Raw genomic sequence first — 144,179 nt, 5'->3', positions numbered from 1 at the left:
TTTGCATTAATATATAATATTTGTTTTTCAAGTCTACTGATGATTTTGTAAGAAAGTGGTACAAATTTATACTGTGAGGTCTTCTGAGACTGGGTCTATATCAGTCTATATTAGGGGCTTCCCTTTGTCCTGAGGGGAGAAAACATTTTGAGAAATAGAGAATGCTGTGGCGGGGTTTGGATTTATAATAGCATAGTCAGGAATGGTGTTCCTATGTGACTGTTATGGACTGAATGTCTGTGTCCCCCCAGATTCATATCTTGAAACCTTACCTTGCAATTGAATGGTATTAGGAGGTAGGGCCTTTAAGAAGTAATAAGGATCAGATGAAATTATGAGGGTGGAGCCTTCATAAGTAGAATTAGTGCCCTTATAAGGGTCACAAAAGAGGGACAGTGCTTTCTCTCCCTGCTCCCTACACATGGGTATACAGCAAGAAGTCAGCTTGGCGCATGGCAGAAGAGAGCTCTCATCAGATCCAGACCAAATAGGGAAAGAAGGGTAGTGTGAATGAGAAGATTGGGATTGCCATATATACACTACTATGCATAAAATAGATGACTAATGAGAACCTACTATATAGAACAGGGAGCTCTTCTCAGTGCTCTGTGGTGACCTAAATGGGAAGGAAATCTTAAAAAGAGGGGATATATGTGTATATGAAATGCTTGGATGACATCACTGATTCAATGGACACGAACTTGGGTGAACTCTGGGAGATGCTGAGGGACAGGGAGGCCTGGCGTGCTGCAGTCCAAGGGGTTGCAAAGAGTTGGACACAACTTAGTGACTGAACAACAACAGCCACGATATGTATGTGTAGCTGATTCACTTTGCTGCACAGCAGAAACTAACACAACATTGTAGACCGACTCCACTCCAATAAAAAAGAAGAAGAGAACCAGACCATGCTAGCACCCTGATCCCAGACTTCCAGCCTCTGGAACTGTGAGAAACACATGTATGTAATGTATAAGCCACTGGGTCTATGATGCTCTGTTATAGCAGCCCATACTGACCAGGACAATGACAGACAGCTGAGTGAGTTGAGAAAGAGCCATCCACCCATCTAAAGGAAGAAGTCCCCCCAAGGATAGAGCAGACACAAAGTTTCCCAGGCAACAAGGCTTGATTTAGCAAAGGAAGGTGGTCTGACTATCGGCTTCATGCTTCATGAGAGAGCAAGAAGGGGAAGTTAACTTCAGGCGCTCCCTGCTGGCACAGTGCTCAGGGTTTTCTGAGACACTTACCTTTGAAGCACTTGCTGGAAGGTAGGGAAATATACTCAGGTGTTTGATCCAAATCATGGATGCCTGCCACTCAACTGAAAAAAAAAGGAGATTTTTATTCAAATACAGTAAGTCCCCATACGTGTGAACCTTCAAGTTGTGATCTTTCTAAGATGCAAACATGCATTCCCACAGCCAGTCACAAAGTTAGTTCATGTGTCTGGCGAACGTCATCCTGTGCACACACCCCCTACAGGTTGTTGTGCCTTTATGTACTTTACTGCCCTGTATAGAATACAGTAGCACAGTTCTCTGTAGTTCAAGCCCAGCACGTCCAGAAGAGAGTGTGAAAGCCTCAGTGACATAGCTGGTACTTTTCAAGGTGCTGCACTGTAAGATTAAAAATGTTTCCTTTATTTTTTGTGCTTTTAAAAAATATATTATTTGCATGAAAAGTATTATAACTCTATTATGGTACAGTACTAGATAGCTGATTGTGTTAGCTGGGTACTAGGCCAACTTTGGTGGACTTACAAATGTGCTCTTGGAATGGAACTCATTCTTACGCAGCGTGCCTGCTCACTTGCTTCAGTTGTGTCCGACTCTTTGCAACCCCATGGACTGTAACCCTCCAGGCTTCTCTGTCCATGGGATTCTCCAGGCAAGAATACTTGGAGTGAGTTGCCATGCCCTCCTCCAGGGGATCTTTCTGACCCAAGAATCGAATCCACATGTCCTGCATTGCAGACAGATTCTTTACCCACTGAGCCACCTGGGAAGCCCTGAAGAATACTGGAGTGGGATGCCACGCCCTCCTCCAGAGGATCTTCCTGACCCAGGGATCGAAACCAAGTCTCATTTCTCCTGCGCTGGCAGGCATGTTCTTTACCACCAGCACCACCCCAGCAGGGGACTTACTATATAAAGATGCTCCCTTCCTCATGGAGGCTCTCCACAGGCTTCTGGCCACAAGCCTGTCCTTGTGACGGTTCAGAAGTTCACAGAGGTTGTAGGTTTTGAGGGACCCCACTAAGTCAAAAGGAACTGATGATGACACTCTTGCTGGAAAAAGTCCCCCTCTGAAAACTCTAGTTTCCATTAATTTATTACCTTTACTAATGATTGACATCAATATATTATCAATAATGAAAATAATAACACACAAATACTAAGCAATGATCTCCCAGGCATTTTGCTAAAAGCTTTACATGGATTATCTCATTTTCATCATTATGACAAGCTTAAGAAGTCAGTAATGGGAGTTTCCTGGTGGCCTACTGGTTAGGATTCTGGGTTTTCACTGCCTTGGCCCAAGTTCAATCCCTCGTCAGGGAAGTGGGATTCCATAAACCACAGGCAAAGCCAAAAAATAAAAATAAAAAAATAAACAAAAAAATATTTTTAAAAAAGAAGTCAGTAGGATTACTATCTTAATGTTACAGAGAAAGAGGAAACCAGGGTCTAGAGTGGTTCAGCAATTTCTCCAGGAACACAAAACTGGACGTTAATGGAGCTGGGATTTGAACCCACTTCTGTCTGATGAACTCTGCCTTTCGATTTGCGTCACAGAGGGAGCTCTGTCCGAGCCACAGTTTATCTAGTGAATTGCTGATGTGCGACCTTTTGGAAGAGTTTATCCAGTTAACTAGGCCCTGGGGAACGAGGGCTGGAAATTCCCATCTAACGCAGCCCGGCCGCCATGCCGAGATCTGGCCTCATTATGGCTTTCAGAGCCTGGGGAAGGCTCATTGTGTCAGAAGGGCACATGCACCCCCTGCTGCCTGCCACTGAGTTCTGGTCACTGACGGAGTGGGAAGCTCCCTGGGCAAGGTGCCTAGAGGCCTGTCCCCAAATCCACTTGGTTCAAATGAGCAGTCTCCTTGGCTCCCCTTGGAGCTGCAAGAGTTAGGCAAAGATTGCCTCGGAGGGAACCCGCAGAAGGATGCTCAGAAGGGCAGCCGAAAGACTTCCTGCTCACATGATAAAGTCCAGCTGAGATATTCCTCCCTCTTCTTCTAAACCACACCCTCCAAAGACAATCACTCACTCCTTTATTGTACTGAATGTCACTGGTGGCTAAGAATGTAAAAATTCATTTGCCACACTCTCATTAGCACTTGCCTCATAAGGCAATCACTGCTCTAATCATTTAGATACTCATCAGGGAAGGCTTCTCTGGTGGCTCAGATGGTAAAGAATCTGCCTGCAGTGGAGGAAACCTCATTTTGATCCTGGATTGGGAAGACCCCCTGGAGAAGGGAATGGCAACCCACTCCAGTAATCTTGCCTGGAGAATTTCATGGACAGAGGAGCCTGGTGGGTGACAGTCCATGGAGTTGCAAAGAGTCAGACTTGGCTTAGCGACTAACACTTTTTGGGCTTCCCTTTACCATATTTTATGGTAAAGAATCTGCCTGCAATTCAAGAGACCTGGGTTTGACCCGTGGGTTGGGAAGATCCCCTGGAGAAGGGTACAGCTACCCACTCCAGTAATCTTGCCTGGAGAATTCCCTGGACTGGTGGGTTGCAGTTCGTGGGGTGGCAGAGTCAGACACAACTGAGCGTCTCACATTTTTTTCACTCATCAGGCACAGAGATATTATGTAATTTGCTCAGGGTCACACAGCAGTAGGGTCAAGAGCTCAGATTCAAATATAGAATGAGTGGCTCCAGAATCATATTTTATTTATCTACTATTTTTTTTTAATTGGAGTATAAGTCCTTTACAGTGCTGTGCTAGTTTCTGCTGTACATCAGTGTGACTCAGCCATAAGTAAGTATATATATATGTATATCCCCTCCCCGTTGAGCCCCCCTCCCAGCCCTTCCCCCCATCTCACCCCTCTAGGTCATCACAGAGCACCGAGCCGAGCTCCCTGTGTTATACACCAGCCTCCCTCTAGCTATCTATTTCACGCATGGTAGTGTATATATCGGAGAAGGCAATGGCACCCCACTCCAGTACTCTTGCCTGGAAAATCCGATGGATGGAGGAGCCTGGTAGGCTGCAGTCCATGGGGTCGCTAGAGTCAGACACGACTGAGCAACTTCCCTTTCACGTTTCACTTTCATGCATTGGAGAAGGAAATGGCAACCCACTCCAGTACTCTTGCCTGGAGAATCCCAGGGAAGGGGGAGCCTGGTGGGCTTCCGTCTATGGGGTCGCACAGAGTCGGACACGACTGAAGCGACTTAGCAGCAGTGTATATATGTCAATCCAGCTCTCTCACTTCCCCAGACACAGATGTAGAGAATGGACTTTTAGACTCATACTCTTAACTGCTCTGTAGAACTGAGATGAGCAGATCCAGGTCCCCATCCTGGTTTTACTTCATCCCCCTCTACCTTTGTGGGCACAGCCTTGAAGACTTCTGTGCCTCAGTTTCCCCATCAGTGAAATGCAGGTTCTACCTACCCCATCAGTTTACCATGAGGACTCAGTGAAATGGCAGACATGAAGCTCCAGGAAGGAGTGTGATTTCCCAAAAGGACTCACCCCCCAAGTTTTCTGTTCAGCCCCCATTTCCATCTCCATGCCCCTATTTCAAAGCAGTGTAGGAACACCCCTGTTGGCCCAGTAGTTAAGACTGTGCTTTCACTGAAGGGCTGTTCAGTTGCTAAGTCATGTCCAACACTTTGCTACCCCAAGGACTGCAGCACACCAGGCTTCCCTGTCCTTCACTGTCTCCTGGAGATATCTCACTGCAAGGGGATGGGTTCAATTCCTGGTTGGGGAACTAAGATCCCACATGCAGTGCGGTGCAGCCAAAAAATTAAAACAAAACAAAACAAAAAAACCCAGCAACAACAAAAAAGCAGTCCAGCTGTTTCTATCCTCCAGGATGTGAAACTTTACCTTGATTCAAGCAAAAGAAAGCTTTCAAGGTGATGGAGGGAAGGGGAACAAGAATCCAGAAGTAGTGAGCTCTTGCCCACCTTTTCCTCTAACAATCCTGAATTTCATGAGGTGCTGAGTTCCCAGACTCGATTCACCCCCGATCCCATTTCTGAGTGGGACCCCATGATGTAACAGACTGGGAAGACAAGCCAGCTTCCCTAGAACAAGGACCTGGTTTTAGAGCTTCTCTGCAAATGTAACCCTGTTCCTTCCCCGCCCTTCCCCCAGACTAGCTCATCCACATGCTCCCTCCTGGAGGAAAATAGAGAGGTGCAGTGTTCCTTGCATTTCCCCTCCGCCATCTAGTCCACCCCCGTCGGCAAACGCACACTGGCATTACTGGAGATCTCGTTTACTAATTGGGAATCGGAGCCCCTTTAGGAGAGAACTGGGCGATTGTGGAGGAGCCGAGCTGCAATGAAAGAATTTAATTTAAAGAACGAGTCGATTCAATTGAATCCCGAAAATCATTCTGATGTGCTCCCAGCGGAGTCTATTTAGCATCAGTGAGTGCGCCTGCGTCATTGCCTCCTGGCTGCACGCTCCCAGCCTGGGGGGAAGTCGTGCAGAGGGACCAGGTTTCCCTTCGGAGAAATGGGGGTTCTGCCAACCGCACAAAGCGGGGGCTCTTCTCAGCCCTGTGAGAGGATCGCTCTCTTTCCTCCTCCCCATACCCTCCGCCCCGTCCATTCATGGAGCACCTTCCTTTCTTTGTCCATATTCACTCTGGCTCCTCCTCCCCTCTCCTCTTTTCTCTACTTCTTCCTTTGCTTCTTTCAAAAATGCCATTAGGGGACTTCCCAGTTAACAGTTAACTGTTCCAGTTAAGACTTTCACACTTAAGGCTCTGTGCTTCTGCTGCAGGGGCATGGGTTCCATCCCTGGTCAGGGAACTAAGATTCTGCGTAGCACAGCCAAGCAAAACAAACAAATCCGAAAAGTATCTTCCAGCAACAGAATACTAAAGCTTATGGAATCATTGCTTCTCTTCTTTTTAAAAAACATGCTATTAAAATAGCCAAATTCATAGAAGCAGAGGGTAGAATGGTGGTTACTAGGGGCTGGAGGGAGAAATTGGTCAAAGTTTACAAAGTTTAGTACTCAAGGTAAATAAGTTATGGAGACAAAATATACTGCAGTGTGGGCTTCCCTGGTGGCTCAGATGGTAAAGAATGCCAATGCAGGAGACGTAAGAGATGTGGGTTCGATCCCTGGGTCAGGAAGATCCCCCGGAGGAGGAAATGGCAACCCACTCCAGTATTCTTGCCTGGAGAATTTGACAGACAGAGGAGCCTGGTGGGCTACAGTCCATGGGGTCACACAAAGTCAGACACGACTGAGCGATGGACCCTTTCACTTTTCCTGCAGCAGGTTGAGTGAACCTGGATGCACAGGGCAGCAGAAGAAACACGGGTTTTGAAAGTTCGGCCAAGACATTGGCTCGGAACCTGATTCCACACAATTTATTTTCTTTGAACCTCACCGTTCTCCTTGTCAAATGAGGGTAATCTTGTGTACCTTGCAGAGTTATTGTGAAGGCTAAAGAAGATAGTGTATAGAATGTGCCTGACACAAAGTAGAGACTGAACTGATGGGGATAATGGTGCAATTTTGCTGTTGCAGAGGAATTGCAGTGTCTGGGGTGAAGAGAATACACTGATGTTTAAAGATGTTGGGCAGTGGGAGAAGGTTTTGTTAGAGTGTGGGGTGGTTGGATCTAGGCTGCTCATTTCCTTCCTCGTGGTGCTGGAGGACCTAGACTTTTGTCTCTTGGTCCAGCTGAGTCATGATTGTTAATGGGAAACCAGGAGAGCCAGCTATCTGACTGTGTTATCTCTTGTTTCTGCCCCTAAAGAACTGAGATGTGCAGGCGGAAATTAACCTGCCCCCACCCCTTTCTTTTTAAAAAAGAAATCAAAGTCCATAGCTTGTGTCCCTGTGTGAGCTGGACAGAGCCCAAAGCCTATCCTGGGATACATAGTTCTTACTTAACCTGACAGCGATTAGTTCCTCTGACTCTGAAAGGTAAATAAAGATATTAGCAGGCAGATACCCAGGGAGGAGTGAATGGAGTGAATGGAGCCTTGTGGCCTGAGTTCTTTCCAGGCAGGACCTTGGCTGCAACCAGACCAAACTGCCTGCCTCTGCATCTGTTCATATCATCCTAGCATCAGCACCCTTTCTGCCCTGTTCTATCCCACAGAAGCAACTTGCTTCCCTGAGATAGTCTCGCCTCCTCCAGGAAGCCTTCCTCCATGCAGCTTTCAGTAATCAGTGAAAATGGCAATGACTTTTATGCCTCAGAGTCCTGATAACTCTAAACTTAAAGCATTCATGTTTTTTTCTCCACCTGTAAAAAGTGAGATGAAGCAGTTCCTCAAAACATTAAACAGAATCACTATTGTTGTTGTTCAACAGCTCAGTTGTGTCCAACTCGTTGCCACCCCATGGACTGCAGCATGCCAGGCTTATCTGTCCTTCACTATCTCCTGGAGTTTGCTCAAACTCATGTCCACTGAGTTGGTGAGGCCTTCCAACCATCTCATCCTCCATCACCTCTTCTCCTCTTGCCTTCAGTCTTTCCCTGCATCAGGGACTTTTCCAATGAGTTGGCACTTCACATGACAATTTTGCTCCTAGGAATATATACCAAAGAACCAAAAAAAAACAGATACACAAATTCGTATACACACAAAAATAGCTAGCTAGTGGGAAGCTGTTGTATAGCACAGGGGGCTTAGCTCAGTGCTCTGTGATGACCTAGAAGGGTAGGATGGGGCAGGTTGGGAGGGAGGCTCAAGAGAGAGGGGATATATGTGTACACATAGCTGATTCACGATGTTGTACAGCAGAAACTTTAATTGATGTTATAAAGCAATAATACTCCAATAAAAAAATCCTGTTCACAGTAGCATTATTCACAGTTCCTAAAGGATGGAAACAGCCCAAATATCCATCAAAGATGAATGTGCTGTATCCATGCAAGGGAATATTATTCAGCCATAAAATGGAATGCAGTACCAATACATGCTACAGTGTGGATGAACCTCAGAAACATTATGTGAAAGAAACCAGACACAAAAAGTCACCTATGTGTGATTCCATTAACGTGAAATATCTAGAAGAGGTAAATCCATAAAGACAGACTGCAGGTCGGTGGTTGCCCAGGGTTGAGTGTGGGGTGGGAAGGAAATGAACAAAAAGTGCATAATGGGAACAAGTTTTCCTTTAAGGGTGATGAGAATTATTTGCATCTATGTAGAAATGGTGGCTGCACAATATTCTGAACGTACTAAATGTCACTGAGTTGTTCACTTTAAAATGGTTGATTTTATTATGTGATTTTATTATGGTGAAATGAAGAAGGCAATGGCACCCCACTCCAGTACTCTTGCCTGGAAAATCCCATGGACGGAGGAGCCTGGTGGGCTGCAGTCCATGGGGGGTTGCTAAGAGTCAGGCACGACTGAGAGACTTCACTTTCACATTTCACTTACATTCATTGGAGAAGGAAATGGCAACCCATTCCAGTGTTCTTGCCTGGAGAATCCCAGGGACGGGGGAGCCTAGTAGGCAGCCCTCTATGGGGTCGCACAGAGTCGGACACGACTGAAGCGACTTAGCAGCAGCAGCATTATGGTGAAATAATTTCATTATTTGACCATTGTTTTCAAAATGGGAGGATAAGAAAAACTACCCCCTAAAGTGGTTGGGTGACAGTGAAATGCAACTGGAACTCAAATGCACTCTGTGGCTTAACAATTGTCACTCAATAAATGCTGTTTGCCTTTCTCTTCCCAGACTTAATCTTTTTACAGGCTGTACAGATCACATCCCTGGGCTGTCTTAGCATAGCTGGGTTATCCTTAAATTTAAAAGGACTGTATTAATTACATAGGGACTTCCCTGGTGGTCTGCAGTAAAAAATCCACCTGCAATGCAAGAGACATAGGTTTGATCCCTGGGTTGGTAAAATCCCCTGGAGAAGGAAATGGCAACCCACTCCAGTATTCTTGCCTGAGAAATCCCATGGACAGAGGAGCCTGGAGGGCTACGACCCTTTGGGTCCAACACTTACTGTACATGACTTAGCAACTAAACCACCACCCATTAATTGCTTAGGGAAATCAAATGAAATTCTTTTAAAGAAGGAAATGTACAAAAACCCCCCTCTCCACCCTGATTTCTGTCTATACTACAGTTTTGTGGAATCTGATTCTTAATCCACTTCCAATCTCTATCTTGGGGCATCCACACTCTTGGGCGCCAATGGGGTCTTACAGTTCCTTCCTTGTAATTTTCAATTTCTAGTTCTGGGAAGATTTGTATAGCAGTGTCTTCCACCATGCAGAAGCTCTGTTTCAGATATCTTGACCTTCATGGATAAAATGGTAATAATTATAACAACAGTAAAGGTTGCTGAATTTCCCTGGTGGCCCAGTGGTTAAGACTCCATGCTTCCAATGCAGGGGACGTGAGTTCCATCCCTGGGTGGGGAACTAAGATCCCACATGCTGCACAGTACAGCCAAAAAATAAAAACAAAATAAAAATAAATTTTAAAAATAAGTAAAGGTTGCTTTTGTTTACTAAGGAGTTACATTGCTTTGGGAACCACTCTAAGAGTTTTTATGTGCCTTTTTAGTCCTCACAAAAAACTTACAAAATGAATTCTACTATTAACCCCATTTTACAAATGGAGAGTTAGAATATGAGTGAGGTTAAGCAGCATGGCCAAGGCTGAAACACAGAACTAATGAATGGATGAACTGAGTTTAGAGATGGACTGCCATCCTCTGAATACCCAGGAGTAGAGGAGTTGGCTCCTGTTTTCCAGGAGGGGTGCAGGGCAGGAGTTCAAGATGGTTCTTAGAGGAAGCATGCAAAAGCAAGTGATGGACACCCTAGTCTGGACCTGTTCTGAGAGACAAGGTCAAGATATTCCAGGCAGAGGCTCCTAAGGTATCTCCCAGTGATCCCCATCACCAGGTATTTAGGCTCTCATTTAATCATCTCTCTAGGATGGCCTGGTTTTTATTTTTGTTCAGTCTCTAAGTAATGTCTAACTCTTTGCAATCCCATGAACTGCAGCACTCCAGGCATCCCTGTCCTTCACTATCTCCCGGAGTTGCTCAAACTCATGTCCATTGAGTCGGTGATGCCATCCAACCACCTCATCCTCTGTGATCCCCTTCTCCTCCTGCCTTCAGTCTTTCCTAGCATCAGGGTCTTTTCAAACAAGTTGGCTGTTTGCTTCAGGTGGCCAAAATATTGGAGCTTCAGCTTCAGCACCAGTCCTTCCAATGAATATTCAGGGTTGATTTCCTTTAAGATTGACTGGTTTGATCTCCTTTCAGTCCAAGGGACTCTCAAGAGTCTTCTCCAGCAGCACAATTTGAAAGCATCAATTCTTCAGGCTGACCTGGTTACTTGGCTTCTAATAAATATGTGGCCAAAGTGATGGGCTGTCCTCCTGAGATTAGGTTACAAAGACTCTGGTTCCACCTCATTTACCCTCTCTTGCTCATTCTCTCTCTCCCCTGCTGTCTTGGATGGAATCCACCTACTGTGTTGTAAGCTGCCCCAGGGAGCAGTCCAAGTGGCAGTCAGGACCTGTGGCTTCTAACAGCCACATGAGTGAACCTGGACATGGACTGTTCTCCAGTTGATCCTTGAGATGAAGACTACAGCTTTGTGAGGCACCTTGAGTTAAATGACTGAACAAAATCACACGAGATTCCTGACCCACAAAAATGGTAAAGCATATTCCATGCTAGAGGGGCCATGTATCCTGAATGGACGGGCCTCTCATGCACTTTCCCTGCTGTTGTTTTCCCTTGGCTTATGGTTGAGGCTGTAAGGATTCAGACATCCAGGGATGAGCTATCCCAGGGGCCTCCCAGTGCAGAAAGGGGGTTTGCTTTCTGTTCCAGGAAAAGCACAGGATAGCTGCCTGTTTTGTACTTGCTGTATAAAAAGTCTAAAAAACATAGAATCTGATGCCAGTTATTATGCTGACTGTAGACATGATTAATTGGTTGTCTATTCCGAGCATTAACACTTATTCCCATAGATACCTGATTACAATGACTAATTAGACAAAAGTTCTTTTCAAAGCCTGCTTGAATTATAACTCTAGTGTAATAAACCCCTAAGTCTTTATTCAATTTGTACATGATTTTTTCCCCCTGTGCTTTCTTTTACAGGAATCAATAAGTTGTTTAGACACATTTAATAGAGAGGAAAAGAACAAAATTAGGTTTTGCCACTTTATGAAAGTGACTTTTAAATGTCTTACCTCTAAAATAAAAAGACCATCCTTTTAATCCACTCAATGAGTTGGAATTTTCAAGAAAATTTAGATGGGCTCTTTTCCATGATGGGCTTCCCTGGTGGCTCAGATGGTAAGGAATCTTCCTGCAATGCAGGAGACCAGGGTTCAATCCCTGGGTCAAGAAGATCCCCTGAAGAAGGGAATGGCAACCTACTCCAGTGCTCTTGCCTGGAGAATCCCATGGATAGAGGAGCCTGGCGAGCTACAATCCATGGGTCACAAAGAGTCGGACACGACTGAGTGCCTAACACTCTCACTTCACTGTCTCCATGATTAGGTGAGGACGACTAATGGTCTTGCCAGCAACTGAAGTTGGATCGCCTTGTACATAAAATGAACTGGCTTTCACAGAGCTCCCTGTGTTTATTCTGGGCACCATGCATCACAGACCCGGGCAGTTTGTTTTCTGTTCCTGCCTTGTGCTTCATCTCATGCTTATGTTTCCTCTGCTCTTTCATGACATTCAAAGTGCATCTGGGATGCTAAAATCCTCTTAGAAAATAATTATTTTGAGGCATCACAGGAATAATAGGACTGTGGGAAAAAAAGGAATAGAATGTTCTGGGACTTTTTACCCCCCAAAGCAGCAGAGTGTATAAACTGCTCTATTATATTCATCAAAGTAGTCTTTGTTCCAGGATCATCCTCTTAGGGGAGTATCTTGTTCCGATGCTTATAAGTGAGGATGTGAGGAAAAGCATCAGATGTATTTCAGCTGTCATTGCTTGTGGAAGTGAAATGGCAAGACAAAAGACTTGCCCCTGCTGTCCTGACCTCGTCTTTCTCCATATCCTCTAACCATCATGCTGAGGGGCCCAAGGTAACATTATTCAAATTAGACAATTTAGGCAGGAAAACAGGTGGAGATGATGTCAACCACACAGTGTATCTTCAGCATGGGTCTCAGGCAAACATTTTGGATATCACAAAAATGCAGGTCCTTCAAATTCTTTCCTGCCAACCCTGTTCCATTTCCAGTATAACCCCTAACAGAGCCATACCTTGGACTTCCCAGGTGGTACTAGTGGTAAAGAACCTAGCTGCCAGTGTAGAAGACATAGGAGACACAGGTTTGATCCCTGAGTTGGGTAGATTCCTTGGAGGAGGTTATGGCAACCCACTCCAGTATTCTTGCCTGGATAATCCCATGGATGGAGGAGACTGGCGAGTTACAGTCTATAGGGCCATGCAGAGTCAGACACGACTGAAGTGACTTAGTACACACGTAGCCATACCTTAGGAGACAAGGCGTATGGGAAGAGATGGAGAAAACTTTAACATAAAAGAGGGTGTACAGTGATGATTTTAGTGTTTTGCCATCCATTTAATCATTATACCATCTCAGATTCTTTACCATCTGAGCCACCAGGGAAACCCAATCATTATACACAGGATACTTAGCATTTGCCAGGCATTGTTCCAGATGCTGAAACCTTTTTATTGAGAAAGCTAAAATTCCAAATGGGTCATGATAATGCTCCTGGGACCTACAGACCAAATCTTAAAAAAAAAAAAAATGCAAGCTATTGTATTTTAAATATCAAATAAACTGCAAAGATATTTTTAAATCTTTTCTACCCAACCCATACTTAAGACAGTTTTAACTAAGTTCAAGAACTGTGATCAGGCTTAAAAAAGCTTTTTTTGTTTTTTACTGTGAAATATTTAGGAGGCAAAACAAGTGTAAAGAATATTTTAGTGAGCTTCCAGGTCTTTACTACATGGTTTAAGAAATAAAACAACATAAATTTAACTGAGATCCTTTGAGACACTTCCTTAGCCTCATTTTGCCCTGTTGACACACAGAATCGCTATCTTGATTTTTATGTTATCATTCCTAGAGGCATGTTTGTTTACTAGAGGAATTCTAACTCATTAAGATAGGGATGAAAGAAAGAGTATTTTTGTGCAGCTGTGTGTCCATTTGGTGCTGCGGCTGCTAAGTCGCTTCAGTTGTGTCCGACTCTGTGCGACCCCATAGACGGCAGCCCACCAGGCTCCCCCATCCCTGGGATTCTCCAGGCAAGAACACTGGAGTGGGTTGCCATTTCCTTCTCCAATGCATGAAAGTGAAAAGTGAAAGTGAAGTCGCTCAGTCGTGTCCGACCCTCAGCGACCCAATGGACTGCAGCCTTCCAGGCTCCTCCATCCATGGGATTTTCCAGGCAAGAGTACTGGAGTGGGTTGCCATTTCCTTCTCCAATGCAGGAAAGAGAAAAGTGAAAGTGAAGTCGCTCAGTCGTGTCCGACTCTTAGAACCACCCTATTTTGAAGAATTCTAAAAAAAAAAAAACAGTTGAGAGATGGTTTGAATGTTGGATCTCAATTCTCCACTGTGCTATAGTGAATTGCATTAATTTTACACTTGAACATTCACATTTTCTACTGAAGGGTTATCTTCTAAGGGTGCTTTGGTTGTAAATGATGGGGGAGCCTAGGTGGGATCCAAGGCTGAGAAGGTACGAAGGAACTGAGTCAGGGCCTGGGAGATACTTCCTCTCTCACATCTCTGCTTCTCTCCATGTGTCTGTTAGATCTTTCCTGCTCAGCATGCAGACTTTCTCCAAAATAAGGGTATTCACAGGGCTCCTAGAAGCTGAAGCTCCAAAACTTTGGCTACCTGATGCAAAGAGAGTTGTCTCATTGTAAAAGACCTCATGTTGGGAAAGATTGAAGGCAAAAGGAGAAGAGGATGGCAGAGGATAAGATGGTTAGATAGCATCACCAACTCAATGGACATGAATTTGAGCAAACTCTGGGAGATAATGAAGGACAGGAAAGTCTGACGTGCTGCAGTCCATGGGGTCGCAGAGTCGGACATGACTTAGCAACTGAACAACAACAACATATATATGTGTATGTGTGTGTGTGTGTGTGTGTGTGTGTGTATGTATCTATATAATGTGTGTGTATATGTATCTATATAATGTATGTGTGTGTATATATATATATATATATATATGTGTATGTGTGTGTGTGTGTGTGTGTGTGTGTATGCATGTATGGTGGTGTTGGTTTAGTTGCTAAGTCATGTCTGACTTTGTAACGCCATGTACTGTAGCCCACCAGTCTCCTCTGTCCCTGGGATTTCCCAGGCAATCCTGGAAGTAGGTTGCCATTTTCTTCTCCAGGGGATCTTCTTGACTCAGGGATCAAACCTGCATCTCCTGCACGGGCAGGCAGATTCTTTACCACTGAGCCACCAGGGAACCCCATATACATGTATACCTGTATATATACATATTCATATATACTATATTTTATATATTACATATTATATCTTTTATTTAGCATGTTGTATGTATATATGTGTGTATTATGACACTCAAATTTGAATTTCAGATTTAAAAAGAAAGTTTTTTTTTTTTTTAAGTGTGTTTTCTTTCCAATATTTGGACATACTTACATAAAAAAATTCTGTATTTTTTGTCAAAAATCTAAACTTCAGTGGGAATCCTCTATTTTATCTGGCCATTCTAAGTAGGTTCTACAATACATATTTTAAGCCCAACCCCATGAAGAGACGGGCTTTCCCTCCCTCTCAGTTGCTGGGAGGGAAGGGACTCTGATTGGTCCAGCTCACTTGGACAATGACTTTGAGGATTTAAAAAAAAAAAAAATCAGCTCTGGGCTGAGTCATGTTGTTTAAGCAGGGCTTCTAGAAGACCATCTGGGGGGTAAGGGGAGCAAATATGGAAGGTGACTATGAGGTAGGAAGATACAAAATTTCCAGTCCTAAAAAATCTGTGTTTACAGGCTAGTGGAGATTGCTCTCTTTGGTCCCTTCTGCTTTCATTTCTCTAGGACAATGTGTTATAACGTGGCAGTTAGGAGCGCAGGCTCTGGAGTCTGCCTCCCAGCCATGTTTCTCCCTCCCCAACCCAACAGTGCTATCATCCCGTGCAAGTTATTTGATGTCAGTTTCCTTATCAACAAAAAAGGTTATGATAATAGTAATTATTTCATAGATTGTTGTGAAAATTCAGTGAGTGGATGATATGTGAAGTCCTTAGTACCCTGCTTGAAAAATAGTAAAATTTTATAACTGAGTGTTATTCTTCTCCTGAAATAACAGTGGTTTTTCAGGAAGGAAGTCTAGGAAGAGGGATAGGGAACTAGTTTCATTTACTAAAACCACCGTAACCCAACCTTCAGCTTTATTCTTCCAAATCTTGAAGTCCAGAAGTCTATGAGTATTTCTCTAAAGGCCCAAGTTGTAAATATTTTAGACTTCATCGGTTATTGGATTTTTGTTACAGTGACTCAACCGAGCTGCTGTAGCAGCCACTGAATTTATAAACATATGGTCATGGTTGTGTTCCAATAAAACTTTATTTACGAAAGCAGGTGGTGGCCTAGATTTGGCATAGACCATAATTTGTTGACCCCTGCTCTAGCCCTTCCAGCATCACAATCACCCACTTTTTCTTTTTCTTTTTTTTTCAAATGAGCTTGTATTAATTATTTCTCTTATCCCCAATCTCTATCATGGATTTCAGGGACATTCAGTGGTGAATATTTAGAATAATTCCAGGAAAGCCATTTTGTAATCTTTTTTTTTAAATAATTTTTATTGGTTTTTATTGGTATAGTTGCTTCACAATGTTGTGTTAGTTTCTGTCTATTGTATAGCAAAGTGAATCAGCTATACATGTACATATATCCCTTCTTTTTGGATCCTAATAAAGGTCACCACAGAAAATTGAGTAGAGTTTCCTGTGCTATACAGTAAGTTCTTGTTAGTTATTTATTGAGAGTCTTAAAACTGTTCACATCTACCACACTTTATTCATTGCTGTGACAAATATTAAGAATACACAGTATGTCAGGTACCCTACTGGCTACTATTGGGTATCTCTTCTAAAGAAACCATCAGAGAAGGATATTCAGACAAACACAAAAATCAAAGACTTTTATCACAGTGTAATTTATAATAGTGACTAATTAGGGGGACAAAAGCCTCTTTTAATCTGACTTAAGCAATGGCACCCCACTCCAGTACTCTTGCCTGGAAAATCCCATAGACAGAGGAGCCTGGTAGGCTGCAATCCAAGGAGTCACTAAGAGTCGGACACAACTGAGCGACTTCACTTTCACGTTTCACTTTCATGCATTGGAGAAGGAAATGGCAACCCACTCTGGTGTTCTTGCCTGGAGAATCCCAGGGATGGTGGAGCCTGGTAGGCTGCCATCTATGTGGTCGCAGAGAGTTGGACATGACTCAAGCAACTTAGCAGCAGCAGCAGCAAGCATTTGATAGGGAAATTGAGAAACAAAAACATCCAATGGAATATTATGCAGTCATAACAGATGCCCATTTTTCCTACTAGTGTAAATGTTGTTTATTTGTTTTCAAGTTTCAGAATCAACCTATAAAGAAAGCATTAATGTCTTAATTATGGAGTGAGGAGAGAATATAAGTATTATCAAAACTGACATATTAAAAGAAAAACTAGTCAGGATTTTCCCTGGCAGTCCAGTGGTTAAGACTATACATTTCTCCTGCAGGGGTCACAGGTTCAATCTCTGGTGCAGAAACTAAGATCTCACATGCTGCATGGTGCACTCAAAAATAAAATAAAAATTTAAAAATAAAAACTAGAGTCAATAGAAGTTCAGAAGTGTAGCGAGGAAAACAAGACAAAGATCTTGAAAGTGAGGATTAGGCAAGTTATCTACAATTATCATGGTGACCAAGCAGGAAATAAGAAAAATAATGGCATAATTATTATAATTATTGGGAGAAGAATAAGGAGAAAAGATATATCTAGAATTGGTGGTAGAAATAAACTCAATTCCCATCTATCACAGCAGGAAATCAACAGGTAATTATGAAGTAGAAAAATCTAGAAGTCACATATTAAGCTATATGGAGGTAACAGAAAAATTTTAAACACAGATGGTTGAAGCCAGTTCCCAAGGGGATCGCAATAGATGCATGTGTGAGCAGGGTAGGGTGTAGGCATAGAGCAGGAGACTATTGCACTTGAATATTGAAAAAGAAAATTGTTTACAAAGAGACTGTAATAACATGGGAAAATATTTATAATTTAAGTGGGAAGGCTGGTAACAAATTGCATACACAGTGCCTTCACAAGTATCTAAAAACTAAAAAGAAAACAAACAAAAAGCTATGCATAGGAAGAGTCCTAGAAGGAAACATGCCAAGTTATCTACAGCTCTCTGGGTGGTGGGAAACAGGATCATTTTATTTTTGTCACAACTTTCTTTGTTTCTGTATTTTCCCAATTTTCTGTGGCAAACATGCACAGCTTTTATAATTCCAAAATAAACTATATATTAAAAGACTTCAGTGGAAGCCCTTCAGTGCAGTTTGCATTCTCTTTGTGTTGAAAGTGAAAGTGTTAGTCACCAGGCTTCTCTGTCCATGGAATTCTCCAGTCAAGAATACTGGATTGGGTAGCCATTCCCTTCTCCAGGGGATCTTCCTGACCTAGGGATCAAACCCAGGTATCCTTCATTCCAGGGAGATTCTTTACCATCTGAGCCACCAGGGAAGCCCCTTGCATTGAGCAGTTGGCAAAACGGATGGTTCTCAAAAGCCATGGGGTTTTGCCCTGGTTCTACTAAAGAGCTCTGTCCTTCAGGCAGGTCTCCAGGCTCCCTTCTTCTGCTGCAAAAAGAAGATTGGAACTAAATGATTGCCAAAGCTTGCTTCTTATTCTGGCGTCTTGGAATCAATTCCAGGGCAACTTATGTGTGTGCTCAGTCGTGTTCAACTCTTTGTGACCCCATGGACTACAGCCCACCAGGCTCTTCTGGCCGAGGAATTTTCCAAGCAAGAATACTGGAGTAGGTTGCCATTTCCTACTCTAGGGGATCTTCCCAACCCAGGGATTGAACTCGTGTCTCTCATGTCTCCTGCATTGGCAGGCAAATTCTTTACCTGGAAAGCCCAGGTAACTTAATATATACTGGGAATAACTCCTATTCTTTGATCATCATGGTCCATAAGCCTTGCTTGGTCCCCTTGAAATGATCTCAGCATCCTTATCAGATAGATAAAGCCTATTGTTGGAGTCATGGGGTAAATGGAGAGAGAATGGGTCTTAGAGTCCAGTAGACCTGGCTAGTCAGTAGTGGTGTGCCCTGCACTCCACTCTTGCACAACATGTGCAATGGTGACTGGTCCATAGTAATTGTAAGGACAAAACCCCTCTGAACTTAGCTTCTCATCTTTAAGAGGAGGTAATAAAAATTCTTATTTCCTAGGGTCTCTGTGAGGATGAGAGAGATTGCATGGTCAAGGCCATAGCCCAGTGTGTGGCATATGATCAGTGCTTGATAAATGAAAGCTGTCATGACAGCGTTAAACTTTCTTGTGTTTACAAAACCTGGCATTAAGCTATATATTTGCATTCATTATCTTGTTGAATCTTACCACACTCTTGCCATTGGGGAGGCATTTCTGTTGGGTTTAGGACACAACATAAAGTTACAGTTAAGAGCACATAACCCAGAGACTGCCAGCCTGCCATTGTCATTCACTGGGCAACTTCCAGAACGTCTTGAAACATCCCTTTTTACATCTGTTAAATGGGGATGTTAATAGAATGCCTACCTCAGAGATGGTTGTGAGGAGCAAATGAACAGTTGTGTGTTAACCACATGGAGCAGTGTCTAGTCCATAATATTATCAGCTATTGTTATTCTTGTCTTATAGCTGAGGTCACTGAGGCTAACAGCAGTTGGGTATTTTCCTATTTGGTCACATATTTAGGAGTGAAGCTGTGACCCTGGACAGTGACATACCAGCACTTGTTTCATAATCATCATGCTGTATTTTCCATCTCCCTAGTTAACTATTGAGTGAATACTGATAACAATGCCCAGATGAGCTGTATGCTCCTGTAGAATTGCATATTTAGATCAGAGGAAATAAAATCTGATAAGAAGTGTTGTGATCTGTAACAATTACATCAATGACAACCAGAGAGTTGCAAATGCCTAATTTTGTGGCCAAGCTGAAGATGAGTAATGGCATTTAGAAAGGGCTTATCACTGGCCCTGCAAAGCCTGGATACGAAGCAATCACTTACTGTCGACTTCCTGGTTGCTACCTAGAGTCTGGATGACTTGTCAGTGTGCCAGGAAGCAGAGGTGGAGGGGTCAGCGGTTTTGTATTGCAAATTATGGAACAAAAGAGAAATATGATTGCAAAAGTTCCCTGAAAACACAGATAAACCTGTCCAAAGTGATTTATTGCAGCCAGAGTTTCTTCATTTCTTCCTGGCTAGGGGCTTCTGTTTGTACATTCGTGTCGACCTCTCTCCCCATAAAGGGAGCCCAAGTGTAACCGCTCCCTGACCTTCAATGGGTGTAAGTATTCAAATATATCTTCAGGTAAAGCTCAAGCTCAAGAGGGATCTTTTTTAATCTCACAGTCATTGGGTGCTTATGATATGCTAGGAACTGGTGGTATAAATAGGAATAATAATTGCTAATATTTTAAGCTGTAAACTCAGGCTGTATCACTGAATCTAAGATGACAGCAATAACTTACTTTTATTTCATGTACTACTAAGGGAAAAAACACCCCATCTAGTAATCTGTATTGTATTATCCATTGTCAGCCACCTTCCAATTTTTAAAGATGATAAAATGTGGCAAATGTACACCATGGAAGTGATGAATGCACTGTTAGCTCATTTGGTCTGTCTGTCAACCCTACAAAACAGATATTAATATACACCCCCTTCAAGAAGAGGAAACTGGTTCCAAAACATTAAACAGCTTGTCAAAGTTACACAGCTAGTAAGAGAGAGGTAAGTAGGTAGGTTTAGTCACTCAGTCGTGTCTGACTCGTGACCCCATGGGTTGTTGCCTGCCAGGCTCCTCTGTCCATGGGATTTCCCAGGCAAGAATACTGGAGTGGGTTACCGTTTCCTTCTCCAGGGGATCTTCCCAACCCAGGGATTGAACCCAGGTCTCTTGCACTGCAGACAGACTCTTTACTGACTGAGTCACCCAGGGAAGTCACTAAAAGAGAGCGACAGTTTAAATCTCGGCAGCTTGGTGCAAGCCCATGCATGCGTTTCCAGGAACCTGCAGGTCACCGGCTCTCCAGGTACTTGAGGCAGAATGCTCTCTGGCTTCTTCAATCTCCTTCCTCTCCTTCCTCAGCTGAGCCTTGGGCCTGTCTTCACAGCTTCCAGCTTTCCCTGCTCCACAGACTGACTTTCTAGCTGCTTTAAGAGCCCAGTAGGGCCCAAGACATCCATAATTCCTTTCCTGGAATTTTTTCTGTACCGGAAATCTCGGTTGCAAACAATAGAAATGAACAATGACCTACATTAGCAGAAGGTGGAGTTTATTGGTGAGAAAAGAGGCAGTTGGCAGAATGGACAGGAAAGTGGGACCCAGGGCAACACAAGAAATCTGGTTACAACTGCTTGAAGGGAAATCCATCAACCATTTCTGTTTCATTGTCACAAAGTTTAAGAGAGAAACTTCCAGGCCATAAAGGCCAGTTGACCTGATGTGAGTTATGGCAGGGGATGCTCACTGGTGGCTCCCCAATATCAAGCACAGTGGGAGTTCCCTCAAGAGGAAATTTGGGTAAACAGTGCAAACTCTGGGGTCCAGCTGGCTTCTCGCCTGCAAGACCAGCTCTGCCTGCAAATGGGGTGATCTTGGACAAGTTCCCTAATCCCTCTGTACCTCTGTTCTTTTATCTGTAACATGGAGATCATTACAGCCTGAACCCACAGGGTTGTTGTTGTGGGGGGCGGTGGAGTGGAAGGGATAATGCATCACACTCTGCATATATTTGGCTTCCCAGGTGGCACTAGCCGCAAAGAATGTACCTGCCAATGCAGGTAGATCTAAGAGACGCAAGTTCAGTCCCTGAATCAGGAAGATCCCCTGGAGGAAGGCATGGCAACCCACTCCAGTATTCTTGCCTGGAGAATGCCATGGACAGAGACTGACAGGCTACAGTCCATAGGGTCACAGAGTCAGACACGACCAAAGCGGGACTTGTCACACACTTGCATATACTAACTGCTTAATAAGTGATAATTATGATTGTCTACTCACACAGCAAACATCAAAGGCAATGGCTTTTTGTTGTAGAATCTTCCTGATATCCAGAGTTTCATGCATAATTTTTTTTTTCGAAAGTACCCTGAGATCCTAAGGTTGGAAACACCTCATGTTTGACTTTCTGGAGCTCTCACTAGGTGCTCAGAGTTTCTATCTGAAATACCCAATGTTTGACTGTATATAATGACTATATATACATATATATATATAAATGACTATATATATAATGTCTAATAAATGACTAATTTATTGGTATATAAATGACTATATAAATAGTATATAAATGACTAATTTCTTTTTTTCATTTTTTGGTTTTATTTATTTTTATTATTATTTTTATTTTTAATTTTATTATTATTATTATTATTTTACTTTACAATATTGTATTGGTTTTGCTAAAGCCTGCTGCTGCTGCTGCTAATGTGCTTTAGTCGTGTCCAACTCTGTGCGACGCCTTATTTAATTTTCTCCACTGTTTATCCTCTGTGTTCAGCACTTCAGTAGTGTCTATGATTTATGTGCTAGGAGAAAATATCTTTATCGTTCATGAGCTTATGACTTATTAGGTCAGGGATTTCCAACCTTTGCATCATTGGTTATTTTGTCCGTTCTTGGTTCTGGGGCCTGCCCTGTGTTCTATAGGATCCATGGTCTTCATTCCTATCTGCCAGTAGCAAATTTGCTTCCCTCTCCCTAGTTACGAAAACCAAAAATGCCTGCAGAGATTTCCAAATGGCCCCTGGGAAGGCAATACTGCCCCTGGTTGAAAACCACTATTGTAGATGAATCAAAGTTGCATAATGACCTAATTATGTCTGTCTGGTTTATCCTCTATAAAATTTCCAGGCCCTGAAAGAGTAGCTGGAATGTAGTAGATGCCTAATATTTGCAAAATGATCAAATAAACCTGAATCACAGCCATCTTCCACTAGAAATATAACAAACCAACAAAACCCCACCTCCACTACCCCCTATCACTTTCTAAGTCAAGTGCAGACTCCTCAGTAGACATCCAGAGCCCTGCAAGATATAGGTCCAGCCTATATTCTCAGTCTTGTGCACCAGTGAAGACTAAGGCAGTCTTCATGGACTAATTTCACCATATTTATTTTTTTGCAAAACAAACCCAACTGTTTGGCGAGAAAGCTCTCCAGCCAGCTGCATTTTTCCTGCCCTAAGAGATCTGTTTGGAGAACTCTCAAACAAATATCTCAGTCGCCAATGTGACACTAAGAGGTAAACCCTACATGAATAAGCAATGATAAGGATTTATCACACAAGAATAAAGCTGACTCTCCTCCTTGCTTGACACAGATTTGAAATGGTACAGCAAAGACTCTAGTTGGAAAGAGCCCAAGTTCAAGAAAGCCTTCCTTCACTTGTTTCTGGCTCCCTGACCTTGGGAATGGGGATGAGTGTGTGTGTGTATATGTGTGTGAGGGTGTGGTTCTCCAGGTCTGAATTTTAAGCCTTTTCATATCTGTCCACTGGGCTTCCCAGGTGGTTCAGTGGTAGAGAATCTGCCTGCCATTGCAGGAGATGTGCGTTCAACCCCTGGGTCAGGAAGATCCCTTGGAGAAGAAAATTGTCATGGTCTACACAGGTTGGGAAAGAATTTCCAGACACAAGGCAGAATGAGGGGAGAATAAAGTTTATTAGAGTGGGAGATATTGTTAGAACAGTAGACCAGCTCAAGGGAGAGCTGAACAGTTTTACAGGCTAGTAGCCAATTTTTCTAGCCTCAAGACAGAGAAAATCCCTACTGAAATGGTGGCATTAGGTGATTGGTTAAGATGCTATAGGTAGGTAGGTTTAGTCACTCAGTCATGTCCAACTCTTGAACCCCATGAACCTGCCATGCTCCTCTGTCCATGGGATTTCCCAGGCAAGAATATTAGGGTGGGTTGCCATTTTCTTCTTCAGGGGATTTTTCCAACCCAGGGATTGAACCCAGGTCTCCTGCACTGTTTGCAGACCCTTTACTGACTGAGCCACTGGGGAAGGCTAGGATACTATAGGGTGGGTATTTTACCTGATATGGGGTCAGGGAACTGTATCTGTAAGGCTCATGGCAACAGTTTCTATGAGGCTTGGTCAGTTCCAGAGATTTTTATCCAGTAACCTTAGTACAAGGCTCCACAGAAATGGCAACCCACTCCAGTATTTTTGCCTAGGAAATCCCATGAATAGAGGAGCCTGGCGGGCTACAGTCCATGGGGTAGCAAATGAGTTGGACATGACTGAGTGACTAAACAATAACCATCTGCCCACTAGGTGCAGCCCTGAGCTGATAGGAGGAGGCCTGGGCTCTCAGCTCAGGCTCTTCTGGGGTCTATCTAGGTCCCAACAAAGGTTTTTCTAGGGGCTTCAGCGCAGAGATGTGCACAGAGCTGATAAAAACAGGGGGAAGAACAGAACGCGTATGGCTTTTCCAGCGGGGATGGTTCTTGTTTAAACTTTGGTTTTACATTTGTTTTGATATTTGAATTTGAAGCAAGGCCAGGAAAAAGGAAAATCTGCAATTATAATTGCTTCTTATCCTGTTAAAATGAAACTCTCATGTGAAATGGTAGGTTAGCGTGGAACAAAACAGCAATGGGCTCTGGGGTTAAGAGACTCAGGTTCCAATCCAGGTTCTATAATGGAGCAGGACTCTATGGGGCCTTTCCTGGACAGTCCCTTCCTCCATTTTCACTACTTTAGCTCCTCTCTGAAGGACCTAGATAAGAGTGTCTAACATACATTTCCTGAGTTGTTTGACAGGCGCTAAAACCAGATGGAAGACATTAGTGACTTGATGACATATAGTGACTTGATGACCATGAGCACATAGCCCCCAGGCCTAGTGGAGCCTAAGGACTGATCATGTTAACCCCTGTGACCTCACCATCAGCCAATCAGAGAACTGTGCATGAACTGATCACAGCCCCTGGGATGCTCCTCCATTCCTTAGCCTTTAAATATGCTTTGCTAACACCCATTGAGGAGATTGGGCTTTTTGCCCATTAGCTATCCTGGACTCCTTGTTTAGTGCTTGCAACAAGCATTGCACTTTCCTTCACCATAACTTGGTGTCAGTAGATTGGTTTTACTGCAAGCAGGCAAGGAAACCCAAGTTTTGTTTAGTAACAGAACCTCTAGCAACTTAGTGGCAGACCCCAGGTTTAGCACTTGGCACTGAATCAGGTTTGACACCCTTTATTCGGTGAACCTTTGACCTGTGAGTACCTCCCTCACTGGAGAATGAGCCAGGTCATCTGCCTCTGGAAGTTTCTGTAGCTCAGAGTTGGTGAGGAGCCTCCTCCAGAATCCCAGACCAGTTTCCAGTCACCTTATGATTGGCAACCCCAAAGGACAAAGGGAAAAGAGCTCAGAATCTTGATTTCAAATCACAAGCCCACTCCTCATTAACTGTGCAACATAGCTTCACCTCTATGACTTGCAATAGATTTTGTGGGGTTTCTGTTTTGTTTTGCTTTTGTTTGTTTTTATCTTTAGAGAGGAGGAGTATTTACCAATCTACTAAGGTTACATCAGAAGCTATGATTCTTTGGTCACAAGCAACAGAATCTGGCTCTAAATTGCTTAAGCCAAAAGGAATTAATTAGAAATTAATTTAAAAATTAATTAATTAAAAATACATGGAGTAGCTTCCAGTATAGAACAAAGCAGACAGTAAAAAGTGTCTGGGCCTCTCCAAAAGGTCTTGGTAGCACAAACCTCTTGATGGTTATATCAGCCAGGATTTTCCAGAGAAAGAGTCAATAGATGCTTGGAAAGATTGAAGGCAAAAGGAGAAGAGGGCAGCAAAGGATGAGGTGGCTAGGTATCATCACTGACTCAATGGATATGAATTTGAGCAAACTCTGGGAGATACTGAAGGACAGGGGTGCCTGGCATGCTGCAGTCCATGGGGTCACAAAGAGTTGAACATGATTTAGAGGCTGAAAAACAACAACTATCTATCTGTTTCTCTATGTGTCTGTCTCTCATCTATCTACCTATCACCTAGCTATCAAGGAAATTTATTATATGGAATTGGCGCACATAATTATAGCGTTTGAGAAGTTCCACTTTCTACTGTAGACTCATAAAAGCTGGCAGTGTAATTCCACTCCAAGTTCGAAGGCCTGGGAACCAAGGGAGTTGACTAAGTTCCAGTCTAATGTAAAATACCAATGTTCCAGCTTGAAAACAGGAAGAGAGAGCACATTTTCCTTTATGAAAAGGGAAAGTGTTAGTTGCTCAGTCATGTCTGACTCTTTGCAATCCCATTGAGTATACCCCACCAGGTTCCCCTGTCCATGGAATTCCCCAGGCAAGAATACTGGAGTAGGTTGCCATTCCTTTCTCCAGGGGATCTTTCCAGCCCAGGGATTGAACTCAGGTCTCCTGCACTGCAGGCAGATTCTTTACCATCTCAGTCGCCAAGGAAGACTCTATTTTTCTATTCAGGTCTCCAACTGATTGACTGAGGCCCATCCACATTGAGAGTAGCAATCCACTTTATTCAGATCAGCCAGTGATCCAATCAAGTTGACACATAAAATTAACCTGTACAGTGGTCTCACCCAGATGCTAACACTGGAATAAACAAACCTTAGGGGTTTCCATGGTCCTTGCACCATTTCACTTAAGAGTCAGAGTCCCAGGAAAGAATCGAATTGATTGATATTAGGTCATGTGCCTGTCCCTACTGTATTGGGGTAGAGAGAAAAATAATCTGGCAGCAATATCCAGCACATCATAGGTGTTCCCTGTTTGGTAGCTATTGTTATTATTTTTGTCTCTCTCCTCTCTGTGCCTTATTATCAGCAACTCAGTGACTCATCATAGAATGTCTTTGCAACCTGATTATTCTGAAAACTATCTCAACACCCACCAGCCAAATTTGCTTCTTCCCCAGCAACAATATACACAATTTAGGTGTTAAACAGTGTGATAACAGTTATTTCAGTTCTTGCCACAGCGGTTACCAATTTTTAGAAGTCTTGCCTGTAGGAAACACTAGACATTATCACTCTGTGAAAGTAATGCCCCAGATTATGCTTCCTAATAGAACTAATTGAGCCCTAGTAACCCTTCTTCCTGCCCAACACACTGGAGGCACAGCCAAGTCCTAACCAGGGAGGAAGGAGAGCCTGGGGGCGGGGCCTGCTGGGAATGGAGCCTGATTGGTTGAAGTCTGTTAGAATTGCGGCCTCTTGGAGGTGGGCCCTGTTAGGGGCGGGGCCTGTTGGAACCGGAGCTTTCTGGTTGGCAGATCAGCCAGCTCACTTAAAGGCACTAGATCCTGAGTTTCTTTGAGCCCCAAGGCTGTACTTTGACACTTGTTTCATCTGAAATGATTCATCATTCTCACATGTCCATATCTTCATATATTATCTGAACAAATATCTGAAAAGATTCTACTTTTAACAATTATGCAAAGAGAAGAGTATTGTCTCTCCTGGCCCCCCTTCCCTCTACTCTCCGTTTCAAACTGGCCTGGAGTGGGTGCCCCTCACCACCAACCTCTTTAGCCCCTGCACATGTCTGCAAAACCTTGGACAGGTTTTCTTCCTTTGAAAGAGGAAAAGATCAATTTCCAGATGCCAGTTTGCTAGAAAGGATCTATTTTCCTCCTTAACTATACCAATGTGATTACAAGTACCTAGTCTACAGGACTGCCCTATATTCAGATCAGATCAGATCAGTCGCTCAGTCGTGTCCGACTCTTTGTGACCCCATGAATTGCAGCGCGCCAGGCCTCCCTGTCCCTCACCAACTCCCAGAGTTCACTGAGACTCACGTCCATCGAGTCAGTGATGCCATCCAGCCATCTCATCCTCTGTCGTCCCCTTCTCCTCCTACCCCCAATCCCTCCCAGCATCAGAGTCTTTTCCAATGAGTCAACTCTTCGCATGAGGTGGCCAAAGTACTGGAGTTTCAGCTTTAGCATCATTCCTTCCAAAGAAATCCCAGGGCTGCTCTCCTTCAGAATGGACTGGTTGGATCTCCTTGCAGTCCAAGGGACTCTCAAGAGTCTTCTCCAACACCACAGTTCAAAAGCATCAATTCTTCGGCACTCAGCCTTCTTCACAGTCCAAGTCTCACATCCATACATGACCACAGGAAAAACCATAGCCTTGACTAGATGAACCTTTGTTGGCAAAGTAATGTCTCTGCTTTTCAATATGCTATCTAGGTTGGTCATAACTTTCCTTCTATTTTTTCCTAAGATGTAGCCTACTGCATTGGGCTTGGGACCAAAAGATGTGAGTTAAAATTCGTGTGCTGGATTTTATTGTTGACCCTTCTTCACCCTTCTCTCTAACCATGCCCCTTGCCTTATGACTTTTATGTTCTTCCACCAAAGGAGTGGAAAATAATTTCCCATTCCTCTAATTTAGGTTCAGCCAAGAAACTTCCTTTAGTCAAGAATGAAGCAGAAATGACGTGGTACCAGTTCTGAAATTATGCCTTCTGAGGCTTTGCATGCTTCTCTTTGCTTTCTTGCATCTCTGCCATGTCAGGAGAAGAACATCCCAGGTAGTGCAATAGATGAAAGGCACACAGAGCACAACAGAGCCACCATGCCCACTCCCAGCCAACCCTCAGAACTGGAGCTACATAGATGCTTACTACTGCATGTTGTTGAGATATTGAGGATACTTGTCATGCAGCAGAATTGAACATTTATATATGGCTCATGGGCTTCCTAGGTGGCTCAGTGGTAAAGATTCTGCCTGCCAATGGAGCAGACACTGATTCGATCTCTAGCTTGGGAAGATCTTCTGAAGGAGGAAATGGCAACCCACTCCAGTATTCATTCTAGGAAAATCCCATAGATAGAGGAGCCTGGTGGGCTACAGTCCATGGGATCACACGGAGTTAGACACAACTGAGCAATTGAGCACAAGCACAGTTTGGCTTAATCCAGTTCTGTCATTTTGTTCCCGCTTGACTTTGGTCGTGTCTGTTTCTTCTACTTTTTCAACAAGAGATTGAACTAGAAGATTCCTAAGGATCTTTTCATCTCTGAAGTTATTCAGTGTCTTCTCCAGACCTCCCATAATCCCATTAGTGGATTATCCCCCAGGATCTTTGGGTTGAGCTTTTATTACATTGAGCTAGTGATTTATTGAGGTGTCTACCTCTCCTGTTCACTGTGTGGTCCAGAATCAGCTGTGTCTTACTCACCTTTACAGCGCAAGTGTGCACATCAGTGCTGGAACATGTGAGTTCTCAGTTTATGTTTGTTGTAGAAATAACGAAGTGGCTGAGAGACCATCTAGAGGCAAGCTCATTTGCCTTCCTTCCACAGAGACAAACAGAATTTTCAGATTTACTAGAGTATGTGCCTGCTATTCCTTATGCAGTGGTGACTTGATCAATTAGCAAATTTTTCATTTAATAAATTTATAGCAAACTTACTCAATGCATACAATGTATCAAACTACCTTTACATTTTCATTTATTTATTCGTTTACCTAGCTATCTGGTTAGCCAGCTATCAAAAGGTAATACATGTAAGTGATAGAAAGCAAGCACTGTAAATAATATTTAGTCAAAATTAAATCTCTCCTGCTCCTTATCTTTCATCCCCTAGGTCACCTCTCTGTCATAGTTTCCAGGGGCTTGTAAAGATTGTAAGATATCTTATGAACATATAAGCACACAGTCCATCAGTCCATTTCTACTCTTTCTTATGTAAATAGGAAATAGTTCCACATAACTTTGTATTTTACCTGTATCAGTTAAATTTCCTTAAGGAAGGTACCATATTTGGTAGACATAGCTCTGTCTTAATATTTTGATAGCTGTATATCATCCCATTTTAGGAGGAGACACAGGAGATGCAGGTTCGATCCCTGGGTCAGGAAGATCCCCTGGAGAAAGGCATGGCCACCCAATCCAGTATTCTTGCCTGGAGAACCTCATGGACAGATGAGCCTGGTGGGCTACAGTCCATAGGGTTGCAAAGAATCGGACATGACTGAAGTGACTGAGCAGCACACATCCCACTTTGTGGGCACATCATAATTTAAACAATCCTATTTTAGCTTTTAAGGTTATTTCCAGTCTTTAGCAAAATTCTGTTGAAAACCTTGGCTTGATCTGAGACAGAGGGGATGGGCACTTGACCAAGAGGCCAACTGGGAGTGACATTCAAGCCCACACTCCATTCATCAGACCAGGAACCCTAGAGTAGCACTGTGTCCCCAAGTGTACAGGTGTAGTAAAGGGGAGTTCCCTGGCCTGAGCCCTCTAAAAGTCCTAGAGAAGCAGTCCTCTTTACCTAGTACCCAGCCAATCCCAAGGATCATAAGTCATCTCAGTGAGATGACTAGAAGCCACTGTGAGCTATACAGACACTAACCACTCAGAAGGAGTAGTTTATCATGAAGAGGCAGAACCAAGTAATAGCTACTGAACGGAAAACTGGATGGAAGGCTGGTACTTGAGAAAGGGCCAGAAAAATCAAGGGTGCCAGAGTTATGAAGTGTCCACAACTAGAGAGAAGGAGGGGATATCCCCAGAGGGGTGGGGATAGTGATGATGAGCTTTGGGCCTGGGGCAGATGGAGGAACCCCTGAGGGTCAGTTTGAGGGTTCCTGAAAGTTAACAGAAAAAGGGAAAAGTTAATGGCTGCAAATAGAATCATGAACATCTGGTGAAAAAAATAGAAAATTTTTATTTAACATTTTCCCCCCATCAAAACCTTTTAATTTTTTTCAAAAAAAGAAAAAAAGCTATTCCCCTCAAACTTCTCTCCTTCTTCCCATGTTCTCACGTCTTTAAATACACCAAACATGATAATTTTATGAGCAAAGCACATTATACATAATACATTTTTATGTTTCAAAGCTTACAAAATGACTTAAGTTCCATAAAGAGTGTTAAATAAAAAAAAAAAAAAACAAGAAATGCATATATTTCAGTTTTCCCACATTTCTGCTTCATCTGCTCTCCTCCATCACAGTGGGGTGTTTTTTCTCCCTGGCTTCAACATTTTGGGATATTTTGTAGCTGTAATCTCTAGCTTCCCTTCCAAAATGACCTTGTCTCTTCTCCAGACCAGTCCTGGGTTCTGATTCCAGTTCCACTATATGTTTGCAGTATAACTTCCAACAGGTCATTGAACCTTCCTGATCTTTATTTTCCTGTCTGGAGAATGGAAACAGTAATGCTATTATTGTAACTATAATACTACCCCAGGTTGCCATGATAACCTGGTATGCATTAAATAGCTGGTACAGTTCTTGATGTGCATTCGATTGGCTTCATGTTCTATCTCTATTCCCTAACATCCTTCAGAAAACACTCCCCATGATCTTGGGCTGGTTTTCCTTCTTGCTAATCTAGTTGGGGGTATAAATTAGATAGTGATATTTAGAAAAAGAAAGGGGGGATGGCTGGAGTCTAGAGAAATGACTGGAGGTAGATCTGAAGCAAAGCGGTGCCACCAGAAAAAAATGAGAAATCCAAATGGCAACCCACTCCAGTATTCTTGCCTGGGAAACCCCATGGACAGAGGAGCCTGGTGGGCTACAGTCCATGGGGTCACAGAGTCGGACATGCAGGGGGCATGGGTTCAATCCCTGGTCCTGGAAGATCCCACATGCACCGGGCAACTAAGCCCATGTGCCACGACTAGCGAACCCCCACTCTAGAACCTGCAAGCGGCAACTACTGAAGCCCACATGTCTAGAGCCCATGCTTAGTGGCAAGAGAAGCCACTGCAATGAGAAGCCTGTGTATCATAACTAGAGAGTAGACGCCCCCCACTCACCGCAACTAGAGAAAGCCCATGTCCAGCAATGAAGACCCAGTGCAGTCATAAATTAATAAATAAACAAACAATTTTTTTAAAAAAGCTTTCAAAAAAAGATATCCAGCTGTTCATCCTGCTTCTTTTCTTGGCAAGAGGTCCTCTGCAGTGTCTGTCTTCAGAAGTCAGAGGCCAGGAAGAGCTACCCTTCAGTGCAGAAAGGAAAACGTTCTTCAGTGCAGGAAGGAGGATGTTCTCTGGTCCAGCTCTTGGACCTTGTAGATTAGGGACCATCAGTGCACATGTATGATTGGTTGGAACATCCATCCAAACATCAAACAGGCTGACTTCTCTCTTTCAAGGGAAGGGAAGTAAAACCATAGCCAGGGGCAGGCAGGGCCACTTTGATTCTAGAGCTTTTTCAGCTGCAATCAAAGTTTCACCTGGTTCTTCAGATCATCTGGAAAAGAGGAAGCTGGTTTGGGTAATGTGTGAAATGTTATCACCCTGATGAAATTATCAATAAATTTCAAGCTGACCCCCAGATGTCCACTTGACCAAGATACATATAGATCACAAACATTACCCTTCTGACATGCGTGGGGGGAATTGTCAAGTCTGCCTATTTTGGTGTCATGTATATTTCATGGCATCCAGGGTGGAGCTTCTAGACATCTTCCAACAATCTCACACTCAGAGCCAAGAGTCACATCCTGCATTTGAAGGAACAAGTTGTCTAACTTTGAGAGATAATAACCCATTTATTCGCTAAAACATTTGGGAAAGATGGAAGAGAGAGATTAGCAAGGATGTCCCAAAATGGAAACAGAATGAAAATCATGGTGTAAATATCTGGTACCTAAACTTCCTGGTCACAAGGTAACCATCCAGTTTTTTCAGCATCAAAAAACTGTAGCAAAAAACACACGGAGGTGGAGGAGTTCTCTAGTGCCCCTGCTCTGACATAATTTCTGCTGCTTTGTTGAAAACAAAACTATAATTAAAAAAGATACATGCACCCCTATTTCACAACAGTCAGGACATGGAAGCAACCAGTTGCCCATAGACAGAAGAATGTATAAAGAAGATGTGGTACATATATGCAATGGAGTATTAGTCAGCCATAAAAGGAATGAAATAATGCCATTTGCAGCCACATGGATAGACCTAGAGATTATCATACAAAATGAAGTGAGTTGGAAAGAGAAAAACAAATATTGTATATTCATATATATATATATATATATATATATGGAATCGAGAAAAATGATACTGATGAACCTATGTGCAGGGCATGAGTAGAGACACAGATGTATAGAATGGACTTGTGGACATGGCGGGGAAAAGAGAATGGGACAAATTGAGACAGTAGCATTGGCATATACACACTACCATGTGCTGCAAACAGACAACCAGCAGGAAGCTGCTATAGAGCACAGGAAGCTCAGCTCAGTGCTCTGTGACGACCTAGAGGGTGGGATGGGGGGTAGGGGGGAGACTCAAGAGAGGAAACACATGTGTACACATGGCTGATCCACACTGTTGTACAGCAGAAACTAACACAACACAGTAAAGCAATTATACTCCAATTAAAAAAAAAATAAAAGGCAGAGAACTCCATAACCTTGTTACATAGAATAACAAAGGCCTCATCTCTCGGAAACGATCATCTTATCTCGCTCCAAACCGCTTCTGCTCTAACTCCAACGGTGGAGATGAAAAAGATCAACTCTTTTTCATCATGTTTTTCTGTTTTTGTTGATGTTCAGTTGCTAAGTCTTGTCCAACTCTTTGCAATCCCAGGGTTCCCTGTCCTTCATTATCTCCCTGAGTTTGCTTAAATTTATGTCCATTGAGTTGGTGATGCTATCCAGCCATTTCATCCTCTGTTGTCCCCTTCTCCTCCTGCATTTTCTCTTTCCCAGCATCAGGGTCTTTTCCAATGAGTCAGCTGTTTGCAGCAGGTGGCCAAAGTACTGGAGTTTCAACTTCAGCATCAGTTCTTCCAATGAATATTCAGGGTTGACTTCTTTTAGGATTGATAGGTTTGATCTCCTTGCTGTCCAAGGGAGTCTCAAGAGTCTTCTCTGGCACCATAATTTGAAAACATCAATTCTTCAGTGCTCAGCCTTCTTTATGGGCCAACTCTCACATTTGTATATGATTACTGGAAAAACCATAGCTTTGACTAGACAGACCTTTGTTGCCAAAATGATGTTTCTGCTTTTTAATACATTGTCTAGATTTGTCATAGCTTTCCTTCAAAGGAGCAAGTGTCTTTTAATTTCATAGCTGCAGTCACCATCCACAGTGATTTTGGAGCCCAAGAAAATAAAATCTGTCACTGTCTCCACTATTTCTCCTTCTATTTGCCATGAAGTGATGGGACCAGATGGCATGATTAGTTTTTTGACTGTTGAGTTTTAAGGAAGCTTTTTCACTCTCCTCTTTCACCCTCATCAAGAGGTTCTTTAGTTCCTCTTCACTTTCTGCCATTAAAGTGGTGTCATCTGCATATCTGAAGTTGTTGATATTTCTCCCGGCAATCTTGATTCCAACTTGTGATTCATCCAGCCCAGCATTACACATGATATACTCTGCATATAAGTTAAACAAGCAGGATGACAATATACAACCTTGACATACTCCTTTCCCAATTTTGAACCAGTCTTTTGTTCCATGTCCCGTTCTAACTGTTGCCTCTTGGCCTGAATACCAGTTTCTCAGGAGGCAAGTAAGGTGGTCTGGTGTCCCCGTCTCTTTAAGAATTTTCCACAGTTTGTTGTGATCCACACAGTCAAAGGCTTTAACATAGTCAATGAAGCAGAAGGAGATGCTTTTTTGGAATTCCCTTGCTTTCTCTCTGATCCAACAGATGTTGACAATTTGATCTCTGCTTCTTTTGCCTTTTCCAACTCCAGCTTGTACATCTAGAAGTTCTCAGTTCATGTACTGCTGAAGCCTAGCTTGAAGGATTTTGAGCATTACCTTGCTAGCATATGAAATGACTGTGACTGTATATGGTAGTTTGAACATTCTTTGGCATTGCCTTTGTTTAGGACTGAAATGAAAACTGATTTTTCCAGTCCTGTGGCCACTCCTAAAATTTCCAAATTTGCTGACATATTGAGTACAGCACATTAACAGCATCATTTTTGAGGATTTTAAATAGCTCAGCTGGAATTCCATCACCTCCACTAACTTAGTTCATATTAATGCTTCCTGAGGTCCACTTGACTCTATACTCCAGGATGTCTCACTCTAGGTGAGTGACTGTACCATCATGGTTATCTGGATCATTAATTCCTTTTTTTGTATAGTTCTTCTGTTTATTCTTGCCACCTCTTCTCAATCTCTTTTGCTTCTGTTAGTTCCTTACTGATTCTGTACTTTATCATGCCCATCCTTGCATGAAATGTTCCTTTGATAGCTCCAATTTTCTTGAAGAGATTTCTGGTCTTTCTCATTCTATTGTTTTCCTTTATATCTTTACATTGTTCATTTAAGAAGGATTTCTTATCTCTCCTTGCTATTCTTTGGAATCCTGGATTCGGTTGGGTGTATCTTTTCCTTTCTCCCTTGCTTTTTGCTTCTGTGCTTTACACTCATCTCAGTCCATTTGATTTCCCCAACCAAGTTCACGTCTCCAGTTTTCAGGATGAGAAAACTAGGGTTTGTTGATCTTTGGATTTTCAGGCCAAGTTTCAAAATTTATAATGTCAAAGTTGAGCATCAAGAGGAGAAATTTAGGGGGGGAGGAGCCAAGATGGCGGAGGAGTAGGACGGGGAGAACACTTTCTCCCCCACAAATTCATCAAAAGAGCATTTAAACGTCGAGTAAATTCCACAAAACAACTTCTGAATGCCGGCAGAGGACATCAGGCACCCAGAAAAGCAGCCCAACTCTTCGAAAGGAGGTAGGAAAAAATATAAAAGACAAAAAAAGAGACAAAAGAGGGAGGGACGGAGTTCCGTCCCGGGAAGGGAGTCTTAAAAAGAGAGAAGTTTCCAAACACCAGGAAACCCTCTCACTGCCGAATCTGTGCCGAGCTTTGGAAGCACAGAGGGCAACATAAAAGGGAGGGGAAAAAAAAAAAAATAAACAATTAAAAATCGCGGATTGTGAGCCCTACGGGAACTCCCCCAGCGGAGAAGCAGCGCAGACGCCTGCACACGGCATTAGCAAGCGGGGGCTGGGCAGGGAAGTGCGGCACGGGCTGTGTCCCTTAGAGTAAGAATCGGGCCGAATGTCCTGAGCGCTATCTGAGCGAAATAATTTGGGCTAGCAAACCAGACTGTGGGATATCTACCACGCGAAAAGCCAGCCCTAACCTAAGACACCGCCAGGCCCGCGCACAGAACAAAGGACTGAACAGAGGTAGCCGGCTGCAGACCTTCCCCCTCCGGTGACAGGCAGCCAGAGCCGGAAGGGGGCAATCGCAGCCCCAGAGAGACACTATCTATAAAACTGTAAGCAGGCTTCTTTGCTAACTAAAACTTCTTGGGGGTCTGGACGGTCAATATCTGCCTGAGAAGGTGCGCCGGTTTTACACCCAGATAACCGAGTGGCGGGGAGGCGATAAGTCGCAGCATTGGCGCCCGCCAAACACCTCATCACCTGAGCTGCTCGACCTGGGAAGAACACAAAACGCAGGCCCAACTGAGTCTGCGCCTCTGAGGACTACCCGAGTGCCTGAACCTGAGCGGCTTGGACCTGGGAGCTCAGTCCAGGGCCGGCCTCTGATTGTTCCCGGCGGAACAACCTAGAGCCCAAGCAGTGTGGGCAGGGAGGTTACACGCGCCGTGAGCGGGGGCAGACCCAGTGTGGCCGAGGCACTTCGAGCGCACGCCAGTGTTATCTGTTTGCAGCATCCCTCCCTCCCTCCCCACAGCGCGGCTGAACAAGTGAGCCTAAATTAAAAAAAAAAAAAAAAAAATAGGGTCCTCCACCGTCCCCTTTGTGTCAGGGCGGGAACCAGACACTGAAGAGACCAGCAAACAGAAGAAGCTATAACAGAGGGAAACGCCTTGGAAGCTACAGGCCATAGATTAAAACCCTGTGGTTACTACGGATTACATAGGAAGGGGCCTATAGATCTTGAGAAATATAAGTCGGACTAAGGAACTGCCAAAAATGAACTGAACCCACAATACTCACAACAAAACCAGAGAAAGACCTAGATATATTTTTACTATTTTTACGATCAATCTTTCTTTCTTTCTTTTTTTTTTAATTAAAAAAAAAAATTTTTTTTAAGTCCTCTATTGTCCTTTAATTTTCACTTTTATAACTATTACTTTGCAAAAAAAAAAAAAAAAAAGACCCTATTTTTTTTTTTCTCTTCTTCTTCAGCAAACTTCATATATATATTTTATAATTTTTTGACCGTGGTTTTTTTTTTTTTTTTTTTTCTTCTTTTTCTTCTTTTCTTAACATTGCATTTTTGAAATTCCAAACTCTACTCTAGATTTTTAATTTTAGCCTTTTGATATATGTTATCAATTTTGTACCTATAGTTTTTTTCATAATTGCTGTGACTTTTTTTTTTCCTCTGTTTCTTTCTCTTCTTCTTTTATATAACATCGTATATCTGCAATTCCAAACTCTACTCAAGATTTTTAATTTATGCTTTTTGGTATTTGATATCAATTTTGTACCTGTATTTTCTTTATAATTTTTGCGACATTGTTTTTGTTGGTTTGTTTGTTTTCTCTCTTTATTTTTCTTCTTCTTCTTCTTCTTTTTTTTTTTTTTTTTTTTTTTTTACGTTGTATTTTTGAAATTCCAAACTCTACTCTAGATTTTTAATTTTTGCTGTTTGGTATTAGTTATCAATTTTGTACCTGTAGTTTCTTTATTACTTTCACGACCTTGTTTGTTTTTCTTTGTTCGTTTTTTCTCTCTTTCTTTTCCTTCTCCTTTTCATTAACATCGCATTTTTGAAATTCCAAACTCTACTCTAGATTTCTAATTTTTGTTTTTATGTATTTGTTACCAATTTTGTACCTTTAAGAACCCAATCTTCAGGACCCATTTTTCACTAGTGTACGAGATTACTGGCTTGACTGCTCTCTCTCCCTTTGGACTCTCCATTTTCCCCACCAGGTCACCTGTATCTCCTCCCTAACCCCTCTCTACTCTACCCAACTCTGTGAATTTCTGTGTGTTCCAGACGGTGGAGAACACTTAAGGAACTGATTACTGGCTGGATCTGTCTCCCTCCCTTTCATTTCCCCCTTTTATCCTTCTGGCCACCTCTGTCTCCTGCCTCCTTCTTCTCTTCCCTGTATAACTCCGTGAACATCTCTGAGTGGTCCAGTTGTGGAGTGCACATAAGGAAGTGACTACTGGCTAGCCCACTCTCTCCACTATTGATTCCACCTCATCTCATTTGGGTCACCTCTAACTCCCTCCTCCCTCTTCTCTTCTCCATGTAACGCTGTGAACCTCTCTGAGTGACCCTCACAGTAGAGAAACTTTTCATCTTTAACGTAGATGTTTTATCAGTGGTGCTGTATAGAAGGAGAAGTTTTGAAACTACTGTAAAAGTAAGACAGATAACTGGAAGTAGGAGGCTTAAGTCCAATCCCTGACTCCAGGGAACTCCTGACTCCAAGGAACATTAATTGACAGGAGCTCATCAAACGCCTCCATACCGACACTGAAACCAAGCACCACACAAGGGCCAACAAGTTCCAGGGAAAGACATAACAAGCAAATTCTCCAGCAACAAAGGAACACAGCCCTGAGCTTCAAGATACAGGCTGCCCAAAGTCACCCCAAAACCATAGACATCTCATAACTCATTACTGAACATTTCATTACACTCCAGAGAGAAGAAATACAGCTCCATCAACCAGAACATCAACACAAGCTTCCCTAACCAGGAAACCTTGACAAGCCACCTGTACAAACCCACACACAGCGAGGAAACGCCACAATAAAGAGAACTCCACAAACTGCCAGAATACAGAAAGGACACCCCAAACTCAGCAATTTAAACAAGATGAAGAGACAGAGGAATAGCCAGCAGATAAAGGAACAGGATAAATGCCCACCAAACCAAACAAAAGAGGAAGAGATAGGGAATCTACCTGATAAAGAATTCCGAATAATGATAGTGAAATTGATCCAAAATCTTGAAATTAAAATGGAATCACAGATAAATAGCCTGGAGGCAAGGATTGAGAAGATGCAAGAAAGGTTTAACAAGGACTTAGAAGAAATAAAAAAGAGTCAATATATAATGAATAATGCAATAAGTGAAATTAAAAACACTCTGGAGGCAACAAATAGTAGAATAACAGAGGCAGAAGATAGGATTAGTGAATTAGAAGATAGAATGGTAGAAATAAATGAATCAGAGAGGATAAAAGAAAAACGAATTAAAAGAAATGAGGACAATCTCAGAGACCTCCAGGACAATATTAAACGCTACAACATTCGAATCATAGGGGTCCCAGAAGAAGAAGACAAAAAGAAAGACCATGAGAAAATACTTGAGGAGATAATAGTTGAAAACTTCCCTAAAATGGGGAAGGAAATAATCACCCAAGTCCAAGAAACCCAGAGAGTCCCAAACAGGATAAACCCAAGGCGAAACACCCCAAGACACATAGTAATCAAATTAACAAAGATCAAACACAAAGAACAAATATTAAAAGCAGCAAGGGAAAAACAACAAATAACACACAAGGGAATTCCCATAAGGATAACAGCTGATCTTTCAATAGAAACTCTTCAAGCCAGGAGGGAATGGCAAGACATACTTAAAATGATGAAAGAAAATAACCTACAGCCCAGATTATTGTACCCAGCAAGGATCTCATTCAAGTATGAAGGAGAAATCAAAAGCTTTTCAGACAAGCAAAAGCTGAGAGAATTCTGCACCACCAAACCAGCTCTCCAACAAATACTAAAGGATATTCTCTAGACAGGTAACACAAAAATGGTGTATAAATTCGAACCCAAAACAATAAAGTAAATGGCAACGGGGTCATACTTATCAGTAATTACCTTAAACGTAAATGGGTTGAATGCCCCAACCAAAAGACAAAGACTGGCTGAATGGATACAAAAACAAGACCCCTGCATATGTTGTCTACAAGAGACCCACCTCAAAACAGGGGACACATACAGACTGAAAGTGAAGGGCTGGAAAAAGATTTTCCATGCGAATAGGGACCAAAAGAAAGCAGGAGTAGCAATACTCATATCAGATAAAATAGACTTTAAAACAAAGACTGTGAAAAGAGACAAAGATGGTCACTACATAATGATCAAAGGATCAATCCAAGAAGAAGATATAACAATTATAAATATATATGCACCCAACACGGGAGCACCGCAGTATGTAAGACAAATGCTAACAAGTATGAAAGGAGAAATTAACAATAACACAATAATAGTGGGAGACTTTAATACCCCACTCACACCTATGGATAGATCAACTAAACAGAAAATTAACAAGGAAACACAAACTTTAAACGATACAATAGACCAGTTAGACCTAATTGATATCTATAGGACATTTCATCCCAAAACAATGAATTTCACCTTCTTCTCAAGCGCACATGGAACCTTCTCCAGGATAGATCACATCCTGGGCCATAAAGCTAGCCTTGGTAAATTCAAAAAAATAGAAATCATTCCAAGCATCTTTTCTGACCACAATGCAGTAAGATTAGATCTCAATTACAGGAGAAAAACTATTAAAAAATCCAACATATGGAGGCTGAACAACACGCTGCTGAATAACCAACAAATCACAGAAGAAATCAAAAAAGAAATCAAAATTTGCATAGAAACGAATGAAAATGAAAACACAACAACCCAAAACCTGTGGGACACCGTAAAAGCAGTCCTAAGGGGAAAGTTCATAGCAATACAGGCACACCTGAAGAAACAAGAAAAAAGTCAAATAAATAACCTAACTCTACACCTAAAGCAACTAGAAAAGGAAGAAATGAAGAACCCCAGGGTTAGTAGAAGGAAAGAAATCTTAAAAATTAGAGCAGAAATAAATGCAAAAGAAACAAAAGAGACCATAGCAAAAATCAACAAAGCCAAAAGCTGGTTCTTTGAAAGGATAAATAAAATTGACAAACCATTAGCCAGACTCATCAAGAAACAAAGGGAGAAAAATCAAATCAATAAAATTAGAAATGAAAATGGAGAGATCACAACAGACAACACAGAAATACAAAGGATCATAAGAGACTACTATCAACAATTATATGCCAATAAAATGGACAACGAGGAAGAAATGGACGAATTCTTAGAAAAGTACAACTTTCCAAAACTCGATCAGGAAGAAATAGAAAATCTTAACAGACCCATCACAAGCACGGAAATTGAAACTGTAATCAAAAATCTTCCAGCAAACAAAAGCCCAGGTCCAGACGGCTTCACAGCTGAATTCTACCAAAAATTTAGAGAAGAGCTAACACCTATCCTGCTCAAACTCTTCCAGAAAATTGCAGAGGATGGTAAACTTCCAAACTCATTCTATGAGGCCACCATCACCCTAATACCAAAACCTGACAAAGATCCCACAAAAAAAGAAAACTACAGGCCAATATCACTGATGAACATAGATGCAAAAATCCTTAACAAAATTCTAGCAATCAGAATCCAACAACACATTAAAAAGATCATACACCATGACCAAGTGGGCTTTATCCCAGGGATGCAAGGATTCTTCAATATCCGCAAATCAATCAATGTAATACACCACATTAACAAATTTAAAAATAAAAACCATATGATTATCTCAATAGATGCAGAGAAAGCCTTTGACAAAATTCAACATCCATTTATGATAAAAACTCTCCAGAAAGCAGGAATAGAAGGAACATACCTCAACATAATCAAAGCTATATATGACAAACCCACAGCAAACATTATCCTCAATGGTGAAAAATTGAAAGCATTTCCTCTAAAGTCAGGAACAAGACAAGGGTGCCCACTTTCACCATTACTATTCAACATAGTTTTGGAAGTTTTGGCCACAGCAATCAGAGCAGAAAAAGAAATAAAAGGAATCCAAATTGGAAAAGAAGAAGTAAAGCTCTCACTGTTTGCAGATGACATGATCCTCTACATAGAAAACCCTAAAGACTCCACCAGAAAATTACTAGAACTAATCAATGACTATAGTAAAGTTGCAGGATATAAAATCAACACAGAAATCCCTTGCATTCCTATACACTAATAATGAGAAAACAGAAAGAGAAATTAAGGAAACAATTCCATTCACCATTGCAACGGAAAGAATAAAATACTTAGGAATATATCTACCTAAAGAAACTAAAGACCTATATATAGAAAACTATAAAACACTGGTGAAAGAAATCAAAGAGGACACTAACAGATGGAGAAATATACCATGTTCATGGATTGGAAGAATCAATGTAGTGAAAATGAGTATACTACCCAAAGCAATCTATAGATTCAATGCAATCCCTATCAAGCTACCAACAGCATTCTTCACAGAGTTAGAACAAATAATTTCACAATTTGTATGGAAAAACAAAAAACCTCGAATAGCCAAAGCGATCTTGAGAAAGAAGAATGGAACGGGAGGAATCAACCTACCTGACTTCAGGCTCTACTACAAAGCCACAGTCATCAAGACAGTATGGTACTGGCACAAAGACAGAAATATAGATCAATGGAACAAAATAGAAAGCCCAGAGATAAATCCACGCACATATGGACACCTTATCTTCGACAAAGGAGGCAAGAATATACAATGGATTAAAGACAATCTCTTTAACAAGTGGTGCTGGGAACTCTGGTCAACCACTTGTAAAAGAATGAAACTAGAACACTTTCTAACACCATACACAAAAATAAACTCAAAATGGATTAAAGATCTAAACGTAAGACCAGAAACTATAAAACTCCTAGAGGAGAACATAGGCAAAACACTCTCTGACATACATCACAGCAGGATCCTCTATGACCCACCTCCCAGAATATTGGAAATAAAAGCAAAAATAAACAAATGGGACCTAATTAACCTTAAAAGCTTCTGCACATCAAAGGAAACTATTAGCAAGGTGAAAAGACAGCCTTCAGAATGGGAGAAGATAATAGCAAATGAAGCAACTGACAAACAACTAATCTCGAGAATATACAAGCAACTCCTACAGCTCAACTCCAGAAAAATAAATGACCCAATCAAAAAATGGGCCAAAGAACTAAATAGACATTTCTCCAAAGAAGACATACAGATGGCTAACAAACACATGAAAAGATGCTCAGCATCACTCATTATCAGAGAAATGCAAATCAAAACCACTATGAGGTACCATTTCACGCCAGTCAGAATGGCTGCGATCCAAAAGTCTACAAGTAATAAATGCTGGAGAGGGTGTGGAGAAAAGGGAACCCTCTTACACTGTTGGTGGGAATGCAAACTAGTACAGCCACTATGGAGAACAGTGTGGAGATTCCTTAAAAAACTGGAAATAGACATGCCTTATGATCCAGCAATCCCACTGCTGGGCATACACACTGAAAAAACCAGAAGGGAAAGAGACACGAGTACCCCAATGTTCATCGCAGCACTGTTTATAATAGCCAGGACATGGAAGCAACCTAGATGTCCATCAGCAGATGAATGGATAAGAAAGCTGTGGTACATATACACAATGGAGTATTATTCAGCCATTAAAAAGAATACATTTGAATCAGTTCTAATGAGGTGGATGAAACTGGAGCCTATTATACAGAGTGAAGTAAGCCAGAAAGAAAAACACCAATACAGTATACTAACGCATATATATGGAATTTAGAAAGATGGTAACAATAACCCTGTGTACGAGACAGCAAAAGAGACACTGATGTATAGAACAGTCTTATGGACTCTGTGGGAGAGGGAGAGGGTGGGAAGATTTGGGAGAATGGCATTGAAACATGTAAAATATCATGTATGAAATGAGTTGCCAGTCCAGGTTCGATGCACGATACTGGATGCTTGGGGCTGGTGCACTGGGACGACCCAGAGGGATGGAATGGGGAGGGAGGAGGGAGGAGGGTTCAGGATGGGGAACACATGTAAACCTGTGGCGGATTCATTTTGATATTTGGCAAATCTAATACAGTTATGTAAAGTTTAAAAATAAAATAAAATTAAAAAAAAAAAAAAGGAAAAAAAAAAAAGAGGAGAAATTTAATTCCTTTTCTCTCCTCATTGGGGATACAGTTGGCACTTGTCAATGAACTCTGTGCTTGGTTTTCTCTTTCTTGGGTTTTTCATGTTTTTACCATTCCTAAGAGGAAGAATCTGCTTCTTGGTGGTCATTGGCCCAGTTGTCTGAGGTCTGAGCTGGTGTTGGTCACTACCAGCCCTCAAGACTGATGGCCATGGGGAGAAGCATTTCACTGCTCCTGATCTGGAAATCTAATCCTGCCAACTGAGGCATTCTCCCTTCTCTGAATTTTGTGTTTCTCTTCTATAAAATGGAGACAGTAGGATCCCCTGCCCAAGATTTTGTTCTGAAAGATCGATGAATGGATATGAATATTTATTTACCCATTACTCACTGAGCTAAATAGGGTACAGATTGTAAAGTTTCCTGGCACATAGTAGGTGCTCAGCAAATGTTACCTGCCCACCCTTCCTAGAGGTGGATATTCTACTCCAGTTCTGTATACTATGGTCCTAAGTATTCTAAGAGGCTATGTGAATCCCATCCTTGATTTGATCAATGTTTCCTGCTTCTTTTGGTTCTTTCCATGTGCTGTACTTAGTTTCTCAGTTGTGTCTGACTCTTTGCAACTCCATGGGCTATAGCTCACCAAGCTCCCCTGTCCATGGGATTAGTTCTTTCCATGGGAAGAACAATTCCTGAATTCTGATTCCCATACAGAGGACCCAAGAGTTATGGGCCACATCTTATCCCCCAACCCCTTATTATACACTGAAGTCCTAACTCTCAGTACCTGAGAATGTGACCTTACTTGGAGGTAAGATCTTCACAGAGGTAATCAAGGTAAAATGAAATCATTAAGGGTATTGTTGTTGCTCTTTAGTCACTTCAATCATGTTGAACTCTTGAGACTCCATGGACAGTAGCCCGCCAAGCTCCTATGTCCATGGGATTTTTCCAGTCAAGAATACTGGAGTGGGTTGCCATTTCCTTTTCCATAGGATCTTCCTGACCCAGGGATTGAACCTGTGTCTCCTGCACTGTCAGGCAGGTTCTTTACTGCTGAGCCACCAGGGAGATCTCATAAAGGTGATCCCTAAACTACCATGGCCTATGACTGGTGTCCTTGTAAAAAAGAGGAAATTTGGACACAGAAACTGACACACAGAAGGAAGGTAATGAGCAGACACAAAGGGAGAAGATGGCCATAAGACAGGAGTGACGTGTCTGTCAGTGAAGGCGGCCCCCGAGGCCACCAGAAGCTAGAAGAAGGGCCTGGAGCAGTTCCCTCCCTAGTGTTTTCAGAGAGATCATAGTTCTGCTTACACCTTGATTTTGGACGTTTGGCCTCTAGAACTGTGACATAATGCATTTGTGATGTTTTAAGTGGCCTAATTCATGCTACTTTATCACGGCGGCCCTAGGAAGCAAACACACCAGAAGTTGGATATCGACTCACCGGGGTCTTTCTGGTTCGGGGGTGTGGTTCAATTTATAATTCTTTCATGGCCTCTGTGCTATGACCCAGCTAATGCATGCTTTCATTGCTTGGCCTCTTCGGCCCAAATTTTCTAAATTCAATCTTTTGCAGAAAGCCAAGCTGGGTGCAGAAGCAGACACACACACACACACAGTCTCTATCTCAAATGTCAATTAACCAGCAAATGAGGAAAGGGGATAGTCAGGTCAGGAAGGCTGACCTGACAGACAACATCTTCCAGACCCTTGCTCAGAAACCTGGTATTTTGGGAAGAGCTCATATTTTGGTTACTGGCAGTAGCCAGGGTAAAATCCAGCTCTACTGCTCAACTGCAGTGTGAACGTGGACACGTTCCTCACCCATAAAATGATATACTAATAGTATTGACCAAATAGTGTTGTTGTAATGTTGAATGAGAAGCCATAGCATGGAGACCCACATAGATGGCACATTGGTGCTGCCTAAAGACTTATTCAAGCCAGGAGAGAAATACTTGCTGAGCAAGTAATAGGTTCCAGAGACTCTCCTAGGCACTTCCATGGGCCTTAGGTCTTAGCTGAGGCATGTGGGATTGTCATTGCATCATGCAGGATCTTTCGTCATAGTGCATGGACTCTTGAATCGTGGTGCACAGACTCAGTTGCTCTGTGACACGTGGGATCTTAGTTCCCTGACCAGGGATTGAACCTGTGTCCCCTGCACTGCAGAGTGGATTCCTAAGCACTGACCACCAATTGTTTTGATTACAGTGCTAGCTAGATAGCTGTGGGACCCCTTAAAAAGTAGTTATTAATAATGCAATTGCTATTGTGTCCTAAAGAATGAAACAATCACACTTTGTTTCCCCAGATTTTCTTTCCTAATTGCATGGCTCATTAAAAACATTTGAAAAAGAAAGAGAACCAATTGGCCTAAATCCCTCAACTGCTCATGAAAGATGGTTCAATGAGTCTTTTCTTCATCTGCACAATGTGCATTTTTGCATATGAAGATGGACTTTCTATAAACCAGGAGTGAAAGCATTTGAACGGTTTGTTTAGTGGTGGTGGAGGCTTTTGCATTTGGTGCTTGCCCTTAACATCACTTCATCCTGACCAAGAGCATGATGTGACAACAATTCTAGGAATAAATCAGTGTCACAAGCACAGGGGAAAAATGGAACATGGGTTGTCACTCTCCACTCTGTGCCCAGGCAGACATGGCCAATCGATCACGGAACTCCTTCCCACAGAATCTGTTCAGGGACTTAGCACCTTAAGAACTCAGCCACTCTCATATAATCACAGTCAGGCTTCAGTATGAACGATCAGTTCAGTTCATTTCAGTCACTCAGTCATGTCCGACTCTTTGTGACTCCCGTGGGCCGCAGCACACCAGGCCTCCCTGTCCTTCACCAACTCCTGGAGTTTACTCAAACTCATGTCCATTGAGTCAGTGATGCCATCCAACCATCTCATCCTCTGTCGTCCCTTTCTCCTCCCACCTTCAACCTTTCCCAGCATCAGGGTCTTCTCCAATGAGTCAGTTCTTCACATCAGGTGGCCAAAGTATTGAAGTTTCAGCTTCAACATCAGTCCTTCCAGTGAATATTTAGGACGGATTTTCTTTAGGATGGACTGGTTTGATCTCCTTGCAGTCCAAGGGACTCTCAAGAGTCTTCTCCAACACCACAGTTTAAAAGCATCAGTTCTTTGGTGCTCAGCTTTCTTTATAGTCCAACTCTCACATCCATTCATGACTACTGGAAAAACCATAGCCTTGACTAGACGGACCTTTGTCAGCAAAGTAATAGCTCTGCTTTGTAATATGCTGTCTAGGTTGTTCATAACTTTTCTCCCAAGGAGTAAGCGTCTTTTAATTTCATGGCTGCAGTCACCACCTACAGTGATTTTGGAGCCCCCCAAAATAAAGTCTCTCACTGTTTCCACTGTTTCCCCAACTATTTGCCATGAAGTGATGGGACCAATACATTGGCCACCTGATGCGAAGAGCTGACTCATTTGAAAAGACCCTGATGCTGAGGATCCTTGGACTGCAAGGAGATCAAACCAGTCCATCCTAAAGAAAATCAGTCCTAAATATTCACTGGAAGGACTGATGTTGAAGCTGAAACTTCAATACTTTGGCCACCTGATGCGAAGAACTGACTCATTGGAGAAGACCCTGATGCTGGGAAAGATTGAGGGCAGGAGGAGAAGGGAACGACAGAGGATGAGATGGTTGGATGGCATCACCGACTCGATGGACATGGGTTTGGGTAGACTCTGGCAGTTGGTGATGGACAGGGAGGCCTGGCATGCTGTGGTTCATGGGGTCACAAAGAGTAGGACACAACTGAGTAACTGAACTGAACTGAACTGAACTGATGGGACCAGATGCCATGAACTTAGTTTTCTGAATGTTGAGTTTTAACCCACCTTTTTCTTTTTTTTTTTTTTTTTATGTGTATTATTGGTTTTTATTTTTTTATTTTTTTTAAATTTTATTTTATTTTTAAACTTTACATAACTGTATTAGTTTTGCCAAATATCAAAATGAATCCACCACAGGTATACATGTGTTCCCCATCCTGAACCCTCCTCCCTCCTCCCTCCCCATTCTATCCCTCTGGGTCGTCCCAGTGCACCAGCCCCAAGCATCCAGTATCGTGCGTCGAACCTGGACTGGCAACTCATTTCATACATGATATTTTACATGTTTCAATGCCATTCTCCCAAATCTTCCCACCCTCTCCCTCTCCCACAGAGTCCATAAGACTGTTCTATACATCAGTGTCTCTTTTGCTGTCTCGTACACAGGGTTATTGTTACCATCTTTCTAAATTCCATATATATGCGTTAGTATACTGTATTGGTGTTTTTCTTTCTGGCTTACTTCACTCTGTATAATAGGCTCCAGTTTCATCCACCTCATTAGAACTGATTCAAATGTATTCTTTTTAATGGCTGAATAATACTCCATTGTGTATATGTACCACAGCTTTCTTATCCATTCATCTGCTGATGGACATCTAGGTTGCTTCCATGTCCTGGCTATTATAAACAGTGCTGCGATGAACATTGGGGTACTCGTGTCTCTTTCCCTTCTGGTTTCCTCAGTGTGTATGCCCAGCAGTGGGATTGCTGGATGATAAGGCAGGTCTATTTCCAGTTTTTTAAGGAATCTCCACACTGTTCTCCATAGTGGCTGTACAAGTTTGCATTCCCACCAACAGTGTAAGAGGGTTCCCTTTTCTCCACACCCTAACCCACCTTTTTCACTCTCCTCTTTCACTTTCATCAAGAGGCTCTTTAGTTCTTCTTTGCTTTCTACCATAAGGGTGATATCATCTGCATATCTTAGGTTATTGATATTTCTCCCGGCAATCTTGATTCCAGCTTATATGAAAGATATTTGCTATCTATAGCTCAGGAGAACACAGAAGACCTTAACTGTCTTCTCTTTTTTTGAGCAAAGAGGTAGCAAGTCATTTATCCCAAAATCTGATGGCCATAGTGGGGAGGAAGAGTAGGGCTTTAGGTGTAAAGGACTAGTTGAGATCAGAAATGGGAAAAAACATAAGTAGGGAAAGAAATCAGACCCAGGAATAATTAATTCAGATACCCTGGAGAGAGAAAGAACTAATAGGGAAGTGCCGGACAAAGAAGGATAATGGTGCCTCACATCGGAGACCCACATAAATGACACATTGGTGCTGCCTAAGGACTTACTCAAGCCAGGAGAGAAATACTTGCTGAGCAAGTACTAGGTTCCAGAGACTCTCCTAGGCACTTCCATGGGCCTTTTCTCATTCATCCCTCACAATAACTCTGTAAGGTAGGAAGTATTGTTCTCATTTTACAGATGAAGACACTATGAGACTCAGAAAGGTAACTTGCCCAAAGTCACAGATACGTGCTACCTGCATTTTGAGTCTCTTCCTTTTTCTTTTCTATTACAGTTAAAGTTCATAATATTAGATCTTAAAGGCTTTCCAGACTACCAATAAATTGCAAAATAACAACAACAATCAGAAAATACAAAATAATAAGATGAACAAAATGCATAATAACAACAGCAATAAGAACTGTAAGAAATAGGAAAGATTCCACAAACTTTGCCAGGTCATGTTGACTGAAATTTTTACTTGCTATCAAGGACCTTCAAGGTAGGAACTAATAGATACCCAGACTGGAAATAGAGGTAAAAGATACTCTTGGAAGGCGGGGCTGAAGCTGTTTGTAGCCACTGTGTCTATGCCAAGGTCAGAGTCAACACAGATTAACAAGTTGGTGGTACCCCATCCCTGGAGGGTGTGCTTGGCAGTGAATGAGAGACAGGGCAGCATAATCGTGTGTGTGGCTCATCATGCCAGGCTGCTTGGGTTCAACCCGCAGCTTCACGTCTTCCCAGTTATGTCACCTTTAACCATATTACTTTGGGTGAGGTATGGTGTGACCAGATGCAGATCAAGAGAGAGAAACTGGTAGACTTTTGTGATTTGTCACACTCAGCTCCCTGGGGAGAAAGAGCATGCCATGTAGGGCCACTCTGGGAGGCACCTGGTCCACCACGAGGCAGGGGGAGAGGGAGACTGTAGTCAGGCTCCTTTATTGTGGTTTCTTCAGGAAGGAAAAGGAGAGGCAGAGTAAGCAGGTGTAAGATTGGCTCATTGAACAATTTCAGCCTTGGGGCATAGTTGCTCTCCCAGATTACCTTGTCTAGGGTCCTTGGGGTGGACAGATCTGCCTGGAATGTGAGCCCATTATGGAGGTGCTTGGGTGTGGACGTTTCCACTCGAAAAGAACTAATTAACCTCTAGCCAGGGCCTCCAAACTGGGTCAAGACAGGATTTTAAAAGATGCATTAGCATTACCTTCAGCAAATTATGGAATTTCTGGACCCCATTTCCTTATCTATAACATGAGAATATACGTACCCTATAGGATTGTGTGAAGATTAAGAAAATAATCTTAAACTGGTGTCAGTTCAGTTCAGTTCAGTTCAGTCGCTCAGTCGTGTCCGACTCTTTACAACCCCATGAATCGCAGCACACCAGGCCTCCCTGTCCATCACCAACTCCCAGGAAGCATTCAAAAGTATGTTATAATTTTTTAATGTTTTTGTGGTAAAATTCATATAATATAAAAGATACTATTTTAACCATATTTAACTGCACATTTCAGTGGCACTAAGGACATTCAATTGTTGTGCAACTCTCACTATCAGCCATCTCCTGAATTTTTCACCTTCTCAAACTGAAACTCGGTTCCCATTAAAACACTAAGTACCCCTCACCCCCAGCCCCTGGAATCTACCAGTGTACATTCTGACTCTATGACTATTCTAGGTACCTATGATTTCAGCAAAGAATATTAGTAATAAAGTCATTAACAAAATCCTAAGAAGGACCCTACCTTTTACAACCCAAAGTTCACCATGCACAACACCCTCTTCTAGCTAAAATGGCCCCTGCCTCAGTCCTTACTCAGCTAGGCTGCCGACTCCATGGGGCATTGAATCTGGTGTCTGTAGTTCGTCCATTGACTGGCCAATGACCAACAAAGCAAAGTAGAATGGCCAGAGGAGTTGATGACTATCAGCAGAGCCAATCAGACCAGCCTCCTGGGGAATGTGGCCCAGCCTCCTGGGGAATGAGGACCAGTTAGGTGGGAGGGAGAGGATGACGGAGTTGAGATGAGATGCAGAGCCATCATTAGGGAGAAAGAGGGAAATGGATGGAATAGGTTGCTTGTGGAACTACCTTAAAGTGTGATAGCTTTTCTGGTTCCGTTTATACCATATATATGCTGAAAATGTCTACCTGCTCTGGTTCCCTTTAAAAGGAACTGTAGTCTTTTAAAATACGGCAACCATATAGTTTTTCATTCTTTGCTTCAACACATGCAAAATAGGTTGTCACTCCCACATGAAGCTAGGGAGAGGTCACGTGACTGTCACACCAGTCCTATCCTTAACTTGCTGTGGACCATCCCACGCCCTCTCTGAGCCCGTCTCCTCGTCTGTCAAACTCCCTGGACAAACTCTGAGGCTCTGACATCCCTCCAGGTTCTGATGCTCTGAGCCTTCGCGGGTGTCTGGGGTCACTGGAGGATGGGGCCGTGGAATCAGGTGGGAACCCCAGAGTGGAGGCATCAGCTCTGGGCAGGGTCATCTTGGTGCTTGTGCCCTGTGTCCCACCCCCCCGCCCCAGATGCCTAGAGAAGAAACAGAGATGTGTTATCAACCAAAGAAACGGAGATAAATATAGCCCTTGCTGGATTAATATCCCCAGGATTACTCATGTCTCCTTCAAAGTGAAGCAAAGATCATGTGCCACCTGACAACCACCCATCTGGCCTGAGAAGAGTCGCCATATGGATGGTTCTCGCTAATTATAGTTAAATACTGAAGGGAGGGCTTCCAGCATAGAGCCTCATCAGATCAGAGCCCCTTTTCCAGGAGCTTAGTGGAAGGGTTGTGAGGTTACTTTGCTCAGACTCATCCAGGCATGTTCAGGCATGCCATCCCATCTTCCCGGAATCAACTTTCTCCAACTTAAACACAGAGGGATAATATTGATAATGTCCCTTATTTTAAAAAGGGGTCAATGGTAGTGGCCTCTATGCCAAATAAAGAGGCAATGAAGATCCTGGATCACGAAGGGAGCCAAGTAAATAATCAATAATTTAATAAATGCACACTTGAGGATTCCTATTATGAACCCAAGTCTCTGTTTAGGTATACCAGGACCCAGATTCATATAAAAGATGTTAATTTTTTTTTTTTTTGCTGGTCCCAGACAAAAAGCAGGCAGTGAATCATTCTAATCCCAGAAAGGAAGCTTCCTTGGTGAAAGCATGTAGCAACCCACAGCATTGCCTTCTTAAAATAGTTGGAGAGTTCTTTCTCTCCATCCCAAGAGGATGACCAACTTGAAAGGTGAGGAATGCATTTCCTATGTATGTGCCCCTGAACCATCACCAAGAGCTATCAGTTTAGCTGTGGACCAAATGTTGGGCAGGGAATTTGGTTTGGGGTGAGAAGGAAGTGAAATATTCAAACTGTGGATGAATTTTCATCAATGGCTCCATTCTATCTGTACCATTCTGTCCACTCCTGGACCCTGGCTCTCTGAGTACTGTTACACTCCTCCTCATCATGCCATCCAAGCAGCATGTCTTTCCCATGGAGGCTCACACTTCCATGCCCTCCAAAGCCAGGTAGGCAATCTATATAATTGAAGTGGGACAGGTCTATGAAAACTCACAAGGGTCTCTCAGTTGTTCATTAATTGACCCACTTTTCTTAAAGACATGGCCACAGAGAAATATTTTTCTTCTAAAACAAAAACAATGAGAGCATGGTGAGACTGACCATTGATGCCTGGCTCTAGAGTTTCGGAGACAGTAGAGTGTGGGAGGGATGGTAATCAACTGAAGAGTATGTGCTCTGTGTCAAGGGTGCACTTCTAAGGAGCCAGACTATGGTTACCGTTTGCCAACCAAGGCCCAATATTGCTAGATCATCTGGCTTTTCCAAAGATACTTTCAACTAGGATATCCATAAGTAATAGTCTGATTTTTTTCTTGAGTCAAATTTTTAGCAAATATTTGAAGATATTCTGCTAGTATGGAAAAAAAAAATAAGCACAGTCTTTGTTTTCTTTTTGTTGAAGGGATGGGTTGTGAGTCATGTATTCTCAGGGGCCTTCTTGTTGACTTGGGGAGCAAGCTTATCCAAAATGACAGCAACAGTTTAGAGAAGGAGAGCAGGACTGAGACATGGTGGGAAGCTGAGTCCGGATGATGGCATTTGAACTCCTGGATCCAACCGCACCTGAAGCATCCGACAGCACTGAGCTTCTAGTTGCATGTACGTGTGTGCACGTAGTCATGTCCGACTGTTTGTGACCCTAGGGACTGTAGCCTGCCAGGCCCCTCTGTCCATGGAAGTTTCCAGAATACCAGAGTGGGTTGCCATTTCCTACTATAGAGGATCTTCCAGACCCAGGGACTGAACCCACATCTCTTGCATCTCCTGCATTGCAGGTGGATTCTTTACCACTAGCACCACCTAGGAAGCTCCTTCTGGTCGCATAGCCTAACAATTTCTTCCTTTTATTTAAATCTGAGTTATTCTTTCTATTCTTCTTTTAGTTCCCTGGTGGCTTAGAGGGTAAAGCATCCACCTGCAATGCGGGAGACCCGGGTTCAATCCCTGAGTCAGGAAGATCCCCTGGAGAAGGAAACGGCAACCCACTCCAGTACTCTTGCCTGGAAAATCCCATGGATGGAGGAGCCGGGGAGGCTACAGTCCATGGGGTCACAAAAAGTTGGACACGACTGAGCGACTTCACTTTCACTTTCTATTCTTCTTTTGAGTGAAGTCGCTCAGTCGTGTCTGACTCTTTGCGACCCCATGGACTGTAGCCCACCAGGCTCCTCTGTCCATGGGATTCTCCAGGCAGGAATACTGGAGTGGGTTGCCATTTCCTTCTCCAGGGGATCTTCCCAACCCAGGGATTGAACCCAGGTCTCCTGCATTGCAGGCAGACACTTGCAACTAAGACAACAACAACAACAAAACCTTAATCCATTCAAAGACCTCAGAGTCATGCATAAATAATTGATAATGGGATTGTCCAACATGACATGTCAAGAATCTGCTGTAGTTTGAAATGGTAGGGAAAAAAAGTGTGGCCAGAGAAAGACGCACAGATGGAAAGAAACTACATCACAAAGAACCTAGGATGCTTCCCTTAATTTCATCACTCATAGACAATAGTAAGCCAGTGAAAGGCTTAGAAAGTAGCTCTGGCTTTCTCTGCCTTAGGATTTTTATTTGGAAGTTTGACTCCTCTCCTGAAGTCCTATCTCTTTCTACCTATTACTTCCAAGGCAGTGGACTAGCTTTCTCCTGCTTGATGGAGTGGAATGATTCAGCCTGTGTTTCGTGGATTTCTAACATCTCTGAGCCACTCTGCTGACTCATTCGACTGGTCTGTAATCCCCTGGTGAAAATATAGTAAGCAGAAGCTCTTGGCACTTTGAATACATGATACAATAAAGAAAAAGACCCAATAATAGAAGAACAAACAGTACAATATTTTCCTAAGTGTATTTGGATTAGATTTATGTTAGATTTGGGAAGCTGGCAATTTAATAGGTGGGGGAACTTTCATTTAACTTCAGAAAGTACATGTGTAATTCATCGCCACTCAGTACACGGAACTGCAAGGAGAGATTGTAACCAGAGAGAGAGAAAGAGAAAGAGAGTGAGATATACTGAAGGCAGAGAGCAAAACAGACTCAGCTTTTACCCTGCTGAACCTTCTCTAGCAATTTATGGGCACTGTCAGCTACTAACAATCTAAATAACTCACTTCTATGCCAGAAATCATAACTGAAGCAGAAAATACTGGAGATTAATCCTGTGTTGTGACTTTTTTGTGTGAAAATGCAGACACATGTTGGTCTGGGTATATGGGAGTCATGGGTGGAGTGGGAACTGGCAAAATTTAAGGGCTAATAGGCACTTCATCCAGAGAAGGCGATGGCACCCCACTCCAGTGCTCTTGCCTGGAAAATCCCATGGACAGAGGAGGCTGGTAGGCTGCAGTCCATGGGGTCGCGAAGAGTTGGACATGACTGAGCGAATTCCCTTTTACTTTTCATTTTCATGCATTGGAGAAGGAAATGGCAACCCACTCCAGTGTTCTTGCCTGGAGAATCCCAGGGACAGGGGAGCCTGGTGGGCTGCCGTCTGTGGGGTCGCACAGAGTCGGACACGACTGAAGCGACTTAGCAGCAGCAGCAGCAGGCACTTTATCATTTTGGTCTTTATTTTCTCACAAGGGTCCCAAAGTTCATTCAAGAAGGGCTTCAAGGGAAGCAGTGGAGAGAGAATGATAGGAAAATGGTTTTCCTGTTCTCATGTCAATAGAACTTTGGAGTAAAATAGACCTGAATTTGAATCTTGATGCTGTCAGCTACAATCTGTGTTATCTTGAATGAGCCTCAGTTCCCTTATCAGTAAAATGGCATGTGAGCTCAGTCGTGTCCAACTGTTTGTGACCATGGAATTTTCCAAGCAAGAATACTGGAGTGGGTAGCCATTCCCTTCTCCAGGGGATCTTTCCAACCCAGGATTGAACCGATGTCTCATGTATCTCCTTCACTGGCAGGCAGATTCTTTACCGCTTGAACTATTGGGGAAGTCCATCTCTTTGAGCCTCAGTTTTCTTATCAGTAAAATGGAGGCAATGATAATAGTATAAAGACAGTGGTTGTACAAAGTATATATTCCCTTGTGCCTCCTCTTTAAAAAGTATTGAGATAATAATTCATGAATAATAATAGTCCTGGTTGTTTTTTTTTTCCTGTTTGGTGTGTGTGTGTGTGTGTGTGTGTGTGTTAAGAGAGAGAGAGAGCATGAGGGAGCTAAAGAGAAGGGGGTGGCAGGGAGGGAGACAGAGAGAAAATGAATAACAGAACAGAATGACCACCTGGACTCTGAGGTCAAACAGCTGGGGTTCAAATTATGTCTCTGCTATTTATTTATTTGTTTTTATATATCACAACTTGCAATGCTTCACTGTTTTAAATTTTAAAAACAAAATATCCTAGTGGGCACACAGGATGGTTGAAGTAAAAAAAAATTTTTTTTCTTAAGTTGCTCAACTTTTTAAATTGAAGTACAGTTGACTTACAGTGTTATGTTAATTGCTGCTGTACAGAAAAGTGACTCAGTCATATATACATTCTTTAGTGTATCTTTCCCTTACGGATTATCCTAGGATATTGAATTTAGTTCACTGTCCTATACAGTAGGGCCTTGTTGTTTATCCATCTTGTATATACCAGTTTGCATCTACTCACCACATAACCCCATCCATCCCACCCCACCCCCATGACTGTTATTTATGCATCACCGACTCAATGGACATGAGTTTGAGTAAACTCCCAGAGTTGGTGATGGACAGGGAGGCCTGGGATGCTGCAGTTCATGGGGTCACAAAGAGTCAGACACGACTGAGTGTCTGAAGTGAAGGTGGACTTTCTAAGTAGCGCTAGTGTTAAAGAACCTGCCTGCCAATGCAGGAGACATAAGAGACGCGGGTCCAATCCCTGGGTCGGGAAGATCCCTTGGAGGAGAGCATGGCAACCCACTCCAGTATTCTTGCCTAAAGAATCCCATGGACAGAGGAGCCTGGAGAGCTACAGTCCACAGGGTCGCACAGTCGGACATGACTAAAGTGACTTAGCACACACACATGCAAAGTAAAGGTAATAATACTATTTTATCCCATAGATTGTTATGAGGGTTAAATGAATAATTCCAAACACAGCAGTGCTTAGAACCATGCCTGTAACATGATGTACTATACATCTAAACCATCCACAGTAACAGTACAATTAATTGAACCCTGCTATTATTGCTATTAAGAAAAATAATGATAATAATTTCTCATTTGATGTAGAGGGTTAGGAGATTTAGGGAGGAAAATGATGAAGAGTATATAGACTTTGAAGTTATCCCTGCTTTAAAATACACTCAACCTTCATTTCTACTTTTATAGAATAGAGATTGTAATTTCTGCCCCTTGGGATTAAAATGACACTATAATGAGATCATGGTGTACCAGCTTAGGAAACATTGGCTCTTGTGATGATCTCTGACTTTGCAGAGGAGGAAGTAGGAGTGATTCAGCCATTTGTGTACAGGCACACAAATGTTTTGGCCAAATGTCTTTCCCTAAATCTCTTGCCCTCATCCCTCCCCAGAAGCTGCCTGCTCTGAAGGAGACTGGAAACATTTAGGGGGAAGTGTTAATCATGGGGTCTTCATTCATGGAAAGTGATGGTGTCATGGGAATGGATGTCACAGTTATCTGGGGGATTCTGGGGCTTCCCTGGTGGCTCAGCAGTAAAGAATCCGCTTGCCAATGCAGGAGACACAGGTTGGATCCCTGGGATGGGAAGATCTCCTGCAGAAAGGAATGGCAAACCACACCAGTATTCTTGCCTGAAAACTCCCATAGACAGAGGAGCCTGGCGGGCTACACTCCATGGGGTTGCAAAAAGTTAGACATGACTCAGCAACTGAACACACAGGCACGTCTGAAAGTGAAAGTGTTAGTTGTTCAGTTGGGTCCAACTCTTTGCAACCCCATGGACTGTAGCTTTTCAGGCTCCTCTGTCCATGGGATTTTTTCAGACAAGGATACTGGAGTGGGTAGCCATTCCCTACCACAGGGGATCTTCCCAACCCAGGGATCGAACCCAGGTCTCCCACATTGCAGGCAGATTCTTTAATGTCTGAGCCACCAGTGAAGCCCACATGCATGTCTAATACATCTTTTCTGAAAACTTCCCTGCAAGTGGGTCCTTGCCAGCCATGTGACCCTCTCCTTGTTACATGACTAGACTGGAGTTGGACCCCTGATCCAATCAGATTCACTCTCTGCAGAGGTGGGAACTGGAAGATGAGGTCCTCCAAACCTGATATCACAATTCGGCAAGAGTGATTTTTCTGAAAATCAATCACTTCCTTCCTGCTTCGAACACATCTGTAGCTCCCCTTTGCTCTTGGAACAAGGACCTGTTTAGTCTGACCCGAGACACCACGGACCTCCAGGGCCTCACCTCACAACGTGTCATCTTTCTTGTTAGTGCACTGGCCCTGTGCTTACCATGGGTCCTCTTCCTAAAGGGTCTTTGCCGATGCTGTTCCCTCTGCCTGGAACACCAGTCCTTCTGCTCTCCTCATCTTTCCTATATCATTTCTGTAGTTACTTTCACAAGGAAATCTTCCCTCACCTCCCCAACTGGGTCAGGCTTATGTCCTGTGGGCTTTCATTGCCCCGAGTGCCTTTTCATCCTAATACAAGCCACAGTTGTGGTTTCACATGTATATGCGTGATTATCTGATTGATGACAGTCTCTCCCAGCAGAATCCAGGCTCCATTAGGATGAAGTCATCTTCACTTTTGCTCTCTGCTGTATCCCTAGTGTCTGGCACAATGCTTTGTCCATAACAGATGCTCAATAAATGATTGCTGAATGAATGAATAAGTTCAGTTCAGTTGCTCAGTCGCGTCCAGCTCTTTGTGATCCCATGGACTGCAGCAAGCCAGGCTTCCCTGTCCTTCACCAACTCTCAGAGCTTGCTTAAACTCATGTACATCGAGTCAGTGATGCCATCCAACCATCTCATCCTCTTCTCCTCCTGCCTTCAATCTTTCCCAGCATCAGGGTCTTTTCCAGTGAGTCAGATCTTAACATCAGATCGCCAAAGTATTGGAACTTCAGCTTCAGCATCAGTCCTTCCAATGAATATTGAGGATTGATTTCCTTTAGGACTGACTGGTTTGATCTCCTTGCCAGGAATGAATAGAGCTACAGGGAGAAAGTCTATATACTGTAGCTGCTGAGATTTGAGATTTGTCCTGGTTCTCACCATCACTCTCCTTGAAGTGTTCTTTTCTTCACATTTTTAAAGATTCGGTGAGAGGCCCTAACCATCCTTTCATTGAATGCCTATGCTTTGTTCAATCTTATGTGAGTGGAGTTCTTTTATCTACAACCCAATAAGACCCTTTATGCTGCCATAAGAAGATGGAAATTGAGAAACTCCCAAGAGATTTCCTCTTCCAGGGTGATTCAAAAGGAGGATACACATGAGGCATGAAGTGAGAGGTTAAGGTTAACAAATAGAAGTTTTTGTATATAGAATGGGTAAACAGCAAGGTCCCACTGTATAGCACAGAAAACTATAATCAATATCCTTGATAAACCATAATGGAAAAGAATATACAAAAAAGAATGTTTATACATGTATACCCAAATCACTTTGCTGTGCAGTGGAAATTAACACAACTCTGCATGTCAACCATACTCCAATAAAATTTTTGATTTTAATAAAAGAGGCTACACAGCACAGGCTTGTCATCAACAGACCATGGTTGTCATTATCGGCTGCTATTTATATTCTGGCTCAGCAGGTGACCCAGCCTAACCGGAGAGCAGCACTTTGGTTATGTCTAGTGCTGGCGGGATCCTACCTTCAGTCCTTAAAATGCCCTCCCTAACGTCTGTATCCACATTTCCACTGGCAACACTCTTTCCCACCACAGGTCTTAATTTGAGTTCATTAGTAACCTCGTCAAGTGCAAAAACTCCTTCCAGGAGATGAAATACTAAAAGTAACGAAGAAGGATCCTGTCTATCATAGCAGAAAGATCTTGTCCCTTCCATAATGTTCATCTTCCTAAACATCAATCTAATCAGGTGTAATAATCAATCTATTATTTCACTTCCTGTATACCTCAGTTGCCACATCAGGGTCACATCTTAGGACTCATGATCACTGAACGCTGCCCCATTTACAAGCATCGCAAATGCCATCTCCCTTCTTTGTGAGTGCAAACTCCTCTTCTTCCAGCCTGAAGGCAGCTAACTCTCATAGGATCATTCTTTAACTTCACGATGACCCTAAGCCATTGACACCAAGTTCCCCATATTCCTAAGCCTCTCTTCACGCCCATTCTTATCCTAATTTCATGGCCCATCACTTGCAATTATCTGCTCCCAAAGGCCCACTATCTTGGATATACTTGACTCCTTTTCTCTCTATATACCGCATTTGCCTGGTAAAACCCAACCCTATAGGCAATAAGCCTTCTGTCTTTGCTGTAGCTCCCCCTGGGTGACTAAAAGCAATAAGAAAACCAGGATACTGGTTTTACATTCTATGATGTATTTCTTTTTTACCCCTCTTTTTTTTTTTTGGTTGAAATATAGCTGATTTACAATGTTGTGTTAATTTATACTGTACAGCAAAGTGATTCAGATACACACACACACACACACATACATATGCACTGTTATTATTGTTTAGTCATTGAGTTGTGTCTGACTCTTTTGTGGTCCCATGGACTGTAGCCCACTAGCCTCCTCTGTCCATGGTATTTCCCAGGCAAGAATACTGGAGTGGGTTTCAATTTCTGTTTGTAGGAGATCTTCTGACCCAGGGATCGAACCTGGGTCTCCTGCATTGCAGGCAGGTTCTTTAATGTCTGAGCCAGCTGGGAAGTAGTAGTTAATGTACATATATTTACATAGTTTATGTATACCCAGCCAAGGTTGGGGATCAGTTCAGTTCAGTTCAGTTGCTCAGTCGTGTCTGACTCTCTGGGACCCCATGAACCATGGCATGCCAGGCCTCCCTGTCCATGATCAACCCCCAGAGTTTACCCAAACTCATGTCCATGGAGTCAGTGATGCCATCCAACCATCTCATTCTGTCATCCCCTTCTCTTTCTGCCCTCAATCTTTCCCAGAATCAGGGTCTTTTCAAATTAGTCAGCTCTTCACATCAAGTGGCCAAAGTATTGGAGCTTCAGCTTCAACATCAGTCCTAGGTTGGGTATATATATATATACACACACACACACACACACACACACATGTGCATATACATATATACACACACATATGCACATGCACACACACGTGTGTGTGTGCACGTGTGTGCATATGTGTGTGTATGTGTATATATATACATATATACATACATATAATAACCTTAGGCTTCCCTGGTGGCTCAGACAGTAAAGAACCCGCCTGCCAATGCAAGAGACCCAGCTTTGATCCCTGGATCAGGAAGATCCCCTGGAGGAGGAAAGGGTGACCCACTCCAATGTTCTTGCCTGGGAATCCCAAGGACAGAGGAGCCTGGTGGGCTACAGTCCATGGCATCCTAAAGAATTGGACACAACTGAGCAACTAACATACACGCATATATAAACATCCTTTTTTTATATAGTCTTTATTTCCACTGAGCTTACTTTCCTGCTCTTCAGGATCTAATCTAAATGCATAAGATTGTTGTGATAACTGAGTTAATATATGCAAAATGATTAAAATATCAACTGGCATATGGGAATCACTCAATGAATGTTTATTGTTAATATTATTACTGTTGTTATCATTGTTATTGTCATTAACCCACCTTCCTCTTGCCTGATGATCTTACTTCATGGTTAAGAAAACTGAAGAGAATTCCCTAATCTTCCTATCATCGAATCTTCAGACCTCCAATAGTTCTGCTCATCTCATTTCCCAAAGTCAGTCCCTCAACATGTGATCTATATCTTGCACAGTTTTGCTTTTTAAAGACATTTACATTTTCCCATTTTCTGTCTTGTACCATAAAGTAAAATGCTAGTCATCATCAGAACTAAAGTATTAAGTAACCAGCTCCCATCTTCCATGCTCTGGACAATCCATCAAGTAGAGAATTTAAACCATGTTCCACAAAATGTCATTGGGTGTTGCTTGGTGGAGAAAATCTAGTAAGAAAATGAGCAGCAGTTACTAAAAATAAAGGAGAAAATCCTGTTGTGTAGTAAATATCAACCCCCTTTGTCCTAGTTTCTACCTACAAAATGCCAATGAGGTTTGCAAAGCCGCCATCAGTTTAGACTTTCCTATTGCCTGATACCGTTTGTCTTAATCACCCACAATATGAATACATGATGAGTTAAAGGAAAAGAGATCTTTTATAGTGGCAGTCTGATTTTCTGCAGAAAATATCAAATTTGCCTAGATAAGGAGAGAGGCTGGAGTCACAAGGGACAGATACTACAGATGTGACTTCCCTGGTTTAGTACCAGGTCTCTGGAGGCCAAGCAGGCTTCCCTGGTGGCTCAACTGGTAAAGAATCTGCCTGCAATGCGGGAGACCTGGGTTTGATCCCTGGGTTGGGAAGATCCCCTGGAGAAGGGAAAGGCTACCCACTCCAGTATTCTGGCCTGGACCCAGTATTCTGGGTCGCAAAGAGTCGAACACGACTGAGCAACTTTCACTTATCCCTCTGGAGGCCAAGTACATGGTTCCTGAGGACCATGGAATAGAGATAGGAAAAGGCCTGGGGGCCTGGGAACCTTGTTTGCTCTCTAATCCATTGACAGAGCATTTCTGTTGCAACAAGTGCCCTTTAGTTAAGATGACTAGGATTCTTTTTTCTTCCAAGTAGCACTTCTTTCTACATTTTATTTTCTGAAAGCCCGTTACAACTGACAATTGATGTGTACATTCATTTTTGTGTTTTTCTTCTAGAAAGGTGCTATAAAATCAATGACATGTCTTACAAACAGGGCATCTTAGACTCTTGAAAAAGTGGTAATAAATCTCATGCAGGGATGGTTACTGTTGTTTAGGGAAGCAGATTAAGGGGTCTGGTGTTTATCTGGTGTGAAAGGGAGGGATTAGGTCAGATATAAAGACAGACCTGATTCCTCAGAAGTGCAGAAGTGAGAACATCCATTACTTTCACTAGACTTTTCTGAAAGGCTCCAGAACTGATAAATGTACATGTTCGGTCCACTGAGATGAGCCTGGAACCAGCCTCAGGGCGCAGTCCTCTGAGAGCCATCCTTGGGAGCTTCAGGTCTGTGACTCTGCATCCAAAATGCAGAGATGAATTTTGAGAAGTGAATCCTCTCCAGAAATGCATTTGGGCTCCAGAGGCACGAGTCATTCCGAGACTTACCTCAGCTCCTTTTTGCAGAGAGAGAGGCAGTGAGGATAAAGGTCGAGCACTGGAGTATTAACTCGGAATGGCTCATTGAGTTTTAAGATGTTGCTCCTTATAGCACAGAAGCCCTCTTCATTTTCCAAAAGAGGCTTTGGCACAGTTGGAGTAAGGAAGACCTCATCTCACCTGGAATCCAGCTGTTCCAGAGAACATGATGTCCTCACATCTTCCACCAACACTGCTTCACTGATCCATGAAAGGCTTGCATTGCAGGTCTTCCCAACAGTAATAATCACTATCATTTATTAAGTCCTGATATGCAGGGATTAGGATTTCCCAGGTAAAGAACCCACCTACCAATGCAGGAGACCTGGGTTCAATCCCTGGGTCGGGAAGATCCCTTGCAGGAGGGCATGGCAGCCCACTCCAGTATCTTGCCTGGAGACTCCCCATGGACAGAGGAGCCTGGCGGGCCACAGCATTGGTTCACAAAGAGACATGACTGAAGTGATGTAGCACGCACGTGCAGGTACTCTGCTAAATTCTTTTAAAATTTTTTATTAACAAAATTCTTTATTTATTTGGCTGCTCTGGATCTTAGTTGTGGCATTCACGATCTTTAGTTGCCATATGTGGGATCTAGTTCCCTCACCAGTGATTGAACTCAGGCTTCCTGCATTGGGAACATGGAGTCTTATCCGTTGGATCACCAGGGAAGTCCCTGTGGTAAATTCTTCATAGGAGTCAATTCGCTTTTTTTGGCAATACCCTGTTGGGCAGGATCTTTGTTTTCCAACCAAGGATCAAACCTATGTCCCCTATACTGAGAGCACGGAATCTTAACCACTGGACTGCTAGGGAAGTCTTTAGAGTCAATTCTTATATATGAGTTGTCTCTATCAATTTCCCTAACAACCCCCGTTATACCAATGAGGACATTGGGGATCAGAGAGATTAAGTAATTTTCTCAAGGTCACACAGCAAAAAGTATCAGACTACGACTCAAACCCAGATCTGCTGCTGCTGCTAAGTCTCTTCAGTCGTGTCCGACTCTGTGCGACCCCATAGACGGCAGCCCACCAGGCTCCGCTGTCCCTGGGATTCTCCAGGCAAGAACATTGGAGTGTACATCACTCTAAAGTCCAGTCTCTTAGTCAATTACCGGCACTGCCTGCCACAGGCTGCTCTTAGTTTTCTCTATCACAAGGGAGTCTGCCCAACAGGTAAATAAAATAGGCTTCTAGCCAGCCAGTGTTAAAGCTAACAAGGAAAGCAAATGACAGCTGCTTCCACATAAACACACTTTTCTGTATAACTTGGTTTTCTGCCCTTTCAGGAACTCATAGACTGGTGGGTGGCAGAGATGAGAAAGGAGACAGAAAACACTGTGATGAGCAGAACTACCAACCAAGGACTCTTGATGTGCAAAGGAGGTTGGGAGAGCAAAGAAAGGAAGCCAGAACAGTTTTAGAGTCAGCCCAGGTCCTGATCGCCCGCCCACACCCACAATCCTCTTTCCTGGCTGGGATGAGTCTGGGGAGGAGACGAGCAAATCAGTGTTTATTTCCTGAAGTTCATGGTCACCAGAGAGGACTACATCTCCCCCTCTTTCACTTGGAAAAACTGATGTGTTGGAATAATTATGATTCATCCTTTGATCTGTCCCTTTGTCTGCAAAGCATAAATAGTGTCAGCTGGCGAGGTCTGATTGCTCCGATATTTCAGGTTTATATTTTGAATAACACAAGACTTAGTTGCTAGCACTGGTAAATAATTTACTCTAGTCTGAAATACAAGCTCCAGGCAAGAAACATAAGATCAAACATGGGGAACAGCGGCACCATAGCAAACGCACAGCTACCCTGTGAAGAGTTTTTCTAAATTCTCTGCTGGAAGAAGTTCTGAGGGGGTGGGGGAGGGGATGACAACAGGTGGGGAATCAGCCATGGTGCCCACTCCTGCACAAATAAAATGCTTTTGCTGACATCAAAGCAGGCTGGAGAGATGAGTATCAATGACAGCTGAAAGAAGTGACGGCTGAAAGAAGCTTCTCCAACTTCTAGCAAAGACACCCTCTCCCCAAAAAAACTTTCACTTTGCCCAAACTAAGTAGCAATGCTCACTTCTTAGATCTCCTTTTTTTTTTTTTTAAATGACTGTTTATTGTTTTTACTGGAGTATAATTGCTTTACAATGTCGTGTCAGTTTCTGCTGTACAAGGAAGTGAATCAGCTATATGTATACATATATCCCCTCTCTGTTGGACCACCCTCCCTTCATCCCACCCCTCTAGGTCATCACAGACCACCAAGCTGAACTCCCTGTGCTATACAGCAGCTCCCCGCTAGCTATCTATTCTACCCACAGAGTGCAGAAGAGAGGGAGAGAGGAGTGCATGGTCTGATTTCTTTGTTTTCCTGTAACTGGGGCAGAAATAAAAAATGAACCAATGGAGAGCATTATGATAGGAGAGTCTGTTTAATGCTTTTGTTATGATGATACATGAAAAAGGCAGCATTTGAAATGCAGCTGCAGTGTGATCACAATTAAGTTCAAGTCCACAGCAAACTTTCTGCAGTGAGAATAGACTGAAAAGAAATGTATGAATATGTTTTCAGTGGTTGCTGCTGGGGATGGGAGGAGTGTTATATGCCAACACTGTTTGTTGCCATGAAAGTGTGATCCTGGTAGAATCTAGGGCACTCTGTGTTGTCTTGGGATGACTTTTCAGATTGGTCTGGACAGCAAAGGTGTGGCTCTGTGATGGGCATGGCCTCCCATGGAAGGAGAACCGTCTTTCTGCTGGCAGATCTTTGGCGTCAGTCGCTCAGTTGTGTCTGACTCTTTGTGACCCCATGGACTGTAGCCTACCAGGCTCCTCTGTCCATGGAATTTTCCAGGCAAGAATATTGGAGTGGGTTGCCATTTCCTACTCCAGGCGATCTTCCCAACCCAGGGATCGAACCCGGGTCTCCTGCACTGCATGCAGACTCTTTACCTTCTGAACCACCAAAGTGAAGTGAAAGTCACTCAGTTGTGTCCGACTCTTTGTGACCCCATGGACTATACAGTCCATGGAATTCTTCAGACCAGAATACTGGAGTGGGTAGCCTTTCCCTTCTCCAGGGGATCTTCCCAACCCAGGGATCGAACCCAGGTGTCCCACGTTGCAGGCGGGTTCTTTACCAGCTGAGCCACAAATCTTAGGTAAGTCATGTGAAAATTAATAAAGGGAAATCTTATTGAACTCGGGAATCTGGAAGCCAGAAGGGGGCGCTCTCACACACATAACAAGGTGTCAATACAAGTCCTAAAGGGAAGAGAGGACTTTGCATCTTCAGCAGAAGTGACGCTACTATGGCCAGCCAGAGAAGAAAAAATGTTTTTTCTCCTGACCTAGCAACAGCTTAGCCAATGAGAGCCTGTCATCTTCAACCAACGAAAAGCCACTGTAAGTCAAACTCCCAGTTTTCTCCAATGGACTTTAGTTTATAACAGCCCCTCCCAACTAACGTCCCCTTCTCTATAAGAGTTTCCTCTCTTTTGTTTTACCAGGCTGGTACACGGTTCCCCACTGTTGAATGTTCAGAACTGAAATTCTCTGCAGTTCCTAAATAAACCTGTTTTGCTTGTAAAACAACTAGTCGTTCTATCGCTTTAGGTTAACAGAGGGAAGTGTATCAGTTGGCTCTTACTTAATTGGTAGTGATTACTTGGGACACTGAGAAGGATTTTGAAGATCCTGATTGATTAGTGACGTCTATCCGGGGGTAGGAGAGGAATTTGCAGTATGAGGTGCTATAGTTGCTGTCCAGACAGGAACTGAGTCCAAATATTGGCTTTGAGCGTGAGGTTTCTTTGTTTGTTTGTTTTTAATTGGAATATAATTGCTTTACAATGTTGTGTTAGTTTCTGCTGTACAATGAAGTGAATCTGTTATATGTATACATATATCCCCTCCCTCTTGGATCTCCCTCCCACACCCATCTAGGTCATCACAGAGCACCAAACTGAGCTTCCTGTGCTTTATAGCAGGTTCCCCCTAGCTTGGCCATCATCAGAAAAATGTACAAACAATAAATGCTGGGGAGAGTGGAGAAAAGGGAATCCTCTTACACTGTTGGTGGGAATGTAAATTGACATAGCCACTGTGGAGACAGTATACAGATTCCTTAAAAAACTAAAAATAGAAATATCATATGACCCAGTAATTCCACTACTGGCCATATACCCTGAGAAACCATTATTCAAAAGGATACACGTACACCAATGTTCATTGCAGCACCATTTATAACTGCATGAAAACAACCCAAGTATCCAATGGAAGATGAATGGAGAAAGATGAGCATGAGTTTTTGAACCTTAAAAAGTCATCAACTTGTCAGAATTAGATGAAATTATGAAGAATTGAGCTTCCCAGGTGGCACTAGTGGTAAAGAACCCGCCTGCCAATGCAGGAGATGTAAGAGACTCACGTTCAATCCCTGGGTTGGGAAAGATCCCTTGGAGGAGGGCATGGCAACCCACTCCGGTATTCTTGCCTGAAGAATCCCATGGACAGTGGAGCCTGGGGGGCTATGGTCCACAGAGGTGCAAAGAGCTAGACACGACTGAAGTGACTTCACATGCATTTATGCCATCTATAAGATGTATTGGTTATAAATAAATGCCCAGTAAATTTCTCTCTACTTTCCTCTCCCCTTTCCTTTCCATCCTTCAGAATATGAAAATCATAAGAAAATTTTATTCTATTATCAGGGCTCTCAGATTCAGCACAATTCTAAATAGTTCAATCATCTAGTGGAAATTCTGAAGGTTAGAGAAGATAAACACGATATGGTTTATAGGCCTAGAAGACAGAGTTTTTCAGTTCAGTTCAGTTGCTTAGTCGTGTCCAACTCTGCAATCTCATGGACTGCAGCACACCAGGCCTCCCTGTTCCTCACCAACTCCTAGAACATGCTGAAATACATGTCCATTGAGTCAATGATGCCATCCAACCATCTCATCCTCTGTCATCCCCTTCTCCTCCTGCCTTCAATCTTTCCCAGAATCAGGGTCTTTTCCAATGAGTCAGTTCTTCGCATCAGGTGGCCCAAGATTTGGAGCTTCAGCATCAGCATCAGTGCTTCCAATGAATATTCAGGACTGATTTCCTTTAGGATTTCCTGAAGTGTTTTTAGGACTAGTGTTAAAAGGTCTGTCAGAATGAGGAAAATGGAAAAGTACCTCAATCCACTGGGTACAATGCTGAGCTAAGCAGATTATACGTGGAATTTTTGGAATTCCTCCTCCATGAACAAAAGCCTGGAACTTTAAGGACTACATATTTCTGGAGGTAAAGAATGTCTTGATTGGGCTAAGAAATGCAATTCCCATCCCTGAAATTTGAACTGGAGAAGAATTTCCAATTTTGAATTCGTTGTGGCTCTCATTTTCCTCTATAGAGTCTGTCATGTGTCTGGTCTCTCAAGAAATGGGTATTTTTAGGTCCTGGTCTGGAAAACAGTGTCAGCAAAATTCCAATAATTAGTCCTGGGAAGAATTGGCCCATTGATGCTGTTACCATTTTCAATTTAATAGAATTCTTTGCTGAAGACTGGCAGCATGGTAGCTGAGACAAGAGTTTTGAATTCCATCCCATGTGGGTTTAAACCCCAATCTACCACCTAGCAGATGCCACTCTTACCCATGTGTCACTTTCCCTTAGCCCGTCTCTGATTTTTGTAGTTGTTCAGTCACTCAGTTGTGTCCAGCTCTTTGTGACCCCATGGATTGCAGCACACCAGGCTTCCTTGTCCTTCACCATCTCCCAGAGTTTGCTCAAACTCATGTCCATTGAGCCGGTGATGCCTTCCAACTGTCTCATCCTGTGTCACCCGCTTCTTCTGCCTTCAATCTTTCTCAGCATCAGGGTCTGATTTTAGCTGAGCTGAATGGCCACTGCCAGTGTCTGACTTCAGGTCCCCACAGTGTCTCCCCACTTTGCTCTCTTAGGGATTTTTTTTTTTTTTCTTAATGATGGCAGCTTACTCCGATCACACATGGAAACATGGCGGAGTTAATGCCAGCATGGTGACCCTCAGCCAATGGGAGACAAAGAGTCAGGGGATAAATGCCCAAACTCCTAGTCATTAGAGGGGGCTTTCTGAAGTGCCTTCTGTACAGCTTCTCCAAGGAGCTCCAGCAGGAAGCTTTCTGGTTGCCCACAGTGCTAATAACTCAATAATGCACCCCCACCCTCCGCCATGGAACTTCCTTGGGGATTCAGTGGCTAAAACTTGGCACTCCTAATACAGGAGGCATGGATTCCATCCCCAGTCAGGGAACTAAGGTCCAGATGCTGCATGGTGTGACCATAAAAATAATGCCCTTGTTATCAGCTTTTCTTCCTTTCTCATCTGATTTGTACTGCTCCCTCTTCCGACTTTTAAAGATAACCTCTCCAATACACTACCTGAGAACTTGTCTCAGGTTCTGCTTGGGGAGATATAAACTAACACCTCACCTCATTATTCCTCTTTTCTAACACTCCTACTGCATTCTTCATTTCCCACACTCATAGGTGATTCAATTTCTACCTTAAAGGCTGAGAAAATCCACCATCATCTTTTCTTCTGTATCTCTTTGCCCACCTTTTTCTTTCTCCCGTTCTTAGGAAAATAGGACTACAAGATATGCTGTCTTGAAAAAGCCTGATTCTCCACCAGGACCATATGTTTCAATTCATGGTACCGTGATACCCTTAGCAACTTAACCCAGAAAACTGGCCAGGGCAAAGTGGGGGGAGTCATTCTCTTCTCATCCTTGAATCAATCACCAAATAGTAATCATTTCTCTCTTTTGTCCATGTCCCTCTAAATTAAGGAAAAGGCAATGGCAACTCACTCCAGTACTCTTGCCCAGAGAATCCCCCATGGACGGAGGAGCCTGGTGGGCTACAGTCCATGGGGTCACAAAGAGTCGGACATGACTAAGCGATTTCACTTTCACTTTTCACTTTCATTCATTGGAGAAGGAAATGGCAACCCACCGGTATTCTTGCCTGGAGAATCCCAGGGGTGGAGGAACCTGGTGGGCTGCTGTCTATGGGGTCACACAGAGTCGGACACGACTGACACAACTTAGCAGCAGCAGCAGCTCTAAATTAATAAAGGCTAACCTTTTGTTTTTTAACTATTTATTTGGCTGTACCAGGTCTTAGTTGTGGCGTGCGGGGGCTTCAATCTTATTGCAACACATGGGATCTGAACGGCAGCATGTGAATTCTTAGTTGTGGCATGTGGGATTTAGCTCCCTGACCAAGGATTGAACCCAGGCTCCCTGCATTGGGAGAACAGTCTTAGCCACTGGACCACCAGGGAAGTCCCTAATCTGCTTTTTTTTTTTTTTTTTGAATATTTGCTAAATTCGAAGCATCTTATGAACTTTTCATGCTTAATTTCATTGACATCCCTATAGGGACGATACTATTTCCCCCCCCCTCCCCCGCCCCATGTAACAATGATGAAATTGAGGCACAGAGAGGTCCAGGAACTTGCTCAAGGATGTTTGAGTGAGTGAGTGGGGCCTGGGGTGTTAATCTATTTCCCAATTGCAGAACTCCTGCTTTTAACCATGTATGTTCCTACCTGTACATCTTATGAGCATCACGCCCCTACCTTCCCATCCTAGCAGCTCCACCCTGTCCTTCTCAAAGGGCTGCTTCCCTTCCATCTTCACCTAAGCTGATACCTCCTCTGTTTCATATTTCAATACAATAGTCTCACATAAATGGTCTATGGAATGAAGGGCCTCTATTTAACCGACTGGTTCCCCTGTACCTCTTGTTTGCATTAACACTGAAATATTCATTGTCACTTGTCATTACAGAAAGGAGGTAAAGAATTTCAGGCTTTAGAGTCAGAAAGGCCTAAGGTCCTGTCCGGTTGCCATCACTTAACAGTTACGTGACCTTAGGTAATTTACTGAACATGTCCCAGGGTTAGTTTTCTCATCTGCAAAATATGAATTTTAAAAATAACTCCTCTCCCATAGGTTTGTTGAGAGAGCTGGATGAGCTTGCTTTAATATGCAAATCACTCTTCAATGTTTCTGCCACATAATGCTTATTACTCTATTGTAATAAAGCAGCATAGTAATCACAAAATACTTTCCTAGTAATAAAGTACAAAGCAGCAGTAACTATACCAGTCACGGTAGTAATAGTAGTAGTAATATTACCACCCTCACTATCTATTAGTAATTATTATTTACTGCAATTGTAGTAATAATAAGTAATAGTAGAAGTAGCAGTAGCACTAAATCCAGATGTTAAGAGGGCCTCCCAACTGTATGCAATCTACAAGAGAGGGATATAAATCTCAATTCCATGACCAGGGGAAGTCCAAAGTCTTGCTCAAGATTTCCATTAATTCTGAAGGTCATTTGGGCACCTTCTTCTCATTCTCACCACTTATTTTCTATTTTCCACACAGCAGCCAGAAAAAAGCCCTTAAAACTCAAATCAGATCATGTCACTTCTCTGTTCTAAACCCTTCAATGGTTCTCCATCCCACACCCTGCTCCACTCAGGGTAAAATCCAGAGTCCTTGCCAATCAGCACACCAAGTGATCTTCTCCCCGTTGTCTGGAGACCTCCTCTCTTTTCCTCCCCGCCTTCACTCTTCTCCAGAAGTGCTGGCAGCCTTGCTGTTCTCAACTGGACCATTCTTGCTCTCAGGACTGGTTCGCTTTTTCCTCTGCCCAGTGGTCTCTCACACAGATTGCCTATGGCTCTGTATTTCGGTCAGGTCTCTGCTCCATCAGGGCTTCTCTGGTGGCTCAGACAGTAAAGAATCTGCTTGCAATGCAGGAGACCTGTGTTTGAACACTCCATTGGGAAGATCCCCTGGAGGAGGGCATGGTGGCCCACTCCAGTATTCTTGCTGGAGAACTGCCATGGATAGAGGTGCCTGGTGGGCAACAGTCCATGGGGTCACAAAGAGTTGGATATGATTGAGTGACTAAGCACAGCACAGCTGCTGCATCACTTCCTCCTCAAAGAAGCTTTCCCCAATCACCCTGGACCATCATCACACCATCATCATGCCCTATTTCATTCTCCTGCTTAGCGCTCAGCACTCCAGTTGTGTTAAATGTCTCCTCCACGTGCATGTGATCTCTGTGGGATCAGGGACTTTCTCCCCTGCTGTGTTCACTGCAGTATCCCCAGTTCTACAAGCATGACCAGCACCCAGTCATGCTCAGTGAGTATTTCTTGACTGGCATTCTGTATCACTTTATCTCTAAGATCATCTTACCATCGTCCCAGGAATCCTGGCTCCAGTCCTCAGTGTGCTGACCCAGACACAAAACTCAGACTCTTCCTTTATTTGTCAAAAACAAACATTAACAGAAAGCACTTGTAAAAGGCATTTGTGAGTTGGTGGATTTTATTGAAAATTATGAGCTACACAGGACACACATAGAAGAGATTCCTAATCAAAGTGATATAAAAACTTCATCTGTTGCTGAAATGCTTTGGTCACCCTGGAACCAGAGAACTTTCCCTGGCTGCTTCATCCCATCTCATGCCTTAATCTCAGCCCATCTCACTGGTGACAGATGCCCCTCTTTCCCAATCTCTTTCGCTCATCACTTGCCCTATTTCATTTCCCTTTCTTCTACTATCATAGTCCTTCTCTCCCTACCCCAGGAGCAAAGCCACCTTCCTTTCATCTTCTCACACAGAGCCAAGTACCCTTTTCTTTCATCACCTTGAATTTTCCCCCCAAAGTTCAGATGCTCTGAGCTTTCATTCAAGCCTCAAGTGGCTTCTCAAGGGATTCTTCTTAACCAAAACAGGCAAGCACATATAAAAAGGATTCTAAGGCCAACTAATAAAATAATTAAGGTTTCCACATCTGCTGCACTAGTGTTAGTATAAGATTGTTGTGTTGAACTCAGAAAGCCTTTGGAAAAGATTCAGCCACACGACCAACTAAGTACAGAGGAATGAAAAGATGTGGATTTGGCCTTCCAAGAGGCTGTAGTCTAGGGGGAGAAGCAGCCATAGAAAACAACCATTTCAATGTTGGAAAATAAGCCCTACATTGAAGTATGTGTAAAGCAAAATACAAAGGCAGTGTCACAATTGGGAATTTTTCACTTCCTAATTCTCCCTCCAGATTGTCCTTTGTTTGAGATTTTCCTTGAAGAACCAAGTTTCCTTAAGGGAGGGTGGCCCTGAGGAAAATGGCACCTGAACTGAGCTCTGAAGCATGAAACAGAGAAGTGGGGGAGAGTATTCAGAACAGATCAAAAACGTGTGTGCAGAGATGCTAAGGTGCAGGCGTGCTTTTGAATCTGGAAGCCTGCAAGTGGCTTGGTGAGCTTCCCAGGTGACTCAACAGTAGAGAATTCACCTGCAAGGCAGGAGACACAGGTTCCAACCGTGGGTGGGAGAGATGCCCTGGAGGAAGAAATGACAACCCACTTCAGTATTCTTGCCTGGGAAATCCCATGGACAGAGGATCCTGGTGGGCTACAGTCTTTGAGGTTGCAAAAAGAGTCAGACATAGCTTAGCAACTGAGTGCACACACACACACACGGCACAAGTGACTTGGTAAAACTGAGACATAGGACAGGGCTTGGAGGTGACAGAGGCTAGAGTTCCCAAGGCCAGCAGGGCCCAGCCTTTCCTGCAGCCTTGATGCTGAACCTAGCACAGTGCTGGCTTCAGAATAGTCTTGCATGGCATTGATGGGCTTAGCCTTTGGGGTGCACTGTCCATAGCATGTGAGACACATACATGTATTCTCAAGTCCCAGAATACTCTGATGCAGGACTTCGGGGGCAAAGGAGCCACATCAGCATCGCCTGAGAACTCGTTAGAAATGTACTCTCTCAGGCCATCCCCGACCTTCTGAGTCAGACACTCAGCTGATGGGGCCCAGCAATCTGTATTTTAACAAGCATTCCATAGGATTTCTGGTTTTAAATAGTATTTTCTTTTTTTTTTTGTTTTCATATTTTATTCAAGACTCTACATTGTATTTAGTTGCATTGAGCAGCTTCAGCTACATACAATAAATTCTTATAAATTCTCTTTCATTTTTATTCTGTTACAAATATTTCCTAATTTTCCTTGTTATGGATTCTTTAGTATTTTCCTTTTAAAATTTTATGTATGTATTCTGTTATGTTTGCTGCACGGGGTCTTCATTGCCGTACACCAGCTTTCTCTAGTTGCCGTGAGCAGGGCTACTCTTCATTGAGGTGTATGGCTTTCTCATTACAGTGGCTTCTCTTGTCACAGAGCATGAGTCCTAGTTGAGCAGGATTCAGTAGCCGTGGCACACAGGCTCAGTAATTTCAGCTTGCTGGCTCTAGAGCGTGGGCTCAGTAGTTGTGGCACACGAGCTTTGTAGCCCCAAGTCGTGTGGGATCCTCCCGGACCAGGGATCAAACTTGTATCCCCTGCATTGGCAGGCGGATTCTGAACCACTGGACCACCAGTGAAGTCCCTCCATATGATTTCTGGTGCATGCTCAAGTGTGAAGCCCCTTGATCTAAGAAGTGTGGCTAAAAGTCTATAATAAAAACAAAATTAAAACTTATCTTTGATGATCTGCCCAGTTTGAGGAACTATAACACCTCTAGACAGTTTCTTTATCTTTACTCTCATTGGCTTAGTAAATCTGCTAACAGATTTACTTTGCCTTTTAGAACTAGCTTGGACTTCTTCAGAAAGACCAGTGTCCACTAGGTTCTTAAAAACAATATGAAACAGACCAGAATCTAAGGAGGGAGGAATAAGGCTAGTCTCTAGTGTTCGCATGCTCGAAGGAACAGGGAAAAGCAATTGTGTCTTTGCCAAAGACACTGAATCACACAAAGACAAGAGACGCCCTGAGAAAATAAAGAGAAGCAAATTTAGAACCAGCAACAAAAGATATTTCCCCATTCAGCATTCACTCAACTTGCAGAATTTGGGTGGTTTATGTCTTTCAATGAATATGCAAGATGATTCTTTTCACCCAAATATAATTAACACCATTCAGTATTTTTATTCAACAGACAATATGCCATATATACAATATTAAATAGACAATACCCAATTATAATGAACACCAGGGAATATTTTTATTAAATAGACAATTTAATGATAAGAGATTCTTGAGAGATCGTTTCATATTTCACTTATTCTCTGATCAACCTCTGAAAGAGATTTGATTCCTGATGTCTGAGGAATTGTGCTCTCTGAATGGGTTCCTTCCATGGACATTAATTACTTTTTGAATAATGCAAGTGACGGTTATAATAAAAACTTTTGTATCTGGTGAATTTCTTTGGTTGGAGAATCACGTTCATTTGACCATGATGCTGGGCAATGTCAGAGTTAGGGGCTCAGTTCTTCTGTGGTCAATAAGAATGATGAAATGAGCCATTTGGGGTATGGAACAATGAGGAGGGCAGAGAGGATCATAATGTACAAGGACCTTGGGACTTCATATTTGTGTTCCAAAAAGGATGATGATGGTGATGAGTCAGGGATGACTCCCAGGTTTGTATCTGTCTATGGGACTCCATGGACAACCCAGGGGTTTGAACCACTGAAAAAAATGAGGACAGCAAGAAATTTTCCCCAAGAATGGGGACTTCCCTGGTGGTCCAGTGGCTAAGACTCTGCTCCCTATGCAGGGGGCCTGGGTTTGCTCCCCAGTCAGGGAACTAGATCCCACATGCCACAGCTGAACGATCTGGCGTGCTTCATTTAAGACACTGTGCAGCCAAATAAATAAATAAATATTAAAGAAAGACATTTCCACCAGGAAAGTTTTATCTCCTAGAAAGTTAAAATTCCGCTGAAGTCTTCTAGATTGCCTTGAGTTGAAATGCATGGAGCCCTTATTTTGGTGTTATCATCACATGGTATAATATTGGGAATTTTGTCTTGCCATTGGTCCAGAAAATAAGGATCATTCAAGGGCCATGTGAGGAAGGTGTATACAAAACTGCCATCAGTTCACCTTATGACAAAATATCCAATATCTTGTTTCCATGGCTCACATCATTTGAAAAGATATTGCCTATAACTCAATAAAAAAAGTAGTGCTTTAATGCAACACTGAGTCTTGTCCATTCACTTTCTGTAGTGCCAGTTCTAGACAGAGTTAACTTGTGTAAATAGAGATGACATCTATCTAAGGAGAGTGGAAGTGTGTTTTCACATGTGATATAAATATTTAGGTAAAGACATTTCAAACTTTATTGTGCAAGCACATCACCAAGGATTCTGTTAAAATCCAGATTCTGACTCAGTAGGTCTGGGGATGCTGAGATTCTCCATTTGTACACAAGCTCCCAGGTGATGCCAGTGTTCATGGTTTCCAGGGCATCCTATGAGCATCAAGGATCTAGGCTTGTAAATACCTGACTTAGTGTGTGTCAATGATTCTCTCCTCTCTCAAAGATCTTAGTAACTTCAAGAATCATCTGTGAAACCAGTACAGCAAGGAGTTCCAATCAACAAAATTTAAACTCGAAGAATTAAACAAACTACCAGGGTGAACTTCTAAATAAATGTCCAACAACATGTGCCAACAACCATTCAGAAATCAAACGTTATCCACTGCTGTGTGTGGAATGCTTATTGAATGCCAGACACCATGCAGAGTATACTCTGTGGTACCCAATCATGCTGAGATCTGAATTTGGGAAAAATGGATACATAAAACAGAGGAAGGAGAGATGTCACCCATGGGTCTCACTTATTAAGCTCTTATGCTGTGCCAGGCACTTTACAGACATTCTCCCACTTAATCCTCACAATGGTAAGAGGAGAATATTATCATTGTCCCCATTTTTCAGAACAGGAAGCCAAGAGGCAGAGAAGTCAAGCAGTGTGCTCAAATTTGCTTCATCCTTGGGTGGGAAACTAAGAATTGAACCATGGGTCTCTTGATTCATTATTCAGCTTCTATAGCATTTTGCATCATTTGGAACGAAAATGCTGCTCCTTATCCTAAAACAAGATGAACAGGCTGAGAAAATGAAGATCACTCCCAAAATAGGTGGCAGACAGACAGACAGACACATACAACTGAGCTGGTCTCAGTCTCCTTTCCTAAAATCTGGATGGAGAAGAAAGATCTGCTAACGAGCCCTTACTTATCCCTGGGCATCCCACAGTCTTCCAGGCCATTAGCCTCCTAGTTGCAATTCAGATCCATGTTGTCAATGGCTGTAATCATCTATAATTCAGAAAAGGCTTCTCCCAAGAACCCACAGACTGGCAATTCCCTACTGTGCTTCAAGTGATTAATCAACCAAGTTAATCAACAAGTCCTTAAAATTGGGCTGAAATCACCTGCAAAGGCATTTCTAATCAGCCATATCTGAGCCATGGGCACTAGTAGGTGTAATCATGACGATGATTTTGCAACCATGTTTCTAGCCTCCTGGGGAGCCAGAGGTCGGTTCTTCCACAGTGAGATGGGAAGAGGGGAGCTTCAAGGAATTTTCGTACCGTAAGTAGGCTCTTCCTTGTAACTGCTATCCGAGGAGTTGCAACAGACCAAACTCACACTAAATCAGTATCAACTGTATACAGAGACATGATCATTCGAAGGAACATGACTTAGGACTATCAGAAGAAAGACCCCTGGGAGCTCAGAACCTGTTTGGATTTGAAGGTTTTTAAATGTGAATGGGAGAGGGAGAAGCTATATGGATGAGGAGAAAGAAAGTGTGTGATGCAGTATGGGCTTGTTTTAACACTGAGAAAAGACTTAAAAATTTTTTAATTGAAATATAGCTGATTTACAATGCTGCATTAGATTCAGGTATACAGTAAAGTGATATAGTTATATATATATATATTCTTTTTTTATATTCTCTTCCATTATAGGCTATTAGAAGATATTGAGTATAGTTCCCTGTGCTATACAGTAAATCCTTGTTGGTTATCTATTTTGTATATGCTGTGCTGTGCTTAGTCACTCAGTCATGTCTGACTCTTTGAGATCCCAAGGACCATAGCCTGCCAGGTCTGTCCATGGGGATTCTCCAAGCAAGAATACTGGAATGGATTGCCATGCCCTCCTCCAGGGGATCTTCCAAACCCAGGGATCAAACCCAGGTTTCCTGCATTGCAGGCGGATTCTTGACTGTCTGAGCCACCAGGGAAGCACATTTTATATATAGTAGTGTGTATATTTTAATCCCAAACTCCTAATTTATCCCTCTCTACCTCTCTCCTATTAAAAGACACATGCAACTGGTGAGAAAATGGAGGGTTGTATTGATCAAAATAGGGTGAGACAAATTGAGAGAGTAGCAGTGACATATGAAGTCGCGACAACTCTTCGCGACCCCATGGACTGCAGCCTACCAGGCTCCTCCGTCCATGGGATTCTCCAGGCAAGAGTACTGGAGTGGGGTGCCATCACCTTCTCTGACATATACACTACCATGTGTAAAACACAACATTGTAAAGCGATCATCCTCCAATAAAAAAAGAAAGAAATTTATAGGGGGAAAATGAATTCTTTTAGGAGATAGAAAACCATTCAGTTAAGTTAAAGATGCATTTGTTAGAGCAATGGCCTCTGAAGCAAGACAAGGTACATAAAAAAGTCACATTGGGATATGGGGAGAAAATATTATTAATAGAACTTTTAACAATATTTATGTTTACTCACAATGAAGAACGAAATTAAGGGGCTTCTCTGGTGGCTCAGTGGTAAAGAACCCACCTGCCAATGCAGGAGACGTAGGTTCAATCCTTGATCCAGGAAGACCTCACATGCTGTGAAGCAACTAAGCCCGTGAGCCACAAGTACTGAGCCCATGTGCTGCAGTTACTGAAGCCCATGCATCCTAGAGCCCATGCTTCACCCAAGAGAAGCCACTGCAGTGAAAAGCCCAAGCACCGCAACTAGAGAGCAGTCCCACTCGCAGCAACTGGAGAAAAGCCTGTGCAGCAATGAAGACCCAGCACAGCCGAAAATAAAATCAATAAATACACAAAACGGTTTTTTTAAAAAGAAGGAAATTAAGCTTTATGGATATTTAACATGTGATTGACAGTGGGTAAGTGCACAATGTAGAAATGAATATGCACACATTTGGGTTCATAATCCAACATTTTTTTCTGGAAAAGAAGAAACTCTTTAGCCAGTAAGATCATTTTTGTGTGAATAGGTGTGTTTGGAAAGATTTTAAATGTTCTGTTGGTAGAAAGATAATGCACTAGAATGAATTAAGTGTTAGACAGTTACACAATGGAAAGTTACAGAGGTGTTAAAATGAATACACTGAATTTAGATAAATCTCAAAATGCTGTATGAAAAAAGTAAGCTGCAGAATAAACATCCAGTGTGATTCCATTCATGTATAGTTTTACAAATACACAAAACAATATCCTTTGTCACCTATTAACATTTGTATATAGAAAGGCTTTAACATCCCCAAAATGAGAGGGATGCTCACTAATTTGAGAGTGATGGTAACACCTGGGAAAAAATTAAGAGCACAAGATTAGAAAAGACCATAAAGGAAGTCTGAACAAAGCATTAACATTTGTTCACCCCGGCAGACAGGTGTGGTGGCTTGCTAGCTTATTAAATGAATCTATCCTCTTCCATATATTCCAGATAGTTCATAATGATCAAGGAAAGGAAATGTGCTAAACTGGTGGATTGAGGAGACTATATCCTGGGCAGTGAGATTTGTAAGTCACAGTGTGGGGAGGCTGCAGAGACGACTTTCTTGGGACCCCAAGAGTGAGATGAGTCGAAATGAGATGAACAGGGAGTTTAGCCAAAAGAAGGATGCAAATGCCACTCTGACTGCTGTGAGGTGATACCTAGTAGCACCGGCACGTGCACACTAGCATGTGTAACATAGGTAGCTAGGGGGAAGCTGCTGCATAACACCGGGAGGCCAGCTGAGTGCTCTGATGACCTAAGAGGGGTAGGATGGAAGAGGGGAGGGAGGCTCCAGAGGGAGGAGATATGTGTGTGTGTGTGTGTGTATTTAATTATGGCTGATTTGGGCTTCCCTGGTTCAGATGGTAAAGAATTTGCCTGCAGTGCAGGAGACCTGGGCTCAATCCCTAGGTCAGGAAGATCTTGTGGAGAAGGGAATGGCTACTCACTCCAGTATTCTTGCCTGGAGAATTCCATGGACCGAGGCACCTGGCTGATTCACATTGTTGTATGGCAGAAACCAACACCACATTGTAAAGCAGTTATCCTCTGACAAAAAAATTCTAAAAGTGAGAGAGAAGCAGAGGGTGTGGCCAGGACTAAGCTGTGCTGTTGCACTTCCAGGTCGATCCTGCATGGGGCTGTTTCCTTCATGCTTATAGCATCCTAGTTAGCCACGTGCAAATGAAAATCAAGTGATCTGGAGCAATGTGATCTGTGATCACCTATGAGCCTCATCTTGAAGGATTTGGGGTGAATTTGAGAGGGATATGAGAGAAAGATAAAAACTGGGATCATGGAGGCCAGTTAAGCCAATGGTTCTCTGCCCTGGCTCTGTATCATTAATACCTGGGCAGCTCCAGTGTGCCTGCTCCCTATCCAGACCAACTGGATCAGCATCCCTGGGAGTGGAGACCTGGTGTGGGCATTTAATTTAAAGTCCCTTCGCTTATTTCAGCGTGCAGCCTAGACTGAGAACCTTGGGCTACGTGTGTTCCAAAACTCCACATTCATGGGTTCTGTCTGTTTTTTCTTCTTATGGGCTGATAACAATCAATGTAAATAGTGTTTATAAATACAAATCGCCTTGCGCCTTGCTGGGTGCCTTTTCTGCTCAGACACAGGCCTCAGTGGGAAATAAAGAGTAGATTCATTGGCCTTGAAAGGGATCTCTGAGACTGTATGATATAACAGCAACATTTTCAAAATGAGGACATAAAGGTCCTGAAACACAAAAATACCTTTACCCAAAGACACACAATGAATTTGTAGCAGATCCAGAATTCAAATGATGATTTTCTTTTTTTTTAATTAATTTTTATTGGAGTATGGGGCTTCCCTGGAGTCTCAGATGGTAAAGAATCTGCCTGCGATGCAAGAGACCTGGGTTTGATCCCTGGGTTGGAAAGATCCCCTGGAGAAGGGAATGGCACCCACTCTAGTATTTTTGCCTGGAGAATCCCCTTGGACAGAGGAGCCTGGTGGCCTACAGTCCATGGGGTCTCAAAGAGTAGGACGTGACTGAGTGACTAACACACACACACACACACACATAGTTGCTTTACAATGTTGTGTTAGCTTTCACTGTACAGCAAAGTGAATCAGCTCTGTTTACATACAGCCCCTCTTTGAGGGATTTCATTCCCGTTTAGGTTACTACAGAGCTTTGAGTAGAGTTCCCTGAGCTATACTGTAGGTCCTCATTAGTTATCTATTTTACACATAGTATCAATAGTGTATATATGTCAATCCCAATCTCCCAATTCATTCCACCCACCCTCTTCCCCCTTGTAATCCATATATTTGTTATCTATGTCTGTGTCTCCATTTCTGCCAAACACTGATTTTCTGACACCATCTTGAAAATAAAGTTAAAGGAAATTCCGTTAATAAGGATTTATTTTCCGGAGGTGATATCTCAAGCCCTGAACTGGCTTTAGAAGATGCCTTTGAGTGGGCTTTCTTTCAAGCACAAAATAATTTATAATTATCCTAATTGTATGGAAATGAAAGTTTCTAAAACATCAGAAGTTTCATTAAAACATCTTGTTCAGTTCCCACCATGATCTTAATATCTTTAGCACAAATTTTTTTTATTTTTGAGGGAGTGTTTACTTAGTAATGAAAAGCTCCCATCTACCTCTGTTTGGTTATGCATTAATATTATTAGAAGCCAAATTAGTAAGGTTCTGAAGGGCTCTTTACTCTTTACTCTGAGCAAAAGGCTTAGACCAGAGTGGGCTCAATAATAAAAATTAAAAAAAAAAAAACATAGAAAACATCTATTAGCACTTGCTGGGTATGCTAAATGATAGTTGCCAGATTTAGTGAATAAAAACACAAGAAATCCAGTTAAACTTGGATTTTAGATAAACAGTGAGTGCTTCTTTAGTATTGTAAGTTTCTGTATTTTTCTTTGCTGATTCTGTAAGTTTACTAAGTGAATTAGACCCATTTATTCCTTACAACCCTATAAGGGAGATTCTAAGTCCCATGATACAGTTGAAAAAACAAAGGCGGAGGGTTAGGTTAACTCACCAAAAATGGCAAAGCTAGTGTGTGGCAGAGTTGGGATTTGGATGAAGGAAGTCCAGCTCCAGAGCCTGTTACTTTAACCACAATGATGCACTGCCTCTCTAAACTCATAAGGTGAAAGCCATTCAACAATTATTCAGTCATCAAACTTTTCTGTGTGTCTGCTGTGGTTAAGCACTGTGTCTGGTGAAAGGAACTAAAACCTGGGAGAGACAGACTTGGAAAGTCTTCTTCCTCTCTGGGCGTCTGCTTCTTCCTGTGTGAAGCAAAAGGATGAAGGCAGATCACTGGTTCTCAATGGAGGGATTTGCTAAATTCCAGATGGCTCTCCTCACCTCCATGGATTTTGAGAAAATGGACGCAGGGGTGGATTCTTGGCATCTGGGTTTTTTAAACAAGCTCTCCAGTTAAAGCCAAGAAACCTGAAGTTTGAGACACTACAAACACACCATTGAATTGAAGTAGAGCTGGGAGGTACTGAAGCACTGCTTCTCAACCTTGGCTCCCACTGTGTAATCAGCCAGTGGGCTCCACCCCAAACCCCATGAGTCACAACCTTCCCAGGTGATTCTAATATGCAGCCAGGAGTGAGAATCATGAAGTACAGTTAACTGCAGTAAGATAATTCATTTTGGGGGGTATAAAGTTGATTTACAATGACCCATTCATTTCGGATGTACCACATAGTAATTCAATAGATTCATAGGTTATACTGCATTTGATGTTATTGTAAAATATTAATTATGTTCCCCATGTTGTACATTATATCCTTGTAGCTTATTTATTTTGCACATAGTAGTTTGTATCTCTGAATCTTGTCAATTTAAAAATTAGCCACAACCTAAAAGTTGAAAGTTATGTTTTATTTGGTGGGAATTTTTAGGACTTTAAGCCCAGGAGACAGCATTTCAAGTAACCCTGAGAAAACTGCTCTGGAGGTGAGGGTTCGAGTCAGGTTTTACAGATGTTTTGCAACAAAGAGCAGGTAGTCTGAACATCAAAAGATTATTGTGAATTAAAGAAAGCCAGATTTCCCAAGTTAAGGAATTTAGAGCACTTTTCTATGTATCTGAAGATACAAAAGTCTGGGCTTACTGAATTCATTCCTTTCATATGAATCTCAGCTACCTTGTGGCCAGTATCCTGTGTTTTTTACATTCTGAGCTCTCTTGGGCTCACCTAGAGGGAGTAGCTGGAATAGGATGGCTTTGAGATTGCCAGTATTCTCCTTCTTGATTGCCCTTAGGGCTCAGGAATTCACATTGGAAAGCTGAAATCCCTGATGACTGTGACGCCTTTGTTTGCTGATATGGCAGTCCATTTCTCAGTCTCACAGCTTCCCTGGTGGCTCAGAGGGTAAAGCGTTTTCCTACAATGTGGGAGACCTGGGTTCGATCCCTGGGTCAGAAAGATCCCCTGGAGAAGGAAATGGCAACCCACTCCAGTACTCTTGCCTGGAAAATCCCATGGACTGAGAAGCCTAGTAGGCTACAGTCCATGGGGTCACAAAGAGTCGGACATGACTGAGCGACTTCACTTTCACTTCTCAATCCCATACCCTTATATTGCCTCTCCTTCCACCTCTCTTCCCTCTGGTAACCACTAGTTTGTTCCCATACCTGTGAATCTGTTTCCATCTTGTCTTTTTTTTTTTTTTTTTTTTAGATTCCATATGTAAGTGGAAACATTGAGTATTTGTCTCTGTTTGACTTATTTCACTAAACTCCAGGTCCATTCATGTTGCTGCAAATGGGAAAAGTCATTCTTTTTTTTAAAGCTGAATACTGTCCCATTGTATACATATGTACCATATCTTTCTTAGGTGGTTACCATATCTTGGCTATTGTAAATAATGCTCCTATGAACATTGGACTCCTATGAACATTGAAGTTAAGTGGGCCTAGGAAGCATCACTACAAACAAAGCCAGTGGAGGTGATGGAAATCCTGGTGAGCTATTTCAAATCCTAAAAGATGATGCTGTGAAAGTGCTGCACTCAATATGTCAGCAAATTTGGAAAATTCAGCAGTGTCCACAGGACTGGAAAAGGTTGGTTTTCATTCCAATCCCAAAGAAAGGAAATGCCAAAGAATGTTCAAACTACAGCACAATTGCACTCATCTCACACACTGACAAAGTAATGCTCAAAATTCTCCAAGCCAGGTTTCAACAGTATGTGAACCCAGAACTGCCAGATGTTCAAGCTGGATTTAGAAAAGGCAGAGGAACCAGAGATCAAATTGCCAACATCCACTGGATCATAGAAAAAGCAAGAGAGCTCCAGAAAAACATCTATTTCTGCTTTACTGACTATAACAAAGCCTTTGACTGTAGATCACAACAAACTGTGGAAAATTCTGAAAGAGACGGGAATATCAGACCATCTTACCTGCCTCTTGAGAAATCTGTATGCAGGTCAAGAAGCAACAGTTAGAACTGGACCTGGAATGATGGACTGGTTCCAAATCAGGAAAGGAGTACATCAGGGCTATATATTGTCACCCTGCTTATTTAACTTATATGCAGCGTACATCATGTGAAATGCCAGGCTGGATGAAGCACAAGCTGGAATCAAATTTGCCAGGAGAAATATAAATAACCTCAGATATGCAGATAACACTGTTAAGTAGTTAGAATAGGAAACAGGAGTCCAGAATGGTGGTGGCTAAAAGATAAGGAAGGGAAAAGCCTGCAAAAATAGAACAAAGGAAGGTCCAAGGACCGGAGTGAGGACCTCAGGTAGAACAAATAACACTCCCAGCTAGCCCAATTTACATAGGGCAGGTCCAGGGGGAGAAAAAAACATATAAAAAGAGGAGCCAAAAGGCCTGGAGTCTCTCTCTCTCCCCCACGTGCTGGGGTGCTCTTCTCTTCGCATCTTTGGGTCAACATGCCCTCACGCCTCGAGGATGGATTTTCCTGCTATTTTCTAAATAAAATAGAGCTGTAACACAGAGCTGAAACACTGATTTGTCTAAGAGCTATACATGGTCTGTTCGAGACCTGAGAGCTATAACATAATCTAAGACCCAAGAGCTGTGACGCGATGAGGGCTTTAATGTCCATCACTCCAAATCTTTGTTGTGATGAGACAGAACCGAGGAACATACCCTCGCCTGACAACACCATCCTTATGGCAGAAGGTGAAAAGAAACTAAAGAGCCTCTTGATGAAAGTGAAAGAGGAGAGTGAAAAAGTCAGCTTAAAACTCAGCATTCAAAAAACTGAGATCATGGCATCCAGTCTCATCACTTCATGGCAGATAGATGAGGAAGCAATGGAAACAGTGACAGGTTTAGTTTCTTGGGCTCCAAAATCACTGCAGATGGTGACTGCAGTCATGAAATTAAAAGACGCTTGCTCCTTGGAAGAAAAGCTATGACAAACCTAGACAGCATATTAAAAAGTAGAGTCATTACTTTGCCAACAAAGGTCTGTCTCGCCAAAGCTATCTTTTTTTCTAGTAGTCAACTATGGATGTGAAAGTTGGACTATAATGAAGGCTGAGCACCGAAAAATTGATGCTTTTGAACTGTGGTGTTGGAGAAGACTCCTGAGAGTCGCTTGAACTGCAACAAGATGAAACTAGTCAATCTTAAAGGAAATCAGACCTGAATATTCATTGGAAGGACTGATGCTGAAGCTGAAGCTCCAATACTTTGCCCACTTGATGTGAAGAACTGACTCATTGGAAAAGACCCTGATGCTGGGAAAGATTGACCGTGGGAGGAGAAAGGGATGACAGAGAATGAGATGGTTGGATGGCATCACCGACTTGATGGACATGAGTTTGAACATCTCTGGGAGTTGGTGATGGACAGAGAAACCTGGTGTGCTGCAGTCCATGGGGTCACAAAGAGTCAAACATGACTGAGTGGCTGAACTATACTGATGAACATTGGGGTGTATATATATTTTCAAATCAGTGTTTTCATTCTCTTTGTGCATATACTCAGGAGTGGAATTGCTGGATCATATGGTAGTTCTATTTTTAGTTTTTTGAGGAACGTCCATACTGCTTTTCATAGTATTATGTCTGATAAGGGGTCCAAAATATATAAATAACTCATATAACTCAGTATCAAAAAACCAAACAACTCAATTGAAAAATCAGCAAAAGACCTAAATAGACATTTTTTCCCCGAAGGAAAAATACAACTGGCCAACAGGCACATGGAAAGGTGCTCAGCATCACTAATCATCAGGAAAATGCAAATCAAAAACACAAGTAGGTATCGCTGCACAGCTGTCAGAATGTCTAGCTTCAGAAAGACACCACATATTGGAAGAATGGCATCACTGACTCAATTGACATAAGTTTGAGCAAACCCTGGAAGATAGGGAAGGACAGGGAAGCCTGGCATGCTGCAGTCCATAGTGTCACAAAGAATCAGACACTACTGAGTGACTGAACAACAACAACAGTTGGGAAGATGTGGAGAAAAGGGGGACTTCTCTGGCGGCTCAGCGGTAAAGAACAGAGGAGACTGGCAGGCTCCAGTCCAGAGGATCACAAAGAGTCGGACATGATTGAAGTGACTTAGCATGCATGCATAGTGGCCAGTGAAGGGAAAAAACAAGTTTGGAGCTCTCCAGAAAAACCATTCTCAGGTAATTGTTATTTTTGACCTATCTGACAATTGCCTGGAAACACTCACTAAGGCGACTTGTATTTACCTGACCTGTCTCAGAGCCTTCTCTCTGTGCATGCCCTTTTCCCTCTAGGCATTTGTCAGAAACAATTCGTGGCAATTGTTTAACAAGAAAGCTGCTTGAGGCAGCAACAAAAATTTGGGAAAACAAAATAAACTGACCAAAAATAATTAAAAAGGAAAGGTGAAAAATGAGATGTTCGTTGAAGGTTTTGTAAATTTCTGACACGTTCCTGAGAATCTAGGCGAGTACACACATGAACAATGCTGCACATGATTAGGAAAGAAATGGGAAGGCCCTAAGTTCTCACTACTGACCTTGAGGCTTTACACAAGTAGGAGGTGAAGGCTGAGGAAGAGTGTAAACTGCCTGCCATAGAACTGAAGGGAGTCTCCACATACAGACAGAGACTCTACACAAAGCCTGTATGACTTACTGGTTCCAAGAATCCAAGAAAATTTCTGTCCAATTATTAACTGACTATTAAGCCAAGCAAACAGAAACTTCAATGTCTACACATAACAATGAATAGAAAAGTTAAATAATTAGTTCAGGAAAGCCACTAAACACACAGCAGCAACAGCAGTGACCAAAACAACGACAACAAAATGTGGTGGGAGAATCAGAAAGATCTCAAGGCAGTAACTTGGTCTTCTACATTAGCTAATGAGAAAATAAAGAGCAAACTAAACCCAAAGCAAATAGATGAAAGGAAATAATAAATATTAGGGAGAAATTAGTGGTAGGGAAAAGAAAAAGAACGGAGAAAACTATTAATGAAACCAAACCTTGGTTCTTGGAAAATATAAACAGAAGTACCAAACTTTATCCAGATTGATCAAGAAAAAAAAGAGAAGACTCAAATTACTAAAGTTAAAAATGAAAGTGGGGCTATTAATACCAATCTCATAGAAATAAGAACTATAAGAGAATATTATGTACAACAGTATGCCAACAAATAGAAAATCTAGAAGAAATGGGCACGTTCCTGGAAAAACAAAGATTACCAACACTGACTCAAGAAGGTCTGAATATCAAGTTAAGAAAGAAACATACACAAAACAAATCCCAGACTCAGATGGCTTCACTGGCAAATTCTACCAAAAGTTTAAAAAAAAAGTCTTAAAAAATAGAAAAGGAGGGAATACATTCCAACTCATTCTATTGGGATAATAGCACTCTGATACTGAAACCAGAAAAAGGCATCACAAGAAAAGAAAACTACAAGCTAATATCCCTTGTATTATGTAGTCACAAAAATCTTCAACACAATGCTAAGAAAGTATATCCAGCAAAATATAAGAAGGATTGCATACCACAATTGAGTGGAATTTTTTCCAGGAATATAATGTTGGTTAGATACATGAAAAATCAATCAATGTAATATGTCACACTAATAGAGTTAAGGGCAAAACTACATGGTAATTTCAATAAATGCAGAAAAGGCATTTGAGAAAATCTAATCCTCTTTCCTGAGTAAAAATATTCAATAAACTAGGACTAGAAAGGAACTTCCTCAACTTGATAAAGGATATCTATGAAAAATTCATATCTAACATCATACTTAATGGTGAAGGAATGAAAGCTTTCCCCTTAAGATCAGGAACAAGACAAGGATGTCAACTTTTGCTACTTTTATTCAACATTGTACTAAAGTTTCTAACTAGGGCAATTAGATATGAAAAAGAAATAAAATTGTCCATCCTGCAATAAAAGAAGTAAAACTGGCATCTTGGCATATTTTTGCAAATGACAAAATCTTTTACACAGAATATCCAAAGGAATAAAAAAAGATTGAAGCTAACAGATTACTTCCACAAGATATAGGATATAACATCAACATGCAAAAATCAGTTGTATTTTTATACACCAGTAATGAACAATTCAAAAAGGAAATGAAAAAACAATTCCACTAACAGTAGCCTTAAAAACAATACAATGCTCAGGAAATTTAATAAAAGAAATGCAAGGCTAGTGCACTGAAAACTGAAAAAATCCTTGCAGACAACTAAAGAAGTAAAAAAAAAGGTGTGGGGAAGATAGAATGTATTCATGGATCAGAAGACTTCATACTGTTAAGATGACAACACTCCCCAAATTGATCTACAGATTCAACACAGTGTCTATTAAAATTCTTTTCCCATTTTTGCAGCAGTTGACAAGCTGATACTAAAAATCATATGAAAATGCAAGGGATCCTAAACAGCCAAAACAGTCTTGAAAAACAAAAAATCTGGAGTACTCACATTTCTTGATTTCAAGTTACAGCAACCAACATAAGTATCCAAGGTGATAGAAGAAGTCCACCCTGGAATGTCACTGATAGTGCTGCAGAGAAAAAGGAGAGGAAGTGGACTACTAGATGATGACTCTGTTCATGATCGGTTCATGTCACTTTGGTTCACATTCTACTTGCCAAAACAAGTCATGCGGTCAAGCCTGAAATCAGTGGGAAAAATGTACAGTCTTCCCTTAGAGAAAAGCAGTGAATATTTTCAGCAGTGATATAACATACCATGGACAATATTCCAATTAGACTGATGGCATACTAATATGAATAGTCAAAGCTATGGTTTTTCCAATCATATCCAACTATGGCTTTTACAAATATAAGATTTGGACCATAAAGAAGACTAAGCACCAAATAATTGATGCTTTAGAATTGTAGTGCTGGAAAAAACTCTTGAGAGTCCCTTGGACTGCAGGGAGATCAAACCAATCAATCCTAAAGGAAATCAACTCTGAATATCCACTGGCAAGATTGATGCTGAAGCTGAAGCTCCAATACTTGGGCCACCTGATGCAAAGAGTCAACTCGCTGGAAAAGACCCTGATGCTGGGAAAGATTGAAGGCAAAAGCAGAAGTGGGCAGCAGAGGATGAGATGGTTAGATAGCATCACTGACTCAATGGACATGAATTTGAGCAAACTCCGGGAGACAGTGAAGGACAGGGGAGCCTGGCATGCTGCAGTCCGTGGGGTTGCAGAGTCGGATACGACTTAGCAGTTGAACAACAACAAAGTCACAATGGGAGAGTATATTGGGACAATCCTCTGTCTTCTCTTCCCTGCAAATTTATGATGCATTAAAATTTAGAATAAATGTGACGTTCAAAATATAAATGAATGATTGATAGTTGGCAACACAAGGCAAAAGAACTGATGGATTGCCAGAAACTGGGCAGCATATTCCCTTAGTGCCTAGTTCCTTTCAATACTCAGATTGCCCCATAACAAAGTCAATCCATAGTTTTGTGTTCCTGAGCAGCTTGAGCAATGGTACATATAGGCCATTCATGTACGTATAGACTGTTATGGCAATTGCCATCCATATTGGTAGAGGAGCTCTTTATCCCTTATCCATTCGAGACACAGTCTGGCTCACGGGGGTTCACTCTGTTCTCTATCACTGGTGAGCATGGCACCCTCGCTGGCTGGTGAGATGCTATAACCCTTGCCTTTCTCCTGTCTCCTGAAAGGAGGGAGGTGTCATTAAAGCTTCTTTTGTTTTACATTCCCTTTGGGTAAATGCCTTCTTCATATAAGATCTCATCATTTATAGAATAAGAAATATTCTCTCAACTCTACTCTAGGAAATAGAGAAATGTAGTTTTTAATCAGCCTAAAATAAATTAATTTGCTTATTCAGAGGCATAGTCCTCCTTCTGTTTTTCTGCAACTTTAATCTCTCTTGGAATCACCAAACAGAAAAAAAAAACCAAAAAATACCTCTGGTCATGAAGATAAGGACTGGAATGACTTCAGATACATTAGGGAGTCCCCATCTGTTTCTAACTAATATGTAGGCTTCTAAGTGGCTCAGACAGTAAAGAATCTGCCTGCAATGCCGGAGAGCTGGATTTGATTCCTGGGTCGGGAAGATCCCCTGGAGTAGGAAATGGCAACCCACTCCAGTATTCTTGCCTGGAGAATCCCATGGACAGAGGAGCCTGGTGGGCTACAGTCCATGGGTTCACAAAGAGTTAGACACAACTGAGAGACTAACACTTTCACTTTCACAAGAAGCATACAGTCATGAGTGCATTGACATCCTCTCACACTTTCTGAGGGCTCTGCCAGAGAATCAGTCAGGCTCTAGGAGCAGGGCAAAGTGGTGTTGAAGTAAAACCTCCTTCTGAAAGGGTGAGTTTCCTGGTCCTGTAGCAACAAGGGGTCATTTCTAGGAACTTCAGAATTTAGGCACACTGAAGATGTTCAATCATGCTCATTAGCAATGAAATGGTATTCTGAATAGCAGCTAGATCCAGTTATTTGGGGCTTCTCAGATTGGACAGTGGTAAAGAATCCATCTGCCAGTGTAAGAGATGCAAGAGACCCGAGTTTGATCCCTGAGTTGGGAAGATCCTCTGGAGTAGGAAATGGCAACCCACTCCAGTATTCTTGCCTGGAAAATCCTATGGACAGAGGAGCCTTGTGGGCTAGAGTCCATGGGGTCACAAAGAGTCAGATATGACTGAGCACACACATTTTATCAAATGGACTGAAGTTAAAATGCTTGGTAAAACCCAGGATGAGTGAATGTGAGGAATCGGGCATTCTTATTCATGGATGTGGCTGTGTAATCCAGTAGGGCTTCTTTGAAGAGCAACTTGGAAATAACTCTCAAAGCAAAGAGAAAATACTTTCCCTTTGACTCAGTGATTGACCCTCTGTGAATATATCTTAGAGATACATGAATTCTGGGCCCAAAGACATGTTCAGACTCTTTGCTGCATGGTATTATACTGTATTGTCTCATACAGTAAATAACCTAAATGTTTTTCAATAGCAGGCTAATTAAATGAACTAAGACCTATCTACATAACTGAGTATCATGAAGCTATTTAAAACACTGAAAAATATCAGTGTAAGCTGATATGGAAAGAGACAACACATGGCTAAGTGTTGAAAACAAGTTGGAAACAGATTCCTTTAGAGGAGAGATTTTCAACTTCAGCACTATTGACAATTTGGACCAGATAATTCTCTGTTGTGGAGGGGCTGTCCTGCACATTGTTGGATGATCTGCAGCATCTACCAACCAGATGCCAGAGGCAATCCCTACCACTCTCAAGCCGTGACAGTAAGAAATGTCTCCAGGACTTCCCTGGTGGTCTAATGGTTAAGAATCTGCCTTCCAATGCAAAGGACAAGAGTTTGACCCCTGGTCTGGGACGATCCCACATGAGCTGCGGAGAAACTAAGCCCATGCTTCACAACTACTGAGCCTGTGCTCTAGACCCTGGGAGCTCCAGCTACTGAGCCCATGTGCCCTAGAAGCTGTGCTGTGCAACCAGAGAAGCCACTGCAAGGAGAATTCCATACACCATAATTAGAGAATAGTCCCTGCTCACGGCAACTAGAGAAAGCCCATGTACAGCAAAGAAGACCCAGTGTAACCAAACATATAAATAAATAAATAAATTTTTAAAAATTAATTAATTTTAATTGGTGGCTAATTACTTTACAATATTGTGGTGGTTTTTGCCATACATCAACATGAATCAGCCATGGGCGTACATGTGTCCCCCCATTCTGAACACCCTCCCACCTCCCTCCCCACCCCATCCCTCCGAGTTGTCCAAGAGCACCCGCTCCGGGTGCCCTGCTTCATGCATCAAACTTGCACTGGTCATCTATTTTTCATAGAGTAATATACATGTTTCAGTGCTATTCTCTCATATCGTCCCACCCTCGCCTTCTCCCACATAGTCCAAAAGTCTGTTCTTTACATCTGTGTCTCTTTTGCTGTCTTGGATATAGGGTAATTGTTATTGTCTTTCTAAATTCCATAAATGTGTGTTAATATACTGTATTGGTGTTTCTCTTTTGACTTACTTCACTCTGTATAGTATCTCCAGACATTACTAGATGTTCCCTGGGGAAAGCAATGCTAAAGCACTGCTGGTTAAGAATGATGGCCATAGATGCATGGGACTTAAGGGCTATGAGTGTTTGTGTGTGCACAGATCATCTTTAGAATAACCATGTGACTCATCGGTGGTAGCTGTCCCTGTTATAGCTGGGGCTAGGATTGTAGGTGGGAGAGAAACCTAGTCTTCATTGTAAATACTTGTGTACTGTTTGAATTTTAGCATGTGTGCTATTTAAAAAATAAGATTTTATACAGAGTGAAGCGAGTCAGAAAGAGAAAAACAAATATCATATATTAACAAATATCATATATTATATCCCATATATATGGGACCTATAAAAGTGATACTGATGAACCTATTAATATTTGCAGACCAGGAATAGAGAGACAGATGTATAAAATGGACTGGTGGACAGAGCAGGGGAAGAAGAGGGTGGGATGAATTGAGAAAGTAGCACTGACATACATATTCTACCATATATATAGCATACTTATGGTTGATTCATGTTATTGTAGGCAGAAACCAACATAACACTATAAGGCAATTATACTCCAATTAAAAAAAATAAATAAAAGAAGAAAACCAGATTAAAAGTAAACTATACAGTGATATTTCCATGACTGTTGAAGGGAAAGGTAGAAAGAGCATTTTTTTTTTTAATTGAAGGATAATTACTTTACAGAATTTTGTTGTTTTCTGTCAAACCTCAACATGAATCAGTCATATTTATACATATATCCCCTCCCTTTTGAACCTCCCTCCAATCTCCCTCCCCATCCCACCCATCTAGATTGATAGAGTCCTTATTTGAAGTTCCTGAGACATACAGCAAATTCCCATTGGCTATCTATTTTACATATAGTAATGTAACGTTCCGTGTTACTCTCTCCATACATCTCACCCTCTCCTCCCCACTTCTCCTGTCCATAAGTCTATTCTCTATGTCTGTTTCTCCATTGCTGCCCTGCAAATAAATTCTTCAGTACCATTTTTCTAGATTCCAAATATATGCGTTGCTGCTGTTAAGTCACTTCAGTCGTGTCTGACTCTGTGCGACCCCATAGACAGCAGCCCACCAGGCTCCCCCGTCCCTGGGATTCTCCAGGCAAGAACACTGGAGTGGGTTGCCATTTCCTTCTCCAATGCATGAAAGTGAAAAGTGAAAGTGAAGTTGCTCAGTCGTGTCCGACTCTTCGCAACCCCATGGACTGCAGCCTACCAGGCTCCTCCATCCATGGGATTTTCTAGGCAAGAGTACTGGAGTGGGGTGCCATTGCCTTCTCCGATATTTATGTGTTAGTATATGATATTTATCTTTCTCTTTCTGACTTACTCCACTCTGTATAATAGGCTCTAGATTCATCCACCTCATTAGAACTGACTCATATGCATTCCTTTCATGGCTGAGTAATATTCCATTGTGTATATGCACCACAACTTCTTTATCCATTCATCTGAAGATGGATATCTAGGATGCTTCTGTGTTCTAGCTGTTGTAAATAGTGCTGCAGTGAACAATGGAATACATGTGTCTTTTTCAATTTTGGTTTCCTCAGAGCATATGGCTAGGAGTGGGATTGCTGGGTCATATGGTGGTTTTATTGCTAGTTTTTTAAGGAATCTCCATACTGTCTTCCATAGTGGCTGTATCAGTTTACATTCCTACCAACAGTGCAAGAGCATTCCCTTTTCTCCATACCCTCTCCAGCATTTATTGCTTGTAGGTGTTTTGATGATGGCCATTCTGACTTTTGTGAGGTCATAGTTCATTGTGGTTTTGATTTGCATTTCTCTAATAATGAGCAATGTTGAGCATCTTTTCATGTGTTTGTTATCCATCTGCATGTCTTCTTTGGAGAAATGTCTGTTTAGGTCTTTTTCCCACTTTTTCATTGGGTTGTTTGTTTGAGTTGTATGAGCTGCTAATATATTTTAGAAATTAATCCTTTGTCAGTTGTTTCATTTGCTATTATTTTCTCCCATTCTGAGAGTTGTCTTTTCACCTTGCTTTTAGTTTCCTTTGCTGTGCAAAAGCTTTGAATTTTAATCAGGTCCCACTTGTTTATTTTTGTTTTTATTTCCATTAGTCTAGGAGGTGGGTCATAAAGGATCTCACTTAGATTTATGTCATTGAGTGTTCTGCCTATGTTTTCCTCTAAGAGTTTTATAGTTTCTGGTTTTACATTTAGGTCTTTAATCCATTTTGAGTTTATCTTTGTGTATGGCATTAGAAAGTGTTCTAATTTCATTCTATTGCATGTAGCTGGCCAGTTTTCCCAGCACCATTTATTGAAGAGGGTGCTTTGCCCCTTTGTATATTCTTGCCTCCTTTGTCAAAAATAAGGTACCCATAGGTGCATGGGTTTATTTCTGGACTTTCTATCTTGTTCCATTGGTCTGTATTTCTGTTTTTGTGCCAGTACCATACTGTCTTGATGACTGTAGCTTTGAAGTATAATCTGAAGTCAGGAAAGTTGATTCCTCCAGCTCCATTCTTCTTTCTCAAGACTGCTTTGGCTATTGGGGTCTTTTGTATTTCCATATGAATTGTGAAATTTTTTGTTGTAGTTCTGTGAAAAACGTCATTGGTAATTTGATAGGGAATGCATTGAATCTGTAGAATGTGTTTGGTAGTATAGTCATTTTCACTATATTGATTCTTCCAACCCAGTAACATGGAATATCTCTCCATCTGTTTATGTCATCTTTGATTTCTTTCATCAGTATCTTATAATTTTCTGTGTAGAGTTCTTTTTGTCTCCTTGCTGCTGCTGCTGCCAAGTCACTTCAGTTGTGTCTGACTCTGTTCAACCCCAGAGATGGCCGCCCATCAGGCTCCCCCATCCCTGGGATTCTCCAGGCAAGAACATTGGAGTGGGTTGCCATTCCTTCTCCAAGGCATGAAAGTGAAAAGTGAAAGTGAAGTCGCTCAGTTGTGTCCAACTCCTCACGACCCCATGGACTGCAGCCTACCAGGCTCCTCTGTCCATGGGATTTTCCAGGCAAGATTACTGGAGTGGGTTGCCATTGCCTTCTCCCTTTGTCTCCTTAGGTAAGTTAATTCCTAGATATTTAATTATTTTTGTTGCAATGGCTAATGGGATTGATTTATTAATTTCTCTTTCTGATTTTTCATTGTTAGTGTATAGAAATGCAAGTGGTTTCTGTGTATTGATTTTGTATCCTGCAACTTTGCTAAATTCACTGATCAGCTCTAGTAATATTCTGATAATATCTTCAGGGTTTTCTATGCACAGTATCATGTCATCTGCAAACAGTGAGAGCTTTACTTCTTCTTTACCAATCTGGATTCCTTTTATTACTTTTTCTTCTCTGATTGCTGTAGCTAGGGCTTCCAAAACTATGTTGAATAATAGTGGTAAAAGTGGACACCCTTATCTTGTTCCTGATCTTAGGCGGAATGCTTTCAGTTTTTCACCATTGATAATAATGTTTGCTGTAGGCTTATCATATATGGCCTTTACTATGTTACTATCTTCATGACCCAGATAACCACAATGGTGTGATCACTCACCTAGAGCCAGACATCCTGGAATGCAAAATCAAGTGGCCCTTAGGAAGCATCACTACGAACAAAATTAGTGGAGGTGATGGAATTCCTGGTGAGCTATTTCATATCCTGAATAATGATGCTGTGCAAGTGCTGCACTCAATATGCCAGTAAATTTGGAAAATTCAGCAGTGGCCACAGGACTGGAAAATGTCTGTTTGCATTCCAGTCCCAAAGAAAGACAATGCCAAAGAATGGCCAAACTACCACACAATTGCACTCATCTCACACACTAACAAAGTAATGCTCAAAATTCTCCAAGCCAAGCTTTAACAGTATGTGAACTGTGACCTTCCAGATGTTCAAACTGGAATTAGAAAAGGCAGAGGAACCAGAAATCAAATTGCCAACATCTGTTGGATCATCAAAAAGCAAGAGAGTTTCAGAAAAACATCTACCTCTATTTTATTGACTACACCAAACCCTTTGACTCTGTGGATCACAACAAACTGTGGGAAATTCTTAAAGAGATGGGAATACCAGACCACCTGACCTGTATCCTGAGAAACCTGTATTCAGGTCAAGAAGCAACAGTTAGAAGTGGACATGGAACAACAGACTAGTTCCAAATCAGGAAAGGAGTACTTTCCTTTATATATAAGTTTGTATATTGTCACCCTGGTTATTTAACTTAAATGCAGAGTACATCATGTGAAATACCTGGCTGGATGAAGCACAAGCTGGAATCAAGATTGCCAGGAGAAATATCAATAACCTCAGATATGCAGATGATACCACCATTATGGCAGAAAGCAAAGAAAAACTAAAGAGCCTCTTGATGAAAGTGAAAGAGGAGAGTGAAAAAGTTGGCTTAAAATTCAGCATTGAAAACTAAGATCATGTCTTCTGGTCCCATCACTTCATGGCAAATAAATGAAGAAACAATTGAAACAGTGAGAGACTTTATTTTCTTGGGCTCCAAAATCACTGCAGATGGTGACTGCAGCCATGAAATTAAAAGGTGCTTGCTCCTTAGAAGAAAAGCTATGACAAACCTAGACAGCATATTAAAAAGCAGAGACATTACTTGCCAACAAAGGTCCATCTAATGAAAGCTATAGGTCTTCCAGTAGTCATGAATGGATGTGAGAATTGGACTATAAAGAAAGCTGAGCACCTAAGAATTGATGCTTTTGAACTGTGGTATTTGAGAAGACTCTTGAGAGTCCCTTGGACTACAAGGAGATCCAACCAGTCCATCCTAAATGAAATCAGTCCTAAATATTCATTGGAAGGACTGATACTGAAGCTGAAGCTCCAATACTTTGGCCACCTTATGTGAAGAACTGACACATTGGAAATGATCCTGATGCTGGGAAAGATTGAAGGCAGGAAGATCAGGGGACTACAGAGGATGAGATGTTTGGATGGCATCACTGACTCTATGGACATGAGTCTGAGTAAGCTCCAAGAGTTGATGATGGACAGAGAAGCCTGGTGTGCTGCAGTCCACGTGGTGGCAAAACATCAAACACGACTGAGCAACTGAACTGATGTTGAGATAGGTTACTTCTATGCCCATTTTTTTGGAGAGTTGGACTGTGAAGAAAGCTGAGCGCTGAAGAATTGATGCTTTTGAAGTGTGGTGTTGGAGAAGACTCTTGAGAGTCCCTTGGACTGCAAGGAGATCCAACCAGTCCATTCTGAAGGAGATCAGCCCTGGGATTACTTTGGAAGGAATGATGCTAAAGCTGAAACTCCAGTACTTTGGCCACCTCATGCGAAGAGTTGACTCATTGGAAAAGACTCTGATGCTGGGAGGGATTGGGGGCAGGAGGAGAAGGGGACAACAGAGGATGAGATGGCTGGATGGCATCACTGACTCGATGGATGTGAGTCTGAGTGAACTCTGGGAGTTGGTGATGGACAGGGAGGCCTGGCGTGCTGTGATTCATGGGGTCGCAGAGAGTCAGACACGACTGAGTGACTGAACTGAAATGGACTGAATTGAATCATAAATGGGTGCTTAATTTTTTCAAAGGCTTTTTCTGCATCTATTGAGACTATCATATGGTTTTTATCTTTCAATTTGTTAATATGATGCATCACATTAATTGATTTGCATATATTGAAGACTCCTTGCATCCCTGGAATAAGCCCAACTTGATCATGGTATATGAGTTTTTTAATGTGTTGTTGAATTCTGTTTGCTAAAATTTTGTTGAGAGTTTTGGCATCTATGTTCATCAATGATATTGGCCTGTGGTTTTCTTTTTTTATGTTGTCTTTGTCTGGTTTTGTATTAGGGTGATGGTGGCCTCATAGAATGAGTTTGGAAGTGTCTCTTCCTCTGCAATTTTTTGAAAGAGTTTTAGAAGGATAGGTATTAGCTCTTCTCTAAATGTTTGATAGAATTCTCCTGTAAAGCCATCTGGTCCTGGGCTTTGGTTTGGGGGGAGATTTTTGATCACAGCTTCAATTTCAGTGCTTGTAATTGGGTTGTTCATAATTTCTATTTCTTCCTGGTTCATTCTTGGAAGATTGAACTTTTCTAAAAATCTGTCCATTTCTTCTAGGTTATCCATTTTATTGTCATATAGTGGTACATAATAGTCTCTTATAATCCTTGGTATTTCTGCATTGTCTGTTGTAACCTCTCCTTTTTCATTTCGAATTTTGTTGACTTGATTCTTCTCTCTTTTTTTCTTGATGAGTCTGGTTAAAGGTTTGTCAGTTTTGTTTATCTTCTCAAAGAACCAGCTTTTAGTTTATTAATCTTTACTTTTTTTTTTCATTTCTTTTTCATTCATTTCTGCTCTGATCTTAATGACTTCTTTCCTTCTGCTAATTTTGGAGTTTTTTTTTTTTTTGTTCTTTTTTCAGTTGTTTTAGGTGTAAAGTTAGACATTGTCTATTTAATGCTTTTCTTATTTCTTGAGGTAGGATTGTACTGCTATAAACTTCCCTGTTAGAATTGTTTTTGCTGATCTCACAGGTTTTGAGTTGTTGTATTTTCATTGTAATTTGTTTCTAGAAATTTTTTTATTTCCCTTTTGATTTCTTAAGTAACCTGTTCGTTGTTTAAAAACATATTGTTTAATCTCCACGTATTTGTGTTTTTTTACAGGTTTTTCTTGTAATTGCTATCTAGTCTCATAGCATTGTGGTTGGAAAAGATTCTTCATATGATTTCAATTTTCTTAAATTTACTGAGGTTTGAGTTGTGACTCAAGATGTGGTCTATCCTGGAGAATGTTCCATGTGTACTTGAGAAGAAGGTGTATTCTTCTGCATTTGGATGGAATGTCCTGAAGATATCGATGAGATCCCTCTCATCTAATGTATCATTTAAGACTTGTGTTTCCTTACTTGTTTTCTGTTTTGATGATCTGTCCATTGGTGTGAGTGGGGTGTCAAAGTCTCCTACTATTATTGTGCTACTGTCAATTTCTCCTTTTATGTCTGTTAGTGTTGTCTTATGTATTGCTCCTATATTGGGTGCATAGATATTTACAATTGTTGTGTTTTCCTCTTGGATTGATCCCTTGATCCTTACGTATTGTCCTTCCTTATCTCTTGTAATCTTCTTTATTTTAAGGTCTATTTTGTCTGATATGAGAATTGCTACTCCAGCTTTCTTTTGCTTCCCATTTGCATGGAATATATTTTTCCATTCTCTCACTTTCAGTCTATATGTGTCTTTAGTTCTGAAGTAGGTTTCTTGTAGACAGCATATATGTTGGTCTTGTTTTTGTATCCATTCATCTAGTCTGTGTCTTTTGGTTGGAGCATTTAATCCATTTACATTTAAAGTAATTATTGATATATTTGTTCCTAGTGCCATATTCTTAATTGTTTGGGGCTTGATTTTATAGATCTTTTACTTATTTTGTATTTCTTGACTATATAAGTCCCTTTAACATTTGTTGTAAAGCTGGTTTGGTGGTACTGAATTCTCTTAACTTTTGCTTGTCTGAAAAGCTTTTTATTTCTCCATCAATTCTGAAAGAGATCCTTGATGGGTACAGTAATCTTGGTTGTAGATTTCTCCCTTTCAGTACTTTAACTATATCCTGCCATTCTCTTCTGGCCTGCAGAGTTTCTGCTGAAAGATCAGCTGTTAAATGTATGGGGTTTCCCTTGTATGTTACTTGTTGCTTTTCCCTTGCTGCTTTTAATATTCTTTCTTTGTGTTTAATCTTTGTTAGTTTGATTAATGTGTGTCTTGGCTTGTTTCTCCATGGGTTTATCCTGTAGGGGACTCTGCATCTCTTGGGCTTGATTGACTATTTCCTTTTCCATGTTGAGGAAATTTTCAACTATACTCTTCAAAAATTTTCTCATTTTCCTTTTTCTTTTCTTCTTCTGGGACCCCTATAATTCAAATGTTGGTGAATTTGATATTGTTCCAGAGGTCTCTGAGACTATCCTCAGTTCTTTTCATTCTTTTTACTTTATTCTGCTCTTCAGAAGTTATTTCTACCGTTTTATCTTCCAGTTCACTGATTTGTTCTTCTGCTTCAGATATTCTGCTACTGATTCCCTCTAGAGTATTTTTAATTTCAGTAATTGTTTTGTTTGACTCTATGTTTATTCTTTAATTCTTCTAGGTCTTTGTTAATTGATTCTTACATTTTCTCCATTCTGTTTTCAAAGGTTTTTTTTTTTTTTTTTTATCACCTTTACTCTCATTATTCTGAATTCTTTTTCAGGTAGTTTGCCTAATTTCTCTTCATTTATTTGGACTTCTGTGTTTCTAGTGTGTTCCTTCATTTGTGCAGTATTTCTCTGCCTTTTTTTTTTTTTTTTTTTTGAACTTACTGTGTTTGAGGTCTCCTTTTCCCAGGCTTCAAGGTTGAATTCTTTCTTCCTTTTGGTTTCTGCCCTCCTAATTTTGGTGCAGTGGTTTGTGCAAGCTTTGTATAGGGTGAGATTTGTGCTGAGTTTTTTGTTAGTTTTTCCTCTGATGGCAAGGCTGAGTGAAGTGGTAATCCTGTCTGCTGATGATTAGGTTTGTATTTTTGTTTTGTTTCTTATTTGGATGAGGCCTCTTGCATAGGGTGCTACTGGTGAATGGGTGATGCCAGGTCTTGTATTCAAGTGGTTTGCTTTGTGGGAGTTCTCACTATTTGATAATCCCTAGGGTTAGTTATCTGGTAGTCTAGGGTTTTGGAGTCAGTGCTCCCACTCCAAGGGCTCAGGGCTTGATCTTGAGTTTTGTGTGGTTCTATATATTCTTTTCCACTGGTCAGGTACTCCTGTCTGCTCTCAGCTGGTGTTCTGCATACACTTCTGTGTCTGAAGGTATATTCCTGATGTATCTGTGGAGAGAGATGTACTTCACATCCACCTACTCCTCCACCATCTTGTTCTCCAAGAGCATTTTTTAAAATGCCATTTTTACCCAAAGAGCTCAGTACTTTCTCTTCCCTTGGGTATTGGAAAGTACACAGGGTGAAGAGTTTTGGAACAGCAGCAAGATGGACTGTAGCTGTGCACCACAATGAAGGCATTCTTGGAGATAAAATCAGATCCCCTGTAGATACCACTGAATAAGTTTGGGAAACTGATTTTCTGGAAAGAACATGAAGGGACCTTTGGAACAAGAGCAGTTTCAGTTCCAATCCATGATTTGCCTCTTAATGGTAAATGATCTTGCCCAAGTTAACTCTCTGAACCTGTTTTCTCATTTGCAAAGTGAGCATAAAAGTATCCAATTCATAGATATTTTATGATTATTAAATAATACACACACACACACACACACATGCACACATGCACAATTTCTATTAAGTCATGTCCAACTCTTGGAGACCCCATGGGTGGTAGCCCACCAGGCTCCTCTGTCCATGGAATTTCCCAGGCAAGACTACTGGAGTGGGTTTCCATTTCCTTTTTCAGAAAATCTTTCCAACCCAAGGATTGAACCCGGGTCTCCTGCATCTCCTACACTGAAGGTGGATTCTTTACTGACTGAGCCACCGGGAAACCCCCTTAAACTTCTGGTGATTGATAGTTAAGAGTACATTTTTTTTTATTTTTTAAATTTAATTGGGGGATAATTGCTTTACAATGTTGTGCTGATTTCTGCCATACAACTAGAATCAGTCATAAATATATGTATATCCCCTGCTTCTTGAGCTTTCTACCATGCCTCCATCCCAGCCCTCTAGGATTCAACAGTACATTTTCTGAGTATAAGTTATATGGGGCCTCCATCATGATGATGAAGAGCTTTTTCTTTGGAATCAGACTAACTTAAATCCAAATCTCAACTCTGCTATGTGGCAGAGTTGTGATCGTGTGATCTTAGGAAAATAATTAACTTTGCTGGATCTCATTTTTCTTATTTTTTTCTGTATAAAAAATAAAATCTCATTTTAGGAATTGGAGACCTGACACATGGCCCTCTTTGATTCTACAAAGGCTGAAGAGTTGGGAAATATTAATATGTATCAGATTCTATATTAGTTAGGAACAGAGCTCAAACTGGCTTAGATCAAAGGGGAGATTTAATGATCCACGTCAAGGCATCCCTGGGAGATACTGAGGGCTCAGTTCTAGACCACTGCAATAAAGCGAACATCACAGGAAAGCAATGATGCTTTTAAAGTGCTACATTTAATATGCCAGCAAATTTGGAAAACTCAGCAGTGGCCATAGGACTGAAAAAGATCAGTTTTCATTCCAGTCCCAAAGACAGTGCCAAAGAATGCTCAAACTACTGTACAATTGCAGTGATTTCACAGGCTAGCAAAATAATGAGCAAAATTCTTCAAGCTAGATTCAACAGTATATGAACTGAGAACTTCTATATGTACAAGCTGAATTTAGAAAAGGCAGAGGAACCAGAGATCAAATTGCCAACATCCTCTGGATCACCAAAAAAGCAAGGGAATTCTAAGAAAACATCTTCTTCTGCTTCACTGACTATGGTAAAACCTTTGACTGTGTGGATCACAACAAACTGTGGAAAATTCTTTAAGAGATGGGAATACCAGACCACCTGACCTGCCTCCTGAGAAACCTGTATGCAGGTCAAGAAGCAACAGTTAGCACCTAACATGGAACAATGGACTGGTTCAAAATTGGGAAAGGAGCACCCCAAGGCTGTATCCTGTCACCCTGCTTATTTAACTTATATGCAGAGTACATCTCTTGAAATGCCAGGCTGGATAAATCATAAGCTGGAGTCAAGATTGCCAGGAGAAACATCAACAACCTCAGATATGCAGATGATAATACTCTAACGGCAGAAAGTGAAGAGGAACTAAAGAGCCTCTTGATGAGAGTTAAAGAGAAGAGTAAAAAAGCTAGCTTAAGATTTGGCATTAAAAAAACTAAGACCATGACATCCTGTCCCATCACTTCATGGCAAATAGATGGCTAAAAAGTAGAAATAGTGACTGATTTTATTTTCTTGGGGTCCAACTGAGGATGGTGACTGCAGCCACAAAATTTTAAAGACAATTGCTCTTTGTAAGAAAAGTTATAACAAACCTAAGTAGTGTATTAAATAGCAGAGACGTCACTTTGCCAGTAAAGACCTGTATAGCGAAAACTGTGATTTTTCTAGTAGTCATGTACAGATGTGAGAGTTGAACTGGAAAGAAGGCTGAGCACCCAAGAATTGATGCTTTCAAACTGTGGTGCTGCAGAAGACTCTTGGGAGTCCCTTGGACTGCAAGGAGATCAAACCAGTCAATCCTAAAGGAAATCAAACCTGAATATTCATTGGAAGGACTGATCCTAAAGCTGAAACGCTAATACTTTGGCCACCTGATGTGAAGAACTGACTCATTGGAAAGGACCCTGATGCTGGGAAAGATTGAAGGCAGGAGGAGAGGATGACAGGATGAGATGGTTGGATGGCATCACCTTCTCAACAGACAAACTGAGGGATAGTGAAGGACAGAGAAGCCTGGTGTGCTGCAGTCCATGGAGTTGCAGAGACAGACACAACTTAGTTACTGAACAACAATGGTAAAGTATCACAATAAAGCAAGTCACACAATTTTTTGGTTTCCTAGGAGAAGGCAATGGCACCCCACTCCAGTACTCCTGCCTGGAAAATCCCATGGACGGAAGAGCCTGGTAGGCTGCAGTCCATGAGGTCGCTGAGGGTCGGAACACAACTGAGCGACTTCACTTTCACTTTTCACTTTGATGCATTGGAGAAGGAAATGGCAACCCACTCCAATGTTCTTGCCTGGAGAATCCCAGGGACGGGGGAGCCTGGTGGGCTGCTGTCTACGGGGTCACACAGAGTCGGACACGACTGAAGTGACTTAGCAGCAGCAGCAGTGCATATAAATGTTATGTTTACACTCTACTGTAGTCTGTTGTGTATGCAAAAGCATTATGTCTTAGAAAGCAATGTGTATATCTTAATTTAGAAATACTTCACTGCTGGGGACTTCCCTGGTGGTCCAGTGGCCAATACTCCATGTGCCCCTAATGCAAGGGATCCATTCCTGGTCAGGGAACTAGATCCCACATACTGCAACTGAAGATCTTATAATCCAAAACTAAGATCTGGCACAGCCAAATAAAGAAATAATTATTTTTTAAAAGTACTGTATTGCTAAAAAATATGCTGTCATCTGAGCCCTCAGTGAGCCAAAGTAGTAAAGTCCAAGATCACTGATAACATGATGATCACTGATCTTCATAACAAATATAATATGGAAAAATTTTAAATATTGTGAGAATTACCAAAATGTGGCACAGAAACATAAAATGAACAAATGTTGTCAGAAAAATGATGATGATAGACTTGCTCCATGTAGGATTTGCATAAATCTTCAATTTGTAAAAAAAAAAAAATGTATCTACAATGCACTATTAAGTGAAGCCCCAAAATTGAGGCCTCCCTAAAATCCCCAAGAGTTTAGGGATTACTCTTATATGACTACTTTAGGTATGACTGGTTCCAGGCACTCCAGTGTCAAAAGGGTTTGATTTCTTTTCATCTCTGCTCTATTTTGCTCCTCATTGGTTTTATTCTCAGGCAGGCTCTCTCCTGAATATTCACTGGAAGGACTGGTGCTGAAGCTGAAACTCCAATACTTTGGCCACCCGGTGTATAGAATAGACTTACTGGAAAATACCCTGATGCTGGGAAAGATTGAGGGCAAGAGGCAAAAGGGATGACAGAGGATGAGATGGTTGGATGGCATCACTGACTCAATGGACATGAGTTTGGGCAAGCTCCGGGAGATAGTGAAGGACAGAGAAGCCTGGTGTGCTGCAGTGCATGGGGTCTCAAAGAGTCAGACACGACTGAGAGACTGAGAGAAACAACTCTTTCTGCATATGGTAGCAGGAACACACTGAGAAACCATAATATAAACACATGCCTTACTCCAATGGTCCCAGCAGTGTCCCCACAAAGCGTTGCATTATTCAGTCTGAGTCCTGCTCCATCTCTGAAACAATCACTGTGTACAGGAAGGTGCAATAGTGCCTCTGAAACACACAGAGAAATCTCTAGAAGGGAGAAGTTGTGAGCTGTTACCTATGTCATCCCCCACAATATATAATATGTTTTATAGATTTCTTTTCTTTTCCTAACCTTTTCTTCTAGACCCTGAGTAGAACAAAGGCTTGGACTTTCTATGTTTCTATAAGCCCAGTGTCTAGTACAATCCCTAAAATATGTAGGTGTCCCTATAATGCAATGAACTACAATGCATAATGCATATGCGTACTAAGAATCTTGTCTGGGGTCTGTTCCACAGCTCAAAACTATTTCTTGAATGAATTGATGTTTCCTCTGGAGATAGAAGGCTTCCTAGGTGGCACTAGTGGTAAAAAACCTGCCTGCCAATGCAGGAGACATAAGAGACATGGGTTCGATCCCTAGGTTGGGAAGATCCCCTGGAGAAGGGTGTGGCAACCCGCTCCAATATTCTCGCCTAGAGAATCCCGTTAACAGAGGAGACTGGCAGACTGTAGTTCGTAGGGTCATGAAGAGTCAGGCATTACTGAAGCAACTTACCACATATGCATGCCAGAGATAGAAATCATATCTGATTCACTGTGTTCTCAGCAAAGCACACATTAAGTGACCAATTAATACTTGTTAAATAAGTCGTTGGTTCAGTGAATGACCTCTAGGTTCCACCACAGCAGGGATCCCATCTCTTTGGCCTCTCAATTTGTAGTGACAGGTCCCTACACTCTTGGGGTCCAGACACCTCCAGCCACACTCTCCCTCCCCCCCAGCCCCCAGGTGGACAGCTGCTCCTCAGTTATTCCCCAGAGATGTCCAGAGGATGGAGACCATGGTGGGAAGGTAACAGGTTTCAATATAAAGAAGAGGCAAGAAGAAGACAAATGAGGAGTTCATTCCAAGTTCACGTCTATCTTATTTTGGAAGGAAGTGGGAAAGGAGAACACAGTTTTCATGAATAATGCTGCTTATTAAAATGCCTGCTCTCTCCGATGGTGATTAAGATGGATGCAGCATCACACTGACTTTCAGAGAGAGTGGGAGTACAGCTGACAATTTTCCCATCAAAGTTTTTCACAAAGAAGGAGCAACTCTGAGGTCCCCTCCCTTTTCTCCTCCTGTTCCAGGAGGCCTTTCCTGCAGAGCTCCTGGCTGCTTCAAGGCACTGGGGGAGGAATTCATCAGGGGCTGACAAGTGGCAAATGCCATTAGCTTTCAACTATACTAAAGGACGTGAATACAGCAGGAATGGTGCCTTATCGCCCTGTCCAAGGTCCCAGCCCCAGGGCCTACCATAGTGCCTGGGCACTGGTTGTTGCTGTTCAGTTGCTAAGTCTTGTCAGACTTCTTTGCAACCCCATGGACCACAGGGCACCAGTCTTCCCTGTCCTTCACTATCTCTCAGAGTTTGTTCAAACTCATGTCCATTGAGTCAATGATGCCATCCAACCATCTCATCCTCTGGTGTCCCCTTCTCCTGGTAGGTATATATAACTTTGAATCATTCTTTCATGGCTATCTGTCCTTTTTTGGCATTTCACATTCCTTTCATTTTCTTCTATTATCAATGCCTTTTTTTTGTTTGTTTGTTTTAAAGAACTACTCCCTTCCCTCAGTCCATGGTTCTGGGGATTAAAGGAGCTAATTTCACAAAGTTCTTAAAATACTCCATGGTTCAACTAATATTAGCTATCATTACAGCTAATTTTACTTTATAATTCATGAAATATCCATGAAACAGGAAATCATAGATAAACTATCAGATGTATGAAAGAGATCTTTTAAATTAAAATATCATAACCAAACTTTTTAAAGAACAAAATAAACATAAGAGTTGAAAGATAAAATCAAAGACATCTCAGAGGAAGTAGTACCAAAAGATAAAAACACAGAAACACATATATACATACTTTAAATTTGACCATGAATCCAAGAGATTCAATATTTTACTAAAGAGAGTTGAAAAAAAAAAAAAAAGAACAGGAATTACAGAGAAAGGAAAAACCTATTAAAGAAAAAATACAAGAAATATTTTCCAGTTTTGAAAAACACTCTCTTTCTAACCCAATGACCAGAACAAAGCAATAATAATAATAAAACTAAGACACATCATTATTTAATTTTAAAACAAGAGGAATAAAGAAAAACTGAAATGCTTCAAAAGAGACAAAAAGGAGACAATATACAAAGAATTGGAAATGAGTATGGTATTAGTTTTCTTAGCAATGATGTTGGAAACTAGGAGACAATAGAGCAATGATTTCAATTCTCTGACTAATAATGATCTGAATAAGAATTCTATGCCATTCAAATGAGCAACCAAGTATTAAGGGAAAGCTTTTTTTTTCTTAGTATTTGTAAGTTCTCAGAAAGCTATTGGACAAAGTGTTCCTCTAAAAAGAAGTAGCCAAAAGACAGAAAAATAAGATATCTAGGGGAGGGATCCAGCAGAAAGCAGAGGCAGAGGCCATTTTAAGAATGGTTTTGAGGGGATGTCTCTAGATGACGTTGGGAAGTAGGCCCAGCAACAGCCACAACAGATCAGAACAGGAACACAGAGGCACTTGAGAAAGATGAATATAACTGTCTCACTTGACTGTGAGGAAAACAAGGTAAAAATGATCTCTAGAGTTCTGTGGAGTGTGAAAGCTAAGCAAATGAAAAACTGAAGCAATTATCAACTCCAAGAAAATATAAAGTTACATTACTGAGAAAAGATAATCCATGTCTACAGCTTAGCTCAGCAGTAAACTTATATGTACTAACTGGGCCATGACCTAGTTAGGTTCATGATCATTGAACACATAGTTATATTGGATAAATGTAAATAGAGACTAGAAAAACAATAGAAAGGTCAATGATACTAAGAGTTGAGATTTGTAAAGATAAATGAAATTGAGAAATCTTTAGCAAGACTAAGACAAAAAGAGATTAAAATAAATAAAAATGAAAGAGGATATATTACAATTGATGCCACAGAAACACAAAGGATAATAAGAGTCTACTGTGAACAATTACATACCAATAAATTGGACAACCTGGAAGGAATAGATAAATTCCTTAAAACCTGTGAACTACCAAGTCTTAATCATGAAGAAATAGGGAATTTGAACAGATCAATTATTAATAAGGAGATTAAATCACTAATCAAAAAAAGCCCTAACAAAGAAAAGCCCAGGACCAGATGGCTTCATGGGTAAATTCTACCAAACATTTAAAGAATAATTAATGTCAATCCTCCTCAAAGTCTTACAAATATTTGAAGAGGAAACGGATTGCTCCTAATGAGGCCAACAGAACCCTGATATCAAAGTCAGATGAGGATCTCCAAGAAAAGAAAATTCCAGGACAATATTCCTGATAAGTATGAATGCAGAAAACCTCAACACAATACTAGCAAACAAATTCCAACAGCACATTTAAAGGGTCATGCAGTACCATCAAATGGGATTTATTGCCAGAATGTAAGAATGATTCAACATATACAAATCAATATACATGATACACCACATTGACAGAATGAAGGATAGAAATCATATGATCATTTCAATAGATGCTGAACAAGCATTTGCCAAAACTCAACATCTGCTCATGATAAAAAAAATCTCAGCAGATTAGGTGTGGAAGAAATGAATGTCAACATAATAAAGGCCAAATGTGACAAACCCACAGCTCACATCATACTTTAATGGTGAAGAACTGAAGCCTTTTGCTCTATGATCAGAAACAAGACAAAGGTATCACTCTCAACACTTCTATTTAACATACTATTGGAAGTCTTAGCCAGAAGTAATTAGGCAAGAGGAAGAGACAAATGGCACCCAAGTAGGAAAGGAAGAAGTGAAATTGTCTCCATTTGCAGATGACATGATTTTATATATAGAAAATCCTAAAGATGCCACCAGAAAAACTGTTAGAACTAGTAAAGGAACTCATTAAATTTGCAGGATATAAATTCAACATGGAAAAAATCAGTTATATTTTTACATGCTAAGAGTAAACTATGGCATCAAAAGACCTGGAATACATTTAACCAAGGAGGTGAAAGACCTGATACTGGAAATTACAAAACATTGATGAAAGAAATTGAATAACATAAAAATAAAGGGAAAGATATCCCATGTTTGTAGACTGGAAAAATATTTTTTAAGTGTCCATGTTGCCCCCCAAATTTAGAGACTCAATGCAAATCTTATCAAAATTCCAACAGAGTGTTTCAGAGATAGTAAAAATGATTCTAAAATTCATATGGGATGTATGGAACTTTTGATTCTTCATCCAGGAAAATTCCACGTGCTGCAGGGCAACTAAGTCCCATGAGCCCCAACTACTGAAGCCCGGAAGTCCTGAAGCCTGGAAGTCCTAAAGCCTGTGCTCTGCAACCAGAGAAGCCACCGAAATGAGAAGCCTGTGCACCACAACTAGAGAATAGCCCTTGTTCACCAAAACTAGAAAAAGCCTGTACACAGCATCGAAGACCCAACACAGCCAAAAATAAATAGATAAAATTTTAAAAGTACATAGAGCCAAATACACACACATGAATGAGTAAAAATAGGTGGATTTATCAGTGCATTATACCAATGTCAGTGTCCTGATAATGATATTTTACTACAATTTTGCAAGATCATATTATTAGGGGAAACTGAGTAAATAATACACAAATCTCTCTACATTATTTCCTACAATAGTCAAAAAGTTAAAATCCCATTGATTACTAACTGGAGTCATAGATTCCCCTCTACTCATTTCTGAAGATGAATGCTCAGGACTTTTTTTCTTTTGGTCAACTATCATTTTAATTCCAATTACATAGTTACAAAATATTAGCTCTATTAGAAGGTACACATACTAACTTAATGATCAGAAGAAAACATTCACAAAACTTATTTTTCTCCAGCTAATAAAGTAAAACCTGTACCTTACAGAAAAATTATAAAATGCAAAAATATACCAAGAATAAAATATCAGTAATTTCAATGCCACCACTGGTAATAATGTGCTTAGTCTTAGATAATTTTTTATATGTGTGAAATCTTTCTATACACATACCCACACAGACATGTACACACACACATGTGTGTATGTGTGTGTGTGTGTGTGTGTGCTTATACTCATTGGGAATATGCTACATTCATAAGCAAGGAAGGTGAGCAAGGTGGTCTCTAACATTACCTCCAGCTCTCCTGCAAGTTCCCTGAACATAGTAGGTTTATCATGATGACTAAGAGTAATTAAGGGAAAAAGCCAAAATACATTTTTTAGAGAAATACTTAATGTAATGGGGGTAGTGTTCATAATAGACTTGTAAATGAAAAAAGCAACTTATAAGATGGTATGTAGTGTATTCCCAGTGAGTATAAGCACATTCATTATTTTAATGTACATTCTTCTGGAATACATAAAACAGCCTGGAGTGGAAAGAGTCCTTTGAATTCAGACAAGCCTGGATTCAAATTCTGATTCCACCAGGTAATATCTTTGGAGACGTAACTTAACCTCTTTGTGCCTTAGCTTCATCTTCAGTAAACAGGCTATAATAATATAGTAGTTAATTAGTTCTGAGAAGTTAATAAGTTACTATATGTCAGTCTGTTGGAACACAGCCTGGAACATAGTAAATGCTCAGTATTACTTTTTACGTTTGTATCCTCAGACAACATGTAATATACTTTTTTTTTGATGTTGACTTTTTGTGTTTTATTCAAATGGTATGTTTCCTGTGTCAGTCTGTTGCGTGCTTTTTTCTCCTCACAACAAGCTATCTCAGATTTCTTTCCATGTCACAAAATGTCACATTATCTCATTCTTTGTTATTGCTGCATAGTATTCCATGATAGGCTATATCTCAATTTATTTACCAAGAGATTTACATTGTTCCTAATTTTGTGCTATCTAAACTCACGCAAGTGTGTCTCTGAGCTATACATGAGAAAAGGAATAGCTGGTTCACTAAATATGACTTGAAACTTTCAGATGGTGTGTTAAGATATAGTGCTGACTATATGAACTTCAGAATCCCAGCAATGGTTTGAAAAATCTCCTTGCCACTCTTTAAAAATTACTTGATTTAAAATGTTGACCTGAAACAAATAGACTGCTGATATGTTTTCTTCATGAAAGATGGGTTTAATCAGAATCAGCAGAGAATGTTAACTTTGGGGTCTGCAACCATATTGAGTCACTGCAAGTCCCCAAGGAGCAAGAGAAGGAGAAGGCTTTTATAAAGAGGAAAAGCAAGTTGGGTGGGGGTGGGGGTAATAGTAAACAAAGGTTCCATGGCTTTTCACTGGCTGAGTCCTTGCCAGCAAAGAAAAGGAGTCCTTCTTTCCTTTGGGCTGTGCTATCATCAGAGGGCATGAGAGCTCCCCCTTCTGGTTTTCCAACTCCACTTTATTGAGGTTTCTGTTTATTCATTTTTTACAAAGTTTAACTTATACATTATAAAATATACCTATCTCCATAAATTTACATACATTTGCAAGCAGAACTATGATTTTACTTTGCTGTGTATTGAATTGTGTACATCAAACAAGATATATTGAAATCTCGACCCCCAGTAGCTCAAATTATGACCTTATTTGAAAATAGGATTGTTGTAGGTATAATTTAGTTTAATGTGACTTTCTCTTGTTTTAAGGCACCAAGTTGGTGGTATTTTGTTACAAAAGCTCTAAGAAGCTAAGACACATTTGTTTAAAAAATTTTTTTTACTGGAGTTCAGTTGATTTCCAATGTGTTAACTTCTGCCGGAGAGCAGATTCAGTTATATGCATACATACTTTTTTCTTTTCGTTTCCACTATGGTTTATCACAGGATATTAAATATTGTTCCTGCACTATACAGTAGGGCCTTATTGTTTATCCATTCTATACATAATAGTTTGCTAACTCCAGACTCCCAATCCATTCCTCCTTCACATCTCTTCTTCTTGACAACCACAAGTCTGTCCTTTAAGTCTATATATTAGTTTTTAGTGCTTTCAAATATAGCTGTTTTTTTTTTTTTCAGTAAAAATACATGGCACACATTTAGAGCACTTCCATCCCCTTAGTAAGATCCCTTATTCTTTATGCAATTTACAGTTTATTTTCACCCTGACCCTAGGAAAGCCCTGACTCCTATGATGGAGCACAGGAGACTCAAGTCTTTCAGCTGATGCTGGCTTGATATTATCCCTGAGGACTCATTTTCACTCATGAAGATGACTCAGTAGGGAGACTTTTGGATGATCAACTTTGGGATATAATTTCATTCCACCCTCTCCTCCACTTTTGGTCTCAAAAGTTCTCGACTATTGGGTCAAACTAAAATTTGAAAGCCTAGTGTAACTCTCCTCCATATATGTGACACTCCACACTCAAAATTTGGCAATTTTAGATGGTCCACAGTTCATTTGTGAATTCCAATTGAAGAATCCTTGTTTTTCTATCATCTGCTTGAATATCTGTGGTGATGGGGAAGTCGTTACTACTGAGGCAGTCCATTCTACCCTGGGGAGCTCTCTGCCCTGTGGAGCAATTTCTATTAGTTGAAATCTGGGTCCTGGTGGCTCCCACGTATCAGTTATGGGATAGTCTTTGTGAATTGCAATATGAAACAGGAGACTGACGAGTTTTCAATCCCAGGAGTTAAGTAGGAAGCTACAGAAAGCTGCATGGAAATGACTGCCAAACCTCTAGCAGATTCTCAGGATGGAGAAGCAGTGGGAAAGCTCATAATTTGGAAAATCTTGTGTTTGAAAAATCCTGGTTCTATTATGTGCTGTGTCCTTTGGAAATATTGATAGCCTTTCTGAGCCTAAGTCTCCTTTTTAAAAGAGAGAAACTTGGCTCATAGTAGTTGTTGTATCAAAAATCAATTTGAGCAAAAAGTAGGACCCAATTCAGAGGAGATGGAAAAATCAAAGAGGAAAGAGAATTTTCATGTTTAATAGCATCCTAACAAATGGGATTATCAAGTCTTTAATACATAAATCTCTTAAAATGTTTGTGTTACTGTACAGTTGCTAAGTCATGTCCAGCTCTTTGTGACCCCATGGACTGCAGCACACCAGGCTTTCCTGTCTTCACTATCTCCTGGAGCTTGCTCAAACTGATGCCCATTGAGTTGGTGATGCCATCCAACCATCTCATTGTCTGTTGTCCTGTTCTCCTCCCGCCCTCAATCTTTCCCAGCATCAGGGTCTTTTCCACTGAGTTGGCTCTTCTCATCAAGTGGCCAAAGTAAGGGAGCTTCAGCTTCAGCATCAGTCCTTCCAATAAATATTCAGGGTTAATTTCCTTTAGGATTGACTGGTTTGATCTCCTTGCTGTCCAAAGGACTCTCAAGAGTCTTCTCCAGCACCACAATTTGAAAGTAAAGGCTTTATTTTTTAGAGCAGTTTTAGGTTCACCTCAAAACTTAGCAGCAGTAGCAGTCTAGTATGTAGCATTTTTAGATTGGCTTCTTCCACTTAGTGATAAGCATTTAAGATTCCTTCATGTGTTTTTATGGCTAGATGGGTCATTTCTTTTTAAAGAGTGAATAATATTCCATTGTCTGAATGTACCATAGTTCACTTATCCATTCACCTGTTGAAGAACATGCAACTTTTATTGAATTAAATTAGGTCTCCACCTTACACTCAAGTGACCACAGCATGGAATAAGCAGATAGCAATGTTCCGAGACCATTTGGAAGGGAAATAAATCCTCTTAATGATTCTGGGTCCCACCAACATACCACAAAAGATAAGTCTTAGGTCACTAGCATCCTAACACCTACCACACTAAGAAATTAAAGAAATAAAATTGATTAGCTGAGGATACTGGAACTGGCCTGAAAAAATCACAATGCAATACCTCTACCAATTATAACCACCAACAGGTTCCATCCACCTATCCCCACTTACTTCTAATGAAACTACTAGGTTCAGTTCAGTTCAGTTCAGTTCAGTCGCTCAGTCGTGTCCGACTCTTTGCGACCCCATGAATTGCAGCATGCCAGGCCTCCCTGTCCATCACCAACTCCTGGAGTTCACTCAGACTCACGTCCATCGAGTCAGTGATGCCATCCAGCCATCTTATCTTCTGTCGTCCTCTTCTCCTCCTGCCCCCAATCCCTCCCAGCATCAGAGTCTTTTCCAATGAGTCAACTCTTCGCATGAGGTGGCCAAAGTACTGGAGTTTCAGCTTTAGCATCATTCCTTCCAAAGAAATCCCAGGGCTGATCTCCTTTAGAATGGACTGGTTGGATCTCCTTGCAGTCCAAGGGACTCTCAAGAGTCTTCTGCAACACCACAGTTCAAAAGCATCAATTCTTCAGTGCTCAGCCTTCTTCACAGTCCAACTCTCACATCCATACATGACCACTGGAAAAAGCATAGCCTTAACTAGACAGAACCTTAGTTGGCAAAGTAATGTCTCTGCTTTTGAATATGCTATCTAGGTTGGTCATAACTTTTCTTCCAAGGAGTAAGCGTCTTTTAATTTCATGGCTGCAGTAGGTTAGGCATTGGATTTAACAGGGTCTCTGAAGATTTCAATTGGCAAGTGCCAATGATGAGACTTAAAAAAAAATCATGATTTTTGCCTTGGTTTTCTGAAGGCTGAATTAAACAAGACTTAAATACAATGTTTTACTTTTTTTTTTTTTTTCTTTTCTGGCTTGAAACTAGAAGTAAATGAGATTTTTTTTCTCCCTTTTCAAAAGACAGCAGGTGAACCAGAAACAAACACACATTTTCCAAAACCAGTGAACCATGACATCAGAATTTTCTTTCAAGCCATACCCGAGTCAAACTTGTACTTCATACAGTTGGAGATTCTCGGCTAAACTGGCCCCAGACATGGACTTGTTTTTACCTAATTCACAGCCAATACAAAGTGTGTTCACTGGAGCTCTCTCTGGCTCTGTGATTGTTGCTGCTGAGGGTTTTATGGTCCCATTCTGTTTCTTCTTCTGTGCATCTTAGGGGCTGTCTCTCTTCATCCCCCACCGTGTCTCTGTCTTTCATCTTTCTGCTTTCTACTTTTTGTCTCTCTTCTTCACTGTAATCTTTTTTTCTCACTTCCCCTTCTGAAATGCTCATAATGTAAAGACCCTGGAGCACAAAGCCTGGGCTTGAAATCTACCCCCATCTCTGGCTATGTCTCCTTATCTGTCAGAGGTGCTAAGAAGGGTGCCTGGCATGTAAGAAGCATGCTCTAGTCAATCACTATTATTATTTCCCAGGTTTGTGTAGCCAACTTCCCTAGGTATAGTTTCTGGGACAAGCAAACAGGGTGACATAGCAGATTTGGAAAGAGAAGACTGTGGGAGAGAAAGACTTCATGGGTTGAGGGAAAGAAAGACCTACTTAGTTCTCTTGGCTGCGTGGTTTCTCCTCATATCTTTTACAAGAAGCAATAGGAGATGTCCTAGAAGATCGTAGGGTTTGCACGTATAATGTCTTGATTGTCAGAGCATTTTAGCTCTTGAACCTACACTGCCCCTACCCCAACCTGTGAAAGTGGTGAGAGTAACAGTTTTGAGGATAGAAAGGGAAAGAGAGAGACAACATGGGAAGGAACATAAGAGAAGAGAAAGGGAATGAGAATAAATGAGAAGATGGAAAGAGAATCAGAGAGAGAGAGTAAAAGGAAAAGAACCCAGGAGGCAGAGGGAGCAATGCACTGTGCCCTCAGACCAGTGTTTTCTGCTGAATAGAGTAAGCAAGACCAACCTGCATCCTTGGGGAAAAAAAGATGCTATGGTCCACACGATTACTCCTGATCATACATTGTACTGAATGCAAACCTATTTTCTGTTCTATTCCGTTTTACTACAATTCACTGTGCTGCCTCGGTTTCCAGCTGAGATGCTGCTTGTGTAAGCCAAAGTCGAACTTCATACGGAAAAGATTTGGCTCCTTAGCAGCCGACAGAAGTTAAAGAAAATAGAGCATGTGGCCCTGCAGAGTTAAAGAATAGAGATACTGATGCATTTCATTCGAAAGCAACGAACAAAAGACAACCCCCGACAAACCTATCCCATGCCATCTGCAATCAATATGCATCATTACAGCTAAACAGATGGCTAGGTTCTGGGAGGGTTCCAAACCAGCGGTTCTCAGCCTCCACTATGCACTGTGATCACCTGCTGCTGCTGCTGCTAAGTCACTACAGTCGTGTCCGACTCTGTGCCACCCTATAGACGGCAGCCCACCAGGCTCCGCCATCCCTGGGAGCTTTCAAAAGAAAAAAAGTCTAGTGTCCAGGTTGCACCCCCCCAGGCCAGTTCAATGGTGGGGCCCAGGCAGCATTTTCAAAGCCCCCCAGAGGACTCCAGCGTGTAGCCGAGGTTCACAACCTCTGACCTTGGATGAGTCAAGCCACAGTGTTTCCAAACTCTGTAACCTGACTGCAGCAGGTAAGGTAGTGCAAGAGACGGCCGCACCTGTTGGGTAATTGCGGTACAAATTCAGAACCGTCCGGGGACTATGAAAAGTCCATCTGTTTTGGATAAGTGATGCAGTCTAATCAAACGATATTCTTCATGAGCAACTTTCTCATTCCCTGACATTTGGTTTGCCCTGGTGTTTGATGGTCCTGGTTTTCTCTGTCTGTTTAGGGCCATCTGCTGCCTGTGGTTGTGGGGAGAGGAGCAGAATGCAGCCAGGTGAGGCGGGGGGTGGGGGAGCTTCCCTGCCTGCCCGAGTCCTGGGAGTAAAGAAGTCTGTGTCGGGGCACGGCCCTGCACCTCGGCCTCAAGCTCCCACCACACCCCTGTTGTGGGTTGAATTGTGTCTCTGGTCAGATTCATGTGTTGAATTCCTAACCCCTAGTACTTTAAAATTTTAATTTTTATTTTATCATTAGAGTATAATTGCTTTACAATGTTGTGTTAGTTTCTAGTACAGTGAAGTGAATCAGCTCTCTGTATACATATATCCCTTGCCTCTTGGACCTCCTTCCCACCCCCCCACCCCATCTGTCTAGGTCACCACAGAGCACTCAGCTGAGTCCCCGGTACTATACAGCAGCTTCCCACTAGCTATCTATTTCACACATGAAGTGAACGTAAAAGTCGCTCAGTCGTGTCTGACTCTTATACAGTCCATGGGATTCTCCAGACCAGAATACTGGAGTGGGTAGCCGTTCCCTTCTCCAGGGGATCTTCCCAACCCAGGGATCGAACCCAGATCTCCCGCATGGCAGGCAGATTCTTTACCAGCTGAGCCACCAGGGAAGCCCTTCTATACAGGAGCTTCCACAGGAAGCCCTCTTACACTACCTTTTATACAGGAGCTTACACAGCTGAGCTCCCACAAGAGCCCTTTTACACTACCTTTTTACACATGGTAGTGTGTATATGTCAGTCATACTCTCCCAATTTGTTCCACCCTCTCCTTCCCCCTGGGTCCATATGTTTGTTCTGTATACCTGCGTCTTTATTCCTGCCCTGGAAATAGGTTCATCTGCGCAGGCAATGGCACCCCACTCCAGTACTCTTGCCTGGAAAATCCCATGGATGGAGGAGCCTGGTAGGCTGCAGTCCCTGGGGTCGCTAAGAGTCAGACACGACTGAGTGACTTCACTTTCACTTTTCACTTTCATGCATTGGAGAAGGAAATGGCAACCCACTCCAGTGTTCTTGCCTGGAGACTCCCAGGGATAGGGGAGCCTGGTGGGCTGCCATCTATTGGGGTCGCACAGAGTCGGACACGACTGAAGCAACTTAGCAGCAGCAGCAGCAGCAGCACTATTTTTCTAGATTCCATATATTTGCATTAGTATGTAGTATTTGTTTTTTCTCTTTCTGACTTACTTCACTCTGTATGAGAGACTCTAGGTCCATCCACATGGACCCAGTTTTGTTACTGATTATGACTAAGTAGTATTCCATTGTATATATGTATTACATCTTCATTTTCCATTCATTTGTCATTGGACATATAGCTAACCTCCAGTGCTTTAGAATGTGACTTTATTTTTTTTAATGGAACTATAGTTGATTCACTATGTTGTGTTAGTTTCATGTGTACTGCAATATAACTCAGTTTTGTCTATATATCTATATATACTCTTTTTCAGAGTCTTTTATAGATTATTACAAAATATTGAGCAGAATATGATGTTTAGAAATAGGGTCATGGCAGATGTAATTATTTAAAATGAGGTCCTACTGGAGAAGGATGGACCCTCCCCTTAATCCAGTATGAGTGGTGTCTTATGAAAAGTGGGACTTTGGATGCAGACATGTACCTGGGCAGTACATCAAGTGAAGCTGAAGGCAGAGATCAGGGCAATGCCTCAACACACCAAGGAACACCAAAGATTGCCACCAGACCACCAGAAGCTAGGGAAGAGGCATGGGACTGACTTCTCTCACCACCTCCAGGAGGAACCAGCCCTGCAGACACCACAGTTCCTGATTTCTGGCTTCCGGAGTTAGGAGACAGTGCGTCTCTGTTGTCTAAGCCACCCAGTGAGTGGTTACTATGACAGCAGTCCAGGCCAGAAGAACCAACCCTTCACCTGGTGGGAACAAGTGGAGGGTTTCAGGCCTGGCAGAAGACACGTGCTAAACTCATCAACTGCTCTGGTTGTAATGCGTGCTCAGTCGCTCAGTTGTGTCCAACTCTTTACCACCCCATAGCCTGCCAGGCTCCTCTGTCCATGGGATTATCCTGGCAAGAACACTGAAGTAGGTTGCCATTTCCTCCTCCAGGGGATCTTCCCAACCCAGGGATCGAACCTGCATCTCCTGTGTCTCCTGCACTGGCAGGCAGATTGTTTACCACGGCACCACGTGGGAATCCTGCCCTGGTTGTAAATCTGACTTCAAACCAATCCCCATGATTGTTGCTCTCGGCCCCATCCTGCACATGATACCTGCTGCCCTTAGCCGGCCAGCTTCATGGGCATGTGGCCTATGCAGTGTCCATGGCTTTTCATTGGCTGAGCCCTTGCCAGGAAAGAAAAGGAATCTTCTTCTTCTTCTTTTTTTTTTTTTTAACAATATAGATTTATTATCTCATACCTTCCATCTTTCAGAAGGTTATGTGCAGCTTAGCTTGGTGGTTTGTCTACTTAGAGTCTCATGAGGCTTGCGTGATTACACTGGGCCCAGTTGGATAACTTAGGATCCTCTCTATATTAAGGTCAACTGACTAGTCACCTTAATGGAATCTTTCTTCTTCTCAATGGACTGTACACGTAGAAGGGCTATGGGCTTATTTGAGTTCTCTGGTGTCACCATCTTGAAATCCTGAATCATTTCTTAACCTGGGCCCAGCATCTTCACTTTGCACTGGGCCCTGCAAAGCCTGTAACCAGTCCTGTCCCCAAGCTTCTCACCAATTTTCCTTCTTTCAGTCACATCCTGTTTACTTGCTTGTAGTGATTTCTCATTGTTTCTGGTCCACTAATGTCCCTCTCTTGTTTTTCATTGATGTTATGTTCACTGACTTGATGGACGTGAGTCTGAGTGAACTCCAGGAGTTGGTGATGGACAGGGAGGCCTGGCGTGCTGCGATTCATGGGGTCACAAAGAGTCGGACACGACTGAGCAACTGAACTGAACTGAACTGAACTGAACTGAATTAAACTGATGTTTTCCATTGATCATTTGTTTTCCCTTTTAGTCATATTATTTTGGCCATTTCCAGGGATTTGGGACAGAAGACGGCAGAAGGGGACTGTGTTGGACATCCACTCTGGTGTATTGTTGGGGCTTCCCTGGTGGCTCAGATGGTAAAGAATGCACTTGCAAAGCAGGAGACCTGGGTTCAAATCCTGGGTTAGTCCTATTAAGGACCACAGCTGAGGAAAGGGGCAACAGTTCATTAAAGGTTGTATGAATCTCTGAGAACAGATAGGCCAGCTTTGAGGCTCAGGTGACCAAGTAGGATCAAGATCCATGGAGGAAGTGCTTTACCCCTCAGGACTCTTGAGAATGGTGGCTGTTCACATTGGCATAACATTTTGCTCATCTGATCATTTTATTTATAGCTCTCCTTGAAACCCTGGCATGGGTTTCTATTACCCCTAAGATCACAAGTTGGGCTACTGTTCCCACTTCTCTCTTCCCTCCCTGAATTAGAAATCGCACCTCCCTGCCCTTTTCCATGGGCCTCTGTAGTGTGTCTCTTCCTCTGTGGGCAAAGTGACCTTTCCTGCCCTGGCCAGGTGACCGGCCAATGGAACTTGAATGGAACTCCCATTGTGCCAGTTCGCAGCTGAGACCCTAAGAAACATTACATGCTTCCTCTCACCTTGTTGCATATCTGCCATCTACCGTGAGAAAAACATGCCTCACTTAGCCATTGGTCCAAAGAGAAGGAGGAAGCAGGTGGAGTCAACCCACTGCCCAACCTAGATTCAAACCTAGCTGATTCTAGTCCAGCCCAGAAACACAACTGCCTCTCCAGAGACCCATAAGCAAAACTGAAATGCTCTTTTTTTAAGTAGCCCACGTAGTTTGGGAGGTTTTTGTTAGGCAGAATTACAACAGCAAAAGCTGACTGATACAGAAATGTTGTTAACTGGGTTTGTACGGCTTTCCCTGGCTGAGCCTTTCTTATCTACCCAGACTTATCCCCCAGCGTCATCCCCTTCTCTCCAGCACGTGCTCTGCTCTTTAATTCTTTAACTGTGCCATGTCTTGACTGGCTTTGAGTTAATAACATATTGTCTCCTTCCACCCCCCTCCCCCCTCCAAATCCCACTACCCTTTCACTTGGTTAATTCTTCATTCTTTGGCTCTCACACTAAATTCCACTTCCACCAGTAAGTTTCTGTATGATCAGGCCCCTAAGATGGCTGTTCTCTTGCTCTCTGTACATCCCCTGCTTGACCAATGCCTGCTTCATCTACACCCTACTCACGACTGACCTTCCTACATACGTGCCTCTGCCCCAGCTAGTGATTGTTCCAATCTTCAGATTAGAACATCTCAACCATGATAGCTTATCAAAGGGGTGGTGAGCAGTGTGCCCCTCTGCTTGTTTCCCTGGTAACGGATGAGCCAATCTGACGTCAATTCCCTCTATAACCGGTAACCTCCTGCCATGTCCCACCTACCATCTGCCACACATGGTGGGGTATCGCTCCAGGAACTTGCTTGTAAGATCCCCCCATTCATTAAACCATCGATGTCTCTGTCACTGACTCTGAGCTCTTTCTTCCATCCTAAAGCTGGCTAAGTACAGGGCTTGCAGACTGCTGGGTGCAACCCAACAATCTTCTATTAGACTTGCTAGAAAATGCCAACGGCCCCTGGTATATGCTCCTGTTGTACCATGTTCTTCTCCTATTACAGCACTTGAAACGGTACAATGTCATCATTAGTTTGATGGGAAAATATATGAAGACATTGGTGTTCCATTGCCACTTCTGCAGAACGATAAGAACAAAGGAGAAATAGCCACACTTTGCTTTCCAAACTTCCCCCAGTTCCCCATACTAATCCCAAGTTGTCTATAGGACCCCTTCTTCTGTGTCAATTTTTGTTTGTGAATTTATTTTATTATTGGAATATAATTGCTTTACTGGAGAAGGAAATGGCTACCTACTCCAGTATTCTTACCTGGAGAATTCCATGGGCTGAGGAGCCTGGTGGGTTACAGTCCATGGGGTCACAAAGAGCCGGCCACAACTGAGCGACTGAGCACATAATTGTTTACAAGGTTGTGTTGGTTTCTGCTGCACAACAAAGTGAATCAGCTGTATGTATACACATATCCCCTCCCCCTTGGGCCTCCCTCCCCCATCCCACCCCTCTAACTCAGTGTTCTGTGATGATTCTCCATGTCATTTTAAAGCAAAGTAAGAATCTGGGTTTGTTTTATTTCCCCCCCTGCATCTTATGAAATTCTAAGCCATTTCTGGCATCATCCCAGCAGGGGAACAGGAAGAGAGGAGCTTGACTTTGGGGTCTAGCTTTGAGACAAGAGAGTCCCCCAGAGCGAGGATGGACAGTGGGCATGGATACTTGGCACAAGGACTTGGAAGTCTGGTGCACCAAAGACATTGGATCACAATGTCTGGGTTGCTGGTCAGTAAGACTGGTCTCAGGTGTCATGGAAACCACAACAGGAACCGTGAAGGCTCACACACAAGGACACTCACAGAAACCAGGAGAGATGTAGGGAAGGATGGGAGACCCTCTGTATTCTTGTTCTACTGCTGCAAAACCACCACTAATCCAAGGGCTTAAAACAATACAAATTTATCATCTCACCATTTCCTGGGGTCAGGAATCTGGGCTGAGCATAAGTTCTCTGCTAGAAGTCTCACAGGATGAAATCAAAGTCCTCTGCAAAGTCCCACGTTAAGAGACTGAGCCAGGTGATGTCCAAGACTGAATTACCTGCCAACCAGACACAATTGGGGCTTGAAATGAGCCTTCACTTGGTTTACAGACAATAAATATCTTTGCTATTTCTTGCAACCTCACTTTAAAAAAATAATTTGACTGGAGTATAGTTGATTTGCAATATTGTGTTAGTTTCAAGTGTACAGCAAAGTGATTATATATATAGGGCTTCCCTAGTGGCTCAGTGCTAAAGAATCTGCCTGCCAAGCAGAAGATGCGAGCTCAGTCCCTGGGTAGGGAAGATCTCCTGGAGAAGGAAATGGCAAGCCACTCCAGTATCTTTGCCTGGGAAATTCCCTGGACAGAGAAGCCTGGCAGGCCACAGCCCATGGAGTTGCAAAAGACACAACTTAGCAACAAAAAAACAGCAACAATATATATGTGTGTATATGTGTGTGTGTGTATTTTTTTTTTCCAAAAAATTCTTTAGATTCTTTTCCATTATTTTCTGTATTTCAAGATGTTTGTGGCATACAGTAATCCTTGCTGTTTACCTGTTTTATATATAGTGCTAACATTTTGGGCTGAAATTCACATCTGCTGTTCTTTAAGCCTGTCTTTCCTGGTAGACCATGAGCTCTTGGCAGCTGGGATGCTCCTGTTTTACTCTGTTGTATCTCCAGAGTTTCACGCAGTGCTTAATACGTACAGAGAGGGAATCAATGCATTTGTCAAATGAGTGACTGACTGTTAGGTGCTCAAGAAATGCTTTCCTACTGCACAAAACTGAGCCAGTTCTCATAAACATCAAGGGGCTCACAAAGACTGTTTTGGCAAGGAAGCAACCAGGTGTGGGAAGTTGAGGTAAGAGGTTCAGGGTCACATAAATAGTAACAGCAGAGCTAGAACTTTTTCTTCACGAAAAAAAAATATATTCCTTTCTATTTGGAACGTGGCCCTGAAATGTGACATTGACACATTCTAAATCGCATGACTCATGCTTTCATCTTCCACGATCGGGGAAAGAGTAACAAATTAGAAACCTACAAGACGAGATTTTAGGTTGAGCCCTGAGATGCTAACGTCTCCTAGAAACTCAAACCCTGCAGTGCCTGGATTTTCCAAATGGATGACTCTCCTTTTGTAAAGGAGCACAAGCTAAAGCAATCCCGAGGGCTCACAACAGAACTTGGTTTGTCTCAGACAGACTTGACTCTTATTTCAGGATTTCTGTTGCTTAAATATGGTAGGGCTATTCAGTGAGCAGCAATCCAGGGTGTGGGTTATATTTCTTATAAATCTTGTGTCGTTGTTGTTCAGTAACCAAGTCGTATCTGACTCTTTGCGACCCCATGAACTGCAGCATGCCAGGCTTCCCTGTCTTTCACCATCTCCTGGAGTCTGCTCTACTTCATGTCCATAAATCATGTGCCACTCCATTAATTCTTGCCTCGGGGCCTTTGCGCATGCTGTGATGGCTGCTGAGAAGGCTCTTCCACCTTCCATGTTTCCATCCTTCAAGAATTCTTGACTTAAACATCAATCCTCAAAGGGGGTTTTCCTGGTACTCGATCTTCAGGCATCTTCCTTCTCCCTTTATCCTTCTCCCTATATTCCACATTTAGCATTTTTCATAATTTTTTCAATTATATATTAATTTTATGTGCTTGTCCATCCCTCACTAGGTTACAGGCTTCACAAGGGCAGCTAACAATGTGGTTTATTCACCAATGTTAACCCAGCTCTAACACAGTGCCTGGACAATATTATATTCACTGATTATTTGTTAAATAAATGAATGAATGAATTGATTAATAAATGGAGTTCCTCAGGGCATTTAGCAAGTATTGATTAAGCCCCAGTTTTGTGCACCTGATGCTGGGATTAAAAATCATGCAAGACCCGAGTCCTTCCTTCTAGGTGTTCACAGTCTAGTGCAGCAACATGCACAGATATATCCAAAATGATCCAGGTTTCACCTGGCTTACCCACACATGGAGCCAAATTGGCACAAACACTTAAATTGCCATGACCCTTTGTCTCCAGCAAAGAACTACATGGCCTTCTCCTTCCCCATCATCTCCCTTGGCTATTTGTGAGGCCCCAGCCATGCTTCACACATGCTCAAAGACCAGCCCACTGATGGTCTCATCACTAACATCCTGGTCAAATTGCCACATCACTCCTGGCTCTGTTGCTTCTGGCTCCTATCAGGAGTGTGGCTTTCTGGCCTCCCATAGGAGTTCTTCAATACCTCAGTGCTCCATAAAAGGCCAGCTGGGGGTAGCCATGGTTTTCCAGAACAGAAATGAGGAGAGTGTGTATCTATTAATCCCAAACTCCTAGTTTGTCCCTCCCCTTGCCTTTTCTCTTTGGTAACCATAAGTTTGTTTTCTATGTCTGTGAGTCTATTAAATTTATTTCTTTATTGAAATATATTTGACATAATAACATTGTATAAGTTTAAGGCATATTACCCGTTAATTTGATACATTTACATAGCACAATATAATGATCACTGTAGATTTAGCTAACACCTCTATCACAACACATAATTATCATTTCTAGAAATAAGCATTCTGAGCCTAATTAAGTTCTAGTCTCTTAGCCATTTTGATATTTATATTACAATATTATTGCGTGTAAACACTATGCTATGTTTTTGATATCCAGGACTTATTTATCTACTAGCTGGAAGTTTCTACCCTTAAACCACACCTTCACTATGGTGAGAGAATAAGATAGTCACTTTTAACCAATCTCCTGATGCCTGGAAATCTTCATTGTAATAAGCAATGACTCTAAAGGTTAAACAACTTCCTCATTGTCACTTTATAAGCCGTCCTGTAAAGTCATGCCCCTGAGCTTCATATCCTTTTTAAGTCTGAAAGTTCCCCATTCACGAACTGTTCTTGTCTGTAAGAACATATTAAATACTGTTATTTAGTACATCTTACTAAATGCTGTTTATTGATTTGGTTACGTCAAGTTTGCTATTTCTGGATTTTTGGCAGAGTCAAATCATTATAACATAAAGTCACTATTTTTCTTTTCAGAAAGACCAAGTGTGATCATGCATGTTAAGTCGCTTCATTCATGTCTGACTCTTTGCAACCCTATGGACTGTAGCCCTCCAGGCTCCTCTGTTCATGGGATTCTCTAGGCAAGAATGCTGGAGTGGATGGCCATGCCCTCCTCCAGGGGATCTTCCTGATCCCAGGATCAAACCTGAGTCTCTTATGTATCCTGCTTTGGCAGGTGGGCTCTTTACCACTGGTGCCACCTGGGAAGCCCCAGTGTGATCATGGGTGGGAGGCACATTCAGATACCACCCACCAACTCTCAGTGGGGATGGGGGGCAGGGCAGCCATGGCTCTCCTTGGCCTCCCAGTGGTGTCTTTCTCCAGTAAGGGGGACAGTTGCTGCCAGGGTCCCCGCAATGGTGACTCAACTAGATGACAACTGAAAAATTCATTCTGAAAATCCTCACTCCATGTCTAAACACATCAGCTTGCCTGTTTCCATTTCATGCAGATCACATGACCCCAAATGACCAGCTATTGAAGGACACAGACTAGAAGGCACTGGATGTGCACCCTCTCTTCTTGACATGGACTTAATTGATTGAGAACCAAAGGAGGAAATTGCTGTGAACCAAATAAATTTACCCAACATCTCTTAGCAGGTAAGCTGGTGATTCTCCAACATAAGCCTATGTCCACGTCACTTCGGGAGTGCACTAAAAGGCATATTTCTAGGTTCAGACCTAGAGAGTTTGGCCACACTTGGGGAAACACTGCTGTAAGTTGTCAGAGTAATAAACATATTGCTGGATCTTCCAAAGTTTAAAGAGAATTTATTGGGCGCCTATGCTCCAATTATTCTTCTGAGCGCTTTACCCGCTTTCATTTCTTTAATCTTCTTAATGAATTTATCCTAAAGGAAATCAACCCTGAATATTCATTGGAAGGACCATGGCTGAAGCTTAAGTTCCAATACTTTGGTCACCCAATGCGAAGAATGGACTCATTGGAAAAGACACTGATCCTGGGAAAGATTGAAGGCGGGAGGAGAAGGGGACAACAGAGGATGAGATATTTGGATGGCATCACCAACACGATGGACATGAGTTTGAGTAGGCTCCGGGAGTTGGTGATGGACAGGGAAGCCTGGCGTGCTGCAGTCCACGTGGTTGCAAAGAGTCGGACTCAACTAAGCAACTGAACTGAACTGAACTGAACAATTATAAACTGAGTTTGGAGCAGCATATTTGATGTGTGGTATATCTTGTGGAATGAATGAATGGATGTGTAATTGACCAGAAATGAGAGGTACCCTGTGGAATGCACCCTTGATAGCAATCATATTAATCTCATGTGGAATATTATTCATGATCTCTATTGGGTTTGACATCTCCCAAACACCCTATTGGAAATGGAGACAGTAATTCAAAAGCATTACTTAATCACAGTGTTAGATGGTGCTGATAAGTGTCATCATAGACATACAGACAAGGAAAGAAGCATGTTATTAGCATTAAATGATCTGAGTAGGTTGTATAAGGAACTGAGTACAGAATGATGCCTTCCCAGTTCAGGGTCTAAAAGATAGACTGAATAACAAGTAACTCGAATTTGTAGATGAAGGCTTTGCTAATAAGTGGTTGGGATTTGGGGGCAAGTCACTAATTTACTATTATGGGCCTCAGTTTCCTATCCTGTGAAGGAAAAGGGGCATGAAGCTGATGGTTCCTCTGATTTTTCTTTGACCCCCATCAAACTATCCCCCTCTGAAAATATAAGATATTGCAAGGGGAAATAACAGATCTTGAAAATGGTAGATTTCTGATTCAAACACAGTCTTTCTTTACCCTTAATCCAGTCATGTTCCACTATTATTTTCTTTATGTCATCTCCATTACCTGAAATGCCCTTCTTCACTCAAAAAACAACAAAATGTATCTTGGGTACCTTTAATGGTCCCTATTGAAATTTGATCCCTGGACTCAGAACAGAGGCCCCTCTCCCTCTTTGACCCTTTGAGACTTTCTGAGTCTCAAAGTTCTGCTGCCCTATACTCCTTACTCCCATGCTCCCCAAAGTTCTACAGCGTGTAGTGTGTACCAGTGGCGTTGTGGGTTGGGAAGGCTACATGACATAGTATAAGATATCAGTTGAGTCCCAGAGTTAAACACATATGGGCTTTCTAACTTCACGACTTCCAGTGCATGACTCTGGAAACACAACACTTTACATCACTAAGCCTTAACTTGTTTATGTAAGGGGACAGAAAGGAGACAGTGATGCTATTGTGAGACTGTGAGATGCTATTGTGCTGTTGCCTAACCAACAGTCATCCCATCTTTGTTGAAAATAGAGTATTGTTTCATTTAGGTACTCAAGGCAAGGTATCTTGTCCCAGGGGATGAATTTTGACTTTTAGAGTGATCATAATAATCCTAGTCCATTCAGGTTAGGCCATGCAATCATTTCTGGATCATGCAGTCCAAAGGGAAACTTGCTGGAGAATGCTGGGGAAAGACTTCCCTCCCTAACAAGAAGAAAGAGAATGGAGAAAAGAGTGAGCCCATCTTCCTTTCTTCATAGTTTTAGACATTAATGACTCTATGATGCTTGGTGCTACAGCATCTTGCAGTCATGAGGGGAAAAGCAAGAAACTCACAGAAAACTCATACAGAGCCCTGACAGTGTCTATGTGCTGAATCTACTTTCTCTGAAACATTTTTCTCTAGACGTTTTATCATATGAGAAATAAATCTCTCTACTGCTTAGCCAGTTTTACATTTTATGGGATCTGCAAGTAATTCTGTGTTGTATACACTCTTTAAAAGAAAGCAAAATCCAAACTATGAAAATTAGGTACAGAAATAAATGTTAATTTAGAATTAAAAAGGAAGCCACAGCAGATTTCAAATTTTAAAAGATGATAAATGCCCACATCACCAAATTTTTAAAGATAATAGTTTTTACCAGTAAGAGACTAATAAATCTCTATAATATTTTTATCCTCTATGCTATTGCTGCTTACTCTGTCTTCATAAGACAATAATTTTATAAAGATACTTTCTATAAAGAGAATAAAGAATTCTAACTTTCTCTTTTCAAAACTATTTATTTGGCTGTGCCAGGTCTTGTTTGCAGAATGTGGGATCCCTGACCAGGGATTTAACCCAGGCCTCCTGCATTGGGACCTCGGAGTCTTAGTCACTGGACCACCAGGGAAGTCCCTTTAACTTTTTCTAGCATGGTTGATAAAATACTATATGACTATTGATTGTTTAGAAAATTTTGTTTCAGCTGCACAACTCACTGTTTTAGTAATGTCATGTAAATTTGTATTGTCACTAAATTTGGGGAAAGCTCTAATGAATTTGTTTCATATATGAGTTATAAGCTTTAGAATAATTTCCCATAGACTAGCTTCTGACTCCGTAAACTCCCAACCTAAATTCTCCTCTGGTACCTGCATTTCTTCTGGCCCCATTGAAGTACCACCTCTGCCCCTGCAGTTTTGGATCAAGATATCATATGAGTCAGCGCAGTGGCGGTGGGAGTGTTCCTGGAAACCATAGGGATAAGTCACTCCCGGGTAGAGTAACTTAACTATTCACGGAAATGAGTGAGAAACACATAAATATATCCCACAAAACCCTACCCTGATGTGTTACTGTGGCTGAATCCCAAATCCCCAAGTGCTCTCAGCCTCTCCAGCACCAACCACGATGGAATATGTAATAAAGGACAAGCCCCAGGAGAAAGAATTCACAGCCTTAAGCCACTGCCAGTCAAACATTTTACTTTTACAAATTTTCAAAGCAATATGTGATGATGGAAACACGTTGCTTGGGCCTTAGAAATGGTCCATATGAGGGAGGGGACCCTAAAATGTAAGTTTTGTGTTCTTCACATTGAATATATCTTGCTCTGATGACAGGCACACCAAGAACTGAATGAACCCACAATATAAATAATGTGCTTATCACAATGTCTGGCACATGATGAAGTTTGAAATATGGTAACAATGATTATATTTTGCTGTTGCTGCTAAGTCGCTTCAGTTGTGTCCGACTCTGTGCGACCCCATAGATGGCAGACCACCAGGCTCCCCCGTCCCTGGGATTCTCCAGGCAAGAACACTGGAGTGAGTTGCCATTGCTTTATCCAATGCATGAAAGTGAAAAGGGAAAGTGAAGTCACTCAGTTGTGTCCGACTCTTCGCGACCCCATGGACTGCAGCCCACGAAGCTCCTCCATCCATAGGATTTTCCAGGCAAGAGTACTGGAGTGGGGTGCCATAGCCTTCTCCGGATTATATTTTTAGGAGCTTTATTATTATTTAAGATAGTACTTCCCACAGCACCTCCTTTTTTCCCTCCTGAATGTGTTTTCATTGCTGGAATAAAGGGCAGAAAAAAGTCTTTGACTCATACTTTTCTCCCTCTGGGTTGTTGTTGCTTTTCAGACTTGAAGTTGTGTCTGACTGTTTTCGACCTTATGGACTGCAGCACACCAGGCTTCCCTGTCCTTCACTATCTTCTGGAGTTTGCTCAGTTTCATGCCCATTGAGTCTGTGATGCTATCTAACCATCCCTTTTAGTTTTTTGGTGTGAAATCTGTTCATGGGGGTTCTAGTTTTCAAGGGTTAAAAATTCCTAAGCCTGGTAAGGATGAAGGTTTCTTTAATTGCAGTGAACAGGAAATGAGTGATATCGTTCCAATCAATAGTTTTATGATTACTTTTTAAAATTACATCTTTGCCCTAAAATCGGCATGCTATATTTAGGTACCATCACCACCAGACATCTGCCCAATGAGGCAACAGCACTTTTTATAAGTGATACGTCATCTATTTATTTCGGCAGCTAAGTACCTTCTGGCACAACAAACAGCCACCTTTGGAAACAAAGATGGAATTTTGGGTGCCTTAACAGATACGGGTTGTCTAAAATTACAGACGGTGCTAATTAACTGGAACATAGAATTAGAACCTACAGTTCAGAAAATATGCAAGAAAAATAGAGTGTTTGTCAGAAAGTCGAGCACTGGGGAACGAAGCTGACTGTTTCAAGGATGCTAAATTGATGATAAGAATTAGGTACTGCTGTTAAATCTCAATAAACAAAGCCTGACAAGTTGTGGCTGAATTAGATCATTTGTTTGCTCAAAGAGAGAGTGTTTAAACTCCATTTCATTGATACTAATAAAAATTCTGAATAAACCTAGTGAAAAAGATACTACTCTCTGTGGGAGGGGAGACTGAAATTGACCATAACTTCATTTATGTCTAACAAATTAATTTTCCCCTGTCAAATATACCTTAATTCAAAGAAAATAGCTGTCATTAGTATTCTTGAATTTAATATCTGAATGAATGGCTTAGAGTAACTAAAAAATATTAGGAGAGGCTGGTGGAGTCTGGTGCTTCCAAGAGAGCCTGATGGATAAAGTCACGTAAAACAGGCAACATTGCAAAGTTTCAAAGACTAGGACTTTTATCCTAGCTCCATCTCTAAGTCACTGGATGATTTTAGTCAAATACCTAAGTGATCTGGCTAATAACTACAGTAATAATTCCTGCCTCCTTAACTGAGTAATAATCATGGAACACTTGGGAAGCTGGAAGGCGCTGCATAAAAGCAAAAGTGAGAATGACAGTTAAGCCTGGAGATTAGAAGCCCAAATTGTATGTGAGTCAGGCCTAAACTCTACTAGAATCTCAGCCACTAACCAGGTATGTGGTCAAGGGCAGAGTTCTTAACTTCTCTTCAGAAACAGCTCCAGCAATGGCCAGATGAGATATGTGTGAATTAGTTAGTTTACCTGTGTGTATCAACAGCCCAGAACAGTAATAACTTAAACATAAAAAAGATGAGATGCAAGGAAAGCAATCCAGGCAAGCATAGCCTCTCTGCTCTACAAGGTCATTCAGGGATCCAGGACCCTCCTCTCTTGTTGCTCTGCCATCCCTAGGCTGTTTTTGTTTCTGCATCAGCAAGGATGGCTTGACAGTGATCTGAATTCCAAAAAGTAAGATGGATGAAGGAAAAGTAAGGCAAATACGGGCATATCCCTTGTCTGTCTGTCTGTCTGTCTATCTATCAACCTACTTAACCTGTTATTTCTGTCTGTGCCCGTGTGCTCAGTCACTCAGTTGTGTCTGACTCTGTGACCTCATGGACTGCAGCCCGGCAGGCTCCTCTGTCCGTGGAATTCTCCAGGCAAGAATACTGGAGTGGGTTGCCATTTCCTCCTCCAGAGGATCTTCCTGACCCAGGGAGCAAACCCGGGTCTCCAGAGTCTCCTGCATTGGCAGGTAGGTTTTGTTTTTTTTTTTTTTTTTTTTTTACCATAGAAGCCACCTGGGAATCCCCCATTATTTCTATCTACATTTCTATAAATAACATGTTTGACTTTTATCATTATGAGACTTAACAATTAAACAATGTTTTTATACAAGGAGTTTTACAACTCATTGTTGCAAAGTTCTGAAATTCTTGGAGACAGGTCACCATCATTTTAGGCTCTTCAATGTCTGATCTGTTAGAGGGAGCCTTACCCTTGGGCTGCAGCAGCTAATGGGAATGTGTCAGTCTGGGGAGCCAAACTTGTCCCAATTTCCTGGGATGTTCTGGGTTTCAGAACTAAAAGTCCTGTGTCCCCTGATCCCCCCTAAGTCCTGGGAAACCTGAGATGGTTGTTCACCCTAGATGCCCCATCATGGGATTCAGAGAGACCTCTGGGGATGAGACTGGTTTGGAGCTTCAGGAGAACCAGGTGAGGCACCTGGGGTGTCAGAGATAGAAGGGGCTTTGACAATATAGGCCAAATCCTTGTTTTATGGTCTGTTGTTTAGTTGCTAAGTCATGTCTGACTCTTTTGCAACCCCATGGACTGTAGTCCACCAGGCTCCTCTGTTAGACTCACTATATAAAATGAAAGGAATGATGTACCCGTGGTTATGTCATTCCTAACTGGAGAGGTGTGTGTATTAGTCACTCAGTCATGTCTGATTATATGTGACCCCATGGACTGTAGCCTGCCAGGCTCTTCTGTCCATGGAATTCTCCAGGCAAGAATACTGGAGTGTGTTACCCTTTCCTCCTCCAGGGGATCTTCCCAATCTAGGAATCAAAACCCAGTCCCTTGGATCACCTGCATTGGCAGGTGAATCTTTTACCTCTAGCGCCACCTAGGAAGCCTAACTAGAGTGGTAGGTAGAATAAATTGCAGAAGGCTGAGGAGGCCGTTGTCCAAACACACCTCCAACATGGGTCTGCCCAGGCATGGCCTTTCCCTCCCACCTAACAAGAAAGTTCATTCACAAGCTGGTTATTGGGTTCAGTTCAGTTCAGTTCAGTCGCTCAGATGTGCCCGACTCTTTGAGACCCCATGAACCACAGCATGCCAGGCCTCCCTGTCTATCACCAACTCCCAGAGTCCACACAAACCCATGTCCATAGAATTGGTGATGCCATCCAACCATCTCATCCTGTCATCCCCTTCTCCTCCTGCTCTCAATCTTTCCCAGCATCAAGGTCTTTTCAAATGAGTCAGCTCTTCTCATCAGGTGGCCAAAGTATTGGAGTTTCAGCTTTAACATCAGCCCTTCCAATGAACACCCAGGTGTCTACCATCTCCTTTAGGATGGATCTCCTTGCAGTCCAAGGGACTCTCAAGAATCTTCTCCAACACCACAGTTCAAAAGCATCAGTTCTTCGGTGCTCAGCTTTCTTCACAGTCCAACTCTCACATCCATGCATGACCACTGGAAAAACCATAGCCTTGACTAGACAGGCCTTTGTTGACAAAGTAATGTCTCTGCTTTTTAATATGCTGTCTAGGTTGGTCATCAGAGAAGGCAATGGCAACCCACTCCAGTACTCTTGCCTGGAAAATTCCATGGGCAGAGGAGCCTGGTAGGCTGCAGTCCATGGGGTCGCGAAGAGTCAGACATGACTGAGCAACTTCACTTTCATTTTTCACTTTCATGCATTGGAGAAGGAGATGGCAACCCACTCCTATGTTCTTGCCTGGAGAATCCCAGGGACTGAGGAGCCTGGTCGGATGCCGTCTATGGGGTCGCACCGAGTTGGACACGACTAAAGTGACTTAGCAGCAGCAGAAGCAGGTTGGTCATAACTTTCCCTCCAGGGAGTAAGCATCTTTTAATTTCATGGCTGCAATCATCATCTGCAGTTATTTTGGAGCCCCTAAAAATAAAGTCAGCCACTGTTGCCACTCTTTCCCCATCTATTTGCCATGAAATGATGGGACTGGATGCCATGATCTTAGTTTTCTGAATGCTGAGCTTTAAGCCAACTTTTTCACTCTCCTCTTTCACTTTCATCAAGAGGCTCTTTAGTTCTTTTTCACTTTCTGCCATAAGGGTGGTGTCATCTGCATATCTGAGGTTATTGATATTTCTCCTGGAAATCTTGATTCCAGCTTGTGCTTCCTCCAACCCAGCATTTCTCATGATGTACTCTGCATATAAGTAAGTTAAATAAGCAGGGTGACAATATACAGCCTTGACGTACTCTTATTCCTATTTGGAACCAGTCTGTTATTCCATGTCCAGTTCTAACTGTTGCTTCCTGTTATTGGGTTAGACCATGAATATTCAATCGGTGGAGAGGACCTAGAAGGAGAACCCAAAGGTACCCAAAGCCTGTCCTCTTATTTTTCCTTACTTTTTTCTCTTTTCTCCTTCTATAACTCATGTTAATTGGAGTTCTATTGATTATAGACAGATGAAAGAAACCTACCTCAAACTGGTTTCAGCCAGAAAATGGAAATGTATTGGCTCAGATGACTAGATTCATAAAATAATCCAGCTTCAGGCACAGCTGGAGTCAGGGGTTCAAATCACAGCATCAGGAATCTGTTTTCATCTCTGCTTCTATCTGAATAAGTTTTGTTCTTTGGAAGATTTTTCCCCTCATGCTGACAAAATTGCTTCTGATAGACCCAGACACACTCCCTTGAAACTCGTGAAAAGAGAGCTTCTCCTTTTAGTAGTTCTCATAAAATTCCCAGAATTGAGTGACACCAGTCTGACTTGGTCACATTTGCCCATGATTATGGTCAAAGAATGAACCAAGCTGCTTTGTGTGCGCATCCCTAGAGTAGGGGACTGTGAGGTCAGCCCCACATGAGGTCCACAGGCTGGGTGAGAGTAGAGAGGTCTGGTTTCCCAGATGAAAATGTTGATTCTAGAGCTGGAAGAAGGGGATAGAGATGCTCAGTAGGCAATATCAGCAGATGTCCATAACATCTCCTAAATTCTCTCCTCTCTCTTTTCTTTCTTTTCTCTTCTTTCCCCTACACTATATTCTCTTTCTCCCTCCTCCCGTCTTTTTTCTCTGTCTCTGTATATTTCTCTCACTGTGATAGCCATTATGCAAGCCATTATGCAATCTGATAGCTGCCTAAAGTCAGGTACCTGACTAAATAACAAATCTAATAAAATGTGATGTTCTTGGGGAATGCAGTCATACATACACACATGAATAAACAAATAATAAATGAATGAGTGAAATGGTATAGTCGAGAAATATGCAAAATTACCCTAGGCACACAGAAAAAGGAGGGATTGATTTCATCTGGATCAAGTGAAAACTCAGGGAAGTTCTCACAAAGGAAAATCTGACTCCAAAGGATGCAGAAAGAAACCCCCACATAATCACAGTTAAGATCCACACCATCAGTTCTGTGCTCACCTCCAAATTTCTTTATGGAATTTGAAGAAAATTCAATGATTGAAAATCAGGAAATTTGAACAAATAAAACCTGCCACTAAAATTAACCTTGTGTAGCCATCTATGGGGTCGCACAGAGTCGGACACAACTGAAGCGACTTAGAAGCCCCAGCAGCAAGCAATTTATCACTCTTGTCACCGATTTTAGTATTTGTAACAAGCAGATGGAACTGTTTCTGAGGCTCTTCACCAGGCTCTCAAAACAAGGATTTCTCTCTTGAAAATATTAAAGACACTGGCTTTTAGAATGAATGAAAGGCTCTTTGATGATGAGATTCTGATTAACTATGCACCCCTGCTTTGAGGTGTCTGCATGTATACAGCTGTGGAGAAATTGGTCTACCAGATATCTGAATCAGCCAGTTGCTATTCTGGGTATCTATGAGTATATCTTTAATGGGAGATTAAGCAGAAGAGAAAGCAAGATGTCCCTAAGCTAAACCTGGGCCATTTTATTACATTGTCAGAAGTCATCTTGGAAATGTAGCAACAGCTAAGAAGTAAAGGCAACTGCAGAGCCAATAGGGGATTTCTGTGGCCAGATTAATCTCTTCTTTCCAAGTCCTATCATTTAAGGATTATCTTGGTAAGTCCTTTTTATGGCTTTTCCCCCATGAGTTAAATTTGACTTTCTCATGGCTGAGATATGCCACTTGATCACCACATGAGATAGAGTTGGGTGTCCTAAAATATGTGTACAGTTTTAAGCTATCCCCAGGTTCTGTCTTCACTTCTTAATTTAGTAAATAGGATGAAAACAAAGCCTCCACTACCTCTCCGTGTTGTAATCTTGCATGCAAAAGTCCTGTAGAGAGAGCAGCACGACCCATTAAGCCCTGACTTTTCAACCACAGAAATTACTACCTCGACCTAATGATTACAATGTGTTATTGGTATATAGCACTGGCAGATGAGTAAGTTCTAGCATCCAGGGAGAAAATGGACTTGAAAACAGGATGGAGTAGGTGTTCACAAATGCCCACACAGCATTCCTTGAAACAAGGGCTTTGAATTCCCTGGGGATATTATTAGCCTCATTTTAAACTCAGGGAAATAGGCTTAGAGAAGTAAAATGACTCACCATGTCACACATCTAGGAAGTAGATTTGGTAAATTCGAGTTAGGGGCTCAAATTTAATTTATTTTCTTTTTTTTTTTTTTTTTTTTTTTTTTACTGTAGCATTCTTCTCACTGTTCTTTGCTAGACAGATTTTCAAAAGCAAACCCAACACACCTACCAAAATGGTTAAAATGGAAAAGACAGAAAATGCTAGTGGCAGAAATGAAGAGAACAAAGAGCTCTCATATACAAGGGGTGGGCATGTAAAGTGGCACCATGGCTTTGAAAAACTGTTGGCGTTGTCTATTAAAACCACATTTATTGGACTTCCCTGGTGGTCCAGTGGTTAAGAGTCCACCTGCCAGTGCAGGGGACACAGGTTTGATCCCTGGTCTGGGAAGATCCCACATGCTGTGGAAAAACTAAGTCCACATGCCACAACGAGCCCACATGCCCTAGAGCCTGTGCTCCACAGCTCGAGAAGCCACCACTATGAGCCTGCACACAGCAATGAAGACGCAACGCAGCCAGAAGTAAATTTAAAAAATCTACACATGTATCCATTCTCCATGACCACTCATTTCATTGCCAACAGTAATGCGTATGTATGTCCACCCAAAGAAATGTTCAAGAATGTTTGTAACACTCTCCATAACCTCCCCAAACTGGAAGCTACCCAAATTCCGATCAGCAGTAGAACAGACAAATAAACCCTAATGTATTCATAGGGTGGGATAGTACACATTCAGCATATTATACATGCAAAAGTATGGGTGACTCACACAAATATAATATTGAGCAAAATAAATCAGACCCCAAAGGGTACGTACTGGAAGATGACATAAAATTCAAAAACAGGCAAAACTAATCAATGGCATAGAAATCAGAAGTGCAGTTCTCTTCGGGAAGTAGTGACTAGGGGATGGGGGGAGCAGGGAAGCTTCTTGGGTCCTAGTGATGTCTGTTTTTGCTCTGGGGCTGTTCACATGACTATGATCAGTTTGTGAAAATCCATTGAGCTGTGCTGTTATGACCTTGGCACTCTTTTGTACATATAATATACATGAATAAAATCTCAAAAAGTTAAACAAAAAATTCACACAGTTAGGAAACAAGCTAGACAGTAGCCGTCAGAAAGCTTTATAAATAATAACAGTACCTGGCACTTTATCATAGGCTTACTTAGAGTCTCAAATTTTTATGCATTTATTTATTTAATTCTTTCAACATCACAAAGTGAATGCAGTTGTTATTCCATCCTTAGAAAGTAAAACAAGACTGAAACGCTTAAGTGCCTCACCCTAGACCATACAGCAGAAAAACAATAGAGCATATACTCAAACCAAGGCAACCAGCCTCCAGGGTCCACAGCTTAACTATCATGTGACATAGCCTCTGAGAGGCTGGATCACCCAGGAGGACTTTGATTCACACATTAATTCCTGTGAAAACTACCCAGAAACCTAAGAAATTTGGGTAAGTTCCTTTAAGTTATCTCCAGAAGAAATGTTTAAATCAAAATCCAATGGTAACTGAGATGGAGAAAGCCTGCTTATCAAAAATTTAGGGCAGCCACAGAGAAAATCACGCAGGCTATACCTTTTTTCTTGCTGAAGGCTCCTTTTGAATAAATCACTGCTCCCATCACTCTGGAGCAACCGGAGAAGACGTGAATGGATGCAGACATTTTCAGGATGTTAGAGGACTGTTAATATCAGTGCAGGATTCGTGACAATGTGTTGAAGGATGGTTGGCACCCGAAGGAGAGAATGGTATATGTTTCATGTTTTATGATATGTTTTGTCACTTGAAGGAATTCAGAGATGGAAGCACTTATAAAGTGAAAATGGAAGCCAACATTCCCTTCTTGTCCCTTGTGTTATTTGGAAGGTTTTAAGTTAAAAAAGAGAAAATCAGAGACTAACTGTACACAAAAGGACAAGGGAGTTGCTCCTAAGAACTGGATTGGAAACGAGCAGAAACAGCAGCAAGACTGAGTGAATAGCTACTTGTTTGGTGAATTCACTTTCTCTCTCATTAATAATTGGGTTCCTGTCATGGAGTCTTCCTGGAGGAGGAAATGGCAACCCACTCCAGTATTCTTGCTGGGATAATCCCATGGATAGAGAAGCCTCATGGGCTACAGTCCCTGGAGTCACAAAGAGTTGGACACGACTGAGCATGGTGTCTTCATTTCTTTCTACAAGTCTATGCTCTTGGTCCCTATAGACCTGTTAACCACTACTGTGTTACTTGTTCATAAACCAGAAGAAGCTTGACTGAATGGCTCGGTCATGGGCATCACATGCATTGGGCAGATGTCACCATCACAGATTTCTGTCTGTGTAGGTACAAATCAGTCCTCAATATTCATTGAAAAGACTGATGCTGAATCTGAAACTCCAATACTTTGGTCACTTGATGTGAAAAACTGACTCATGAGAAAAGACCCTGATTCTGGGTAAGATTGAAGGCAAGAAGAGAAGGGGACAACGGAGGATGAGATGGTTGGATGGCATCACCGACTCAATGGACATGAGTTTGAGTAAACTCCAGGAGTTGGTGATGGACAGGGAGGCCTGGCATGCTGCAGTCCATGGGGTCACAAAGAGTCGGACATGACTGAGTGACTGAACTTAGGTACCACCTACAAAGACAACCTACAAAGAACAGCCCATCACAGATTCCCTGAGTGGGGACAATGGGCAGATTAACTCCAAAGAGCAAAGCAAGGAGGGAGGGTAAGTTTACCCTATTGACATGGTCATTATGACTTATCTACTTAACACTGGAGTCAAGCAGAGGATGCTTGAAGCACTGGTGTGGTGAAGCTGGCAGAACTTTGAAAATCACTTGGGAAGGTTTTTGCCAAATGATACCCTTCATAAGTGCCATCTTATATTTTTCTTGCTGAAACCATGAACCTCTTATTTTGTTCCTCTTCCCCTTCCTTCTTTGAATCCTTCCTTTTTTTCCTTCCTTTCCTCCTTCATCCATCCAATAGATACCTGACAAGTTTGAGAGGGGAGGCCCTCCCCTGAAATCCTGTTATATTCATCTCTGAGAATATGGCTTGTCTAGGCATTTCTAATTTGCTGTTTCAGTGGTTGACCTACGCATGTTTGAATGACTAGAGATGATGGACCCTCAACTGGGATGTATTTCTGGGTCTTCAATTCATTACCTTGTGGCATCTGCTGGACTGTCAAAGATGTCTGCCTCACTCACATGCCTGGTATCTGGGCTGAGATGGCTGAAATATTTCAGGGGTGGACTAGCACTGCTCTTCTGCGTGTGACCAGGTTGGGTTTCCTCACAATGTGATGGTGTCAGGATACTCAACCTAGATATACAATAGCTGACGTCCCCCAGAGCAAGTGTTCAACAAGACCAAGATGGACGCAGCAAAGCCTCTTAGAACCTAGGTTTAGAAGTCACATGGCATCACTTCTGGTACATTCTATGAGTTACACAAGGGGATGGTGGAGCCTGGTGGGCTGCTGTCTATAGCGTCACATAGAATTGGACACGACTGAAGCGACTTAGCAGCAGCAGCAGCAGCAGCCCCATTTCACGGTGGGATGAGACAACTTAAGGGCATAGATACCAGAAAGTGGGGTTCTTGGTGATGGGACTCCAGCCTTCAGAGATTCATTAGCACAGAGGAAATAATGTGTATAGCAAGAAGTCTGTTTGGGTCACCCAACCAGATCCGGAGACTCCCGCCTGGGTACCTGGAGAGAAGAGAAGCTGCAGGAGCTCTAATGATGGGGGACCAAGCAGAGATGTTCTCTGGGCAAAGCAGCACATGGGTGGGGTGATTTTATTCACCTTCTGCTTGACTTGATAACAATACACTATGGCTTGAGCATCTTAAGTCCTGCAAGTCACAGTCTAGCTTTGGGCACACAGGGGACTCAATGCTTGTCATGTCACACTAGGATACCATTAGCCCACCCAAGGGGCAGAATAAACAGCTCAGGGCAGAGCAGGAGAGAAAGAACATTTTACATTATCACACAGTGGTCAAGTCAACAGCCTGGTTAATGAGCACAAATGAGACAACCCTGGGGAGATTCCCAGACATAAACTAAGGACACTCTATAGAGACTGGCTGGTTCCTTGTGAGTAGTTGAAGCAAAACTAGTGAAATGTGACTTTTCGATCTTATATAAGCCCATTTGAACAAACTGGATTATGAAAGAGCGAATTAAACTTGATAACATTTTTAGTTCAAGTTTGGTACTTAATGACCTCACTCTTGGGGGGTTAGCATCTAATTGGGAAAATAAAATTAATATACATTAAATGATGCCATAAGACAATATGAAAGCTGTCACCAGGGAGCCCCAAAGAAATGGCTCACGCATTAAGTTTTATAGGAATAACCTCCAAGGAAAATAAACATTCTGAGAGCTGGAGGGAACAGCAGGGCCTCCTGAAAACGGGAAACTTGATCCGTGCTCTGGAAGTTGGTAAGATTTAATTAGGCGGAGAAGCAGCAGAGAAAGGAAAAAATTTTAAACCTAGAAATGTTTTTTAATGACTTTTGGCCCAAGACACAATTATTTTTTCCCCTAAACATTTTAAATTCTTAAACCTTAGGCATTTTTAGTGTATAATGTGTGGAACTCTGCAGTTTAAAGATTAATGGGAAAACTAAATGTGGCTGGAGAAGGCAATGGCACCCCACTCCAGTACTCTTGCCTGGAAAATCCCATGGATGGAGGAGCCTGGAAGGCTGCAGTCCATGGGGTTGCTGAGGGTCGAAACGACTGAGCGACTTCACTTTGACTTTTCACTTCCACGCATTGGAGAAGGAAATGTCAACCCACTCCAGTGTTCTTGCCTGGAGAATCCCAGGGATGGGGGAGCCTGGTGGGCTGCTGTCTATGGGGTTGCACAAAGTTGGACACAGCTGAAGCGACTTTGCTTAGCTTTAAATGTGGCTATAAGCAGAGAATGAAAAATCAAAAAGGCGAGGAGGTATTTTGAAGTGGTTAATTACTTATATCTCTTCTTGGGCTTGAAAGGAAAGAATCTAGACCTGTAGTTGGCCAGATATTATACAAACTATTCTTGGCTTGGTGGGCTGTGCAGTCGTTATTGCAATCACTCTGCTTTGCTGTTGTGATACACAATCAGCCACACTGCTACTGCTGCTGCTAAGTTGCTTCAGTTGTGTCCGACTCTGTGTGACCCCATAGACGGCAGCCCATCAGGCTCCACCATCCCTGGGATTCTCCAGGCAAGAACACCGGAGCGGGTTGCCATTTCCTTCTTCAATGCATGAAAGTGAAAAGTGAAAGTGAAGTCACACAGTCGTGTCCAACTCTTAGCGACCCCATGGACTGCAGCCCACCAGGCTCCTCTGTCCATGGGATTTTCCAAGCAAGAGTACTGGAGTGGCGTGCCATTGCCTTTTCTGCAATCAGCCATAGAGGATCCATAACCAAGTAGACATTACTGCATTTCAGTAAAACCACATAGCTGGCTGGATTTGGCACATGAGCCAGAGCTCAATTAACCTTGCTCTAGGCATTCTATTTTATCTTGTGAATGTTTACTGAGCTCTATTGTAAGCTTCCCATCGTTGATAACAATGTGATACAAAAGCTAGGGAGAACAGTATGGGGACTCCTTAAAAAACGAAAAATAGAGCTCCCATATGATTCAGTGATCCCACTACTGGCATATATCCAGACAAAACTGTAATTCAAAAGGTTCATGCACCCCTATGTTCATAGCAGCACTATTTACAATAGTCAAGATATGGAAGCAACATAGATGTCCATCAACAGATGAATGGATAAAGAAGTAGATACATGCATATATGTGTGTGTGTGTATATATATATATATATATAGGACTATTACTTAGCCACAAAAAATAATGAAATAATGCCATTTGCAGCAACAAGGGTCAGTTCAGTTCAGTTGCTCAGTCATGTCTGACTCTTTGCGACCCCATGAATTGCAGCACGCAACAAGGGTAGACCTAGAGATTATCACACTAAGTGAAGGAACTCATACAGAGAACCCAAATGTCACAAGATATAACTTAAGTGTGGAATCTAAAAAGATGATACAAATTAACTTATTTACAAAGCAGACTCACAGTCATAGAAAACAAATTTATGATTGCCAATGGGGAAAGGCAGGGGAGGGATAAAATAAAAGTTTGGAATTAAAATACACACACTACTACATATAAAATACATAACAATATCCTACTGTATAGCACAGAGAACTATACTCAATATCTTATAATAATCTATAATGGAAAAGAATTTTGAAATATATATATGTGTATATATATATATGCTGCTGCTGCTAAGTCGCTTCAGTCGTGTCCGACTCTGTGCAACCCCATAGACGGCAGCCCATCAGGCTCCACGATCCCTGGGATTCTCCAGGCAAGAACACTGGAGTGGGTTGCCCTTTCCTTCTCCAATGCATGAAAGTGAAAAGTGAAAGTGAAGTCGCTCAGTCGTGTCCCACTCTTAGCGACCCCAAGGACTGCAGCCCACCAGGCTTTCTTGGTGGCTCATTGAATCTGCCTGCAATGCAGGAGACACAGGTTCAGTTCCTGAGTTGGGAAGATCCCATAGAGGAGGGCATGGAACCCACTCCATTTTATTTTTGTCTGGAGAATCCCATGGACAGAGAAGCCTGGCAGGGTGTACACACACACACACACATATATGCATGCATATATATATATATACATATATATATATATACAATATGAATCACTTTACTGTACAACTGAAACTAACACAACATTGTCAATCAACTAGATTTCAATAAAAAAATTCAAAAAGAAGAAAAGAAGACCAGAAAAAGCTGTTCACTTAGCAGATACTTACTCTAGCTTCAATGTGTGCTTAGCATTGTTCCAGTCAATGGGAATACAAAGCTGAACAGGTTGGTGTGACCCTCCTCTCCCAGAGTGTCCAATCTAGAAGAGATGCCTGGAAGTGGGAAGGAAAGATGCAGTGGATATCACCTAATCTTAGAGGATGGAGGAGCCAGGAATGACTTCCCTGAGGGAGTGAGGTTTAGTCTGAGACCGGAAGAGTCCTGTTTTAGCACAGATGGTTTGTGGAAGGAAGGATGTTAAGGAGGGTAGAATTGTTCCATCTAGAAGAAACAGCTGTTTCAAACGCATCAAGGTGAGATAGAGTGTGTTTCATTAGAGAAAGTAATAAAAGTTCAGGCTGACGGCAACAGGGAGAGGGAGGGAGGAAGGAATGGGGAAAGACAAAATTGGAGGTGTTGAGAAATTGGAGTCACCCCAAGAAATACACAAGTGGTGAAGTGTCCCTGACCCCCCCCTTCCCAGCCCCAGCATGAGCTCATAGCCTCTCCAGCCTCAGGATGTATTATAATCAGCCTTGTTTGTAAACAACTGAAGTTCTGCAAACAGCAAATACCGTGAAATCCTCTCACCCAGACAAGCTTCCACTCAGAAGATGGTGTTAGGGCTACTCCAAGCCAATCAGCTCAAATCTGCTTCAGAGGAAAGCAGTGATTCAATTGCTCTTCCCACACACCAGGCAAGAAGACAGTGGATTTCCACATCATTTTCAGCACTGATTAAACTGGAACCAGTGAATGCAAACCTAGAGAACATTTGGAAGTGAGCCTTTTCCATCAACAAGAATATGCAGTTGGCTGGAACTCCCCAGCCCTGGCCCATGCCAGGTAAGAGAGTTTGCACTGCATTCAGATCTCCTGGAGGCAATGCCATTTCTAATCCCTGTCTTTACCGACAACAGGCATTTTCTCTATTCCGCGTAATTCTGATATACCATCCTTCGGCTCTAATGAACCCAGTCGTGAACTTCATTCAGTGGAACTCAATAAACCATCAGCACATTTTGATTGCTGCAATTC

General features: G+C 42.0%; 1 long non-coding RNA gene across 4 annotated transcripts; it reads right to left on the bottom strand.

Annotated features, from left to right (window-relative positions):
- Positions 1-30,183: 30,183 nt before the first annotated feature.
- On the bottom strand, positions 30,184-143,680 carry LOC123331561. 4 transcript variants are annotated; one of them, XR_006548262.2, is made up of 5 exons: positions 143,150-143,680; positions 122,369-122,497; positions 88,568-88,649; positions 31,301-31,754; positions 30,184-30,675 (listed from the first exon to the last, which is right to left on the bottom strand). It is a non-coding gene; the product is annotated as an uncharacterized LOC123331561 (long non-coding RNA). The 4 variants fall into 4 exon arrangements; XR_006548261.2 differs by having other exon boundaries at positions 31,301-31,739; positions 143,150-143,679; XR_006548264.2 differs by lacking the exon at positions 31,301-31,754 and having other exon boundaries at positions 143,150-143,658.
- Positions 143,681-144,179: the final 499 nt, after the last annotated feature.

This window comes from Bubalus bubalis, chromosome 24 (assembly GCF_019923935.1).
Source record: "Bubalus bubalis isolate 160015118507 breed Murrah chromosome 24, NDDB_SH_1, whole genome shotgun sequence".
In the NCBI taxonomy this organism is placed as follows: domain Eukaryota; kingdom Metazoa; phylum Chordata; class Mammalia; order Artiodactyla; family Bovidae; genus Bubalus; species Bubalus bubalis.
Note: the sequence above shows the minus strand (reverse complement) of the source record. Positions and strands in the feature narration are given on the sequence as shown.